The sequence below is a fragment of the Hemiscyllium ocellatum genome, chromosome 20 (genome assembly GCF_020745735.1).
Source record: "Hemiscyllium ocellatum isolate sHemOce1 chromosome 20, sHemOce1.pat.X.cur, whole genome shotgun sequence".
Taxonomy (NCBI): Eukaryota; Metazoa; Chordata; class Chondrichthyes; order Orectolobiformes; family Hemiscylliidae; genus Hemiscyllium; species Hemiscyllium ocellatum.
In genome coordinates, this window is record NC_083420.1 from 62,672,469 (window position 1) to 62,816,647 (window position 144,179).

The window sequence follows — 144,179 nt, forward strand, 5'->3', positions numbered from 1 at the left end:
GGCGATCCTCAGGGTAGCTTCCTCGGCACAAACATCTTCAGCTGGTTCATCAACTTCTTACCCTCTGTCATTAGATCAGGAGTGAGGATGCTCAGAAAAGATTGCATAAAAGCTCAAAATCTGGACAACATTCAAGCTCATGCTGTTCACGTGTAGGCAACATTCATGTAACAGCACTGCTGGACCCTGAACATTTCCACAGGACTAAAAATGAGGAGCTCATTCAGCATCTCAAGCTGGTTTCACAGAAATATGAGAAAGCCATTCAGCCCATAGAAGCTATTGTATAAGTAGAGGCACAGCGCATTCACTCTCTCTTACCTATGACACAAGAAGAGATTTTTAAAAAAAAACTACAAATGTTGGAATTCAGGAGACGGGAAGAACACAACACGCCAGTCAGCATCAGGAGAATAAGTCAACATCTCAGGTATAACCTTTTTTCAGGTCTGGGGCTGGGGCCAAGATGTGTACAGATAAAGAGACGAGGTGGGGCAATAGGAGAAGGCGGCGTGTTGAGGTGGGGAACACAGGTCGAGGGTACCACTGGGTTGGCCAATGGGAAGAATGAATCCAGTTGACAGTTGGAAGATGGGTTGATCAGAGGAATGGAAGGGGAGGGGCTAAGCATGAAGTCGGGGGATTGGAAGGGAGGTTACTAGAAATTGGAGAATTCAGTGTTCAGAACCCCGGCTGTAGGCTACATTGGTGGAATATGAAGCGTTATTCCTCCAATTTGTGCTTTGGTTCTTTGTGGCAATGGAGGAGGTCAAGGATGGCCATGTTGGAATGGGAGTGGGAGGTGGAATTGAAATAGGCAGTGACTTGGAGGTCAGGTCAGCCCTTACAGGCCCAGCTGAGATGCTCAGCAAACCATTCTCCTTAGCTTACATTTGGTCTCCCCGATATAGAGAAGACCACATCAGGAATGGCAGATACAGTAAACTAGGTTGGATCCCATCACCTGGCACAAGGACCTTTCCCTTCATTAATTTTGGCTCGTGCCACACTCCCCACCAAACCTGTCAATCCCCATGGACAACTGACACTTGCAGATGAAAAATAAAATACATCACCTGCTGGCACACACCTCCCTCACCTCATCCAAGGCCCAAGACAGTCCTTCCAGATGTAACAGAGGTCACCTGCCTCTCCTTCAATCTAGTTTACTGCATCAGGTGCAACTGATGTGATCTTGTCTACATCGGTGAGAGCTACTTGAACTAAGGGCATATTTCACCGAGGAAAGGCTGACCTGAGTTCCCAGTCACCACCCATTTCAATTCCCCTTCCTAATTCCTTTCCAACATGACCTCCTTGGCTTCTTCTGTTACCACAGTGAGTCAGACCGCAAATTGGATGAACAACATCTTACCTTCGGCCTGGTTAGCCTACAGCCTGGAGGACTCAACATTGAGTTCTCCAATTTGAAATAACCTTCCCAGCCATGGCCCTACTCCATTTCCAGCCCGCCTCCTCCCTTCCATTCCACCAAATTACCCCGCTTTCTAGCTCCCAACTGGATTCATCCCTCCCATCGACCAACCACGTTGCACCTACCACTTGTGTCCAACTATCCCCTACCTCACAAGTCTGCTGCTATCCCCACCCCAACCACTCCCTTCACTCTTTATTTGCAGTGCCCCCTACCCCCACCCGCAGTCCCGCAGAACGGGTATACTTGAAATGTTGACTTCTCTACCTCCTGATGCTGCCTGGCTCGCTGTTTCTTCCAGCCTCCTGTTTGTCTATTTTTACACAGGAATATAAGGAATCTCGTCAGCACAAACGCAGGTAAGCAGCTACCACGGGTCACCCAATAATGAATCTCTTCCCTGGAACGAGAAAGAGAACATTCAGCCATCCGAGACACCGACACACGAACAGAAGAGGACATTCAGTCCCTCCAAACTGTTACACTGAAATAGGATGATGTCATCGATGCTTTAACATTACAAAACAATGAAGCAGAGACTGCACAGACAGACTGCTCCATGTTTTGACTTCTGGCTCCATTGTTAATGTTTCACGCGTGTTACATTAACATGGTTTGCTGATGGGAAGGAGGCGCAGTGAATAGTTTGTGCCACGTCTCAAGGAGGCATCTTCCATCTCCGAGAAGACAACTAGTCTTCTGCATGGCTGTCAGAAGCTTTTGAGAATGACCAACCCTGTCAGAGTGTGGCTGCTGACAAGTTTGTGAACGACATGATGTTTAGTGCAGGGTCTCGGTCCAACTGTGCATTGAGACAGAGAGAGTTTGTTCAGAGCCTGGAGCTGTCTCTCAACCAACATGGGGTCTCCACAGAGACATGTAAACTATCACAGAGTCATAGAGTTCAACAGGCCCTAAAGCCCAAACTGGAATATTCCAACTAAAATGTCCATCCATGCTAACTCCATTTTCCTGCACTTGGCCCATATCCATCTTAACCTTCCCTATCATATATTTGTCCAAATATGAAAGCATATATTGCAGGAAACACGTAATATTTCACGATATCAATGTTTAGTTTTGAAAATAATGAATGTTGGTCCATTACCCTAAAGTTTTATTGCAATCACTTGTTTCTTCTTTTGTCGCATTTCAGATTAAACATTCATTTCCTTCACACTCTCCTCATGGTACCTTCACCGCAGGGATTAGTCTGGTGTAACACCTTTACTCTACCTCATTGTGGCAAGGAGATCATTCCTCATAAAGGAGAGAAAATCTGTTCACAGCGCCCCAAGTACTGTCTCAATATCACTCTATAACTTCAGTAAGGTGTCTTCACACTTATACCTACATCATTTTGCAATGAAGGACGCTATACATTTACTATGCTGATTACTTACTGCTCCGTATGAATTCTGTCAGTAGCTCATGACCAAGGACATCCACCTCATTTTCACCAAGAGCACTTCCCATCATCTCGCCTTCTCATAAATACAAAATGAGAAGTATGGTATGTTTTGCCGAATCATTTTGTTGCCTTGCAAACGCTATACGATAAGCACAGCCACACCAACAGCAACGCCACTATTGCCATCGGAGATAGTTGGAGATGCTGAGGAGGTGATGACCTAGCGGTATTATCCCTAGAATATTAACTCAGGGACCAAGGTGATGACCGAAACCCCAGATTCGAATCCCACCATTGCAAATGTTGGAATTGGAATTCAATAAAATATCAGGAATTGAGAATCAAATGAAACAATGAAACCATTGTGTTTGTCCTACCTGGCACACTCATGCCCTTCAGGGACGAAAATCTACCATCTTCACTTGCTCAGGCTTACATGTGACTCCAGACCCACAGCAATGTGGTTAACACACAGTTGTAGTTTGAACTGTCCAAGCCAGCCGTGCAGTTACGTCACTCACTACAAATTCTCAAAGAAATGAAACCGGGCGGATCTCAACACTGACTACTTACAGCCCACGGACTGCAGTGGGTCAGGAAGGCAGCTCACCAACACCTTCTCAAGGACAATCAGGAAAGGGAATTATATACAGGCCCATCATCCCATTACTGAATAAAAGAAGATGATCACACACAAGGAAGAGAGACAAAGGGACATAACTCACTTCAATCCGAGACTTTGATGTACACCTTACATGGGCATGAATTTCAGTAATATGAGAGCAGGAGAAAAATAAATAAGGTTAGTCTGGATTATTATTTCCATTCCAGCTGATCATCAACAATCCCTTTGTTTGTTTTTTTCTCTCTACCTCTCTCTTTCTCTATCTATTCACTCCTTCTCCCGTTCACAACATCCTGTCATCAACATCAAACACCCTATTTCCCAGCTGCATTCAATTCTGATGTATGGTGATTGGACACAAAATGTCAATTATATTTTTCTCTCGACATGAGGCTGCCAACTCTGTTCAGTTTCTCAGGCACTTACTCGTTCCTTTTATTTCTGATCTCTAGCATCATTCTTTGTAATTGTTTCCTCTACCTTACATGTTGTTATTGCATGGGATGTCTGCATCACTAGCACAGCAACATTTGTGGACCTCACTAAATGCCTTTTATTGTGAGGTCATTTTTTAAGGTATTGAATCTGACGTCATCTTAATGCAGATCAGGCAATAATGCGAGATTTCTTCACCAAAGGATAACAGTGAAATAGATAAACTTATTGACAGTGCTGGTGGGATTATATTAGTAAAATTCACTTTTATTTCCAGTTCCTCTCATTTGAATTTAAGTTCTGTCATCATCTGAGATAGGATTTGAAACAGTGTCCATAGTGTAGTTACCTTGGCCACTGAATTACGTAGCCAGTGACATTACTACTCTGACACAGTGTCCCTGTCATGAATTTACTTTACAGACAAGAACAAGATTTTGATGGAAACATGTGTAACAGAAAGAGTGATTAGAAGAGAACAGGAACAATAAAGTCTGACTTTTTACCAAGATATAGATAATGGTTTATTTAACACCCGCACTGACATCAAGATGGGGTCTGGGGAGACTATGGAGTTGGTAGTGGGTAGCTTTGGTAATGGAGAGAATACAAAGACATAAATCAATTCGGGGCAAAAAGGTACTTCGGGATTGTGAACAGTCTTGTTCTCAGATGTTTGTGAGGGCGGGGGTGTGAGCGGTTCTGAAATTTGTGGAGAATGAATGGATTTGCATTTGAAACTGAAGACAATAGTTTCGATCTTTACTAAATATAGATAACAGAAATAACACTGAAGTTCACCATGGCTTATGGGATTAATAAATCGATAGAGGTGGGGAGACTTACCAGGAACACCAACAATAGCGAGCATGGGATAGTAACCAGCCTGAATAATCAGCAGTGCACCGTATATCCGATCTGGTAATATGTGCCAATACCAGGAAATAATAAAAAGACCGAAAGATAAACTCCTGTCCATTGTTGCAGCATTCCAGTCTATTTTTCTTAGATTCTGAACCATTGTTGGGATATTCCAGTCTAATGCTCTCATATTCTGATCTATTGTTGAAACATTCCATTCTAATGTTCTCAGATTATTGTCCATTGTTGGAACATTCAAGCTATGGTTCTCAGATTTGGATCTCTCCTCTCCCTGTCTCTGCAACTGTTGATCTTTGTCAGTGTTGCAGGTGATGCATCTGCAGCAATAATGGGATAAAGCATTGGAAGAAGCCCCGTACAAACAGAAGAGGAAAACCATCCAGTGACATAATTAGGATCCATGGAGACTGACATCAATCACAGTCACTGAACAAACAGATCCAGATAATTCCTTTCAGAATGCGATGTTCAGTTCAAAATAACAACTGGATTGAATTGAATTTTGACATTGTTGGCTAATGGTCATAACTCCCATCACCAATTGCTCTCGTGAAGTTAATTGTGAGGGGGAATTATGGACATTTTCTTATCGCAGGCTAAATGATTCTGCTCTGTTGTTCATTTGCAATGTTGTAACCACCTGAACTCGCCACCATGACCATCCACAAAAAAAATCACAATGTAGATGTGGTTTCCATGCTGGTCTCTCCTCGACTAAAACAGGCGACCAGCAACAGATTCTCAGTGGATATATTTGTCCTGACCAAGTGTGGATCTGTCTGGACATTCCACTCGTGCCAATGCTGAATCTTCAACACACAATATGATTAAGCACTATTTTATGTAACCTAACAAACAACTGAATACGTTATGTTGGCTTCAAAGCAGTAAGTCTTACATTTTTGGAATTCAGTCCAAAGCCAAATGTGGCACGTTTTCGCAAAGCCAGTCCTTTTACAGGGTTATGTTGTCCTTGAGTTTTGTAAAGAGGGTCTAAACGACCCAAGATTCCAATATGTCATAATTTTGAAAGGTTCGTTGGGGTCCTTTTGTTTTTTCTTAAAAGAAAATGCCTCATCCAGAAGCCTTTCAAGTCTTTAGAAGGTAGCCTGTATAATCAAGAGGACTGTCCAATTCCCTAACTGGAGAAGTTGGACCAGTTTGGGTGTTGTCTAAGTCAGGGTCACTGGACGCTCTCTGCCCCCTTCTGCTCTTCTGACCTTACAACCTGGAAGCAGTTGTGGCAGTTTTACTCTTGGTGCAAAGGGGTTTTGCTTATTTGGATTGTTGCAACTATTTTGAAACATCATCCTTAAATCGGGATAGCCTGTCAGGTTCGGATACGATACGTTATTCAGGTATTCTATTTTCAGTTCCTTATGTTTCATTTGGTAATTTGGCAAATAAATGTCATTTGTTTAAAACTTCGCAGTTTGACCAGCTAACTCACTCTGGGAATATCAGCTATGCACTAACCTTCACAAAAATAGCAAATTTACGGTCCGGGCTACCTGCTTAAAATGTTTTGATGGTTCGGGTCTGGTCCATTACAGATTAGGAGGCCTTTGTGGAATTTAGACAGCGAGTAGCAGGTATTATTATCTCTTATTTCGTGTGTTGATTTAGTGAGTTAAAAGAGCTTCAGATAGCAATGGTTCTTGCAGGAACCAAGATTGTTTTGGAGGTGGAGAAAATTACTTTGGGGGTTTTACAAAACGCACATAAGTCCAAGTTGCGGGAATTAGTAGACAAAGGGAATTGAAGCTACTTCTAATCTGAGGAAAGATGAGATGGTTGCAGAGGTAGCTCAGCATTCAATTTGCTGGAAACTCCATCAGGATCTGCGGAGATGACTAAACTTCAATCGCAAAAGAAGCAGCTTGAGTTAGAAGCAGAGGTGAAGCAGTTCGAGCTACGACTAAAATGAAAAGATAACGAATAGCAGAGGAAAGAGACAAACATAATAAATAGCTTCAGCAGGCGAGAAAGAAAAACAAGGAGCATTTGAGCTTCAGAGATGGACACTTAGAATGCAAAGTCAAAGTAGAAGGATGAGGATGAAGCCTGAAGGAGAGCTTAGTGAGGAACAGACTGAAGATTGGCAAACCCACGGTAGTCCAAAGCTTGGTGAGAAACGTGTGTCAGTGTATTCACAGCTTGCCTAAATTTGATGAGTAGGAAAGTGGCTAAAGAATTTCAGTAGCCAGTGGTCATGTAGGTTTTGTTGACCCAAACAAAATTTGTAGTTAGAGCTAGTGAGTTTTGCGCAACACTATCAGAGCAGGGATCTGGGGAGTATGAGGAGAGGAAAATATACATATGAGCATGTGCCAAAAAGCCTACAGACAACATTTCAGGAATTTAAGGAAGGATCCTGTCGAACCATATTGAGTTTGAAAGGAACAAAAAAAGTAACTTTGATAGATGGATAAGAGTTTTAAAAAGAGAGCAAACCTACAATGCTCTGAGAGAGACAATTACTTTGTAGGAATATAAGCATTCGCATAGTACAAACTCATTTGGAAGATCATAGAGTTATAAAAGCAAGACTGGCAGCTGAAGTGGCAGATGATTATGACCAGTGATTACTGTTTTGGCTTCCAGAATCAATTTCAGGCCATGATGGATAGAAATTGGGGCAAAGAGAAATCCCCAAGTAGAAAGGGAGACGTAGATTTCGGTTAAGGCAAAGGAGGAGGGAAAGAAGATTTTAAAAACTCTGTTGTTTTCATTGCAACAAATCAGGACACATGAAATTACTGTTTTGGTGAGTTCAGAAAAAAACACAGACGCAGAAAAAGGAATAAGTCTGGGAGTTTTGATGGAGCGGTAACAGAATGCACATTGGAAGCTAGAAAGCTGCATCAGAGTGTACAAGCTGACTAAAGGTTTGTTACGGAGGAAGTGCCTGATCTGCTTAGAAAATACACCTGCAAAGGGAAATTTTATTCACATAGGGCACATGAAGAGAATGCAATATTAAGAGACACAGGATCCTCTGTGAATAGATAAGGAGATATGTACACCTGAAGGAATATTTCCAGAAAAAGGTACTGCAAAAGGGAATTCATCATGAGACAAAAGGTGCAAAATCATGTAAAGTGAGCATAGCGTGTTCAGAAAAGGGAGGGTAAATTGTGGGAGGGGAATTGAACAAACTATCAGCTCCAAAAATACAAATTTTCCTTGCAGAAAATATAGCTGATTCAGTGGTATGATTACTGCTACTCTCATTGAAAAGCCAATGGAGATGCAGGCAACTGAATTAGTATAGGAGTCTTATCCTTGAAATTTTCCTGATTGTGGGTAACAAAGTCCCAATGCCAGAGGTAAAGATAAGGAAGCTTAAGTGGCATGAACAGATACTTTGTTCCATCAGAAAGTTGAGATAAAACAGGAGCAAATAGGTGATCATGTAAACTTTTTTGCTCAGCTAAACTAATTGAGTCACAGCAGAAAAATAAAAGTTTAAAGCAGTTGTATCAAAAAGCATATACATTTGAAATTTTGAATGTATCCCTGAGTGTTATTATCATAAAAATGATGTCCTAATGAGGAAATGGAGATTAACATATATTCAAGGAGATGAGAAATGGGAAGAGATTCATCAAATCATATTGCCAATGGGGTACAGAAAGAAGGTGATGCGAATGGTGCATGAGTTACCACCTAGAAGTCATTTAGGAGTGAGGAAAGTACAGACTGAATACAGAGCCATTTTACTACCTGGACTGCAACAGGATGTAGTTGAATTTTGTCAGATGTGTCATACATGTCAGGTAATTGGAAAAACACAAGAGGTAATAAAACCTGCTCCTTTCTTGACTATTCCGGCACTTGAGGAACCTTTCACGGGAGTCTTAATTGATTGGCTAGGTCCCCAGCCACAAACAAAAAAAGTGCACACCAGTATTTGTTAACAATAATGCATGCATCGACTAGGTTTACAGAGGCCATCCAAAGGTGCACTATCACAGCTAAAAGAATAGCAAAGGAATTACTCTTTTTTAAAAAAAAATAGGTACGGACTACCAATGGAGATTCAGTGAGGTCAAGGTTCAAACTTCACATCTAATGTATTCATTATAATGTCTTAGGAATAAATCAATTCGGAATCGACTGCATACCATCCAAAATTGCAGGGAACGCGAGATAGGTGACATTAAACATGAAAGACCATGTTGATGGCTTATGATCAGGATTATCCAGATGATTATGGTCAGGGAATTTCAGTTGCACTTCTTATGATTAGGAATGCACCAAATTAACAGAGCAAATTCATTCCATTGGAATTATTTTGGGGCATTACATGAGAGGACAATTAATATTGATTAAGGAGAAAATAGTAAATCAGAGTTTAAAGACCACACATTTGGACTAGGTCTCAAAATTTAAGGAACAATTAATAGTGCTGGGGAGTTGGCTGGACAGCATTTAGAAGCATTGCAGCATACAATAAAACAGGAAGCGGACAGGAAATCAAAAAATTGCAATGTTGCGATCGGGGATAAGGTATTACTATTACTTCCAGTTATAGGTGAATCTTGAAAGGCAAGGTTTAGTAGACCTTATCAAATACAATGCATATTGAGTGAGGGTAACTACTTGATAGGGACTGCAGACAGGAAGAGATCGCACAGAGTGTGTCATGTGAATATGCTCAAAATATACTTTGACAGGTAAGGAAAGTCAGAGGAGAAGGTGTTAATGATTACAGCACAGAAGGAAGAACCAAGTCCAGAGGATTATCAATCAGGCATTCCTCAAATTTAAGTGGACAATGAGTTAGTTGTCTAAAATTGGGACAATTTATTGATTTACCTTTATGAGAAAAATTGAAATGATCAGAAAAAGTTATTACTATCAGATGGGGAGATATGCAGATATTAACATGGAAGTACTCACCTAATTGTGCACAGTATAGCTATAGGAGATGATATTACGATTACGAAACATTCTTACAGGCATAATCCTCTCAAGTTGGCACAGGTTCAGAAGGAGATTGAATGCATGCTCTTAGATGACATAATCAACGTGCGTTACAGAGACTGGAAATCACCCATAGTCATGGTGCCAAAGCCAAATGGTACCCAACGGTTATGTATGGACTAACGCAAATTCTGTGCAGTTAAAAACATTGATGCATACCCAGGTCTATGGTTGGAAGACTGTGTTGAAAATGGGGGACAAGAAACTTACATTTAGGATGAAAAATGTGCCGACCACATTTCAGGGACTAACCAATAATTTGCCGGATTATCCAACCTGTGGTGCACATTGATGACCTCGTGATTTTTACTGGCTCATAGAAGGAATACTTACAGCATCTATCAGACTTGTTTGATCGACTTCGGAAGGCAGGCTTGGTGGTAAACCTAGTGAAAAATGAATTTGCCAAAGCAAAAGTCACCTTCCTTGGCCATGCTATTGGACATAGATAAACGGTGCCATGAGATTTAAAAGTGAGAGTAGTTGGGTAATTTACCATACCGTTGACAATAGGAGCATTTCCTGCGACTAAGTGGATTTTATCAAATGTTTGTGCCTCATTTTCGCAGTGTGACTGCTCCACTCACTGAATTGTTAAAGAAAGGCTAGAAGTTTCAGTGGACAGAGGACTGTCAGAAGGCATTTGACGGAATTTGAAATATGTGTTAACCACCATCCACGATCAGACACACCTGAATATGCAAAACCATTCAAGGTGGAGTTAAATGCGAATGATGTGGATTTCGCTGCTGGGCTCCTGACCTATTGGGTATTTCTCCAAGAAGTTGAATGTTCATTAGTAGAAATATTCAACAATTGAGAAAGAGACTGTGAGCTTTGTGTTGGCACTACAACATTTCAGTGTTTACGTTACCAGCAACACATCAAAGACAACCATTTACACTGATCATAACTCAATGTAGTCTTTTTGGAGAAATTTAAGGACAAAAATGCGAGACTGTTTAGCTTGGGCCTGTTGTTACAGCCATTAAATTTGAAAATTGTGCACGTAGAGGTCTTGAAAACAGTATTGCCAATGCATTATTGAGACTTGAGTGACAAATGGAGTCACGCAATGATGGAAGTACCATACACTGAATCTGGATTTAGTTGTGCCTGTTCGCATGTTTATTGTAAACAAACGTATATGCACATTTTAGAGTAAGAACCTCTATTTTTGGTGATTTTGAAAACTGAAGCCATCTTTGGATATTGAAGATTCGGTTTTATATTGCGGGAGTTGTCACACAGGGGGTCTGTTTATTGTTATGTTGTTCTTGATTTTTTTTTCAGAGAATTTCAAAATGTCACAAGATTCCAACATGTCTCAATATTGAATGCGTCATTGGGGTCCTTTTTTTTTGCCTGATAGATAATGCCTCGGACAGAGGGCTTCCAAGCCTTTAAATAAAACTGATGCAATCAAGGGGGTGTGGCCAGGTCTCCAGTTGCATAGGTCAGTTCAGTTCGAGGGTTAGTTGAGTCAGGTTCAGTGCTGAAACTGGGCGGTCTCCCCCTCCTTCAGCCCTCTGACTTTGTAACCTGTCAGTTTTTTGTGTGAAATTTTTACCCTTTGTACTCAGGGGTTTGTTCATTAGCATTGTTGCAAGTAATTTGGATTAGCATCATTAATTGGAGATAGCCGGTCAGTTTTGGATAGGATGAATTATTCAGGTACGGTATTTACCATTCGTTGTGTTTAATTCCTTATTTTTGCAAATGCATTCTGTTTGTTTAGACTAATTCACCCTGAGAATATCCACTATACACTTACCTTAAACAAATGGCAACGTTACGGACTGAGCTATGTGCTTAAGAACGGTTGAGCCTGGTCCATAACAATGTACAATAACCTTGTTTATTAAATGGCATGAATTAATGAGTAAGGAAAGGAACGAATATGATAATGGCTATGAGACAGAAAGGTCTACGGCCCGTGGCTGAGGAGACCTGAGGGGAATGCAGCAATATCTCCCAGTCACTAGTATTCAGACATCACTGTTTCTGACAAATGGAATGAAATGCAATGAAGAGCAAGATAACAGATGACCCGTGGTATATGGAATGTTGAACAAGAATGTGAATGGAATAAGGTAATTTTAAATGAGAAGTACATAGTTATATTTTATATATCGACTGCTGAATCACACATTACACAGGTTGTTAAGATTGATTATGTCTGGACAGATTTTCAGAAATAAAAACACACACAGATAACAAAATGTATTTCGTTATAGTGAGTTACAACAGAGTAAGAGAATACAGCTCATACCTAACTGGTACAGAGATGACGAGCTGCATGACAATCACCATTATTGTACTTATTCAGAGAAATATTTTGAAAATGTTCAGAGACTGAGGAGACAAGTTTAGTCATAAAACGCACAGACAATATCAAAATTAATAAACTGTTCCTTTTTTTTCATCAAGTGGAGCTGTCTCTATAAGGCCTTTTAAATGAAAATCACTTTAATGTGGTCCACGTATTTATTTTCAGAACTTAAAGAAGAAACAGACTCCAGTGCAATACATGTGTCACTGGCATAAGTGATGAGAACAGGAATGGAGCACATTGTCCAAATATAATAGGGTTCAACATTCAGAGCAATCAAGAAAAAACAAAACATTAGAGCTAGTGGAAATCTGAAATACAACTGCAAAATGAAGAAGGAGTGCAACAGATGACGCAGGATCTGGACAGAGAAATAGAGTTAACATATCGAGTCTTATATGAACTTATTCTGAACAAGTTATGTTAGAATCAAAAAGAGTTAAGTCCATTTTTCTCTGCTCCGATACTGTCTGAACTGTAGGGTTTCTCTCCAGCACTTTCAATTGGTACAATCACAGGAGACAGAGAGTAATGGTCGGACTGAAGGCTTGTGCCCAGCAGTGTTCTACAGAAGTTGGTTCTGGGTCTTCATTGTTTGTCATTTATGTAAATTATTTGCGTGAGAATATCGAAGGCATGGTTGGTATGTTTGTGGATGACACCAAAACTGGTGGCACAGTGGACAGTGAAGAAGGTTTTCTAAGAATACAAAAGGATCTTGATGAAATGGGTCAGTAGACTGACAAATAGCAGATACAGTTCAAACTGGATGAATGTGAGGTGCAGGCAATAGTGTGTGTTTGTTGCTGTCCAGTGAACCAGGAATGGGATGATTTTATTCCCCATCTCATGGGTTCAAAACATTGATATCCTTCATGATTTTAGAGAGACTTTACACTTGCTGTTAATGTAGTTGCACGATATCTTTGGATTATCCTTAACCTAATCTGCCCATACTATCTCATATCACCATTTTGCTTTTGTGATTTCTCTCAAAATAATGCTCCACACCCTTTATTCTGACTAAGAGATAAAATTATATAAAGCTGTCTATATCTAAAGTAAAGTTTTCTTTGATTCTTGAATAAAAGCTCAATAACTGTAGTTGTCCATTGTTCCTTAAGCTTACCAGCATTACCCTTCACTCTTTCAGGGACATAATGACTCTCAACTCCCGTCATCACACTGCTGAATGCCTCACACTTGTCAGACATCGTTTTACCTGCTAACAGTCTACTCCAATTAAACTTGGTAAGTCCTTGTCCCATGTCATTAAAATTCATGGTACTCCAATTAAAACAAACATTAATGAAAGGTTTATTACCTTCCATAGCCATTATGAAACTAATATGGTTATGATTGCAAAACCCAAAACTTTCCCTCAAGTTTACTTCAGGCACTTGCCCTGCCTAATGCATAAAAGAAGGCCTAGTTTTGCTCATTCTCTGTTAGAATCATCCGCATATTGATGAAGAAAATTTTTGTGAACATATTTGACAAATTCTTCACCATCCAACCCTTTAACGCTGTGGTAGTCCCAATCAATTTTTAGAAAAATTTAAATCCCCCATTATTACAACCTTATTAAGGTTACATATATCCGAGATCTCCCTACATGTTTGTTACTCAATTTCTTTCATATGGAGAGCATATGGTACAATACAATCAACGTGCTATTTCCTTTCTTATTTTTAATTTCAAACAATATATTTTCACTGGGCGATTTGTCACAAATGAGCATTAAGTGCAATCTGTTCAAACTGAACTTTATTTTGATATTTTTAATACTACGTGCATATTTTAATTGGATAATTTTTCAGAAATATCTTCTGCAGTTGCAGCAATAATGTATTCCTTAATCAAAAAAAGCAGAACTCCCCCCTCCCTGCCCTCCGCATGTCTGTTTACAACCTTTCTATGACCCTTTACACCTGGAACATTGAATTGCCAGTCTTGAGCATCTTTCAGGCGAAAGTGAGGACTGCAGATGCTGGTGATGAGAGTCGAGAGTGTGGTGATGGAAAAGCACAGCAGGTCAGGCAGCATCCGAGGAGCAGGAAACTCGATGTTTCAAGCAAAAGCCCTTCATCAGCCCAGTCCTCATGAGCGGCTTTTGCCCAAAATGTTAACTTTCCTGTTACTCACATACTTCCTGACCTGCTGTGCTTTCTCAGAACTACACTCTCGACTTGGACATCTCTCAACATTTCTGTAATACATATGATGTCCCAATCCCATGTTTTTAAACAAGCCTTGAGTTCATCAGCCTTCCCTATAAGACCCCTTACATTGAAATAAATTCAATTTCGGGCTTCAGAATTACCATATACTCTTGACTCTCTCGTTTTTCTTTTCTAATTGACGTGCTGTCCTCACAATCATTAACTTCTCTAACCATCCTGCCATTTGTAATTCTACTTGGAATATCCCCCTTGTCAACTCTATCAATATAAAGTTTCCCTATACAGAATGAGCAAATCTCTCTGCTAAGATATTTGTTGCTTTCCAGTTTAGATTAGACCGAACTTTTTCTGAACAGGTCACTTCTATTCTAAAATAGATTCCAATATCCCAAAAATCTAAATCCCTCAATAACACAATAGCTCTTCAGCCGTTGATTTTTCTCCTTTAGCCCTTTGTTCCTTCCCAGTTGAGTTTAGTATTGGAAGTAAACAAGAAAGTATTGCTTTAATGGTTTTATTTTTAATACTTTACCTCACCTCTTAAGTTCACTTTGTACTGTTTTAATCTTTCCCTCAAACATGTCATTCCTGCCATTATCGACTATAATGTTTGGCTACTCAATCTCACCTTTACAAAGGTGCTTGAAATGTTTCTAAACGTTCTTAATCCTAGCACAGGGAAAGCAACAAACCATCCTCAATTAATGGTCACTGGCCCAGAATCTCCTGTTGATGGCCCGATAGAAAAGTCCACTGAAGCAATAATTCTACTAACTCTTCTCAAATGCTGCTGAACAGAAGAATAATTCCAGTTGTCCAATAATTGATTGGTCTTCCGTTTTCCTCAGAGAGACAATCCCCTTCAGCTGTTCTAAGAGCTGAAAAAAACATTTTGATAGAGGAATAGCCACTGGAAACATTTGAACTATCTTCTTATCTTTCCTAACCCAACTATATAACTGATTTGCTGGATAATTTGGTCTCTAAATCTTCTAGCCATCTCTCTCTGTACCTTTTATATGGCCTTAGTAACATTATGCCTAAAAGCAGGATTGTTTTTGACAACATATATATATATATATATATATATATAAAACCTTTCATTACCTACAGACAGTAACGCTTAAAAATGATAAAATATATACATATGCATGTCAAACATATAAAACTTAAACAAAATCAACCATTTAGCTAATTAAACCAATAAATATATTCCTCTTCAATAAATCCCGAGAAGAAAGTAGACTTTTCTAGAGTGGAAAATGTGTAGGACTCCCTAGAATGAAGGTGCAACTCCTTATTTTAAAAAGAGCTGATTAATTTTTCGAAGCAGAAACACATTTGCAGTATAATAAAAGAAACCTTTTAAAACATAAATGGACTTTTCACCACCCTTAAAAAGCTCTTTTAAAACAAAAGTTTGTTTGAAGGAAAAGTTTGAGTTTGTTTATTTTTTCGTTTTTGTATGTTAATGAAACAAAATAGAAAAAATGATGTGAAATTAATAAACTATAATAGTCATATCAACTGCAAAAAAGACTACACGAAATCTTTAACTGCCTGCAATCCCAGCTGTATGATCCACGCTGCTCTAAGAACATGATGTGAAACTGTTTTTACAATATGAAGAAAAGTGGGTGTATGTTTAATAATTTGTTCCCAATTCAAAGTGACTTGACAATATGATTTAATCTCCTGCCACGATTCGTAATGTGGAATTTAATTGAATCTTTATCCTCATTACTCGAGCTCTTTCAAACAAACTTGTGAATCTGTGTTCATCGTACAGACGGAAAGTTCCTTCAGCTCTGACTATTGCAGGAATGATACAAAGAACATTACCCAGGTCCACGTAAAACCCAAAAGCCACCTAAACCTAATCCAATATTAATTACGTACAAGCCTTCTGAATAAAACATAGAGGGGGGCATAGTACAAAAGGTGAATTCAGCTCCATGTCCAAAATAAATTTTGTGGCTCTCTCATAAAAAACTCAACTGTATTATGCTGTAAATTCACCAAAATAGGAATAACAAGAGAACGGGAAGAAAATCAATGCTAAGTCGTGAACTTCATAAATGATGATGATGAGAATGGGAGGGATGGAGTTTGGGGGGAATGCTAAATAATGTTGTGGATGACACAATGATAAGCTGTTGGTTAACATTGAGGAGGAACATGTGAGGGTACAGGTGGATATAAACCAACTGTTCAGGTGGACAGATCAATCTCTGATGAAATTTAACACATATAAATGTGATACATTTCTGAAGTGTCAAGACGAGTGTACTCAAACTGAACAGAGGGTAGATTTGCTTGATTTTACTTTTAAGCAAAGAAGGTTGAGTGGTGCACCTGATGGAGGTATTTAACAGCATGAGGGGTATGCACAGGGTGATCAGAGAGCGGCCTTTCCCCTTACACGAAGGCTCAATAAAAAGGAGACACACTTACAAAGTGAAAGTGGTCTCACCACTAATCTGTAAACGGTAGAAAAACTTCCCTATTTCTAAATGTATTTGGTTTTAAAATATTTCAACATTTATATTGTCTTCTGAAAAATGTGATATTGATGCAGAGGTTTGTTTTGTGATCCAGATTCACTATTCCTCGTGCCTCCGTTTCACAATCTGTTCATTGAAATTATACAATTTTTTCATTCAACTCTCCAACCTGCTCAAATACAGACACAGTTTCTCAGCTATGATCCAAAGACCAATATTTGACCGTTCCCCTGACCTCTTTAAAGACTTATATCCTGTTTACATCTTCCTATTCTAATCTTTTCAATGTTTGGATTCTTTTATAATAATTCAAAATATTTTTCATAAGATTTACAGTATGACACTTTCCAACAGTGTTGATAATGTAATATCTTTACTCAATATCTAAACTATAAAGTTGCAACCATGCTAAAATGTTTTGCAGTCCCGTCACTCACTTCTCAGACTGAAGTTGCAGCAAATAGTCATTGAAATCTCTAAAGAATTGCCAAGTAATTACTTCTGATCAGAATGGTAATTTGTCTCTTTATTATGAAATGGGCATGTTAATTACGGACTGTCTGTCTGACTGCAACATTTTGATGTGGTTTACTCCCGGAAATTAAACATCAGGAATAAAGAAACGGATAGGCCAGCTGGGTGCCAGGCCTACTGTGGGAATCAACAAAGCCTGACTGCGGTATTTTCTCTACATTAATGTCTTGTTCCGGACATTCAGAGCAACCTACAGCTCCCTCAACCAAACCCCTCGACTCCTGCCACCCCAGCTACCAACTATGAATAAAATTTAAAAAACTGCAGATGGAGCAACACAAGAACATAGAAATTAGGAGAAGTGGAAGGATTATCCACATTGAACACCATCTGCCAGATATAACAATCTGCCCTAATTTCCAATATTCATCTGTGAACTCTTTATTTCCGTATTACAGCCTGTTTGCCACCTAGTTTAGTACCATCTGTAAATTTAGTTGCTATACTCTGTCTCTCTTTCCAAGTCATTTGGATTGACTGTAAACAGTTGATGTCTGAGAACTGAAACCTGTAGCACCTCATGAGTTTTAGTTCATCAGAGAAAGGCCAGTTATCCCGATGCTTAGCTTTCTGTCAGTAAGCCAATCTTTTATACAATTCAATATTCTATCTGTAACCCCCGGGATCTAACCTGCTAAATCAGTCCTTTATGCAGCACCTTGTCAAATGCCTTCTGAAGTTTAGATGTACAGCAGTTGTTGTATCTCAATTATCCACATTGTTTGTTACGTTCTCAAAGAACTCCAGCAGGTATGTCAAGCACAACCTGCCCATCATGAAACCGTGCTGGCAGTGGTGAACTGATCTTTGTTTTTTCCAAATGTTCAGTTATTTCCTACTTTATGGTTGACTGAAGCAACTTCCCCACGACAGAGTTAAAGCTCACTGGTGTAAAGTTTGTCATTTTTTTACTATCTCTTGTTTTGAATACGAGCGTCACATTATTAATTTTACAATAGTTCGGCACAGTTCTAGAATCAAAGGATGTTTTGAATATCGTAACTAACACATTAGGTATCTCTGTTGTTCCCTCCTTTAATATAATAGAGTGGAGGCCGAGAGCCTGACCTCCCTCTAATCCCATCAATGGATTTAATACCTTTTTCTCTCAGCATCGTACTTCCAGCAAGATCCTTTGCAGTTGTCATAAATTTTGGGAAGAAATTATCTTCTACTGTAAAAGCAAGAAGTGTTGGCTTTACCTCTGCCACTTCTGAGTTTCCCATTACTATCCCGCCGTTTTCATCCTCTAAAAGGCCAACATTTGCGTTCAGCATTCTTTTACTTTTTGCCTACTCAGAGAAGTGTTCTTTGTCAATTCTTATGTTTTCGACGCATTTTCCTTCATAGCCATTTTGATTTTCTTTTTAACAAAGTTTTGCGAACAATTAAAGCGTTTTTCTATATTCCATTCATAAGAAGATGGCGTCGATGGTTGGACAGTACTCATTGTCCTTCCCTAATTGCCCAGAGAGCAGTTTAGTGTCAAGCAAATTTGTGTGGGTTTGAAGTCACATGTCGTTCAGATCTGGTAAGGATGGCGGTTTCCAGTCCTAAAGGACATTCATGAAACATATGGATGTTTCAAACAATAAGCAATAGATACACTATTATCAATAGACTCTTAATTCCAGGTTCATATTGAATTTAAACTCCACCATCTGCCATGGCAGCATTTGAACCTGAGTCCCCATAACATTATCTGGCTCAGTAGTCGGTGATAATGCCACCAGGCCATCACCTTCATGTTAGCGTTGACTTACTTGTTAAGATATGGATCACTTTTCACCTTTTTAAAATTCCTCTTCCACTCAGGATTACACTTTAATTAAGGAGTTTGGACTATCTACCGAAGTAGTTGCCACTGTTCTTCATCTGTCCAGCCCTTTAATGTTTTTTGCCAAGCCCACTCAGGCCAAGCCCTTCCTCAGGCCAGTAAAATTATCATTGTCCAACACTACACCTCACATCTGTGACTCTTTCTTCACTGTTTCAGTCTGAATGTAAAACTGAATCATTTTGTGGTCACTCTTTGTAAGGTGATCTTGTACTACAGTATGATTTATCACTCCTTCTTCATTATATTATGGCAAAGCCAGTTCTCTGTTTGGTTCCTCGAGATGTTACTCGAAGAAACAATCCCTCATACGTTCGATGAATCATTCTTTGAGGCTCCCCTTGCCAATTGATTAATCTAGTCAAACCTAGGAGACTATAACCCCAACCACACCCAGGGGCTCTAACCCCAATTTCTGTACAGCTGGTAGAAAGTTTAACCCTTTGTGATTTGGTTTGAATGCACATTTGTTTGTTGGTGACTGAGTGTTTGTGGTTTGTTCCCTGGAGCTTGAGATCCGAGACTGTTTTGAATCTGATTTCTATTATGGAACTTTAACATGATTTATTTTAAGGTTAAGGATATTACAGTGATTATGAAATAAAATGTTAACTCCTGTTCTTTTACAGGTCATGACTGCCTCACTATCAGTTTCTAAGTAATCTCTTTTATCCTTACATGTCAGTGATTTATGGAGGACAATTGAAATTTCAGTTCAACATTAGAGTATAATTTTAAAAATCCAATGATTAATATCTGTGTCCTTCGATTCGGCCATTATTCATGCATTAGAAGTTTTTTTTAAACTTGAACAGACAAATCCTTTGAAGACACCTCCGATTATTTCTCCGATTATTATGGCATTGTAATTGAGCAATGACTGGTTAAGATTACTTAAGAAAACTAATTTTATGATTAAATTAAGGGAATAAAACCAGGTAATTATAGTGGATTTCAAAGTTGGGAACTTTATGCATTTTACGTTTTAAGTATTAAATACTGTGGTATATAAATATATATTTATAAGTATAGTTAGGAACAGGCTTTAAAGTTAGACAAGCATAAATTGATGAATTAGTATTTGACGTTATAGGGAGCAAACAAACATCTGGCAACGTAACATAAGAAGCAGAAACAAAAGGCAAAAATAATGGTAGCCCACGGTTGATGAGTTAATAAAAAAAGGTCAAAGAAACCGGAATGGTGGTGGGCAGCATGTTGAAAATAAAGGGAAGAGATGTAAAGTGGTTTGATGGACAGGGACGGGCATCGAGGTGGAAATCCCCACAGGTGGGATGTTATTACTGTGGAAAAGCAGGTCACTTTAAGCAGGAGTGTCCGAATCTAAAAAGTGAAGAGAGGATGATTTTGCTTATGATTTTCGATGAAGAATAGGGGTGTCAGGGGTACCTGCCCCCTGGGGCCCACCAGGAACACTTGATAAATTTAAAGGTGCGACTTTATAATAAGGACCTCATTTTCCTAGTCGATACAGGGGCAGCAAAGTCATCCTTAAATTTCAAGCCCAAGGGAGGAGGAATGAAAGAGTTAATTGGATTATGGCGACAGTTTTGTGATGAGAGGCAAGAAGAATCAGTTTTGTGCTCATGACAAAATACCGCCACAAAATTTGGAGCTCTTTTGACAACCGAAACGGCACTAAGGACGGCAGAGAAATGCTGGACTCAATATATTCGGATCAAAGGGCCACTGGAATCTCCAATTGAGGAAGACATCTGGACAGCCGAATCAACGCAAGACCCGCTGAAACTCAGGCTAAAGAGACTTTGAATAACTGATTATACAGTGGCGACGCGAGCGCAGGATTGTATATTAAGTTTTTTGGTGCTTCAGCATGATTTTTTAGCATGCCAGGGAAGCTTCGAGTTATGATACTCGCTCTCTTCGTACAGGAATTTTGTCAAACATCATTTTCATATGTGTTATTAATTGTTCCTGAGTCTGATAATTTACAAGTAATAGACGCCGATGCATGCAGCTTAGTAAATTGTGGGGACGTAGATAATCAAAGACAGTACCGCAGCTCAGAGAGACATCATAAGTCCTATGGGGATGACCTTGGGGATGATACTTGTTATAATGGTCTTGCCACAGTACACCGGGCCCCCTTCTGACCAGCTTTCAATTGTCCCGATAAAGAGTGTAACCCAATATACCGAACGATAAAGAAAACCACAAGGCACGAAGGAAATCACGGGGTGTGTGTGTGTGTGTGGGGGGGGGGGGGGGGGGGTGGCAAATATCAGGTACAATTAAATGAATCAATTGGGATAGAAATGACATCAAATGGGAATGACTTCTTGGGCTGTTGTTTTTGAATTAGCGTAGGACAGGGAAAAGGCAGAACTACTGGATAATGAGATACAACCTTTCACCCCTCCCGATGACTGTAAAGTAGTAAAAATTATAGAGGTAAAGGACTTAAAACCGACCATCGAAATAGAAACTGGATACGGGGATGCAAATGTCTGGGTTGAATGGGTAAAGTATACTGTAAAAAGTCTGAATAAGAGCAATTGCTATGCCTCCGGTAGGCCAGTGGCCCAGGTGGTTCCTTTCCACTCGGGTGGAATTGCATGAAATGTATGATAGCCCTGTATCAGGATAAGACTGCGTGGAATGATAGGAGCTGCACGTCCCTATCTCTGATGTTCCCTCCATTGGAGATGAAAGACTTAAAAGCATCCCCCCACCCCCCGCCAAGTCTTCAAGCTGAAATTATGTAAAGAGATTAATAATTTCACCGATGCAGACAAGGGAGGGAACTAGTCAGCAGTAAAGGTCCCCCAAGCGGATCTGTGCTGGAACTGTGAAGGCAAGATACTGAGACCCACCTTACCTCCGGATTGGAGAGGGATAAGTGCAATTTTACAATTGGCAATTCCATTTACCCTGGCATTTGAGAAGGAAAAGATACTAGGGTAAAAGAGAAGGAGTAAGAGATCACTCTTAGATTCTTCTTTCAATGATAGGATTTATCTCAATTCTATAGGGGTCCCGGGGGTGGGGGGGAAGGGGTACCTGATTTTCAAGGCTCACAACCAGATTGCTGCAGCTTGGTGGGTAACAGTTCATAAAAACTGTAGATTGGATAAATCGCATTTTCTATAATCAACAGCGATTTATAAATTATACAAGAGATGCTGTTAAAGTAATATCAGAACAGCTTGATGCAACAAGTAGGATGGCATGGGAAAAAAGAATGGCCCTTGATATGATTATAGTGGGAAAGGAGTGTCTGTGTGATGTTAGGAGGAAGCTGTTGTACTTCATTCTTAAAAACACTGCACCTGATGGTTCAATTACTTGGGCCTTAAGAGGATTGACTACCTTAGCAGAGGAACTAGCTGATAATTCAGGAGAAGACACATCTCTCACAGGATGGCTTGAATCATGGTTTGGAAAATGGAAGGGGGTGGTGGTTTCCATCCTTACGTCCCTGATAGTAGTAGCTGGCGTATTCATAGCCATTGGCTGTTGCACTGTATACAAGGACTCGCCCAAAGACTGATTGAGACAGCCTTAATGAAACAGATGCCCTTAAAATGGAATCAGGCAGAAGTTCGTTTTTCTATTAAATAATGAGGGGATGAGTGAGACCAAGATGGATGAAGTCTCATGAATGATTCTTGTGATTTTTGGGGGCGATGCTTAAAGGAAAAATTATAGAAACAACAATTGCATGTAAAAATAAAAAGGGGGAATTGTGAGGAGTAATTATAAATGTTGTTATCTGCAACGCTCACAAGGCTGAATCATGAAAGAAGAAGAGGGGTTAAGCAAGATATGCTTGTATGAACAGTTATAAGCATCTGTTTCCAGCTTCTGCAAAAACAAAAAAAACACAATAGAGAGGTCATAAGGCTCAGTATGGGCAAAGAATGGAAGGAAATGTTGCTTTATCGAGCAAGGAAGCAGATGGCAGTCAAGGAGGATATATAATAATAGACCACAGAGGGATGTGGTGAAACAGCCAAGCAGGACATGCATTTTTGTCACGAACAAGGCCTGATGAAACAAGATAAACAACCATGTTTAGAGAAGTGGGCAATGTAATCAGGGAAGAGGAATGGAATAAGCGGGGGAGGAGTAAAACAGGAATGCATTGTATAAAAAGTTAAGGTATGCCTACCTTATAGGCACCACTCTTGCAAGAGTATAATGAATGATACTGCTGCATCAGATCTTGACTCGGACTGAAATTATTGAAGTCAGTGTGTTCTATTTCCCACACAACCATGGAGATCCTGATTTTAAACTCAGGCCTCGCTTCCTAAACATTCTTTGCTGGACCTTTCACTACTCTTACGGATGTCATTCATATCAATGTGTATCACGATAGCTGGCTGTTCACCCTCCCCCTTCAGTGTGCCCTAAACATGCTCGGAGACATCCCTGATCCTTGCACCAATCGCCCTTTGTATGAAGAATTCATAGAATCATAGAATCACTGGGGTGGGAAAACAGGCCATTTCACACAGCACGTTCACGCTGTCCCTCCGAAGTGGAATGCACTCTGACCCATTCCCTTACTCGATTACTCTGTATTTGCCCCTGACTAATGCACCTAACCGTCACATCGCTGAACAGTATTGGCAAGAAGTAAACCACTTAGACCCATTCTTTTACTCTATGTTGAATCTGCTTTCTCACAACAGATACTTCCAGAAATACTGAGCATTTCCAGCAACTCCTGGTTTCGTCACCGATGATATTTGTATCTTAATAAACACATACGCAACACAGACTTGAAAAAAGCTGAATGTAAATGTTCTGCAGAAAGCTAAATATTTGGTCATTCAATGATCCCAGTAAATTTTAATTGAATTACTCCTGTTCTGTCCGTGAACATCATTTGTTCACTTTCCCAATCGTAAACAAAGGTGATTTTTGCATATTTTGTAATATTAGAAAGCTCGGAAAAGTTGCACATTTACTTCTTCATATGGGAATGTGATTGTATCTCATTCTTTCATCTCAGTTCAATTACAGAGGATTATTCACAAAACACACACAATGTATTACTTTGTCGAAGAATACCAGCAACATTGTAAGTAATTGGAATCATAACTGGAAAGAAGGATTTAGACAAAGGAAGGATAAGAGAAATGGGTGTTTATTTGAACAGAAAAGACTATTATGTGAAATTAGGTGATCAAATTTATGGAAAACTATGTCGGGCTGACAAACGATATTGTTATGAAGGTGTAGAGGTTCTGAAAACGTTAAAATGTAACATTTGACTGTGAAACAAATCGTGAGTCTGAGTTGCCATGGTACAAAAACAAATTCGGCCAGTCTGTCTAACTACGCCCCAATACTCTGAAATCCAATGGAGTTTGAAATATAATGTATTCGATGACAACAAAGTCAATGAAATAATCCAATGTTTTCAGGTGTAAAACCGGACAGTTTGAACATTTAGGGAGACAACTGCCAAGGGCATCCACAAAGATAGATTGCTAGCTGAAGAGCTTTCTGAAAGCTACCTGTCTGTAAGACGTTTGCATAGCAGAACATCGAAGCCAACCGAGATAAAAATCTACAGAGAAAAATCTACAAAGGAGAATTGACCAAGCTGACTGGTTTTGATATGTGATTATATTCTTTTAAAATCTTAATCATTGTGTTTTGTTTTATCACACCTGTATTGTAGAGTCGGAAGTAAAAGATAGGTTTAACGAAATGAGTTCTAAATAGTTGTTGATTTTAATATTCTCCGTTGGATTAAGTAACAAAATTGGTAATTTTACTTTAAATAGTGACCTCTGTAAATGAATCTTTGCCTTTCGAAATTTAACAGATTCCAGCATGAGGTGAACTTTTTTCTCTGTGGCTGGTTCAGATTAGGAGAGGGGTTTCCCCTGTGTCAAAACAGTTTGGGGCCTTTTGTCTGCGATTTGAGCAAGTTTAGACAGATCCAGTCTGATATTTGGGCAGAGTTAAATAGGTTTGGGGTATGAAAATGCACAGTACATTCAATCATTTACACGTTATTGTCCGAGAGCTTTAAATAGAAAGTCGGTGAGACACTTTGTTTAATTTCGGTGAATTGTGGTTGGTTAAATTTAAAGTGAGAGAAATGGCTCTTTAAAAATGTTAAAGAGGTTCTGGGATTTGAAGATGATTCTCATATTTGCCGAGGGCATTGAGAAGGAAAGATAAAGCCCAAACGTTTAGAATTAGCAAAGAATTTAGATTTGGGTTTAAGCAAGAATAAGAGTAAAGCTGAAATTGTCAGGAAATTACTCAAACACTAAGGTGCGTCAGAGAAACAGACAAGTGCAGGAGATTTAGAAAAATACTTAAATTACAATTGAAGAAAATGCAGTTTAAAGATAAACAAAGGGAAAGAGAAAGATAGAGAAGAAAGAGAAAGCAAGAGGGAAGAGATGGAGAAGAATAAAAAGAGAGAAGAAGGTTCTTAGCTAGAGAGAGCGAATTTGAACTTGAGAAGTTGCGATTTAGTCAGCAAAGTGAAGTGAACAGGATGGAGAGTAAAAGGGAGATTCGTGAAATATACAATATGTCGAAACTCTGCCACATTTTGATGAGAAATATGTTGAAGCCTTCTTTATTTCATTTGAAAAATTGGCTAGGCAGGTAGAGTAGTGCAAGGATTTATGAGTAATGCTAGTTCAGACTAAGCTGGCAGGCAAGGCGGGTGAGATATTTGCTGCGCTGTCAGATGAGGCGTTAAGAGATTATGAAGACGTGAAACAACGCATTTTATGTGCTTACGAATTGGTACTGGAAATATATAGATAGTAATACAGAAACATAAAGACGGAACCAGGTCAGCCTTATGTTGAGTTCAAAAGAATTAAACACAGGCATTTTGATAGATGGGTGCAGGCTTTAAATATAGATAAAACCTATGAGGCTCTAAGGGAGATTATTCTGCTGGAGGAGTTTAAAACCTCACTTCCAGAGATGATAATAATTCACGTGGAGGAAAAGAAAGTTCAGAAATTGAGAAGGGCGGGAGAATTAGTAGATGAATACATTTTGCTGCATTAGACAAGCTTCCAGCCATAATTTCGTCCTGTGAGGGATAGAATTTGGGAGAAAGAGAGATGCTACACTATAAAAGAAAGAGTAGAACATATGAGTTTACCTCAGGTTAAAGAAGCTGCCCAAGAGAGTGGAAAGGAGGTGAAAGGCCTCAGTTGTTTTCACTGTAATGGAGTGGGACACAGAAAGTTACAGTGACGGTGGTTTCAGAAGGGCAGTGGGAAAATGTATTTTCACTGACATAAGGAGGGATATGTATGGTCACAGTGCTGATTGTTAAGAAAGAGACTGTGGGAAAAGATGTGGTAAAAGAAGCTAAGCCAGTTAAAGGAAACCCCAACAAGAACTGAAGAGCTGCAGGAAAGTGCACAGCCTAGGCAGAGGCTGGGTATGGAGTTAGTATCTGATCTCTAGAAAGAATTCGCCTCTGTGAGTAAAATTTACTCAGAAATAACAGGGGTAGAAAGGCAAGAAGTTTTAATTTTGAGAGGTACATGAACTAACCAGTCGCTAATGAACGAATTTGCAGTCTTGCTGATCTGTTACCCCAGAGTGCATTAATTTATGGGAAAGATGGACAGAAATTTAGCATTTCCCTATGTAAGGTCTGGTTGGAGTGCCTACTCAAGACTGGGGAAGTTATAGTGGGAATGATTAACAGACTGTCAGATCCAGGAATCCAGTTTGTTCTTGGGAAGGATTTAGCAGGGTCCAAGTTGGGAGTGAAATTGCTTGTTGGGGAGAAGCCCAAGGAAGACAAAGAAACTGAAGTGTTAAATCGGAAATATCCTGGAATTTTCCCAGGCTGTGCAGCAACCATATCCCACTATTATAAGTCACAGCACCAAGGACAAACTATAGACAAAGATGAAGGTGTTGAGGTTCAGTTAACGGACACCCTGTTTGCCGTAATGGCGTAGGGAAAACCTGAACAGGCAGTGAGTCAGATAAAGATGTTTTGGCCTGAAAGGTTAAGGGAATTGCAACAGACAGACAAGATGATAAAAAATATATATGTGGATGTGTACTCTGAAAAGGAGGCAGAGGATATTCATGAGGGTTATTATCTGAAAGATAGATCTTAAGACAGAAATGGAAACCACATCAGGTTAGTGCAGAGGAGAAATGTGCTGAGGTGCACCAGATTGTGTTGCTGGTAGCATAGACACAGGAAGTTTTACAGGTAGCATATGAACTACCTGCAGGAGGTCACCTAGGGGTACGAAAGATTTGGGCTAAGGGACATAAACATTTTCATTGACCTGGAATGCACAAAGATGTGGGTAACGTTTGGCATACATGTCATTCATGTCAAATGGCAGGTAGGCCACAGGCAGTAATGAAAGTAGCACCTCCATTGTCAATTCCCACATTTTAAGACCCCTTTATGTCGGTTATAAATGAGTGTGTATTTCTCCTCCTGAAAAGTAGAGGAGAGAAAGAATTGGCGAAACAGGTGTTAATTACTGACCCACAGAGTAAGGAATCAATTCCAAATGTTGTGGATTTTGATGTGCCTCAAAATATGTCAAAAATGTAGAAGTCCTTGGGCAGTAGGATAGGTTAGTAAACTATCTGTCTCAGGAGAATAGAACACAGTTGAAAGGTTTGTTATTGAAAAATGAGGGCATATGTTAGAATCATATGCGTTGTGGGGGAGAACTAATGCTATTGTACATGAGGTAGATGTAGAGAATACTGTTCTGATAAGACAATCCATATCGGCTTAATCCTCTCAAAGGCAGACAGGTCCAGAAGGAGGTGGAGGTCATGCTCAATGAGGATATCATCGAACCAAGCCCGAGCGAGTGGAGCTCGCCAATCATCTTCGTTCTCAAACCGGATGGGACTCAATGATTTTGCTTGGATTATTGGAAGGTCAACACTGTTACAAAATCAGACTTATATCCAATACCGACATTGGAGGACTATATCGAGAAAGTTGGACAAGTCAGGTACATCACGAAGTTCGACTTAATGCATGGATTCTGGCAGGTACCTGTATCAGAGATAGTGAAATAAATTTCTGAATTGTAACGCCAAATGGTCTGTATCAATTCAAAGTGATGCCCTTTGGAATGAAGAACACACCCAAAACATTCCAAAGCCTCATGAACAGAGTTGTGGCCTGATTACTAAACTGTGAAGTCCGTTTAGACGATGTAGTGATCTTTACTAAGTCCTGGAAAGATCACTTGGTGCAGTTGGCAGAGCTTTTTGAACGAATACGGAAAACAAAACTGGTGATATTTTTAAACAGAACAGAATTCGTGAAAGCAGCCATGATGTTCTAGGGATAAAACTTCGGTCATGGAAGGTTGATCTCATGGAATGCAAAGACAAAAGCAACTGAGGAATTTCCATGGCCAACCTTGAAGAAAAAGGTGCTTCGCTCCTTAGGAGTCAGCGGATTCTATCGGAAGTCTGTTCCAAACTTCAGCAGTGTAGTGGCACCATTATCCGACTTGCTGAAGAAGAGCACAAAGTTCTGGTTGACAGAACAATGCAGGGAGACATTCGACCATTAAAAAGAAATATTGACCACCAAACCAGTTTCAGCTACACCAAATGCTTGAAAACCTTTCAACGTTGCTGTCGACGCAAGTGACATAGGAGTTGAAGCTGTACTGGTACAGGACAATGAGATGGGATCGTACTTTTCAAAGAAACTCAACATCCACCAGAGAAAATATTCCACGATTGAGAAAGAACTATTGAGTTTGGTACTAGCCTTATACATTGTAATGTGTATTCACAAACAGCGTGTTGGAGACTGTTGTGTAAACGGAGCCCAATCTGCTTACATTCTTGAACGTTTTAAAGACTATTTCATAAGAGTCACATGTTACAGACTTTTAATTTAAAAATCGTACATGTAGCTTGTAGTAAGAATGTAATCGCAGATGCGTTCTCACCGATTTAACTGATAAAGTTTAGACGAGATTTGTATTTAATCCAATGTTAAATATAGGTAAATGGGAAAGAGTTAAGGTGAACTTGGAATTCAGTTATCTGTATGTTATGGCAATGTGTTTAAAGAATAGAAAGACAAATGAGACCATGTTTTCATTATGATGATTCTTTTTTGACAGAGAAGGTGTTATGAACGTGTAAAGGGTACTGTACCTTTAAGAGAGTTGAAGGATTTACAAGCACAGTGAGTTCGGGAAAATTTGTAACTAACCATTTGGTCCAGGTTCTGGTAGTACCTGGGTTGCTATGAGACAAAGAATAAAATCAAATTTGATCAATCTGTTTGAATTATGTCCAAGAAGCAAAACTACAATCAAGTTTAAATTTTGCATTTGACAATATTATAAAAAAATGAAATTATCCGATGCTTTGGGGTAGAAAGCTGAAAAAAAAAACAGTTAGGGGAGAGCTGCCACACCACCACTATCTGCAGACTTCCCGGAGAATAGCTCTCCGAAATGTATCTTTATTTATCATTGACCTGTGAAGCAGAAACTCTAAGGAGAAGAAAAGACAGAGGAAGATATAAAGAGAAGATTCGACAGCTGGCTGGTTCTGAAATTTGAATGTTTTAGTATATCTTAATTGGGGGGTGGGGGCGGGTAGGTTATCGGACCAGTATTGTAGAAGAGAACGTAAAAGATAAGTGAGAGAAAGGAGTTGCAAATAGGTGTTAGTTAATTATTCTCTGCTAGTCTTTAAAAATAGTTGTCAATTTTTACTTTAAATAGTGACCTTTAGGATGGTTATTGGCCTTCCGAATTTTTACAGATTACAGAACGGTTTAAATCTTATCTGTTTTGCAAGTTCAAATTAGCGCGGGGTTGGGGGGGTGGGGAGGATTACCCCGTGTTGTAACGCATTGTGGGTGGCACAGTGGTTAGCACTGCTGCCTCAAAGCGCCTGAGACGCGGGTTCAATTCCCGACTCAGGAAACAGACTGTGTGGAGTTTGTACGTTCTCCCCATGTCTGCGTGGGTTTACTCCGGGTGCTCCGGTTTCGTCTCACAGTCCAAAGATGTGCGGGTCAGGTGAATAGCATAGCTATGCTAAATTGCCCGTAGTGTTAGATATGGGGTAAATGTAGGGGTATGGGTGGGTTGCGCTTCGGAGGGTCGGTGTGGACTTGTTGGGCCAAAGGGCCTGTTTCCACACTGTAAGTAATCTAATCTATAAAAAAATTAACTCGGATTTCTCTGCACAGATACTGCCAGACCTGCAAAGGTTTTCTAGCATATTTCTGTCTTAGTTCCTGGTTTACGAACTCTGCAGTTCTCTTGACTTTCTTATGTTTACCATTGACAGCCACTGTTGAGGTCGTGGAGTACAGGAAGACAGCTAATGTCGTTACATTATTTGTAATTTGACTGCAAAGAAAACTGAGGGAACTACAGACCAGTGAGTTTGATGTCAAGGGTGGATAAGTGTTTGTAGGAGATTCTGAGAGGCAGGATTAACATGCATTTGGAAAGGCAAGGACTGATTACGGATATTCAGCACCGCTTTATGTCTAGAAACCCATATATCACAAACTAGATTGCAGTTTTTGAAGAGATGATTGGGAAGATAGATGAATGTAAAGCAGCATACATTGTCTACGTGGACCTTAGTGAGGCCCAACAAGGTTCCACATGGTAGCCTGGTTAATAAGGTTATATCACATGAGATCAGGGACAGTTATCAAATTAGACACAAAACTGGCTTGACTGTCGGAGACAGAGGGTTTTGGGAGAGATTTGCTGTTCCAATTAGAGGCCTGAGTTCAGCGTTGTGCCGCAATGACCAGGCTGTTGCTCATTGTTTTTGTAAATGATTTGGATGAGAATATTGGAACTAGGGATATTAATTTGGAGAAGAAATCCCCAAAATTAAGTTGTGGTGGACAGTGAAGAAGGCTACCTTAGAGAACAAAGATATCTTGATCTACTTGGCAAGTGAGCTGAGGATTGGCTGATGGAGCTTCATGCAGATAAATGTGCGATGTTGCATCTTGTTAGGCAAACGAGTGTAGGATTTATTTTAGTAAATGGTAGTGCGCTGGGGAGTGTAGCCAAATAGAGATCCAGGGACCAGTTATATAGTTCCGTGAAAGTGGAGTCGCATGTTGACAGGGCAGTGAATAAGGCATAAGGCAAGCTACTTCCATCGGACAGAGCATTGATTACAGGAATTGGAGCATCATGTCGTGGTTGTAGAAGAGAATAGTGAGGCCACATTTGGAGTACTGAGTACAATTCTCGTCACTTTGCTATAGGAAGGATGTTATAAACTGAGACGGGGGCAAAAGTATTTAAAATGATGTGACGGAGACCGGAGGTTTTGAGATTTCAGGCTGGGATTTTGTTCCTTTTGCGTTGGAGGCTGAGAGGTGACCTTTATTTCCTCATGAGAGGCATGGATAGGATGAATAGACAAGATCTTCTCCCACTGGTGGGTGTGTCCAGAACCAGAGAGGTTGGTTTTAAGGTGAGAGGGAAGACATTTAAACGATATCAAAAGGACAGTTGTTTCTCACAGAGGGTGGTGTGTATAGGTAGCACGCTGTCAGAGGAAGTCGCATTGGGGAGTACAAATACAACATTTGAAAGACAATTGGATGTGTACATGAATAGGAAAGGTTTGGAGGGGATCTGTGCCAAAAGAAGAAAAATAGTAATAATTCAATTTAGGAAACCAGCTGAGCATGGACGAGTTAAGCCGAAAGATCTGTTTGCATATTGTATGATCCTAAGAGTCTATGACGCTTTCACTCCTCCTTCATCACGAGTCCTTCATTGCACTCAGTTCATTTCCAAGTCAAAACTCCTCTGTAAATACTTTAAACGATCTAACTCTCCAAACCTTCTAAAATAGAGAATTGCTGGCATTTATGTGGTTCTGTAGACCACAGCAGCAGCAAAAGCAGAATCATATTCAATCACAATCTATAACATTTTTTTCCGGCGATAATCCCTCGGTCGACCATTCCAACCATGTTGATCAATGGTTCAGTGATATATTGGTGAGCGTACCAATGTCCGAGGCATGTGTACCTAGACCTGATGAAGCTACCAAAATTGACTGCTTGCATTCCAAACAGCAGAACTACCATCTGATAGAGAGGGTGCAATGATCCCAACACCAACAAACCAACAGTCTTGTCACATCCAGCCATTAATGGTCATGGACAGTTAAACAACTTCATGGAGGAGAGTGCTCCACTATTATCTCCATCCTAAATAATGGAACAGCCCTGTACATCAGTGTAAAAGATAAGGATATAGTTTTTATACATGCTATACCAGAAGTGTTGATTTGATGATCAACCTCACCCTTGCCATGATGTCCACAGATTCACAGATGCCCGTCTTCAATCAAATTGATTTGCTGCACGTGACTTGAAGAAACAGGTGAACAAAGTCGATAGGATAAAGGCAATGCACCCTGACAACATTCCTACAATAGGACTGAAGACTTGTGCTGCACAACAAGCCTATCCCCGAGGAAGTTGTTTCATTCCATCTCCAACTCTGACATCCCCATAGCAATGCGGAACATATACTCAGCCTTGTCCAGTTCCCAAAGAGGGTAATAATTAAAATCTGACCAATTACTACCCCCTCAGTCCCATCACGATAGTTAAACTGGTAGAAGTTCCTTTCGACAGATCTATCAAACAGCACAGAAATATCCTGCTCAGTGTGATTCCAGATAGCTACCCATGTGGAGATGGTACTGTGTTTTGGAAATGTCACTGGATTACCAGTCCAGACCAGGCTAATGCTCTGACAGCTGATGGAAATTAATAACAATTAATAAAATATCGAGATCTAAAATCTGGTGTCAGTAACGGTGATGCTGAAATCATTTGCAAACTCCAATTTGTTTCATCAATGTACTTTCAGGAAGTGAATTCTAGCCTGGTAAATTCCATGCTTTCCTGGTCTGGCCTAAACGTGACGCTAGACACACACACACGTGATAAACTTTTTAATAGTATCTAAAACGGTAAAGCAAGACACTAAATTGTATCAAACTGCTCCGAAGTTTGGAAGGATAAAACTGACAGAACACCCAGCACCAGCCTCGGTATCAGAAAAGGGAATGGGAAACACAGTCTTGTTGACCCTGCAGAGACCTCTTCGCTAACATCTGAGAGAGCCGTACTCCAGATTCCTCCCGATCCGTTTGGTGTCACGAAATCCTTATTTATATTCAGTGCCTTGTGTTCCACAGCTTATGTGGGAGAGAAATCCCCAGAGTCACCAGTCACTGAGTGCAGACATTTATTCTCATTTCAATGCAGAGTGGCCTGCCTCACCTAATACTGTGGCCCCTTGTTTTAGATGTCCGAGCCAGGGGAATTATAATCGCTGCTTCCAATCAGTCTCACGCTGTCAGACTTTTATATGTTTCACTCAGATCTCTATTCATTTTCCTAAAGCCCATGGAATACAGTGCTGGTCACCCCAAACTCTGGTCCCACAATAAGCCTGTCATACCAGAGATCAGTCCGGTCATTCTTCATGGCTCTCCCTTAATGTCAGGTTTGTCCTTTATTGGGTAAGGAGAGCAAAAATACAGCACAATGTTCAAGATGGGCTCTCATCAAGGCCCTGTACAGCTGCAGTAAGACACCCTTATTCCTGTAAGTCAAGCCCCTAGAAATGAAGGTCAACACACCATTTATCTTCCCGCCCACTTTCTGTCCCTGCAATATTGCTTTCAGTGACTGGTTTACAGGGAGATCCAGATCCTTTTCAACGTTAAATTTCCCAGACCCACTTAGTGGGTCTGTGTACACTGGTCAGCATGCCAATGCCATTCCCATTTTGACTTCTGGCTTCAGAACTCACTGCGCTACACTGACCTCGGAGGTCACAGCACGAAAATAAAGAAAGAACATAAATCCCGTTACAGATCAACATGTTTCATCCAATCTCTTTTCAAAGGATAGGTTGCTGTATTATTGTTCCCAACAAAGTACACACCATCATATCTTCATCTGCCATGCATTTGCCCATTCACTCCACTTGTCTCAATCACTTTGGAGCTTTTTTATATCTTTGTCACCCACTAACAATCTAACATCGTTTGGCGCTGTCAGCAGACTGGGGAATATTGCATTTCATTCCCTCAACTAAATCTTTGACATGATCCTTCCACTTCAAAACTGTTCACTGCTTCGTTTCAATTCTCCTAATCTAAAACCATGTTCACATTTTAGTCCCAATCCTGTAACATTTGAATTTGCTCACTCAGCCATAGTTTTTTTTATCAAGATCTTTCCGAAAATCTAAATGTATTACATCCATTTTTTCTCTGTATGTATCGACCAGTCAATTTCTCAAATATGATTCCCATTTCACGTTGACCCATTGCATAAGAACGTACAAACTAGGAGCAGGAGTAGGCCATCTGGCCCTTCAAGCCTGCGCCACCATTCAAGAAGATAATGGCTGATCATTTCATGGCCTCAGCTCCACTTACCCACCCAATCACCATAATTCTTAATTCCTTTACTCTTCAAAAAAAATATTTGAGTTCAAACATATTCATTGTCAAATCCTCAACTATTTCATTGGGCAAAGAATTCCACAGATTCACAACCTACTTGGTCAAGAAGTTCCTTCTCAATACAATCCTAAATCTGTTCCATCGAATTTTGAGGCTTTGCCCTATTGTCCTAGTTTCACGTGCTTCTGGAAACATCCTTTATACTTCTATCGTATCTACTCCCTTCATAATTATATATGTTTCTATTCTTTCATCCCTCATTCTTTCAAATTCCAATCAATGTATAATACCAATCTATTCCATCTCTCCTCATAACTACCCCTCTCACCTCTTGAACCAACCTCGCGAGCCTCCTCTGCATCCATTGTAGTGCCAGTTTATTGTTTCTGAAGTAGGGAGACCAAAACTATACGTACTACCGGTGTGGTCTCCCCAGCACCCTGTACAACTGCAACATCATTTCCTTGCTTTTACACTCAATCCCTATCACAATGAAGGACAAAATTGAATTTGCTTCGTTAATTTCCTGTTGCCCCTGCAGACCAACTTCTGTGATTCATGCACAAAGACACCCAGGTTCCTCTGCACAAGAGAATGTGCTTTTTTTAACAATTCAAGTAAGAGTCCTCTTTACTATTTTTCCTACCAAAATGGATGATTTCACATTATTATAATTGAACTCCATCTGCCAAACCTTGGCCCAATTCACTTCAACTATTTATGTCCCTTTGTAAAGTTCAATAGTCCTCTGCACACTTTATTCTGCCAGTATCATTTGCAATCTTTGAGACAGTACACGTGGTCTCCTATTCCAAATCATCTTTGTAAGCTGTGAATAATTGCCGTCTCAGCACCGATCCCTGAGGCACTCCACTAGTCACTGATCAGCAATCAGAAAAAAAACAGTCATGTATTCCCACTCGTTTCTTCATGTTAGTTAACCAATCCTCTATCCATGCTAATACATTATCCGTAATTTCACACCTTACACAGCAGTCTTTTTGGCGTCACTGTATCGAATGTCTTTTGGAAATCTCAGTACACCACACCTACTGGGTCCCTACATATGTAATGTATTCATATAATTCCAGTAGGTCAGTTACAAGTGACCTGCCTTTCATGAACCAACACTGTGTCTGCCCAACAGGACAATTTCTATCAAGATGCATTGCCATTTATTCCTTGATTACAGATTGAAATATTTCCCCCTACAGATGTTAGGCTAAACGGTCTATAATTCCCCACTTTTTCTTTACCTCACTTTTTAAACAGTGGTGTCCAATTTGCTGGAATTACATCAGAGTCCATTGAATTCAGAAAAAAAAAATCCACAAGTGCAGTTGCTATTTCTCTCATCACCTCTGTTTGTACCTTGGGATACATTCCATCAGGGCTAGGAGACTTATCTACCTTTGGCTGCTTGAGCTTGCCCAACACCATCTCTCTTTTGTGAATAGTTGTTTCCAGGTACTCACTTACCTTCCTCTCATTGACAATTACTGGCATGTTATTAGTGTCCTTCATTGTGTTGACGGACTAAATAACTCTTCAATTTCTCATCCATTTCCTCATATCCCATTACTGGATCCATCTTCTCACCCTCTAAGGGACCTTTGCTTACCTTAGCCATTCATTTCGTTTTGTATATTTATAGAATATTTTACTATGCCATTTATTTTAATTTGATAGTCTCCCTTATTTCCTGAGACATTCACGGTAGATTACCCTTTTCCTACAGTCCTTCCATTTCACTATTATACGCTGTTACTGAGAACGTTGAAAAATTGCTTTGAAAGCCTTCCACTGTTCATTAACGGTTCCACTGTAAAGTCTTCACTTCCAGCCACCTTTAGCCAACTCCTCTATCATCCTATTGTCATCTGCTTTTTTTAAGCACAGGACTCTGATATAGGATTTTACCTTCCCACCTTCCATCTGTATTCTAAATTCAACCATGCGTTCAGTCCGAATAATTTCGCCCAAAATATTTTTTTTACTAATTTCATTTTTTTTTTCTGACGAGAGTTAGTCTTCCCAGTCTTGCTGGGAAGATTTAATTTGTTTTGTTTGTTTCCTTCTGAAGGAGCTACTTAATACTTCTGCCATTTCTCTATTCTCTGGATTGAGAGTGTAACGAAGCTGCACTTGTTTTCTCATATGTTTTCCATTGACAGTCTGTAGTTCACCATTCTCCCTTTTCTTCCCTTTGTAAATCATTGGAATGAATTTATAACTTTCCAAATGAATACGGAAAAATACAGTGATTCCCAATGCAATTATTATGTCCATTTCAACTATCTCTGAAATTCTGGTATGAAGTTCATTTGGTCTGCCAGACTTATCAGTACAGTTATATTTTCAAATGCTACCTCTCACTGATATGAATGATTTTAGTCTTCAGTTACACAAGTCCCATGGTCATTTGGAATTTCTGGGAGATTTTCTGGCCCTTCCTCCGTGAAGACAGACATAAAGTAATTGGTTAGTTTCCCCCTGTCATTGTTTCTGTTCTCCACAAGACATTATCCGGTCGACACATTCACTTTGCCACATTTGATCTTGCTCTTTTTTTTTCCTTTCAAATATTTATAGCGGTTTTTCGTCAGTCTTCTTGTTTCTGGTTAATTTGTATTCCTGTTCTCTTTATACGTATCTTACCAGTTTATCAGCCCTCTTTTGTTGCGTCCAAAATTTCAATGAATCCACAATATATGACTCTTTTCTAGGGCACTTTCTTCGATCTAATGTGATTTTTAACTTTGTTTGTTCACCATCGTTGAGTCACCTTTGACTTTTGCGATTTATGCCTTGGAGGGATATATGCATATTACAGACCTTACAGTGATTCTGTAAATAACAGACATTGCCTGTCTTTCATTAAGTCATTTTAATGTACTTTTCAAATTCACTAAAACCAACTCAGGTATATACCTAAAATATAAGAAAAAAAAGCTGTTAGTATTCAGACGTCATGTAAATTTCAATATATTAAGATCACTATTCCCCAAAGATCCTCAAGAGCAAAGTATTCAATTTGCTTTTCTGATCACACAACACCAATTCCAAAATTGCCTGAGCAACAGATCGGTGCACAACATACTACTAAAACCACCCGGTTCATACACGCTCATGAAATCCATTTTCCCAGCATTAACATTCACTTGGGTAAACACTGGTTATATTTAACTTGAAGCTGTCCATTATTACTGCAGTACGCCAAACCCTGTATGTCTAACTTCCTGTTTTATAACATACCCAGCATTTGTATTGCAGCTTTCACTTTGATACATAACTCTTATGAATGTTTGTTTCTCCTTGCTGTTTCTAAGATCCACATCATCAGTTCTGTGGAATCTGAGTGACGTGGGCTCTGGTGAGATTAGTGGTAGATTTAGGCGAGATGTTTGACGAGTCATATCTCAACATGGATATTATCTCACCACATCTTTCCCATTCTTCTCAAGTGACATTGTGAGATTGTCTCCAGATGCCCCGTTACACTGGTGTAGTAGAAAAGGACAATAATCTTTCAACAATGCTGTGTATTCCCCAGAGAGCTGAGACTGCTCTCACCTGGGTGGGAACATTACAGCAGGTTGGTAAAGCGGTGCTACTGCTGTACAGAATCTTAGTGAGATCACATCTGGAGTGGTGCACACAGATTTAATCTCCTCACTGAGGAAAGGATGTTGGAATGAGCTTAAAGATTGTTCCCTCCGCTGATTTCTGCAACAAAGGTGTTAATCATAAAATCCCTGCAGTGTGATAGCAGGCCATTTGACCCATCGACTCCACACTGATCCTCCGAAGACCATCCAATCTAACCCCACCACCCACCCCACCCAATCTTGTAACCTGGCATTTTCCATGACTAATGCACTTGGCCTTCACATCCCCAAACATTATGGGTAATTTAGCTTGGCCAATTCATCTTGCCTGCACATCTTGGGACTGTGGGAGGAAACTGGAGACTGAAATTGAACTAGGATCTCTGGTGCAGTGAGACAGCAGTGCTAACCACTGAGCTACCCAGTGTGGGCAACACAACTTGCCTGCATAGTTCAGCCCTTGAAAATGACATTTGAGCAGGGAGATTCCATAAGTCCCCAAACCTATCATTGAGCAACACGAGGTGGACATTGAGATCTTGAGTGTTTTGGTCTGGAACAGGAGCAGGACATGCAAGCCCATTGAGACTATAATGTAGGAACACCAGGAGGACATTCAGCCCAGCCAGTGTGTAAAGCAGGAACAGAATGAGTCCAATCAGCCAATCATGCCTCTTACACAGCAATTGGAGCAGACCTTTTACAGCCTTGTGCCTATTACACAGGAATTGTGAAAGAGAACATGAGGTTATAGAAAGGGAAGTACTTTGAATAATCAGCTTCACTGTGGATTGAAAAGTACTGAGAAAGCTTTTGGGATTGAAGACAAATTATTAGAATCCGTTTATGAAGGAATTAATAACAGGAGATTTCCAAAGTCAAACCACAATCCAGCACAGTCAACATAGTTTTACGAAGGATAAATCATGCTTGAATGACTTGACTAACTCTCTTTAAATAAAACGTAACAAGCTAGTTGGATAATGGGGATCAGATAGATGTATTATATCTGGACTTCCAGACATCAGTGCATAATGTGGGTTGCAAAAGATTAATATGCAACAAGAACACATGGAGTTAGGAACAATTTACTTGCTAGTTGAGAGGATTAGCGAACCAGTAAAAGCCATGATATAGAGCTGCTGGTTTTGGACTGGGTTGACCAAAGTCAAAAATCAAACGACGCCAAGTTAGAGCCCTATGGGTTTATTTGTAAACACAAGGTTTCATTGCGCTGTTCCTTCATCAGGTGTAACAGAGAGGAAGACCTTAAACACCGAAGTTATCAGGAAAGATCAAAGGATTGTACAACTTCTGCACATGAATTGCACACACCTAAGATGGCTCTTTAATACTTTAACAGTTAGAATGGATGTGCAAGTTTGATTGATTAATATGCAAATCACGGAATTTATTTCAAGTCAGTACCTGGAGATGCCTTCAGGTAAATGAAGTAACGCTTGCGGTCAGACAATGTATTCAAAGCGCAAGACCTTGATTGGACACTGTCTGTGTCTTCATGTGGAGTCAGACTGGTATTATTTACAAAGTAGAGTTTGTAAAATATCACACTGACTGGCTGTCTACAAATTGTATATTTTTGGAACAAAATAAAATGCATCTGCAAATATAAATTGGCAAATGCAAATTCACCCCACAGATTTATATGTGCGTACATGTGTGTGTGCGTGGGCGTATGTGTGAGAGAGGGGGCGAGTCTGTGTGAAGGGGAGAGAGAGGGAGAGACATTGTGTGTATGTGGGAGAGAGTGAGGTGGAGTGTGAGTGTGAGAGGGAGAGAGAGAGGCTGTGTGTGCATGCGTGTGTGGTAGAGTGGAGTGTGTGTGTGGAATGTGAGAGAGGGAGTGTGAGTATGTGTGTGGAGCAGATAGGGAGAGTGTGCATCAATGTATGTAATGGGGAGAGTGAGAGGGCATTTGTCCAGGGTGTGCTTGTCCAGGCGAAAACAGACAGATACAGCAGATCCCTTACCCCACACAAACTCACTCCGTGGTTTCAGAGCTTCACCTCTCTGCAGCCTCTGCTCCATTTGTTGTTCATGTTACAGAGCCAGATGCTGTAACTACAGTCCCCGTGCTCCATCCAGAGTTGGGTCACCAAATCCTAAGGTCTTACTGAATGTCTGAGGCAACTACACCACAATCTCCAGCAAACCATCCCCAACAGTTGCACTAACGTTTCAATAACAGAAGACCATCAGAAGCCCCTCAGCTACAAGTTAAATGCCTGTTCCTTTACAATTATACTCCAGGATTTTCCTCGTGTGACTGATCGCACAATCAAGTGAGAGAGACAGAGACGTTCCATGGGCAGGCGCATACCAAGTTTCAAACATGAGAGTCAGAGCTGCAGGAACATCCCTGTCCATGGACCACCACGTAGGACACATCGGGAAGTGAACAACAGCCTGACACATTCCATTTCAATGTTTCTGAGCTTCACAATGCCAGCACTCGATGAACGAGGGAGTCAGAAACTAAACCAAGGGAAAGATACAGAAAAAAACACATAATTTATTAACTGATACTTCTCCGAAAATAAGAATAAGAAGATGGGGGCGGGGGTGGGGGGGGGGGGGGGGGGGTGGTTGAACTAATGGGATAAGGGAGACAATGGTGGGTTCAACCCTAAGAAAGCAAACACTGAATAGAGACATAGCCAGATCCGCTAGAATGGTCCATTGTCTCAAATTCTGAATCTGCTTCACAGAGCCAGCCCAGAAACTATAAACTGGGGTAAGGTAATGGCTAAGATGGAGAGCTGTGCAGGTCATGCTAGAGGATTACTCTGTAAACTGGACTACCTGCATAGCAGGGGGAGCATTACAGACCTTTGCCTGGATATTGCAACCCTCTATCACCACCCTCTGTCTCCGACCTTTGAGCCAGTTTTATATCCAAATGGCTAGTTCTCCATGTATTTCATATGAACCAACCTTGTTAAACAGATGGCCATGCACAATATTGTTCAATGTCTTACTGATGTCCATATCGACAATGTACACCACTCTATCTCAATTAATATTCTTAGTCGCTTCTTCAAAAAAAATCTCAGTCAAGTCAGTGACACAATGCTTGCACAATGCCATATTGACTATCCTTAATCCGTTGTTAAACTTCAAAATGCATGAAAGTCCTATGCCTCATAATCCCCTCCAACAACTTACCCACCACTAACGTCCGGCTCACTGGCTATTCCTTCTTACCCATCTTAAATCCTTTAAGTAATGGCACCACTTTAGCCAATCTCCAGTCTTCCGGCACTTTACCTGTGGCTATTAATAATAGCAAGGGGCCCAGCAATCAGTTCCATAGCTTCCCAGAGTTCGATCATACATCTAATAAATACGAGGACATTTTCCTTCCTTTGAATGTTTTAAGACCTGCAGCAGCTCCTCTGTAATACAGACACTTTCCAAGATGTCACTACTTATTTCCCAAGTTCTCTAGCTTCTTTATCCTCCTGCACAGTAAATACTGATACAAAATATTCATTCAGTACCTCCCCCATTTCCTGTGGTTCTGCACACGGGCAGCCTTGCTGATCTTTAAGGATGTCCTATTCTCTCCACAGATAATCTTTTGTCCTTGACGTATTTGTAGAATTCCTTTGGATTCTCCCTAACTCTATTTGCCAAAGCTATCACATGTGCCCTTTTTTATGCTCCCAATTTCCCTCTTAACTATACTGTTGTTGCCTTCAGACTCTTCTCGTGATTCAAGTTAAATCAGGAATTAAGAGGTTAATAATGACCATTTTGATTGTCAGAAAAAAAATCCATCTGGTTCACTGACACGCTTTAAGGAAACAAATTGACATTCTTACCTGGTGTGGCCTACAAGTGACTCCAGACTCACAGCAATGTGGTTGACTGCTGACTGCCCTCTGGGCAATTAGGAATGGGTAATAGATGCTTGCCTAGCCAGGGACGCCCTCATCCCGTGAATGAATTAAGAAAAAAACCCTCAATTCCTGCGGTCGATACCTGACATATGCTTCCTTTTTATCCGTGACTAGAACCTCAACTTCTCCAATCCTCCAGCATCCCTTACACGTACCAGCATTACCCTTCACCCTAACAGGGCCTCTGTTCTGCTGACGTCTCACTTTTGAAGGCTTCCCACTTCCCAACTCACCCCCTCTTCTGCGAATATATGTCCCAATCGAATTTGGAAAATTCTTAGTTAATATCATCAAAATTGGTTTTCAACAAGTTATAACTTTAAGTTTTAGACCTGGTTCATCCTTTTCCATCTCTATTTTAAAACTAATAGAATTATGATGATTTGCATAAAGTGCTCTCCCACTGATACCTCAACCATCCCTTCCCCATTACCTTACTTCCCAAGGGTAAGGTGGCGTTTAACTCCTTCCCTGTGATGGAGAGCATTGGTCAAGCCGCTGTAGCGTTGTCACTGGGATTGGGGTCTACAGAATCTTCAACTCATTGGGTTGAATCGAACAATAATTTGTCTCAATTCCATTTTCATTGAATGTGACAGAGGGATTGTATGCATGAGGCTGAGCTAGTTTCCTGGTGCTATCTCAATAACTACCCACCCCATCCCATGGTGTCCCTCTCATTCAATACCAGCCCGATTCTCCCACCCATCAAGGTTGGAGGTAATCACCCTCACCCGCATGCCCCTTGGCATTCCCTGATCCCTGGCACTGGTGCCAATTTTTAAAGGCCAATGGGCACATGGTTGAGCTTTCGCCATTAGGAATTCCCCTTCACAGTTTACCCCGAGCATGGCAAAGAAGGGCCAATTACACCACGGTTTGTTGACAGGGGCACGGAGGTCCTGATGGATGGGCTAGTACAGAGGGGGACCATTCTCTTCCAAGAGGGGGGCCACACCACTAGAAACAGCAAACATCGTCTGAGATCACCACCCAGCATGTAGCACCTTCCCCTCTCTCTCTTTCCCCTCTACTATATCTCCCTCACTAATAGCACTGCATGGATACAACACTTTTGACTGACTCCCTCTGGACATGTCACCATCTCCCCCCTCCTCCCTCACATACACCAGTACTAGCAGCAGGGTCACCCACTCACCCTCACTCCATCCTTCCCAGTCTCCTATTCCAGGACAAACAGCTCGGAATAGGATACGAAGAGTGAAGCCGGGTGGTGGAGCGCCCGATATCCATTTCCCCCCCACCCCCTTTACCTGTATGTCTGTATTTGACTCTGTGGGTATCTATACGTGGGTGCAGGTCTGACAGTCTCTGTAGCGTTTAAAATGACACAATCTCTCCCTCAGCTGGCCTCCACACCTTACTGCAATGACAGTGGCAGAAGGTGATAACCTTCGAAGATTCAGTCTGGGTGGGAGAGAGGGCAGCAGCTCACAGCACCATCCAAAATGACAGCATCATCATCATCATCATCACACACACACACACACACACACACACACACATACACACACACACACACACACACACACACACACACAAACACACACACACACACACACACACACACACAAACAAACACACACACAATGCTGGTAGATGGAGGGTTGCTAATATACTTTGGCCTGTTAGAATGGAAATGCTCACCTCTGAGTGAACCATTTTGTCAGGAGATGAGGTGAATTGATTACTCATTCTGTGACTTGCAATGCTTAAAAATATGTGAGAAAGTGTTGAAAAGTCCAGAAAAAGGCCCAGTAGTGTAGTTAATGATGCAGGGACAACATTGCTTAGTATCGGACAAAGCTAATCTGTGCATGCAAAAATATTATTTCAAAAATCAAATGGCTGTGCAAAGGATTTGTTATCTTCTCAGAGAGCTAAAAACTGTGCCACTGATGCAGTGGTGTGGGGAGGCCAGCAGAGTATGAATCTAATCATAGAACTCAGTGGTTTGCACTGGTGCCTCACAGTGCCAGGCCCCCAGGCTCGATTCCACGCTCGGGCGACCGTCTGTGTGGAGTTTCACATTCTCACTGTGTCTGAGTAGGTATCCACCGGGTGATCTGGTTTCCACCCACAGTCCAACAATGTAGATGATATGTGAATTGGACATGCTAAATTGTCCATAGTGCCCAGGGATGTGTAGGTTAGGGGCATTAGTCAGGGGTCAACGTAGGATATCTGAACTGGTCTGGGTGAGTTACACTTGGGGGCAGACAGGAAAGATATGTTTAGTTACAATCCCATCAACAATGTACATTCTGAATTGTGCAGCAGGTTCGAGGGGCTGAATGGCCAGCTGCTGGACCTAACCCATGTGTTGTTCTCTCAAGCATTCAGTAATGTTACAGAGGTAAAGGAGGATCTCATTAAGCCAGTCAGCATTGTTATAATGAGACAGGAGGAGACCATTCTGTCCTCTAAGGATTTTTGCAGGAATAGACTGATGTCATTCAGCCCACTAAGTATATTACACAGCATAGGATGAGGCCATCCAACCTTCCTAGTCTGCTGCCCAGCAAAAGGGGAACCCCGGTTAACTATCAGGGAATAAACATTTGGGAGAAATGTGTATTTTCAGATTGAAAAGTTGTAACTTGGCGGAATCCTCAGGGATCAGTGTGAAATTATCAACTACTTACAGTCTGTACCAATGAATTGGATGAGGGGATTGATTGGAGTGGAGATCAGTTAGCTCATTCACCAAGGTAGTCATTTAACTGGACATGGAGACTCTGCAATGGGAAACAGACAGGGGAGGTTAGTGGGCAAATCTTTGGCAGAAAACTGTATAATGTGGGTTAAGGGAAGTCAATGTTGTGTTGAACAGAAAAAATAACTGCACCTTACTTAAATGGAGAGAACATCAAGGAACTCATTGGTACAGAGGGATTTGTATGTCCCGGTACATGAGTCACATAAACCTAGTCAGCAGATTCAGCAAGTGACTCGGAAAGTGTATCGAATGATGCTGTTTCATGGAAATGCTATTGGGTATAATCAGTGGGATGTTTTACTGCATCTGTACATGACAATGCTGAGACTATATCAGATATCTTGTGTGTAGTAATAAAACACTAAACTGAAAGAAAAACATACAATTGTTTCAGAAGCTTTTCACAGATGCTTCACTTTACTCCTTGTTAGAATGAAGGCCTGATAGAATCATAGTGTCATACAGCACGGAAACAGACCCTTCAGTCCAGCTCATCTGCACCTACCAGATATTCCAATCTGATGTAGTACCATTTGTCAGGATTTGATCCATAACCATCTAAACCCTTCCTATTTATATACCCATCCATTGTCTCTTAAATGTTGTATTTGTACCAACCTCCACCACTTTTGCTGCCAGCTCGCTCCATGCACGCACTATCCGCTGTGTAAAAATGTTACCCTTCAGGTATCTTAATCTTTCCCCTCTCACCTCAAATCACGACCCTATGGTTTGGACTCCTCCAGCCTTGGAAAATTAACCTTGGCTGTTCCCCACCTCCATTCCCCTCATGGCCTCTACGAGGTCAGAACACTTCACTCCTGAGAATGAGACATGAGCATATTGAACCATATAAGCCCGTGAGGAGAGTGTATTGGGGTGTAGCTAGTGGATGACAGAATAAAACAACATTCAGTTTTAGAAAACAACATATTCATTTTAACACAGGTACTATGAAGACATGAATTTATTGTACAAAAATAATGCAGATACATCTAAACATACCATCAAATTATAAATTACAAATCATTCCATAATGGAGCATATAACAGGGATGGGGTCATGCAATGGGGGGAATGTCCAACCAAACCTTATATATGGTGTTCAGGTCACATTATTGCATGTTTCAGATCAGGCAGGGAGAAAATATCATCCGTCGTAGAAGCAAACGGTTTTTTCCCTATATCTATGTGTACTTCTCTACAGCAACATATGCGAGCTGAAAACCAATCAACCATCATTACACTCTTTGAGGGTTCCTGATGAGGATTAATTGGAATCTCTCCACTGCCTGTAGAAAAGGAAATTCAATGAAATCCAACTGTTCCAGGACTAAACCCCAGGGCTAGCAGCTTCTGTGAGGCAGAATAACTTCAGAGGCCGAATAACAATTGAAACATTTTCAGTCTTGCTTTCGTCATTTTTTTTCCTGTTTGCTTTCGTGTGTGTGTGTGTGTGTGTGTGTGTCTCAGATTTATAGAAAAATAAACGTTGATGTATATATTGTCAATTTTTAAACAGTGTACCATTTAAGTATCCATTGTAAGTGGAGTAACTTTCCTTGGGTTTTAGATGAGTTATTTTTACAAATTAAAGGAACGTGTCTCAATTGTTCCTAACATTGAACCTGACCCAATCTGAGACGGATATCAGTTACCAAATTACACACTTAGTTACACTGGTAATTTGTCGTGACTTCTCGAGGAGTGGGAATATAAAAAGACACAATGCCTCTCTAAACCTCGTTAGGAACAGGGATAAGGAGAAATTCTCAAAGTGGGATTATTTTGCCCCATAGGTTTGTGATATCTGTGTGTTTACATTTATTCAAAGGTGTGTGAGTTAAATACTTGATTGGAAAGTGGCTCAAGGATAATGAACTGCAGAAAGGAATGTGGGGCTGAGATGACAATCTGATCAGCCATAATCTTAGTGCCTGGTGGGGCAGGGACCCACTCCTGTTCCTCAGTCCTACATCGCCCCATTCGATTCAGCACCTCAATCTGCTACACAGGACCAACTGGAGTTCACTTGCTCCTACTACTTGGTGCACAGAAAAAACGGAGACCATTCAGCCCCTGAATGCAGTCAAACATGATTTGGTATGGATTGGAAAACGTTTTTGGGAAAAAAAAGAGTTGTTGTTACTGTGAAACAGTCCCCTCCTCTCTCTTTACAGAAGTTCCCCAGTCTCCATTTATTAGTCATGTTGTAGACCTAGATTCACAGTGATTATAGCCCCCATACTGTACCTAGATATTGCTCAGAAAATCCTCTGGTCTCTTTGACTGCAACAATCCTTCACAGGACTTCCAGGAAAATAACAACAATGAAACATCCAATAACAGAATGCAAGAACATTAGAAGCAGGAGTAGGTCATTCAGCATCTACAGCCTGCCTTTCCCTTCAATAGGATCGTGGCTGATCTGCTCTAGGCCCCAACTCCACAGTCCCTGACGTGTCAAACATCCGTCCATCTCTGTCTGCAACTATCTCAGTAATCTCTCTCCCCTACCTCTCTGGGAGAAGGAAACTTGCTGCACACATACAGCATGACCTTTTGACATCAACATAATATGCGAACACTAGGTAAGAGTGACTGGCCCTGATAACAAGGCAGTCTTTGATTGCTGATGGTATCAAGGAACCTGAAGAAAATGGAACTTTATGGAGATTAGGAGGAATCACCCCAATGGTTAGAATAATTCAGCACAACGAAGTTGGTTGTAGTTCTTCGACATCCACCAACTCAGTCCTGGAACATCTCTGCGGGAGATCCACAGTTGCTCCTCAATATCTTCCCCTCCCCGCCCCCCCCCCCCCACCCCCATCATAACCTCAGAAGTGGGGAAGGTCAATGACGATTACACAATTTTCAGAATAATGTGCCCTCCCTCAGCTCCTGCAGCAGTCTGTGACCATGTGCAGCAAGACCCAGGCAGCATTCAGGCTTGTGCTGTTAGAGTGTCGGTAACATTCATGTAACTGTACTGCTGGACACTGTGCATTGCCACAATAAAAGAAGGAGCTTATTCAGCACCTGAAGCTCACTTCACAGGATTGTGAGGAGGTCAATCAGCCCATCAATACTATTGCATAACAGTAGGGATAGCCCATTCATTTCCTCCTGCCTATTACACAGAAAGTTAAGGAGCCTTGTTTTAACATACTGAATTGATAAAAAAAGGAACCAAGGATTGCCCAATCAGCCGCCCAAGTCCCTTGTACAGAAATAGGAAGATGTTATTGATGCCCCAACATGACAAACAAATGAAGTAGACACTGAAAGGATAGACTGCTCCATGGTGTTCCTTCTGGCTCCCATTGCTAATGCTACACAATTGATACATTAATGTGGTATTTTGATGGTGAAGAAGGAAGACAAATGTTTCATGTGAAGACTCAAGGTGGCATATTCCATCTCCGAGAAGATAGACTGGTGTTCTCAATGGAGGGAAGTTGGGAATGGCTAACTCTTTCAGAAGTAAGGAATTGTAGCTGCTGACAGGTTTGTGAACAATGTGACGCTCAGCGCAGGGTCACACACCAACCACACATTGAGGTAGTAAGAGCCTGAAGCACTCTCTCAATCAACATGGGAGCTCCACAGAGGTACATAAACTACCAAGGAGCACGTATCATAGGGAAAATCCAATTTCTCATGCCACCAATGTCTTTCAATGGTAATAATGTATTTTCGTCCATGATATTCAAGTTCCAATGATGTCAACTCTTATTCTCTCACCGTGCTACAAATTAACATCCATTTCCTTCACACTCTCCTCATGGTACCATCATCCCAGTGATTATTCTGATAAAACTCCTTTCCACTGTTTCGGTGATACGGAGATCATTGATTTATTTAAGAAAGAAAGTCTGTGTACAACAGCCCAAATACTGCCTCAACAACACTCCACAACTGCAGGAAGGTGTCGTTACTCCTACACATGATTCATTTTGTAATGAAGGCTGGCATTTCATTTCCGGTCCTGAATAATGGATACCCTGCATTAATTCTGTTCGTGACTGATGAGCAAGGGCATTCCGGATCTTTTTGCCAAAAGCACTTCCCTAACTCTCACCTTCTAATAAATCCAACATAAAAAAGACTGTATATGTGGTTCACATTCAAATCGTTTCTCTGCATTACAAATAGCTGTGTTCCAAGCACTGATACAAGTGATACAAGTTATACCCAATCAGTTGTGGCCTTCTGTTCAAAGTCTCTGTGTTCTCTCCATCATCCAATTCTCAATCCATGTAGGATATCCCCCCTTATCTAAGGACTGTAACTTTCTTCGCTCACCTGTGTGCAACCGTGTCAACCTTCTGAGAATTTAAATACACCGTTCTCACTCGTCGATGTCACAACCAACATCATCCATAAAAGATAGTTTTACTGTCGGTAATATAGGTTACCTCTGCTAAATTATACCATTGTTCTCCAATGATCTATTTATGACTCATTCCAAAAATTGCCTCACAACTGACATGAACTTATCACCCAGTTGGTTTTCTGTTTTCACCCTCCATCTTATTGTAAGTATGTATGATCATAATAGCTGCTTTCCAGTCTGAAGGATCCTTTACAGAATCTATAGAGTTTTGATCTCCCTCTTATAATTAAGGAAATGGCTGGAGGTAAGGAGGCCACTGATCTATCGAGTCTGCACCAGCTCTGAAAAGAGTTATCCAGCAAGCTCAATTCTCCAACCCTATCTCTGTAGCCCTCTAAATTCATCACACATCTGGTCCAGCAGCTTACCAACCTTCAACGCGATACATTTTTCCAGTACTTCGACTTTACTAATTCTAAATTTCGTAACTTCCTCACTTTTGTCAGTCACCCTGTTCTCTAATATTTCTAAACAGATTTTCTGTTGCTTCCTCTATTTGGACAGAACCTCACTGGACAGAGACGTCTCTGTCGCCTCGTGAATACGTGAGAAGATGGGACTCTGGCATAATGGATATGTCTGTCAAGTTTCAGAATCAAAATGGTTGATGGACAATTTTGAATACAGTCCTCTTCCTGGTGTGAGACTGCTCAACTCCGTGACCTCCTCATTGTTGAAATAAACTGGCTTCATTCTTTGTACCTGGGAAAGGTATACCATTGGGAAATATTTGTGGAAATCCCAGTAAGGACAGTGCAGTGCCATGCTCCTCCCTATGCAGTCTCTGCAGACCCAGATACACTGTAAAATCTATCCCCATACCTTGCACAGAGTAGGAACACCAGGCCCTCTGGTCTCCCTGAATGAATGCAGCAGCTGACAACACAAATCCATGAAAAACATCCAGAGAATCTACAGCGACTTTCCAATGTCAGGAGCAAGTCAATACTTGCTTCTATGGCATTCCTACTCAGTGTTGAAAATGCCTACCTCTCCTCTGTTTCTATTCCTGGCTGATAAACTGTTACAATTCTGTGCAGCCCCTGAAATATGAATAATTCTGCTCTCCATGGAAATAGTTGACAACGTAACTGCACAATTTTCTGTACCTCAGTCAGGATAACAGCAACACCGCTACTGATGGTGGAGATGCTGGGGAGGTGATGGTCAAGTGGTATTTTCTCTAGACTATAAATTCTGAGATTTCTTCAAATATTTCCCAATGGTTTACCTTTCCCAGGTAATGACCCAAACCCAGACATTAATCCCGCCACAGCAGATGGTGGAATTTGAATTCAATAAACTATTTGGAATTAACAATCTAATGATAGATTGATGGTTGTCAAAACTAAGAACATCTGGCTCACTAGTGTCTTTCAGGGAAGGGAATTTCACTGGTCTGGCCTACAGGTGAGCCCAGACAGTCAGCAGTGGTAGACTCTCAAATTCTCTTTGCAATGGCCACGTCTGATATTCAGTTATACACTACAAGGTCTCAAAGAAGTGAAACCAGTCAGACCTGAGCACGGCCAGTCTACAGCACGTCGATGTGCAGTAGTTCAGAGATGCAGTTCCCAGCACTTTCTCAAATCAACTCGGAAAGAGAAATAAATGCTGACCCAGCCAACAACACCCATGTCCCATCAATAAAGATATGAAGATGACCACACCCAGGATGGAGAGATAGAGGGGACAGACCTCCGTTTAAACAGAGACTTGGATATATATCTACATGAGCATGATACTCAGGAACATGGGAAAAGGTGAACAATAAGTGAAAATGATCTCCCAATTTATTTCCATACCAGCTGATTATCCACAGTTCCTTTGTTTATTTTTCTATGTCTCTATTTCTCAATATATTCAACTCAATCCACCAACACATATTACACTATTTCCCAGCTGCTTTTACGTCTGATGCATGGTGAGTGGACTCAAATGTTAACTTTATTTTTCTCTCAACAGAGGTTGCCAAACCTACTCCGTTTCCCCAGCACCCTGTTTCCTTTTGGTTCAGAACCCCAGTGTCTTTCTTTGTTTGATTTAACCTTTATTTTTGTTACTGTACGGGGCATTGGCCCATCAAGTCCACATAGACTCTCTGCAGAGCATTGCACCCAGACCCACCTCATACCCAATTCCTGCATTTGCCATGGCTCCCCCACCCCCTACCCTGTCCCTTGTCTCCCGTAGCTAACAAACCTAGCTGCACATGATGGGTAATTTAGCATGGCCAATCTACTGAACCTGTGTACACTGTGCAAGGAACCTGAACCTGACAGAGGTGTATAAGAGAATGAGAGGTATGAGCAGAGTGAACAGTCAGCAGCTGTTCCCCTGAGTCAAAGGATCAAAAACAAGGGGGAGCTTGTTTAAAATGAAAGACAAGACATGAAGAGAGGATTTGTGAAATTTGTTTTGAACCCAGACGATGGTTTGTATCTAGAATACATTGCCTGAGAGGGTGGATAAGGAAGGAAACTTTACAAACTATATAAAGCCCTTGTATCAGCATTGGATGGTGCAGACTCGATGGGCTTTGTCTTTAATACATGATTCCATGTGGTGGCAGCCATGAAAGCTCTGATGTATTCTGAAGCAGCAACAAATGAGACATGTTGGTTTGTTCCATCGAACTGTGCTCAGTAAGTGGCGAGATTACAAATCAGCATCATCCCATGGAGTATCAGTACTTACGCAGCCTAGGACAGCCCATGCATCTCTGAAAACATCCATGTTAATTCACACGTTCAGTGCAAGAATCGTCCAACGACAGCAACAGCATTATTTCAGCTGTTTGACACCATTATTTTCAGAACACCAATAACATAGAAACAGACTTCGCTCCATTATTATATAAACTTCTCGTGTAAGGTTGTTATTTCTCTGAAGGATAATGAAGTCCTTCTCATATATTCACATTGACAAAGAGTTCATTTTCCTGCGAGCTATTCATCACAGCATGGCGGCTTGTATAACAGTCCATCCACCAGCAGTAATATTTACTCCCAGCTAAACCAGCACATAAGATGCACCGCTGGCAGTCCCTCTCAACAACCACTTGGATGGACCAACACCTTCTGGACTGGAACATCTCAAGGGCAATTAATGCTGGTCTACCTCCATAAAAATTCCAAACAAACTAAAAAGACAAATCGATTTTTGATCATTATTTAACAATCAGGACATCTTATTGATCCGATGAGTTTGTCGCTGTCGTTGAAGTTATGTGATCTATTTCTGTGAAACCATTTCGTGCATACATTGAAAGAAAAAGCTCAGTTCACAGATACAAGGTAACACAGCATTTAAACACAAAATGCCAGGGAATAGTAGGCTATAGATCTACAGGCAACTGGGAATAATGTAGTTTGGTGTTTTCTGGCTAGCATCGATGTATTGGGCAGAAAGGCCTGTTTGTATGCTGTATGAGTCTACCACTTTAATTGTTGTAAACAGAGAATGAAGTCTCACTATTTCCATAGCTTGTGAGCATCAAATAGTGAGGAATACGATCTCCAAGGGCACACAGGATTTGAAGCTATATCATTCTCCCTTCGCTAGCAAAGTGTTAAGAACCCAGTTTCTCTCTTTGTTACATACCTGTTAGTGTCCCTGCACAAGAACTCCTGGGGTCTATCACCATATTCTGAATAGAAATTAAACACAGGCAACAGAATGATGGCCTTAGTAATGAAACACACCTCACAATAACAACTGACTGGGATCTGCTGTATTAAAGTTATCCATTCGACCTAATCTGATTTCTAAAGCAGTTTCAAGCGAGGCTTTCCCTTTGTCCTGTGCTCCTGACTTCTCTACAACATCATGAATCTTTCCCAAGTGCTTTTGGGTGCCGGTTAAAAGTCACACATGGAAAGCTGTGCCCAATAATCTGAAAGGAAAAGTCTTCGTGTTCATGACAATTGTGTCATAGTTTTTTCAATACCTAAAGACAACAGAAATGAAGAAACTAGCATCAGGAGTAAGGAATAAAAACAGCTCCATCATGTGATAAGGTCGTGGATGATCTGATTGTGACCTCAATCACACATTCCTCCTTTGTCTTTACAATGTTAGTGCATCGCTCTTAGTCAAGAATCTGCCTGCTTCTGCCTTAGGAATAATCAATGGCTTATCATCCACCGTTCTCTGGGAAGAGAATTGTACAAAGGCACAACACTCTGAGAGGATGACACCAATCACCATCTTCTTAACAGAGACATTTTTCAGTTTTATAATCCATCCACTCATGGTAATCTCTCACACAAGCTGAAATATTGTTTTAGAATTCAACTTGAAAAGACGACTTGGAATATTCTGAGGTTAAACAAGATCACGTGTTGTTCGCCTAAATCCCAGTCATTTCAAGATTTCAGGAAAAAATAAACACTCCTCTCAGGAGTCAACTGAGTGAATCTTCTCTGGTTTGCATTTCATATCATTGTGGCCATCGCTCTCTCGATGTGGTTACACAGCTACATTGTAAATCTGTAGAAAATTGTCCCTACTTTTAAATATATTCTATTTCAGAAAGTTTCAACACTTATCTTACCTCCTTAAGAATTTGATGTACACCTAAAGATTTTGCTTTGTAATCCAGGTGCCCAGTTCCTCTGTGCCTAAAGCCAATCTCTCTACTGAAATTATACACTACATTTCCATTCAACCCATATCTTTTAGCACAGACACATTTTTCCTACTATGTTCCATGCACCAATATTTGGCAGTTCACTTGACCCAATTTAATCTCCTTATAGACTCATGTCCTCTTTCTATCTTCCTTCTCGAACAGTTTCAAGTTTGTACTACAGACAGAAATTCACTTTGGTCATATTGCAAAGTAATTGACAATGAAATATTATTACTCCATGTCTAAACTATAAATTTGAGACAATGTTAAAGGGCTTTGCAGTCCCATCACTCAATTCCATTACTTAAAATAGAATCAGATGGTGTGGAATGTGTGTGGGTAGAACTGAGGACCCGGAATGGTGAAAAACCGTAGTTGGAGTTATACACAGGTCTACAAATCGTAATCAGAAGCTGGGGCACATGATAGACGCGGACATAGAAACAATATGTAGGAAAGGCAAAGTTACAGTGACTGGAGGGATTTGAATATGCTGGTGGACTGGGAAAGTCAGTGGTAGTGTTTTGCAAGGAAAGGAATCTGTGGAATGTCTACAAGATGGCTTTTTACAGCAGCTGATGGTGAAGGCAACGAGGGAACGGGCAATACCAGATTTAGAGCTGTGAAATGAGACAGACTTGATAAGGAAGCTTAAGGCGAAGGAACCTTTGGAGGCAGTGATCATAATATGATTGAACATACTCTTCAATTTGAGAGGGAGAAAGTAGAATCAGAGTTAATATTACAGCTGAATAAAGGCACCTTCAAAGACACAAGGGAGGAGCTGGGTAGAATTGACTGGGAGAGGAGCCGAGCAGGAAAGACAGGGGAACAATAATGGCGGGAGTTTCTTGGAGCAAGTTAGGAGTCACAGCAGAGATTTATCCCGAGGTAAAAGATGCATTGTACAGCAAGGATGAGGCAACCATGGATGACTGGGACGGTCATGGCTAGGGGTAAAAGAAAAATAGAAAGCAGATAACATAACAAATGGCAATGGGAAACTAGAAGATTTGGAAGCTTTCAAAGAAGAACAGATGGTAACAAAATAAGAAATAAGGACGGAGAAGATTAAATATGAGGTTAAGCTATCCAGTGATACAAAGAACAACTGTAAGAGTTTCTTTCGACATATAAAGGACAAAAGAGAAGCAGAAGTGGATATTGGGGCACTGGAAAATGACGCTGGAGAGATAGTCATGTGGAACAAATAATAGATGAGAAACTGAATAACTATTAAGAGAGTTGGCGAAGAAGTGGCAGATGGAGTACAAATTGGGAAAGTGCGAGGTGATGCACAATAGTAGGAAGAAGACAGGCATGGACTACTTCATATGTGGAGAGAAAAATCAGAACTCTGAAGTGCAAAGAGAGTTGCCAGTTCCAGTCCTGGATTGTCTTTAGATAAACTTGCAGGTTGAGTCAGCAATTAGGAAGGTGTTGTATCTGGTGCACAGTGTGTTTGAAATCTTATATTCAGCAAAAGAACTGAGTTAACTCTTTCAAACAATATTTGTTTATTGAACACATTTAATATTATAACAATAAAATGTATTGTAACGCAATGATAAACGCTACAAATTATCTTATGCTTTAACTTAACTTTGGATGATCACAAACCACCCCATTAGAAGTTGACTGGGCTCGACTTGGTGATGTCTTCTTGTCCTTCTGATGGTCTTGGACGTGTCTCCTCTTTCCGTAGTTATTCTCGAATTACTGCACTGTGGGGTTTCGTGGTGATTTTATCCTTCGAAGTCTTCACACCCTTTTGGGAAGGTAAGGAGGATCTGTCAATGGAATGATCAGGTTCATTTACCCTGATCAATCAGACTCAACCATGGGTTGGCTCAAAGGCAACATTCCCTTGTCCCATTCAGGTCCAACTTCAGGTGGGTATTACAGGGTCTGTAACTGTCAGGTTTGTTTGCAAACCATCTGTGGGTAGCTGCAGCCTGTCTGCATTCTGCAGCATGTGGATTAGCACAGAGACTTTAGTCAAGGGTGGGATCCATTTCCCAGTATGCATTAATCATTCTTCATTTTTGTAGCTCCATGGTTAATTTATTATTGCCCATCTTAAGATTATTCTTTCAGGTGACCCACCCGGTCAGAAAGGCAAATACAGTAATGGCATTTATTTTGAGAGGACCTGAATATTAAAGCAGGGATGGATTTCTGAGTCTCGATAAGACTCTGGTCAGACCACACTGGAGTATTGTGTACCGTGTTGTGCCCATAACTAAGGGAGGATGTACTGTCCCTGGAGCGTGTTCAGAGGAGATTCACAAGAGTGGTCCTAGGATTGAAAAGTTATACTCGCTGGAGATAATAAGGATGAAGGGGGATCTAATTGAAGCATACAGAATACTGGTTGCCTGGTCAGAGTAGATTTTGGGAAGATGTTTCCACTGTTAGGAGAGAAAGGACTCTATGACATAGCCTGAGAGTCAAGAGAAGATCTTTTAGAACAGAGATAAGGAGAAATGCTTTCAGTCTGAGAATGGCGAATCTATGATAAAATGGCAGTTTTCTTCCCTAAAGGACATTAGTGAACCAGGTGAGTTTTTCTTGGCAATCGATTCATAGCCACCAACTGCCCCTTCCTTCCAGATTTGAAGTCACGCTCCGCCATTTGCTGTGGCAGGATTTGAACCCAGAACACCAGAACATTATCTGGGTTTATCACATAAGAATTCAGTGATAACACCACGAGGCCACTGACTTGCCCAATCCTCCAGAGTGTGACTAACTTGTGCATTATGATATGCCCTATGATTTGCTTTCATGTTATCTTTGACTTCCTTATCAAAATATACATGTTTTTTCTCCATTATGCAATTCCTCTTCGGTCTTTAGTATCTCCCTAATTATTTGCCAAATTTCGTCAGCTGTCCTGCCTTTGACTGTTCTTTTCTCCCCCCAGTCCACCCAGACCGAATCCTTCCTTAGGCCAGTATAATTATTATTGCCCAACCCTAAAACTCTCATGTATGACTCAGTCTTCACTCTTTCAATCTGAATGTGAAAATCCAGCAAGTTGTGATTACTTTTTCCAAGGCAAAGCTCATCCACCAATCCTTCCTTGTTAAATAATATCAAATCTAAGTTAGCCCATTCTCTGGTTGGTTCCATGACATTCTGCTCTCAGAAATAGTCTCTCATGCACTCCATGAATCTTTATTCGAAGATATCTTTGTCAAGATGATTAATTGAGCCAATTTGCATGTTCAAACCACCCAAAGTTACTGTTGTGCCCTTGTTCCATATCCTCACTCTTTTCTACCTCAGAAGTACTTTGGGGGGACAGTGGCTGAAAATTCCTCTTCCCAAGAGGTTTCTTCTCTTGCTTTTTATTTGCACTGAGACAGATTTCAAATATGTTTTGGCGCAAAACACTTAATCAAGGTCTGAGTTCCCACTTACACAAACAAGTGTCTATTGTTTTTTCACTAACCACATTTCAAGGTAAATATCGACGATTTAAGAGGGCTAAAAGTAGTCATGAGATATAAACAGGGTTGAGGAAAATACCAAAAACTTTGTTTTCACCTATAAGGAGCAAGAGGGTAACTGGAGAACTGTTTGGCCCACACAAGGACAAAGGGAGAATGTTATGCATGGAGTCAGAGAAAATGGGTGAGATTCTTAATGAATACTTTGCTTCTGTATTCACCAAGGAGAGGGACATGATGGATGTTCATTTTAAGGATAGATCTCTGAGTACTCTGGGTCAAGTCGACATAAAGAGGGAGGAGGTTTGGGATATTCTAAAAGGTATTAATGTAGACAAGCCCCAGGTCTGGGTGGGCTCTATCACATGTTACTGAGGGAATTGAGAGAGGAAATAAGTGGGGCTTTAACATATATCTTTGCAGGATCCTTGAACATTGATGAGGTCCCAGAGGACTGGAGAATTGCTAACGTTGTCCCCTTGTTTAAGAAGGGTAGTGGGGATAATCCAAGTAATTATAGACCAGCGAGCCTGACATCAGTGGTAGGGAAGCTGCTGGAGAAGATACTGGGGGACTTGAGTAGGGTATTTTGTTAGGTTCTCCATAGTAGGCTGATGGAGTAGGTGAAGTCGCATGGGTTTCGAGGTGTTCTATCTAGATGGATAGAGAACTGGCTGGGCAACATGAGACAGAGAGTAGCAGCTTAAGGGGATTTCTCAAAATGGTGACCTATGACCAGTGGTGTGCAACAGCGATCCGTGCTGGGACAACTGCTGTTTGTGATATATGTCAATGGATTGGAAGAAGGTATCGGTTGCCTAATTAGTAAGATTGCAAATGACATCAAGATTGTTGGAGTAGCAGATAGTGAAGGGTACTGTCAGAGAATACAGCAGAATATAGATAGATTGGAGAGATGGGCACAGAAATGGCAGATGGAGTTCAATCTGTGCAACAGCGAGATCATGCATTTTGCAAGATCCAGTTCAAGCATGAACTATAGAGTAAACAGAAAAGTCCAGTGGAAAATTGATGTCCAGCAAGATCTGGGTGATCGGGTCCATTGTTTCCTGAAGATACCAACTCAGGTGAGTAAAGTGGTCAAGGCGGCATATGGCATGCTTTCCTTCATTGGATCAGGTGTTGAGTACAAGCGCTGGCAGGTCACGTTACAGTTGCATAGGGTTTTGGTTTGGTCGCATTTGGAATACTGCATATAGTTCTGGTCACCTCAGTACGAAAAGAATGCGAGTGCTTTGAACAGAGTGCAGAGTAGGTTCACCAGGATGTTGCCTGGGATGCAGGGTGCTGGTTATCGAAAGAGGTTGAGTAGATTAGGATTATTTTAATTATAAAGACAAAGGTTGAGGGGGACCTGATTGAGGTCTACAAAATCAAAAGAGATAGAGACAGGGTGGATACCAAGCTTTCCGCCAGATTGTGAACTCTAGACCCTGAGTAATTGAGTTCCAAAGTGAGAGGGGAAACATTTAGGGCCTAAGGGATATACGTGGAAGGTTCTTTACACATAGGGTGGTGGCAGCCTGGAATGTGATGCCAGCGGTGGTGGTAGGGGCAGGAACGATTTTATCATCGAATATGTATCTGCCAGATACATGAATGGGCAGGGAGCAGAGGGATACAGGCCCTTAGAAAATAGGTGGCAGGTTTAGAAAATAGGGGATCTGGATCAGCGCAGGCTTGGAGGGCCGAAGGGTCTGTTCCTGTGTTGGAATGTTCTTTGTTCTTTATCATTCATTCTAAATATTGCAAGTTTTCAACTAATTGTATGCTACAATTTGATAATATAAAACATGTTTTTTATTTGACAGTGCATGTCAAATTATTGTCACAGAGTCATAGAGATATACAGCATGGAAACAGACCCTTCCATCCACCTCGTCCATGCCGACCAGATATCCCAACCCAATCTAGTCCCACCTGCCAGCACGCAGCCCATATCCCTCTAAACACTTTCTATTCATATACCCATCCAGACACTACCTAAATGTTGCAATTGTACCAACCTTCACCACTTCCTCTTGCAGTTCACTCCATACACGTACCACCCTGTGTGTGAAAAAGTTGCCCCTTACGTCACTTTTATATTTTTCCTTCCCAACCTAAATCTATGCCCTCTCGTTCTGGACTCCCCCACACCAGGGAAAATACCATGTCTATTTCCTCATTAATTCTCCTCATGATTTTATAAACCTCTGTTAGGTCATCCCCTCAGCAGCCGACGTCCCAGGGAAAATATCCCCAGCCAATTCACCCTCCACTTATAGCTCACACCCTCCAACCTTGGCAACACCCTTGTAAATCTTTTCAGAACCCTTTCAAGTTTCACAACATCCTACCGATAGGAAGGAGACCAGAATTGCACACAATATTCCAAAAGTGGCCTAACCAACGTCCTGTACAGCCGCAACACGACCTTTCAACCACTGTACTCAATGCTATGATCAATTAAGGAAATCATACCAAATGCCTTCTTCACTGTCTTTTCTATCTGTGACTCTACTTTCAAGGAACACTGAACCTGCACTCCAAGTTCTCTTTGTTCAGCAACAATCTCTTGGACCTCATAATTAAGAATATAACTCCTGCTAAGATTTGCTTTCCCAAAATGCAGCATGTCTCATTTACCTAAATTAAACTCCAACTACCACTCCTCAGCCCATTGGCCCACCTGATCAAAATCCCGTTGTAATCTGAGGTAACCTTCTTCGCTGTCCACAACACCTCCAATTTGGGTGTCATTAGTAAATTATACCTCTCATACTCACATGCAAACAATTTATATGAATGACTAAAAGTAGTGGACCCAGCATCGATCCTTGTGACACTCACTGGTCACAGACCACCAATCTGAAAAACAACTCTCCACCACCACCCTCTGTCTTCTACTTTTAGCCAGTTCTGTATCCAAATGGCTAGTTCTCCCTAGATTCCATGAGATCTAACCTTGCTAACCAGTCTCCCATGGGGAACCTTATCGAATGCTTTACTGAAGTCCGTATAGATCACATCCACTGCTCTGCCCTCATCAGTCCGCTTTGTTACTTCTGCAAAAAACTCAATCATGTTTGTGAGACATGATTTCCCGTGCACAAAGCCATTTTGACTCTCACTAATCAATCCTTGCCTTTCCAAATACATGTACATCTTGTCCCTCAGGATTCCCTCCAACAACTCGCCCACCACTGATGTCAGGCTCACTGGTCTTTGGTTCCCTGGCTTGTTCTTACCACCTTTCTTAAACAGTGGCACCACTTTCGCCAACATCCAGTCTTCTGGCACCTCACCTGTGACTATCGATGGTACAAATATCTCAGCAAGAGACTCAGCAATCAATTCCCTAGCTTCCCACAGAGTTGTATAATAAACCTGATCAATCAGGTCCTGGGATTTATCTACTTATATGCGTTTCAAGACATCAGCACTTCTCCCTCTGTAATAAGGACATTTTTCAAGATGTCACGATCTATTTCTCTGTATATCGACATCTCCCATGTCTTTCTCCTGAGTAAACACTGACACAAAATACTCATTTAGTATCTCCCCCATCTCTTGCGGCTCCACACAAAGGCACATTGCTGGTCTTTGAGGACTCCATTCTCTCTCTATTTACCCTCTTGTCCTCAATGCATTTGTAAAATCCTTTTGCTTCACCGTAACTCTATTTGCCAAAGCTATCTCATGTCGCCTTTTTGTCTTCCTAATTTCCCTCTTTAGTATACTCCAACTTCCTTTATACTCTTCTAAGGATTCACTCGATCTATCCTGCGTGTACCTAACATATGCTTCCTTCTTTTTCTTAACTAGACCCTCAATTTCTTTAGTCATTCAGCACTCTCTATAACTCCCAGCCTTTCCATTCGCCCTAACAAGAATATACTGTCTCTGGACTCTCGTTATCTCATTTCTGTACGCTTTCCATTTTCCAGCCATCCCTTTCCCCGCGACCATCTGCCGCCATCAGCTTTGGAAAGTTCTTGCCTAATAACGTCAACATTGCCCTTTCTCCAATTTAGAACTTCAACTTTAAGTCCTGGTCTATCCTTTTCCATTGTTCTTTAAAACTAATAGAATTGTTGGCAAATAGCTGAAGCTCACACATTTCAGTGAGAAATTAAATCGATAGATTATATTTAAATTTGTAAGAATGATAAGAAGATTTGATTATTCAATCATTTGCTCATTCTGAATATGCAATCAGTCAGAGGTCAACCACTTTGCAAATGATAGAGCGACAATGTGTGTATTTGAATACTGAGATTCAATGTGTAATTGTGATCAGCAAAATGGTCAGACAACATGATCTTTTTCGATACTCAACAAAATGTGCATTTTTTTTTCTTTTGAATCATAAAAGGTTGTTTGGTGTTTAAAATTTAATTCTATCAATGTAGAATCAACGTAATTGTCTTCAGAGATGGTGCAGTTATTGTTCAGTTGAATAATTTTAGCTCATATCTGATTATTGCCCAATTCACAAACATGGCAAACTCCTGATTATTGCTCAGGTCAGTAAACCCATCGCTTTACATCATGACCGACATTAAAATAGGATTCCAAAAGGCCTGAATTCGGGTACAGTGCTCCTGGACCTTGCAGGTGCCTGTGGCACTGAGTGAGACACTGGCCTGCTCCTGAATCTGACCAGACAGTTTCCAACCTAGGTCAGGGCAGTCATTCAAATATTCCCTCACAGAGATCTATTCGGAATGCGATTCGGACAGGTGGAAACTAGCCAACAGCCTATCACTGCTCTCAGTGTAGGTACAAATGCTTTCCAAATTAGATACCAATGACTGACCAGGAACCAGATGTTACAAATTCATCCTCATTCAGAGCCTGGCCCAGGGAGCAGATGTATGGACATGGAGTGTCAGAATCACACCACACAAATTACTTATGGTGATGACATCTGGCTTGTTCCCCAGACACCATAACATCTGCCCTCTGGACCAGATACTCGGTGAAAACATTCACAATTGACAGTCTTCTGCAGCATCTTCTGTCTCACAGTGAACCCTCTGAAACTATATCCAATAAATTAACCCTCACATTCACCAGTATCAAAATAAAATTGTACATGTCTGTGGATGGTCAGATACTAATCCATAGGCCACCCAGCAGAATGTATCTGAAGAAACCAGGAGCAAACAGCAAACCAAGAATCATTTTAATAACTGAACTTGGTGGATATTTTCTGGTCTAGGTAACCACGCATATTGTGCTGACACTCAGGTGAATATAACAAAGCACACCATAACTGGAAGTCTTGGTCTAATGCCCCTCCCCAGCTTCCTGACCTCACACACCTCACTCCCGGTACACCTCACTCCCTCGCACACCTCACTCCCTCAAACATTCACCAACTGATGAGAATCCACAAACTGAATGAAACTTGGCACATAAAACAGTACAGTACATTAGAGCCCTTCAGCCCTCAATGTCCTGCTGGCCTTTTATCCTACTCTAAGATCAGACTAACCGACATAACTTTCAATGTAATAACTTTCATGTGCCGTTCCAAGAATCTTCTTAACTATCTCTAATGTATCTGACTCTACAACCACTGCTGGCGGTGCATTCCTGAATATTCTCTGAATAAAGAACCTATCTCTGACATCTCCTCTAAACCTTCCTCCAGTCACTTTAAAGTTATGCTCCTTGGTGATAGCCATTTCTGCCAGGGGAAAAGGTTCTGGCTATCCACTCTGTCTCAGTCTCTCAACATCTTGCACACCTTTATCAAGTCACCTCTCATCTTTCTTCACTTCAGTGAGAAAAACTCTCACTCCCTCAACTTTTCTTCCTAAGACATATCCTCCTTTGAAGGGCTTATGCTAAAACATTGACTTTCCTCTGCCTCAGATGCGGCCTGACTTGTTATGCTTTACCAGCGCCACACATTGACGTACGTAAATTAATTGGCCACAAGAATATGTCAGGGGCTAGGAATCCTACAGAAATAACTCACTTCATGATCTCCGAAAGCCTGTCCCCATCGATAAGACACATGTTGAATATGGGTGTGATGAATAGCCCCCATTTCCCTGGGTGAGTGCAGCTTCACCCCTCCATCTACTGACACTCAGTAGCAGCAATTCTTGCCATCTACACGGTGCTCTGCAGAAATTTCCCAAAGCTCCTTACAACGTACCTCTGAAGTCTGATCATCAAGAGGGACAAGGAAAGCAGATACACGGGAGCCCCACCATGCTCGCGTTCTGTTCCAAATCACCCACCATCCTGATTGGGAATTATATTGCTGTTCCTTCAGTGTCACTGTTTCAAAGTCCCTCACGAATGGTATTGGAAGTCTAACTACAACACATGGACTGCTGTGGTTCAGTGCAGCAGCTCACTATCACCTTCTCAAGGGCAACAAGGGACTAACAATAAATAATGACCCAATCATATTCTATGAATAAATTAAAATGAAAAATATTGTCCAAGCATGCCCAATGCTAGACACTATGCTTTGGGTTTTGTGAGCTCAGGCTGGTTGGGATCAGTCCGTAACTTGACATTGTGAACAGCTGAAGGAATAATCTGTCAGTCTATCAGAGTCTTGGCCTAAATACCGAGCATCACACAGACATTGACATTCACACCCAACATTACTGAGCTCTGAGATAGACATAAGCAATTCAAAATGTTCTCATATCTGACTGACATGTTTAAACACACAGTGATATTGTTACCACAAAAATGATCATGAGTGTGTATTACCAGAGATAAAGTGAGGACTGCAGATGCTGAAGATCAACGTAAAAAAAAATGTGGTTCTGAAAAAGCACAGCCGTTCAGGCAGCATCTGAGGAGTAGGAGAGTCGACTATTGGTTCACAACATTAAGACAAAGGAAAATAATTGCATATTTTCAAAGTTCTTGCGCTTAATAATAATGTGGCCTTGGGTGTGGGAATGAGATTCATCATTCCAATGTTCCTTACTGTGGGTTGTACACTGTTTTCATCATATTGCTGTTATAAAAGTGAATGGAATAAATGCGTGGATTTTGTGTTATTGGACAATCTAAAAGTTGGTATTATGAAAGGATGTTGGACCTTCAGTAAAGAGACTTTGCTGTTAATGGTTAGAACAATGCTGCAAACATGTAAACAGAAATTTCCAGCTCAAGTCATACACAAGGACATTGGCCTGGGATCATCCTGTGCATCGATGGAGCTGCACAATTCTGTTTGGATACTGACATTGTGGGGCTAACATACACTGGATATGGTTTATGAGGGATTCAATGTAAGATGCCATCACCTTTATAACACCTTCATTCAGGATCGAGTGCAAGGTGCAGAATTACAGAGATTAGGAGGCACACAGAAGTAATATACTAGCAAGACATGGTTGTTTACAGGTTATTGTTACAAATGTTGAACTGCGTCTGGACCAGCGCCATGTGCTAGTCCATTGAACAGTCTGCACCACACACATCTCCCTATTGATCAGCTGTATCTCTAACCAGTCTATTGTGAGGGATTGTGAGAGTAACTGTCCAGCTCCAGTTTGAAAGGTCACTGGACCGATTGTGGAGATGGCCAGTGTTTTGGAGGTCATGGTGAGGGCCAGTAAAACTATGTCTGAGTTCAGGCTTTTTCTCAAAGTCATTTTCAACAGCTTTGCTGCCTGCAAGATGATGTGGTCACTGATCTGAACATCAATCAGCTGTTTACTGCAGTCACTGAATTGTGTAATAGTTAGGTGTGCACTCTGGTAATTCAATTATTGTTCACTCCAATAGGTCTCAACTCAAAAATAATGATGTTTGGTTTATTTTAAAATATGTAAGAAATAAAGTGATATTAACTCTTCTTTATACAGAATGTAAAATTGACCTGTTGTATATTTCCCACAGACGAATCAAATAACAATCAGATATTGTCTGGAAAGCAAGATTATGTGAACAGGACTATGTCCCAGACAACATCACCATCCTCTCTGGTAGGTTCTGTTCCACTGAAAGGGCACAGTCAGGCAGAAGAGGGCAGCTCTTTGGCATATAGTCAATATAGGGCATCATGGTGGCTCAGTGGTTAGCACTGCTGCCTCACAGCACCAGGGATCCACGTTCGATTCTAGCCTTCGGCAAGTGCCTATGTGGAGTTTACACATTCTCTCTGTGTTGACGGGGAGTGGGGGAGTTCTACCCACAGTCCAAAGATGTGCAGCTCAGGTGAATTGGCCATGGTGGTGGGTTGCTCTTCAGAGGGTTGGTGTGAACTGGTTGGCCCAAAAGGTCTGTTCCCACACTGTAGGGAATCTAATATAATGATAGTGCTCAGCATTGATGCTGGATCCTGTGGTGGCTAGACTGCTCTGCGGCAGGATATGGGGAACCAATAAAAGGGAAACATATAATTGATCACATCATCGACCTGCCTACTGCAGATATACCCCACCATTTCATATATCGGTAAGAATGGTCACTGCACAGTCCATATGGGGAGCAAGGGCTAACTTCACATTTTGCAGACCTTCCTCGCCATGACATGTACTGAATGGTACAGACTTTAAACAGATTAAGCAACCAATGACGATGCATCCATGAGGTACAATGGCTCATCATCAGCAGCACAATCATATTCTGTACAACTCATACAGTCTGCAGCTTCCTGGCCTGACATACCTCCCATTGTACAGTAACCATGACAGCCCGACATACCTCCCACTGTACAGTACCCATGACAGCCTGACATACTCCCCACTGTACTGTAACCATCACGGCCCTACATACCTCCCACTGTACAGTAACCATCACGGTCAGACATACCTCCCACTGTACAGTAACTATCACGGCATGACATACCTCCCACTGTACAGTAACCATCACGGCCCGATATACCTCCCACTGTACTGTAACCATCACGGCCCTACATACCTCCCACTGTACAGTAACCATCACGGTCCGACATACCTCCCACTGTATAGTAATCATCAACAACTCAGTGGTTAGCACTGCTGCCTCACAGCACCAAGGTCCTAGGTTCAATTCTGGCCTTGGGTATCTGTATGTGTGGAGTTTGCACATTTCCACGTGTCTGTTTGGGTTTCCTCCGAGTGCTATGGTATCCTCCCACAGTCCGAGGATGTGCAGGTCAGGTGAATTGGCCATACTAAGTTGCCCATAGTTTTAGGTGCATTAGTCTGGGTAAAATATAGGGCAGGGGAATGGGTCTGGTTGGGTTACTTTTCTGAGGGTTGTTGTGGACTGTTTGGGCTGAAGGGCCTGTTTCCACACCGTAGGGAATCTAATCTAACCTCCAAGGTTCAAGTCAGGAATATGATGGAATAATCACTTGTCTGAATGAGTGCAGCTCCAACAGTACTCTAATATAGACTTACTAGCAACAGGCAACACAGTTGTGTGGGGAATATCCTGCCTCACAAACTTCATTGATTATTTTGAGGAAGTAACAAAATTGATTGATGAGGGCATGGGGCTAGATGTTGGCCATTTGGACCTTAGCAAGGCCTTTGATATGGTTCCTTATGGCAGCCTCATACAGAAGGTAAAGTGAAATGGGATCAGCGGTCAGTTAATAAGATGGATAGAGTACTGCTTGGCCATAGAAGACAGAGTAGTGGTGGAACAGTGTTTTTGTGACTGAAGATCTGTACATAGATGGCGGAGTTGCAGATTGTGAGGATGATTGCAAGAGAGTACAGCAGGATATAGGTCAGCTGCAGACTTGGACAGATGTAACTTTATCTGGACAGTTGCGATGTGATGCGCTTTAGAAGGTCTAATGCAGGAGAGAAGTATACAGTGGATGGAGAAACCAACGGCCGCATCAACATCCGAAGGGATCTAGGTGTAGAGATCCACAGTTCCCGGAAAGTGGCAACACGGTGGATAGGGTGATCAAGAAGACTGATGGTAAACTGGCAGACATGCATCGGAGCATAATGTGTGTAAATTAGCTAGTCATATTGCAGCTGTAGAGAAACTAAGTTCAGGCAGATTGAGAATATTGTGCACAGTATTGGTTGCCACACCAGCAGAACGATGTGGAAGTGTTGGAGAGTGTATGGAAAAGGTTTACCAGGATGTTGTCTGGTTTGGAGGGTATTAGCCAGAAGGAGAAATAGAACAAACATGGTTTGTGTGCAGCTGGGTATCATTGGCTATAGAGCTACCTAATAGTTATTTACAAAATTATCAGAGGCCTTGATAGAAGGACAGTTAGGTTTTAAGTAAAAGGGAGAAAGTTCAGGAGATGTGAAATGTAAGTGTTTTTTCTGTTCCAGACAGATTGTGAAAGTGCCTGGAATGCACCGATAGAGGGGAAGAAGCCAATATAGCAAGGTTGAAGAGGCATCTTGGCACAAGTTTGAGTAAGTAAGGAATAGAATGACATAGAAGGTATCGGAGCAAAAACTTTTATTTTAACTTTAGAACGGCATCATGTGTCAGTGCGGGCTTGCTGGGATGAAGGGACTGTTCCTGTGCTGGACTGTTCTTTAAAACAAGATTTGAGTGCAGGAGCGGCAAGATGTTGACTGAATAATGACTGATGATCAATAGCCACATACAGTGGATCTCTCAACAACTTGCAGCTTCATACCCTCCCACCCACAGCAGGGAAACTCAACATGGAGAATTGGACATGAAAGTCCGAGCTGGTAACTGGTGACTTCATCTCGCCCCTCGCTCCGACGGCCTTCTATCTCGGACACCAACATTTCGGGCGAACACTGCACAAACAGAAGCTGCATGTACTCCACACCCACCAGTGCTGGCATCTGTAACATGCCAGCTTTACCATGCCATCCCAGCACATATTCGACACACTGACAGTACGCTTCTGTATTTCAATGCTGCAGCTCATAGTGCACTGACAACTCTCATTGCAATGCTGCTGCAAGGACACTGTACTCAGTGACACACACCCAGCTCATGGACTGTCCCTCTGGGCTGCTCACTCCGTATTTGTAGACACTCACTTTGAACTGACTTGAATACTCACAGAATTAAAACCTTGCTTTACCCTGCCCTCAGCACAGTTTCCCCTTCACCTGAGCTACCAGGCTCACCCATCTGCTGTATTGTCTTGGTCTTGAGCAGAGACACAAGCCCAGGAAGCTTGATGTCATTGTCCACACTCAGTCACGGTCCCCAGCATTGAGTCAATGGGTGTCTCAGATCACAGTCCAACAACATGGACACGGTCAGCCACTCATGATTGTTATGGTCAGGATACTTTCCCTGTGATAGGGTCGGGAGCTGAATGTTGGGGAGCCCCATCCCTCTTGCCTCTTTCTGCTCTCGTGTGTGGTGGTTCCTTCCGAAATGTGATAGTTACTCAGCGGTATTAGTGGAGGTGGAATTATTTGTCACAGCTGGGTCAGGCCGAGAGAAGGTGATGCATTCAGTGACAGTGGGAGAAAATGGAGGTGGGTGCAGTAACAGAGAGACAGTGAGGGTGAGCTCACAAAGTGCAGATGGTGGTACTGACCTTGGTGGAGTGGAGAAGGTTGCTGACCTCCTTCCAAAACTGCTGGGCATTGACCAAGAAGGCTGGTACCTCACTGACACAGGGGTCAACCTCCAACCAAGCTGGCAGGGTGTAGTGTCATGGCCTCCCCTGCCAGTTCTGGAGGAAGATAATGTCCCTTTCGTGCACCATACCATCCATCAGAACTTCAGCGGCTTGGTCTCAAAGTGAAGCCCCTGTTTTACCCCTCTCTGCCATTTCCAGGCTAGTTTTGGATTGACAATCCAAGAGTATAATGACTTTTTAAAGATGGCCCCTGTAACAGGGAGGCCGGTGCATTCTGGGCTATCCAAGCAGTGGGCAGTTGTTTTGACAAAGGGAAAAAACATGCGGTTAGTGTCAGATGAGAGGAAGACCACGTGGGCAGGGAAGGTAGGTAATGAGTCAGATTGGGGATGGTATCATGAGAAAATGCACTTCACCTTGTGGAGAGAAACCCTCCATGAAACCCATCTAAAATGAGACTTTACTAAATCATTAGATGGCTTAGGCCTCTCTCAGTCTGAACCAAAATAGGGATGCAGTGTGAAATATTGGGAGCAACAAACTTGGAGCGGAGAATTATACCGGAGATTCAAATCCTTAAAATAGGGGTAACACAATGTTCCAGACTGTTAAAAGGAGCCGGGGAAAATCCCCTGTCTAATAGTTACCTACATTTCCAATTATCCCTGGGTGCAGGGATGGTACCAGAGGACAGGAGAATGGCTAATGCCGCAGCTTTGTTTAATGTGGAGCAAGGGACTGACATAGGTCGCGGCTGGAATTCTGAGACAGTGGAGAAACAGTCACTGAGGAAGTCCCAGGGACTCCAGGACAGTCTGTCTGGATTTGTTCAAGGAAGATCGTGTGTAATTAATCTGACTGTGTCGGTTTGAGGCTCTCACCCATAACTGCATGTGACTGACTTTAATTTAACGAGAGATCCGATGGCATACTGTTTAAAAACAGAAACTATAGGATCCAGGTGAATGGAGCAAACAACGCTGAGAAGTGCAAGGCAAGGCAAGGCATTTGGGGGCATCAACAATAGAGAGGAATGCACAATAAACGAGAGTATAATCAGTGTGGGCAAAAGGAAGCTGGAAACATCAATAATCTTGTTAATATAGCAAATGGCATTATTTCCTCTATCAGACAAAATATGGAACTTCAAAGCAGGAAGCCTATGCAGGAACTGTATAAGTAATGAGTTCAGTCACAGCTTGGGGACTGTGTGCAGTCCTCGTCACCCCATCACATGGGAGGATGGAATTGGACTGGAGAGGGTACAGAGGAGATTCTTCACACTGTGACAGTGCAAGTGTAGTTATGAGGGAAGATTGGAACGGCGGATGCTGAGAGGAGATTTGATTGGGGTGCACATATTGTCAGGAGCCTGGTTTAGAAAGGAAAAGAACACCTTGTTCCTGTCGAAAAGCTCAATTACGAACGACGAATATTTAATATAAATTCTTGAAATATTAGAGAAGCGGTGAGGTAAGTTGTTATTTCAACCAGAGTATGGTCGGCTTCGGGGAGTCACACATAGAAGCAGAGTAGAGGCAGAAACTCTCAAATCATTTTAATAACGTGTCTGGATCTGCACTTGAAGTCCGACACTATCTGGGGAGACAGAACTAGGGCTTTAAGAAACAATGTCACATCTTGACCAATTCAGACAGTGGACAGAGTGATCTCCTCTATACTGTGCTATTTTCTGAAGTTTTCAAACATTACCAATATCTGATAGGATCATTACGTAGGGATGAGGGGTGAGGGCAAGGAGGAGCAGTGTGTAAATTGATTCACATCACGATAATGCTGATCCCACCCTTTATACACAATGCTACTTCACTGTGTTGGCCTGTTTGTCCTTCCTATATAAATGAGGAAAACCTTTAATTATCCAGTTCCCAGCCGTGATCACACTGCAGCCCCATCTCAATAATCCCAGCTCAATCTGACTTGGTTCACTCTATTTAAAGCTACAATTTTACTGGCCTTGTTGAAAAGTTCCCTGCATCATTCTTGCTCCAGTGAAAGTTGCTCTCAGTCAACTAAATGTTTCTCATTCTCAATTATTGCATAGCATTCTCTACCATCATCTTGAACTTTACAATGAAATGTTCGCGCGCCCCAAATCGTTCCCGTACTGACACTGGATCCACTTGCCCCACCTCTTTCCCAAGGACCAGGTCCAACAGCACATGCCCTCGTGGGCTGGACACATACTCCTGAAATTAGCTCTCCTCCATGTAATCCAGGGATACTGGCCCCTCGTGACCCTGCACCACCAGTAACCCAGTCAGTATCTGGATAAATTAAATGTTTCAGTATAACTAATCTATGGTATTGTCATTGCTCTCAAATGACCCTGCATATTTATTCTTTCCAATGGTTGCTGGCCGACAGACTGTACCTCACAGTGTAATTGTACACTTTTTGTTCTGCAGCTCCAGCCAAATTCATTCTGTCCTTAGGTGGATCCTCTTTCTCTTGGACTCCTTAACTAACACTAATCTAAACTAATACTTCTACCCTTCATCCTTTCCCTTCCCTTCTATTATTTTGGAATCCTTTTTACCCAGCAATATTTAACACCCATTTCTGCCATTGCTGAGCCAGCTCTCGGTGATTAGTCAATCAGATTTCCACGCACCAACCTGCATCTGTAACTCCCCAAACTCCGAGGATTCATGTCCGTGCAGACTACAACAGATTAAAGCTTTCTTTGTTACTCCAAATTGTTAAACTTGTTGTTGTAAATTAGTACCAACTGTATCTCCCATTATTTTGAGAATCCTTGTAGTCTCCTCTACTATTCCTTTATTGGATGCTAAGCACACGTCATGCTATTTTCAATCCGTCCACATAACCCACAAGAAATTCAGTCCTGGCTCTGTCACATTAGCCCATCCAGTTTGTACAGTCGCTGCCTTCCCCAGAAACCGTCCCAATGTCCCAGGAGTCTGAAGCCCTTCCTGCTGCATCATCGTTCCAGTCACACTCTCATCTACCTAAAACTCCGAGTTCTGTTCTCACTTGGACACGGCACTGGCAGTAACCAAGGGATTGCTACATTTGAGTTCCCGCTTGCTAACCATGCACCTAGTCGCCAGACCACTTCACCCTTCCTATCCAGGTCATTCCTACCAACATGGACATGACCTTTGACTGCTCATTGACCCCAGACGAATGTCCTGTAGACACCGTGATATTCTTAACCCCACTATCCTGGAATTACAGAAACACTGACACCTTCTTCAATTTCCTGACTCCCCTGTGCCTATTGCTCCTCCTTCCTTTCCCCTCCCCTCCTGTACAGTCAGACTGCTGGTGGTGCCACAGACATGGATCCGACTGCCCTCCTCTGAGCAGCCCGCACCTTCATCAGCTTCCACACCAAGAAACTGAATTGGGAGGGAGATATCAGGATATTCGTCCATTCCCTGAATGTTTCTCTTCGATTGTCTAGTCCCCTATTCCCTTTCTTCTTCTCGGCTGTCATGTCTGCAGGTTGATCTGCTCTGTGTGTGAGCTATCCACCTAACTCTCAGCATCACAGATGTCCCACAGAGTCTCTTGTCACTGACTGAGCTCCATGACGCCGTGTTCATCACGTCCACGAGCAGGGGCTAAGACTTCCCAATGTAACAGAACACATTTTCCATCTGACAAACATGTCTTGTCATGTCTTAAAATGCAACATGTCTAGAGTAACTTAATTACTTAGAATGAAGTTAACATCAGGGAAATAACAATATGTATAACTGCCTTATTCAACTGTGGTTTACTGAGGATAATGTATTATATTGGTTCAGAATTTCACTTCTCCCTCTTATTTCACAGTTCAACCCTTATTTCAGAAGTTGAAAAAATAAATTTGCTAACTTCTATCAATTTACTGGCAGTCGCTAATAACGATGTATTATCTGCCAGTGAATTTACAGCATTTTCTCTGAAGGCTCTTGTACTTCTTCCAAACTCAGTGCAGGCAGGTTCCAGCAGCAGGAAGTTATCTCTGTGACTCCCAGGGACGTGCAATCCTCCAGCTCCCACCCCATTCTGCTCCATCACAGGGTCACCATCTCTGTAACTCCCAGACACGATTGGGCCTCGATCCTCAGTGCTGATATTGTTCCACTTTGCTGTCTCTGTAACTCCCAGTTGTGTTAGCCTCAAGCTCCTGCTCCAAGTTGCTCTCTCACATGGTCACTCCCTCTGTGAGTCGGTGCTAATTTCGAGCCTCCTGCTCTGCTGTTTCTCCAACTCCAATTCCCAGTCATCCTCGATCCTCGCTGATGATTCGTATTCTCCTGCTCTGTGCTGTTTTCTCTCAGGTTCTCTCCCTTTGTGACTCGCAGGTAATGGTAGGCCTCAAGCCTCAGCTGAGATGTATAACATCCCATTCCACACTGCTCCCTCACAGGATCACCGCTGTGCGTGGAAGACAGTGGGAGAGATGAGGATGAGAGTGCATAAAGAGTGTTGCAGTGATTGAGCGAGCTGTATGGGACGGAACAGTTTATCTGGGAAGGTAGGCAGACCTGCAGTGTCTAAAGCAGGTTACTGAAAGATACAGGGAGAGTTTGTGACGCTGAAGGAGGCAAAGGAAATAGAGAGATGGAGACGGAACCTTGTAGAGTCTAAAGGGCTTTTTGTGAGCTGCTTACTGAGATGTGTAGACTTCAACAAATGCAAATTGACAGCCAGGAAGTGTTGTGTGGTACTGGAGTCTGTTGGATGTTACAGAGTTAGAAGACTCGCAGTAACTTGGGGGTTGCAGATGTTTGAAGCACTCGTGGTGTTCAAGGACCCTCAGGATATAAGGAGGTACAGAGAATGGGAGCATTCCAAATAGCGGGGTTGCAGGGACTGGAAGAGCTAGGATGGAGAAGGAGGATGAAAAGTACCAATTTAGCACAACCAGCCCCTGTAATTCACAGAGATTTAAGGAAGGGAACCTGTGCTGTCATTGAATACAGTTATATGGAGAGTTACAGATACTGAGGGGTTACAAATTTAGAAAGGATGAGGTTATAGGTGATCAGAAGTGTAAACAAGAATAAAGAAATTTGAGAGATCACTAGCACAGATTGGAATGGAGGTGAGACATTCTGATGAACAATAAGTGTTGTTGGTAGAGAAGGATGTCACATATAAAGGAAGAGCTGCATTGTCTGTATGCAGTTACAGACATGAGGAGTGTTGTAGCGCCTGCTGAAGGGGACACAGATAACAACAGTTCCAACGGCTGGTGCAGTGTCTCAGGAAGGCAGTTCACCACCACCTTCTCAGGGACAACTCTAAATCAACAATACATCCAGCAATGCTCATGACCACGAGTGAATAAATAAATAAATAATCTACAAGTAGCACTGAGGTCACTCAGGAAGGCCCTTTCAACATCACTTCACAAACGCAGAACAACTATTACCTGGAAGGACAGGAGTTCCAGGTGCACGGTAACACCAGCATCTTCAAGTTGCCCTCCAAGCCACGCTCCATTCTCCCAGCACTGTGTCTGTCCCTACACCTAAAGGTCTGCAGTGGGTGAGGAAGGCAGCCTACCACCACCTTCTCCAGGGAATTACAAATGGGAAGGTAATGATGGCTGAGCAAGTGATGGCCACATCCCATCAATTAATTTGTACAAGGGAAACTCATGGACTGTTCATGTCCCCTTTGCTTCCTCCAAACAACCTACATTCCCATCTCGTTCTGTGTCAGCAACAAACATTGAAGCAGTAGATTTTGTCCATCCATCAAATGTATCAAATCCCTTTGTGAATAGATAGGGGTAAAGCACTAATCCATTTATTCCCGCTTAGTTTTCTGTTAAAGAATTCCCAATCCATGTCAGTACATTCCCTCCAATCCCACATTTGTCAATATTGCTTATCCACCTCTTCAGTGGGACCGTGTTGAAAGGTTTCTGAAAATCCCGATTAACCATTCCTCCTTTTTATCTACTCTGCTTGTTTACAGCCAGATAGGAAAACAAATCCAGCAGGGTTTGTGAAATGAAACTTCAGTTTCAGAACTAAACGCTTGGCATGGATAGAGGATTGGCTGATTAGCAGAAGACAGAGTAGGGAAAAAAGGGGTCATTTTCATGATGGGAATTGGTGATGAGGGGAATTCAGCAGAGGTCAGTGTTAGGGCCACGCTGTACATGTTATACATTAACAGTCTGGACAAAGGATGTGAGGGGGTACAAGAACTAGTTTTACAAGAAAGAGCCCAGGATGAAATGTTTGTCATATGAAAAGCAGGTGAAGTCTCTGGTCTGTACTTAATGAAGTTTCAGAGGCGGCGGTGGCAGGATCTCATTCAAACTTACAGAATACTGAGGAGCCTTAGATGGAGTGAACGGGGGTGGGGAGATGGTTTCACTAGGCAGATAGACGATGGGCCAAGGGCACAGGTTCAGAGTGAAGGAAGGACCCTTTAGAATGGAGACCTGGAGGAATTTATTCAGCCAGAGGATGAAGAATCTATGGAACGGTACCTGCTGTAGGGAGGGTTATAGATGAGGGTGGCATTTACTCAGATAAGGCTACAAGAACTGGAGAAGGCTATGGAGATGATAAGTTGGATGGAGATACTTGAGGAGCTTACATTGAAAGGGCGGATGATAGTGATGGGAGAATGTTACACAGATAGTGACTCTTATAGGAACTGGATTGGGAGAGTCACAGACATTGAACTGGGTTCTACAGATTGAGAGTAATGCAGGGACCTGAGAGGATTACAAAGATAGGGAGGATTGTGGGCTGTCCACATTTTGAGAGGGTTTCAGGTTACACCAATAAGGAGGGATGTTGGAACAGTCGGAGTTTACAGAGACTGGGATGTTTAATTGTTAAAGCGATATTTTTAGGGTCAGTTATATGGAACGCAGAGGGAGAGTTTAGATTTTATTAGGTTCCCTATATTATGGAAACGGCACTTCGGCCCAACAAGTCCACACCAACTCTCCAAAGAGTCATCCACCCAGACCCACTTTCCTCTGAATGATGCACCTAACGTTCTGGGTAGTTTAGAATGGCCAATTCACCTGACCTGCATATCTTTGGACTGTGATAGGAAAATGGGGCACCTGGGGGAAACCCATGCAGACACAGAGAGAAAGTGTTAACTCCATGCAGACAGTCCCCCAAGACTGGAATCGAATCTGGTTCTCTAGTGCGCACCAATAAACCGCCATGCCACCCTAAACTGCAGAGCTACATAAAGAGAGGGTGTTTGAGGTGTAGGGAGGAGCGCACAGTGATGGGGAGTGCTGTTACCGCTGGAAAAGGGTCTGGAGGTGTTTACACAGATAAGAAGGTCGGTAGGCATGGGAGATGGTTACAGAGGTCGTGTGGTGCTGTAGGCCAGGAGACAAGAATGTGATTGGGCCTGCAGAAGGTTACAGTGATATCACGTTCTCTTGGGGCTTGAGGAAGGTACATAGGAGGGTATTTTGATCCGGGCTGGAGTATTTTACAGAGACAGGATGGACTGCAGTTATTGTGGAAAACCACAGAAATAGAGATTATTGTACTGACTGCAGGATGAGATTATTGAGATTGGCATGTTATCGAGACTGGAGCAATTTACAAATAGGGAGAGTCGTCAACATTGGAGTAGGTTTCAAATATACAGCAGGCTAATGGGAGGGGTGGAGGTTACAGAAATAAGAACTTTTCTGGGAATTACAACCATTCAAGACACTGGTGCAGATGAGTTGGACCAAAAGGTGTGTTTCCTTGCTGTATGACTCTATCATGACAAGTGACCGTATGAGAGCGGGGATATGGAACAGAAGGTTCCCAGGTTTCAATACTACCTTCTTAAGGGAGGCCTTCTTTCCCCTATGGTGTCCTGATGCTCACTAAGGCAGCACAGGCCTGGATTCATAACTGTGAACTTCCTATATGTCATAAGAAGGCTCAGAATTGCAATGATGAACGTTAACAAGAGAGTGGAGATTGAGCTTGGGACCTTCATGCTCTGTGTTTACACTTCAGCACTGTATCTGTGTCATGTCTTCCAGACCAAACTTCGATCCCTTAAATTCCCTCTGCTCTGTTCACTGTGAGTGATCTTACCTCGCTGCAGGATTTATTGAAGACTCCAGATCTCCCTGCCCTCTGGCTAACCAACTGTGTTCAATGAGATGATGGATGAAACACCCAGCAGTTGGAATGTTTAATGAGTCAGGAATGTCCTGAATATATGCAGGAGAAGGAGAAATAGACAGAATGGGAAATTAGACTGATACAGTGAGGGTTACACATGGAGAATGACACTGAGTCCCACAGAGATCTGGAAAACCCCAGTCTCCATCCCTGGCCTGTGCGGTCTGCTTGGAGTGCAGAATTCTATTGGCTCAGGATCTGGAGTAACTACAAAAGCTGCAGTCACTGGCAGCAATTAGACCCTCACAGTGACAGATACCACATGGAGAGATACTGAGTGATAGCACCAGAGTGCGGGAAGGTATCAGGATCAAACGACGGTCTAGAAGAAGGGGTTTGATTCATGGTGCACTGAGATCAGTGCTCAGGGATGAGGGAGCTATCAGTGGGCCAGGCAATGGTCTAACATTTCTCTCACTATCCTGTTCATCCAGAATTTAATGCCGGTGGTAGGGAAAAGCATCTGAATGCTCAATATCCGTTCAGGAAGGAAATCAGTGGTAGGCAGCTGGTCTGGCCTACACATGACTCCAGACCCAAAGCAATGGAGTTGACTCTAAACTACCCTCTGTAATGTTCTAGCAAGGCTCTCAACTCAAGGGCAGCTCGGGGGTGGGCATGAAATTCTAGCCAGACAGAGGCAGCAATATCCCACGAGTGAATTAAAAACAACATCGTTGGGACCAGTGTCCTTGGCAAACATATCGGTAGGTTTATGTCAGAGCTTTAAGCTCATATGGAGGATGCAGGGACAGGTTTCAGATGAAAGGACCTTTCCAAATCCAAAGAGAAAAGGTGATGCATCGGAACAGCATGGGGATGTGGCTGAAGACAAGCAGAAAGGAACAGGAAGGGACAGAGTTTAACTAAAACTGTACATCAGTGAATCGGTTTGTGACAGCACATTGTGAGAAAGAATAAATTATATATTTTTTTGGAATTGCCAAAGTATCTGCAATAAGGTAATAGACTTGTGACACAGAGATAAATGGGATTTAGTCAGCAGAGAGACGTGGTTACAGGGTGAACAAAAGGTGGAACATAAATATTCAATGGTACACAACCTTGTGGGATCTCGGGCAGAATAGGAGTACAGGAGGGTAACCCTGACAGTAATCAATAACAAGGGCATTACAGAGAAAGTAATTGGCCTCAGATGATGTGGCTGAATCAGCCTGAATGTGAATTCTGGGTCCCATGTGTCACAAACACAAGCAGAAGAACTTTTCTTTTTAGGCTACCTAGCAGCATTTCATTGTTCCTCCCTGTATTAAACAGGATTCCACTGGTATTTGTAACAAAGGTATTATAATAGCTTTGGGAGACTTCAATCTTTGCATGATCTGGGACAGTCACACTGGCATGAGTGATGTTATCCGAGCTCCTCTTTGAATGTGTTTTGTCAGCGTTTCTTTGAATAACATATTGTGCAGATGGTTAAGGATATCATGATCTCAGATCGACCGTTGAGTGATGAAGCTGAGTGAAGGTGTGATGCAACACATTGATCCTCCAGGAGATTGCAATATAGTGGAATTCAAAAAGATTATCAAGTTTTCAAGTGACCATAAAGCACACCCGAGCATCAGAAACAAAGCCAATTACATGAGTTTGAGCGGAGAACTGACCAAGATAAACAGGGGAAACAGACTGAAATGTCAGGCTGTAAATGATCAGTGGAAAACAATTACAGTCATTGAGTGATAGAGATGTACAGCAGAGAAACAGACCCCTCAGTCCAATTCGTCCACGCCAACCAGATATCATAGTCATTCTTGTTCCATTTACCGGCATTTATCCCACTAAACCCTTCCTATTCATATACCCATCTAGATGCCTTTTAAATTTTGTAAGTTTACTAGCCTCCACCACTTCCTCTGGCAGTTGATTCCGTACACACAGCACCCTTGGCGTGAAAAGGTTGCTCCTTCGGTCCCTTTCAAATCTTTCACCTGTCAGCTCTGAACTTATGCCCTCCAGTTCTGGACTCCCCCATCCCAGGGAAACGGCTTTGTCTGTTTATCCTATCCATGCCCCTCCTGACTTTATAAGTCTCAATAAGCTCACCCCTAAGCCTCTGACACTCCAGGGAAAACAGCCCCAGCCTGTTCAGTCTCTCCCTATAGCTCAAATCCTCCAACCCTGGCAACATCCTTGTAAATCTTTTCTGAACCCTTTGAAGTTTCACAACATCCTTCCGATAAGACTGAGACCAGAATTGCATGAAATATTCCAACAGTGGCCTAACCAATGTCCTGTTCAGCCGCAAGATGACCTCCCAACACTGATACTCGATACTCTGACCAATAAAGGAAAGCATACCAAACGCTTTTTTCACTATCCTTTTTACCTGCGACTCCACTTTCAAGGAACTATGAACCTGCACTCCAAGTCTCTTTGTTCAGCAACACTCCCTAAGACATTACCATGAAGTGTATAAGTCCTGTGAGGATGAGCTTTTCCAAAATGAAGCACCTCACACTTATCTAAATTAATCTCCATTAGCCATTCTTCACTCCATTGACTCATCCTGATAAAGAGGAGACAGTGAGGTCTGCAGATGCTGGAGATCAGAGTGGACAGTGTGCTGCTGGAAAAGCACAGGTCAGACAGCATCCGAGGAGCAGGAAAGCCGTCGTTTCGGGCTGGAGCCCTGCATCAGGAATGAGGCTGGAAGCCTCGAGGGTGGAGAGATAAATGGGAGAAGGGTGGGGTTGGGGGAAAGATAGCTCAGAGTGCAGTAGGTGGTTGGAAATGGGGCTAAGAGTGTTGGGACAGAGAGGAGGGGAGAGCGGATTGGTGGGAAGCACGATGACAGGTGGGACAGGTCATGAGGGCGGTACTGAGCTGGAAGGTTGGAATTAGGGTAAGGAGGGGAAGGGAAAATGAGGAAACTGGTGAAGTCCACATTGATATCATGGGGTTGAAGGGTGCCAAGGCAAAAGAAAAGACGTTCTTCCTCCAGGTGTCGGGTGGTGAGGGAGTGGTGGTGGAGGAGGCCCAGTACCTGCATGTTCGACGCTGAGTGGGAGGGGGAAGTTGAAATGTTTGGCAACAGGGTGTTAGGTTGATTGTCAGGTGTCCTGGAGGTGTTTTGCAAAGCGCGCTGTGAGAAGGCGACCCGTCTCCTCATCTCCTCTACGTTGGGGACACAGGACACCTTCTTGCAGAGCACTTTAGAGAACATCCACAGACACCTGCATCAATCAACCCCACCGCCCTGTTGGGCAGGATTCGAACCTGTGTGGGCAAGCCCCAATGGATTTCTAACCCATCGCCTAAACCACTCGACTACGACTACATGCTTACAGAGGTTACAGAGCTAAGGAGGATTGTAGGGGCTGGAAGAGGTTTCACAGTTTGAGTGTAGTGGGGACTGGAGGAAAATACCAAAATAAGGAGTGTTTACGATTGAAGGATTCAAGAGAAAAACTTTACAGGGTTAATGCAGGATTCTTGACAGCGTGGAGTAACAGAAAAATCTCAGGGTCAATGTCCAGAGCTCCTTCAAATTTGCCACCCAAGTTGTTAGGTTTGATAAGAAAGCCAATGATGTGTCGGCTTTCGTTAGCAGAAGACTTGATTTAACAGCCGTGAGGTTATGCTGCAGCTAGATATAGCCTGTGGTTAGACCACAATTAGAATATTGTGTTCAGTTCTGGTTGCCTCATTACATGAAAAATGTGGAAACTTTGGGGAGGGTGGAGATTTATCAGGATGTTGCTTGGACTGGAGGGGAGGACTAATGAAGAATGGTTGAGGGAGTCAGGGATTTTCTGTTTGGAATGAAAAAGGATGAGAAGTGACTTGATAGAGGCGTATAAGATGATGAGAGGCAGACATAGAGTGGGTGGTCCGAAATTTTTCCCATTACAAAAATGGCTGTAACTAGGAGTCAAAATTATAGGGCAATTGGAGGAAGGTTGAGGAGAGATGTCAGAGGTAGCATCTTTACACAGAGTGTGGTGAGTGAGTGGAATGGATTGCCAGTGTTGGTGGTGGAGTCAGATACATTAGGGACATTTAAGTAACTTTTGAATAGGCACATGAGTGATAGTAAAATGAATTTCTCAAAATGGAGACCTGTGACCAGTGGTGTTCCACAGGGATCCGTGCTGAGACCACTGCTGCTTGTGATACATATCAATGATTTGGAGGAAGGTATCGGTTCCTTGATTAGCAAGTTTGTAGATGACACTAAGATTGGTTGAGTAGCAGACAGTGAAACGGAATGTCAGATAATACAGCAGAATATAGATAGATTGGAGAGGCGGGCAAAGAAAGGGCAGATAGAGTTCAATCCAGACAAATGCGAGGTAATGCAGCTCGGAAGAGCCAATTCAAAAGTGAACTATACAGTAAATGGAAAGGTCCTGGGGAAAATTGATGTACAGAGAGATCTGGGTATTCAGGCCCATTGTTCCTTGAAGGTGGCAATGCAGGTCAGGAAAGTGGTCAAGCAGATACAGCATGCTTTCCTGCATTGGACGGGGCGTTGAGTACAAGAGTTGGCAGGTCATGGGACATTGGTTTGGCTACATTTAGAATATTGTGTACAGTTCTGGTCACCACATTACCAGAAGGATGTGCATGCTTTGGAGAGGGTGCAGAGGAAGTTCGCCAGGATGTTGCCTGGTATAGAGGGCACTATCAATGAGGAGAGAATGAACAGATTCAGATTACTTTCATTATAACGATGAAGGTTGAGTGGGGACCTGGTTGAGGTCTGAAAAATCATGGGATGTATAGACAAGGTGGAATTCAAAAAGCTTTCTTCCCCCAGAGAGCGGAACTCAATTATTAGGGGTCATGTGTTCAAAGTGGGAGGGGGCAGGTTTAGGGCTGAAAGACGAGGAACGTTCTTTATGCAGAGGGTGGTGGGGGCCTGGAACACTTTGTCAACGGTGGAAGAACAGGCGGGAATGATAACCTCACTTAAGATGTAACTAGACTGATGTATGAATGGGTAGGGAGCAAAGGGATACAGATCCTCAGCAAATAGGCGACGGGTTTAGACAGAGGATCTGGATCAGCGGAGGCTCAGCGGGCTGAAAATCCTGTTCCCGTGCTGTGATTTTCTTCGTTCTTTGAATGGTCTGCAGGTTAGATTGATCTTAGAGTAGGATAAAAGCTTGGCACAACATTGAGGGCTGAAGGGCCTGTACAGTGCTGTACTGTTCTGTGTTCTAAATAGGGAGGGTTACAATGGCAGGAAGGGGTTTCAGGAGGCAAGAGAGGATGGGGTCTGAATGAACAGATGCATTAGGAAGTCGTTACTAGGATTGTCAGTGGTAACAGAGACAGTAATGGTCTGATTTGGAGAAGACAACCCAGACTGGGAGGATGTGGGGACTGGAGGTTTCTCACGGAATGAGAACCATACAACTGGATACAACATGGGATGACAGTGGGAGACAGAGAGTGTGGGAGAGGGTTGTTGTTCAGACTGGAGACCTCTGACCAGCAGTGTGCTGTAAGGATTGGTGCTGGAACTACTGTTGTGCACAATTTACATAAACAATTTGAGTGAAAATAGGAGTCCCTGTTAGTATGTTTGTTGATACCAATATTAGTGGAAGAGTGTGCAGGCAATATAGTTATCGAAGGGGATGTTAATCAACTGGACCCGTGGGCCAAGAAATGAAAGATGGAATTTAATTCAGGTGTTGGATTTAACATAGAACATAGAAACATACAGCGCAGTACAGGCCCTTCGGCCCTCGATGTTGCGCCGACCAAAGTCTACCTAACCTACACTCGCCCAATAACCTCCATATCAATGCCCGCTTAAATAACCATAAAGAGGGAGAGTTCACCACTGCTACTGGCAGGGCATTCCGTGAACTCACAACCCGCTGAGTAAAGAATCTACCCCTAACATCTGTGCTATACCTACCACCCCTTAATTTAAAACTGTGTCCCCTAGTAACAGCTGACTCCATTAACAGAAAAAGGTTCTCAGTGTCTACCCTATCTAAACCCCTAATCATCCTGTACACCTCTATCAAATCTCCCCTAAACCTTCTTTTCTCCAATGAGAACAGCCCCAAGTGCCTCAGCCTTTCCTCATACGATCTTCCTACCATGCCAGGCAACATCCTGGTAAACCTCCTCTGCATCCGTTCCAATGCCTCCGCATCCTTCCTATAGTATGGCGACCAAAACTGCACACAATACTCCAGATGAGACCGCACCAGAGTCTTATACAACTGCAACATGACCTCAGGACTCTGGACCTCAATTCCTCTACCAATAAAGCCCAGTACACCATATGCCTTCTTCACAGCTCTATTTACCTGGGTGGCAACTTTCAGAGATCTGTGTACATGGACACAAAGATCCCTCTGCTCATCCACACTACCAAGTAGCCTACCATTAGCCCAGTAATCCATCTTCTTGTTACTCCTACCAAAGTGAATGACTTCACACTTAGCTACATTGAACTCCATTTGCCACCTTTCTGCACAGCTCTGCAACTTATCTATATCCCGCTGTAACCTGCCACATCCTTCTTCGCTGTCCACAACTCCACCGACTTTCGTGTCATCCGCAAACTTGCTCACCCAGCTTTCAAGCCCCTCCTCTAGATCATTTATAAAGATGACAAACAGCAATGGTCCCAAAACAGATCCTTGTGGAACACCGCTAGTAATTGCACTCCAAGATGAACCTATTCCATCAACTACTACCCTCTGTCTCCTTCCAGCCAGCCAATTCCTAATCCAAACCTCTAATGCAACCTCAATGCCATACCTTCGTAGTTTTTGCATTAGCCTATCATGGGGTACTTTATCGAACGCCTTGCTAACATCCATATACACCACATCTACTGCTTTACCCACGTCCACCTCCTTATTCACCTCAAAGAACTCAATAAGGTTTGTGAGGCACGACCTGCCCTTCACAAAACCATGCTGACTATCCTTGATCACATTATTCCTATCCAGATGTTCATAAATCCTATCCCTTACAATTCTCTCTAACACTTTGCCCACAACAGAAGTGAGACTCACTGGCCTACAGTTACTAGGGCTATCCCTACTCCCCTTCTTGAACAAGGGGACCACATTCGCTATCCTCCAGTCTTCTGGCACTATTCCCGGAGACAATGACGACATAAAAATCAAGGCCAATGGCTCTGCTATCTCTTCCCTAGCTTCACCGAGGATGCTAGGATAAATGCCATCAGGCCCAGGGGACTTATCTATTTTCATCCTTTCCAGTATTCCCCAGACCTCTTCCCTACATACCTCAAGGCCATCCATTCTAATCACTTGTGACTCAATATTCACATCAGCAATAGTGTCCTGTTCCTGAGTGAATACTGACGAAAAGTATTGAGTTAGTGTCTCTCCAATCTCCTCCGCCTCCACGCACAACTTCCCACTACTATCCTTGACTGGACCGATACCTACCCTAGTCATCCTTTTAGTCCTGACATACCTATAGAAAGCCTTTGGGTTTTCCCTAATCCTACCAACTGAGGACTTTTCATGTCCCCTCCTCGCTGCTCTTAGCTCTCTCTTTAGATCCTTCCTGGCTACCTTATAACTCTCAATCGCCCCAACTGAACCTTCACGCCTCATCTTTACATAGGCCACCCTCTTCCCTTTCACAAGGGATTCCAATTCCTTATTAAACCACGGCTCCCTCACAAGACCCTTTACTCCCTGCCTGACTGGTACATACTTATCAAGGACACCCAATAGCTGTTCCTTGAACAATCTCCACATATCATTTGTGTCCTTCCCTTGAAGCCTATTTTTCCAATCCACGCATCCTAAGTCATGCCTCACCGCATCATAATTTCCCTGCCCCCAGCTATACCTCTTGCCTTGCAGTGCACACTTATCCCTCTCCATCACTAAAGAAAAAGTCACCGAGTTGTAGTCACTGTCCCCGAAGTGCTCACCTACGTTCAAGTCTAACACCTGGCCTGGTTCATTACCTAGAACCAAATCCAGTATAGCCTCACCTCTTGTTGGCCTGTCTACATATTGTGTCAGGAAACCCTCCTGCACACATTGGACAAACACCGACCCATCTAACGAACTTGAGCTATAGCTTTCCCAGTCAATATCTGGGAAGTTAAAATCCCCCATAACAACCACCCTGCTACTTTCACTCTTCTCCCGAATCATCCTCGCAATACTTTCCTCTACTTCTCTCGGACTATTGGGAGGCCTGTAGAAAACTCCTAACAGGGTGACCTCACCTTTCCTATTTCTAACCTCAGCCCAAACTACCTCACATGGCAAGTCTTCCTCCATCGTCCTTTTCACCGCTGTAATACTATCCTTGACAAGCAATGCCACACCACCCCCTCTTTTGCCCCCATCTCTGACCCTGCTAAAACATTTAAACCCTGGAACCTGCAACAGCCATTCCTGCCCCTGTTCTACCCACGTCTCTGTAATGGCCACAACATCGAAGTCCCAGGTACCAACCCACGCTGCAAGTTCACCTACCTTATTTCTTATACTTATGGCATTGAAGTATACACACTTCAAGCCACCTTCCTGTTTACAGGCACCCTCCTTCGAGATCGATGCCTTGTTCCTAACCTCCCTACACTCAAGGTCCTGTACCCTAAAGCTACAGTCCAGGTTCCCATGCCCCTGCAGAGTTAGTTTAAACCCTCCCAAAGAGCACTAGCAAACCTACCCCCAAGGATACTGGTGCCCCTCAGGTTCAGGTGTAGACCATCCTGTTTATAGAGGTTCCACTTTCCCCAGAAAGAACCCCAGTTGTCCAGAAACCGGAATCCCTCCCTCCTGCACCATCCCTGTAGCCACGCATTTAACTGTTCTCTCTCCCTATTCCTCGACTCTCTATCATGTGGCACGGGTAACAAACCAGAGACAACAACTCTGTTCGTTCTAACTCTGAGCTTCGAACCTAGCTCCATGAAAGCCTGCCTGACATCCTCACCCCTCTTCCTCCCTATGTCGTTGGTGCCAATGTGGACCACGATCTGGGGCTGCTCCCCCTCCCCCTTAAGGACCCGGAAAACACGATCAGAGACATCACATACCCTTGCACCTGGGAGGCAACATACCAATCGTGAGTCTCTGTCGCCCCCACAAAACCGCCTATCTGTGCCCCTCGCTATTGAGTCCCCAAGAACTATCGCTCAACCTTTCTCCACCCTTCCCTTCTGAGCAACGGGGCCAGGCTCCGTGCCAGAGGCCTGAACCTCGTTGCTTACCCCTGGTAAGTCATCCCCCCCCCCCCATTTAGTTCAGACAAACCAGGGAGGACTAATACAATTCATGGTAGGGCTCTGGGCAGTATTGTCGAACAGAGAGAGACCAAGGGGTGCAGTTACTTTGTTACTTGGAATGGAATCACAGTGGGACAAGGTGGGGAAAGCAGCATGTGGAAAATTTGTCATCAGTGGTCAGAGCATCGAGTACATGAGTTGGAGATGTTTGTAACATTGTCATCAATATTTCTCCTGGGCAGAGGAGGCCACGGGTTGACCTTATAAAGGTTTATGAAACCATGTAGGGCCTAATTAAGGACAATTGCCAAGGGTAGGTGAGTCCAAAGGTAGAGGCATAAACGTGATATGAGAGAGCAAGAATTTAATGAGGGAGTTGAGGGGCAACATTTTCCACAGAGGATGGTGCATAGACGGAATGTACTGCCAGAGGAAATGGTAAAAATAAGTACAATTACAACATGGAAAAGACACTTGGGCAGGTACATGGAGAGGAGAAGGTTTGAAGGGAAATGGGCCAACTCATTCCGTTTAGGAAACCTCGAATAAAGGGTCATGCAGCACAGAAACAGACCCAATGTCTTCAGTTGTTGGAGGAGGAGACTATCAAGACAAGGCATATTGTAGAAACTGACGCAAGTTACAGCGATGTGGATGGGATCTGGACTGGAGGTTTCAAATATGTCAAGGAATTGGTGAGAGGAGAGGACATGACAGAGATAGGAACTGTTATAGGTGTTAGAATGATTGAAGACACTGATCCACAAGACGAGCCATCGATACAGCGTTGGAGAGGGATTACGGAACAGAAAGATCCCAGGTCGCATTACCACCATCTCGTTGAAGGCCTGCATTCCCCTCTGTTGTCCTGGTGCTCACCAAGACAGCACAGGCCTGGATTGAAAACTGGGAACTCAAGATGCTGTCTCGGTACAATAAAACTTAAAGTAGGGGTGGTAATTGAGCCTGGAATGTGTCTGTACTGTGCTCCCCCTCCAGCACTATATCTATGTCATGTCCTGTTAGCTGATGTTTGGAGCCCTCTCATTGCTCTCTGCTCTGTGCACTGTGAATGATCTTACCTGGCGGCAGGATTTATTGTAGGCTCCTGATCTCCCTGACCTTTGTCTCTCTGGCTGACCAATCATCTTCCCAACGAGCAGTTGGCAAGTCTATGGAGTCAGGAACTCCCTGAGTACCTGTAGAAGACACACAAATAGGAGGAAGGTGAAATTAGACTGATACTTGTGAGGGTTACAAATGTAGAATGGCACTGAGCACACAGAAATATGGAAAATCCCAGTCTCAATTCCAGGCCTGTACTGCCTCATCTCTCTGGAGTGGAGAATACTGTTGGCTCAGGATCTGGAGTAGCTGCAAGAGGCAGCTATTAGACCCACACAGTGAGGGATCCAACATGGAGAGATACTGAGTGATATCACCAGAGTTCAGGATCAAACAATTGTGCACAAAGACAGGGCTTTGATTCATGTTGCACTGGGATGTGCAACCTGTGAGCAGGTGAAGTGCTGGCCTAGTGGCATTATTGTGAGGCAATTTATCCAGAAACTCAGCAAATTGTTCTCTGGACACAGGTTCAAATCCCACCATAGCAAATGATTGAATGTGAATTAAACTGTGATTGGGATATCACAGTTATCACTGAACAACAGCTGAGGGAGGGACAGGACAGGCAGCTCAACGTGGTAAAAGTTAAGGCTTTTGCTCGAAATGTCGATTTCGCTGCTCGTTGGATGCTGCCTGAACTGCTGTGCTCTTCCAGCACCACTGATTCAGAGATAGCTCAATGCTCCAGGGGACAGATTCTGCAGGAAGGACAGAAGGGGAGCTGAGAGAAGAGGAGAGCTGCTGGTTCTGATTGGGTGAAACATCACAGCAGGACTGAGAGAGGATATTCCTGCGAGATCGCCCAGTGAAACTGTATTAATGGAATTAATCAATGACAATGGGTCTTCCCTTACCTCTGATTGTTCTACAGACCCCGATAACTCCGCCCTCCTGCACCTTGACCTTTTCAAGATGGCGACTCTAAGGCCCGCTCTCCCTCTTCCCTTAAACAAATGGCGGCCGTGACCCTGGGCCCGCTTCCCTGATCAAAGGCAGCCACCTCCTTACCCGGGCCTGGAGGGTCTTTTTTTCGGGGTTATTAACCTCTATTCGGGACTTGTGAATTCTCTCCGCTCCTTTCTCCCAGCGAGGCTCCCACACACCGACTCTGAGCGCCGCTTCCTGAAGCCGATCGCAGCCGCTGCCGGAGAAAGCAGCTCCATGTCTCTCTCTCTCTCTCTCTCTCTCTCTACCCCCGCCCGATCAATGTGACACTGCGCATGTCCTACATAGGAATCAAACTGCGCGTGCGTCTGAGGTTATCGGTGAGTTTATAGAGAATATTATTAACTGCACAGAATCATGGGTGAAATACTAGACATTAACAATTGCTCTGTCGATTTATAGTAATAGAGATGTCTAGCTTGTGAACAGAGTGAATATACCGGCCAGGTATGTAAATTACCAATCGTTCCGGGAGTTTGAAAATAAGTTTCTTACTCGAGTTGTGTAAATCGCTTGGAAATATGTACGTTATCAGATCTACATTTCAACTATTTCATGAAATCTTACATTGATTTATGAGAGATTCAATGGTCCACTATGTAGTGAGAATGATCACTCGTGCAAAACAGTTTGCTTTCTGACCAATCCTGAAGTGTTCACACGCGAGAATGCTTTGGCCCCGCTCCTCACTCACACTGGTTGGAGGACCGGCCGCTGCTTGGTCCTCCAGTTCCGCCCCTCCCTCCCATTTGCAGAGTTATTCAGACGTGACTCAGGGACAAGGGAAGTTAGAGTTGATGCCTTGTGATGCGGTGAAAATATCCGGAATCTTGGACCGAGAGGCCTGGGTTCAAATTACAGCTTGTGCAGGTGTGTGTAATAACGACTTTGAACAGGTTCATTAGGAACAACAAGGGAAGTCAGGAACAGAGTTAAAACAATAGAAATGCATACATTGTGATGGGGCTCTCAATGCTCAGATGATTTTAGTCTTTACCAAGGGTTTCAGGGGCCAAGTGGGTCCCAGTACAGACTTTGCCCCACAATTGTGGTATCTGGCTGTGCACAAGTGAGGAGTGCAAAGTGTTGTAGTGGGATATAGCGGCGCTTTTCTGGAAGGTGCTCGCTTTTGGAGGTAAAAATAGAGGAGAAGGAGTAGGGTTTTGTACGGAGTTACCTGTTTCTCTCCTGTTACCGCAGCTTAATAATACCCTGACTCTAAATTGTACATGTTTGGTAGAGATCAGTGACATTTCGTTAGCCCACAATACAAGATCCATTACTCTGTTTAAGACAGGAGAAATCTCTTGTAGCACTATAGAAACAGGCCCTTCGCTCCTTGATATTGCCCTGACCTGTGAACTATTCTCAGCTCGTCCCCTACACAATCCCAAAATCACCCATGTGTTTATCTAAAGGATTGTTTAAATCTCCCTAACTTGGCTGAGTTAACTACATTAGCAGGTGGTGCATTCCTCACCCTAACCACTCTGAGGAAAGAACCTGCCTCTGACATCTTAAATCTATTACCAATCAATTTGTAGTTATGCCCCCTCATACACACTGATATCATCATCCTAGGAAAAAGACTTTCACTGTCTACCCTATCTAAGCCTCTGATCATCTTGTATGCCACTATCAAATCCCCTCTTAGCCTTCTTGCCATTGAGAACAGGTTCAAGTCTCTCATAAGACCTTCTCTTCAGACAATGCAACATCCTAGTAAATCTCCTATGTACCTTTTCCAATGCTTTCACATCATTCCTGAAATATGGGCACCAGAACTGCCCACAATATTCCAAGTATGGGTTAACCAGCATTTTGTTTAGTTGCACCATAACATTGCGGCTCCGCAACTGAATCCCTCTGCGAATGAAACTTAACACACCATGTACCACCTTAACAGTACTATCCATCTGGGTGGCAACTTTCAGGCATCCCTCTGCACATTCACATTACCAAGAAGTTTTCCATGGACGCAGTACTCAGCCTCCCTGCTATTCTTCCCAAAGTGCATCACCTCAAATTTAGTTGCATTGAACTCCATTTCAGCCCAATTCAGCAGTTTATCCAAGTCCCCATGCAACCTATACCATTCTTCACACTGTCCACTTCTCTACCGACTTTAGTGTCATCTGCAAATGTATTAATCCATCCACCTATGCCTGTGTCTAAGTCACTTATAAAAATGATGAACAGCAGTGGTCCCAAAACAGATATTTGTGGCACACCACTAGTAATCGGTCTCCAGGCTGAATATTTTCTATCAACCACCACTTGTCTTCTTTCAGAAAGCCAGCTTCTAACTCACAACTGCTAAATCACCCTCAATTCCATGTCTCAGCATTTTCTCCAACAGCCTACCATGTGGAACCTTATCAGAGGCATAATTGAAGTCCATGCATACCACGTCAACTGCCCTACCCTCATCTACTTGCTTGCTCACCTTCTCAAAAAACTCAGCGAGGTCTGTAAGACACAACCTGCTCTTGATGAAACCATGTTGGCTATCTGAAATTAAATTAGTATTTGCCAGATGATTATAAATCTTATCTCTTAATAATCCTTTCCAAAACCTTTCCTACAACAGAAGGAAGGCTCACTAGTTTATAATTACCTCGGTCATCTCTACTGCCTTTGCTGATCATGGACACAACATTTGCAATCCTCCAGTCCTCTGGTACCAAACTTGTCGACAGTGACGACGCATATCAAAGCCAAAGGCTCTGCTATCTTCTCTCTAGCTTTCCAGAGAATCCTCGGATAAATCCCATCCAGCCCAGAAGACTTGTCTCCTTTCACTCCTTCTAGAATTGATAACACCTGTTCATAACTAACCTCGATCCTTTCTAGTCCAATATCTTGTACCTCCTTCTTCTTTTCTACAATATTCTCCTTTTCCTGAGTGAAAACCAATGGAAAATGTTCATTTAGCACCTCTCCGATCTCCACAGGGTCCACCCTCGACTTTCCACTTCTGTCTTTGATTGTCCCTATTCCTACCCTATCCTCTTATTCCTCACATATCTATAGAAAGCTTTCGGGTTCTCCTTTATTTTATTCGCTAAAGACTGCTCGAGTCTTCTCTTTGCTCTTCTTAACTCTCTCATTAAATCCTTCTTAGCTGATCTGTAACTCTCCATCACCTCATCTGTACCATCTTGACTCAGTAACAATTAAGCCTTCTACTTTTTCTTAACAGGAGATGCAATTTCTGTAGTAAACCATGGTTCCCTTACCTTATCACTTCCATTCTGCCTGACAGGAACATAGCTATCAAGAACATGCAATATCTGTTCCTTAAACCAGCTCTACATTTCAATAGTCTGCATCTTCTGCATTTTGCTACCCCATTCTCTGCATCCTAATTCCTGCCTAATCGCATTATAATTGCTGTTGCTCTGTGGTATGTACCTATTCCTTTCCATTGCTAAACTAAACTGAATTAAGATCACTCTCTCCAAAGTGCTCGCCCACAAATAAATCAAACACCTAGTCTGGTTCATGACCAAGCACCAGATACAATGTGGCCTCCCGTAATGTCGGCTCTTTGATATACTGTGTCAGGAAACCCTCTTGTGCACATTGGACAAAAACTGATCCATCCAACGTACCAGAGTTATAGCATTTTCAGTCAATGTTGGGAAAATTAAAGTCCCCTATAATGACCACCCTGTTACTTTCACTCATACTCAGAATAATTTTACTAATCCTCTCTTCCACCTCTCTGGAACTCTGCGGAGGCATATAAAAAAAACTCCAAGCAGTGTGACCTCTCCTCTTCTGTTTCTAACCTCAGCCCACACTACCCCAGTAGACGAGTCCTCATCAAAAGTTCTCTCAGCCACAGTTGCACTATCCTTGACTAACATGACATGCATGGACCCATTGCAGTGCCTCAAACTCCATGAGGCAGCCATACTCTCTATGACAGACAGACTCAGTCTGGAACCTCCTCTGTCCTTAAGACCTTAAACACTGCCTGCGTTCCTCCATTTCCCCTTTGCACGTTCCCTTTCCAACCCACCCCACCTGCATCACTCCACAATTGGAGCTGTCACGGGCAGGAGTCTGTAGAATAGTCTCCCTAACCTTCTCTATCCTCCTTTTAAGATGTATTTTAAAATCATTCTCTTTAATCAATGTTTTGATCATCCATGAATCATCTTAGGAGATTTGCCATTGTGAAATATTCCATACAATGCAAGTAGTTGTTGTTATTGCTGTACATTAGGAGAAACAGGGAATGATGCATTCAAAATTCTAACAAGAAAGTCACTGATAGGCATAGTGTGTCGGCCACCAAATAATAACATCACATTGTGATGGGCAATAAACAAAGAAATATCTAATGCCTGTGAAAAGGGTATGGTTATTATCATGGGTGATTTTAATCTACATATAGATTGGTCAAACCAGCTCAGGGTAGCCTTGAGAAGTTTATTAAGTTCATCCATGATAGTTTTCTTGAACAATATGAAATGGAACTGACAAGGGAGCAAGCTACCCAAGATCTGGTCCCTGTGCAATGAGACAGGAATAATTAATGACTTCACAGTTAGGGATCCTCTTGGAAGAAGTGATCATTGTATGGTTGAATTTAGAATACATATGGCAAGTGTGAAGGAAAAATCTAATACCTCGGTCCTGTACTTGAACACGGGGAACTACAATAGAATGAGGGAGAACCTGGATAAAGTAGACCGAAAACAAAGATTTTGTAGTGGGACAGTTCATGAGCAGTGGAAGATTTTCAAAGACATTTTACAAAGTTCTCAGCAAAAGTATATTCCAGTGAAACGGAAGGACTGTAGGAAAAGGGATACTCTGCGATGGGTATCTTAAGAAAACGATCAAATTGAAAGAGAAGGCATACAAAGTGGACAAACACAGCATGAAACTAGAACTGGGAAAACTTTGAAGGTCAACAGAAAGCCACAGAAGAGCTATCAAGAATAGTAAGATAGAACACGAGAAAAATAAACTAGCAGAGACAATAAAGACAGAGATCAAAAGTTATATCGAGAAAAGAATGGCTAAAGTAAATGTTGATCCTTTGGAAAATGAGAGGGAGCATTTATTTTAGATATCACAGTGGAGGATACTAATATCTTGCCAGTAATTAACAAAGAGACAACGGTAGGTGTAGCTTTGGAAAGTATCATTATTACGGAACAGCTAGTGTTGGACTATTCGAGGTAATTGTTTTCATGATAGCAAAGTCTCCTGACCTTATGGAATGCATCCCAGGGTAGTAAAGGAGATGCCAGGAGAAAAAGCAAATGCACTGGCAGTAAATTTCTAAACTTCACTGGACTCTGTGGCAGTCCCAGCAGATTGGAAAGCAGCAAAAGTGACGCCACTGGTTTAAAACGGAGGTGGACAAAAGATGGGGAATTATACACCAGTTGGTTTACTCTCTGTAGTGGGAAAGATGCTTGGGTCTATTATCAAGGAAGAAATAGCAGGGAATCTCGGTAGAAATTGTCCCATTGGACACACACAGCATGGGTTCATGAAGGGCAAGTCATGCTTGACAAATCTTTCAGAATTCTGTGAAGACATTACGAGCAAGGTGGACAATGGGACCCAGTGGATGTGGAGTACCGGGATTTCCAAAAGGCCTTCAGCAAGGTGCTGTGCAAGAGGCTGTTGCATAATATAATGGTGCATGGCGTATGAGTTCAGTATTAGCGTGGATAGAAGATTGGTTGACTAACAGGAAGCAAAGTGTGGGAATAAATGAGTACTATTCTGGCTGGCAATCAGTGACTTGTAGTGTGCTTCTGGTTTCAGTGTTGGAACTGCAAATATTTATGAATGATACAGATGATTTGGAGTTGGGGACCACATGTAGGGTGTCAAAGTTTGCATATGAGACTAATATGAGCAGCAGAACAAAGTGTGCGGAGGACTGTTAAACTTTGCAGAAGAACAAAGATACATGGAGTGAGTGTGCAATGGTCTGGCAAATGGAATACAATGTTCATAAATGTAAAGTCATACTGTTTGCATGGAGTAACATTACAAAAGAGATTATTACTTTAATTTTAAAAAGTTGCACCATTTGCTATGCAGGGGCACCTGGGTATTGTTCTGCATGAGGGTTGGTCACCAGGTACAACAATCAATTCAGAACGCAAATGGAATTTTGTCCATCATTGCTGAAGAGATTGTGTTTAAAAGTAAAGGTTATGTGCCAGCTGTATTGGGTGCTGGTGAGGCCACACCTGGAATACTACAAGTAGTTTTCATCTCCTTACTTGAGAAAGGATGTACTGGCACTAGAGGGCGTGCAGAGGAGGTGAACTAGGTTGATTCTAGAGTTGAGGGGTTTGGCTTAACAGAGACTGAGTAAATTGGGATTGTGAGAAATAAAACTCACTGTATAATAAAGTTCAGTCCTAGTTAAAATCTGAAGCAGCGAATTTTATTGGAACCTGCTTGCAAGAAGGGGCGACCTGTGGGCACACACATTCAGAGATTGCTTTACAATTTATAGTTTTAATTTCCCGTACTCCCGGTTTACTTCATAGATCTTCATACCTATCAATCTCCCTTATTGCGTTCTGCCACTACCCAGCTGCGCTCCGCCATTATTACTTCCCACCCCCCCTTCTCCAAGTTGGTAACCCTCCACTCTGTTGACATAAGGGAGATTTTGCTAAACTTGGATTTTGATGTTCTTTTCACTTTATCTGTGCTTGTAACATCTTCCATTGTTCATAGGTACATTCCATTCCTGAATATACATTTTAACAATGTGTCTTTTCTTGCCTAGTTTGTGCTTCAGCTCTTTTGCTGAAACTGTAAATTATTAAAACTATCATGATGGAAGAAATTATTTGCTAGAATAGTTATGCACTAAAGTTAGTATCAATTTGGGTGGCACGGTGGCACAGTGGTTAGCACTGCTGCCTCAAAGTGCCAGAGACCCGGGTTTATTTCCCGCCTCAGGTGACTCTCTGTGTGGAGTTTGCACATTCTCCCCATGTCTGCATGGGTTTCCTCCAGGTGCTCAGGTTTCCTCCCACAATCCAATAATGTGCAGGTTAGGTGAATTGGCTATGCTATTGCCCCCAGTGTTAGGTGAAGGGGTAAATGTAGGCGTATGGGTCTGGGTGGTATACGCTTGTTGGGTGGTATTGTTGGACCGAAGGGCCTGTTTTCACACTGTAATCTAATCTAACCACTATTATACAATAAAGTTAGTAATTATTTACCTATATCCCACAATTCTAACTAAAGTTAGTACTCCATTATTGTTGCAGAAGTAACGCTGTTGTACCTATATCCCACAGGATTATATTCATTGTAATTTAGAAGAATGGAAACATATAAAATAATGCACGGAATGGATAAAATAAAAGTAGAAAGGATCTTTCCACTGGCAGGTGAAGCTAGGAAAACAGGGCCTCACCTCAAGATTAGAGGCAGCAAATTGAGGACTGATTTGAGAAGGAAAATCTTAACTTCTAAAAAATTCACTGCACAGGGAAGTATTTGATGCTAGTTCAATAAACGTTTATAAGCTAAGGTAGATTTCTTTTTTTAAAAAGAAATAATTAATTAAGGAATACGCAGAGAATGCGGGTAAATGGTTCTGCGTCCACGAAATGATTTTGATGAATGGCAGGGCAGGACGGCCTTCTCCTCTTCCTAGTTTTTTTTGTTCTTATATTATGCATTCCTCCCTCACTCGTGACTTGGAGGTGCTGGTGTTGGATTAGGATGGACAAAATTAAAATTCAGTGAACGCCACTTGAGTCCAACAGGTTTATTTGGAAGTACTAGCTTTGCTGCTTTTTCATCAGGTGGTTGTGTGATTTTTAACATTGCCCCTCTCGTAAGTTATGAACAGCAGCAAAAGCCACAAAGCAGTGCGCATGCGCCAATCAACAGTGGGGCCCCCGGGTGACTGATGTCAGCGGCGGACCAATGGAAAGGTAGGGGCAGAGCTGGAAGACCTGGTCCTCCGACCAATCAGAGTAAACGAAGGGAGGGACTAGACTATACCACGTGATCATCCTCGCCGTCGGCGCGCATATTCAGGGTGTGTGGCTGGCGAGCTGTCGGTAAGGAAAGAAATAAACAGCAGGAAGCGGGAAGGAAATGGTGTTGGTATGGGCTGAAAGGTTTTACATACATTTAGTGCACATCGGAAAACACAAATTTGGAACTTACATTTTTGCAGCAAACGGGAAAATGCCTCATCGAGCGACCCCGCCCAAGTGAGCATCACCATCTTTATTCGGGGCAACGATTCACTGGATACGTGCGCGGCCGCCAGCTTTGTAGGGGGCAAGGTTCAGAGGGGAGTATGTGCAGCTCTCTCTAATAGAGAGTCGTGGGGCAGGATTTACACAGAGCACATTCACACCCAGAGAAATGGATGCTTTTTATTCTGGATATGTCTCGTCATTCACTTAAAAAAATTATGATGTGAATAGAGGCGGTGCAATTAGTAAGTTTGCAGATGACACCAAAATTGGAGGTATTGTGGACAGTGAAGAAGGATATCTCGGAGTACAATGGGATATTGATCAGATTGGTCAATGGGCTGAGGAGCGGCAGATAGAGTTTAATTTAGATAAATGTGAGGTGTTGCATTTTAGAAAAGCAAATCAGAGCAAGACTCACACACTGAATTGTAAGGTCTTAGAAATTCTTGCTGAACAAAGAGACCTCGGAGTGTAGGTTCATAGCTCCTTAAAAGTAAATGGAAGAGTGAAGAAGTTGTTTAGTATGTTTTCCTTTATTGGTCAGAGCATTGAGTAACGGAGCTGGACAGGACATTGGTTTGGCAACAATAATTTGGCAATTTATTGCTTCATTGCTGCTCCAGTCGGGTCATAAGCTCTGCGAAAAAAATAACAACGTTCAGGTTTATTGCATACATTGTGAAACATGTTCCTGCTACAGATCCTGCAATTTTCCGCAATGAGCATCGTCCATCCAAATGATGTTGCTAACTTTGGCCAACTCATTTCTTTCCTAGCCTTTTTAGCCTGAAGAGTGACCAGAAGCAATTACTCCACATATGTGGGAACATTACCGACGAGGAGTTTTTCCTTCAGAACTGACTTCCATATATTCAGTGCCAGTACAGATAAAAAGCTTGCTATATTTTATGGAGCAATGATTCAGTGGGAGTAAAACACTAACCTTTTCCTGCTTAATAATCAAGCTGCCTAAATTTTAAAAATGAACAACTCTTAATAGTTCACTAGATCCTAACAAAATATTTTGTATCATGTGATTTGTTTCGCACATAGTTATTCAGATAACAAAACAAATTTGTTCATTGAAGAACCCAGAGGAAAAGGTCATAAAACAATGTGAGTTTGATATACCTCAATCATCAATGCAAGTGCATTCTCTGCATAAATTCTCCTTTTCCTCCTCGAAGTATTCAAATTCTTGAATAATTGAGAGAATGAAGTTACAGTTGTACAACACAAGATCAGACCCTTCAGTCCAACTTGCCCATACTGACCAGATATCCAAAATTAATCTAGTCCTATTTGCCAGCATTTGTTCCATATCCATCTTAAACCCTTTTTACTGATTATCAGTTTATTTTACTTTATCAGCACTTGAAATACTGACTTTTTTTCTCTCCCAACATTGGTTAAAGAAATCATAAGTTCATTCATCCAAGTTATTTTTGTAATCTTTCACAAAGAAACAAGTGAGAACAACAAATAGTTGAGTGCAAACCAAAATACCGCAGCTGCGCGATATCTGGGAACACTCTAAAGGTGAGGCACTGATACTGCACAAGTTTGTCAGCATGGTTGCAATTACTGACAATAATTCTGACATCGTGAAGGCTAAATGTGAGATATCTGAATTTCATGAATTGGTTCCTATTGCACTTTAACCAAGAATAATTTTTGTTGATCAATCTACTCAAAAGGAGAAAGTGACGACCAAAGAAGCTGGACATCAGAGTCGAAAAGTGTCATGCTGGAAAAGCACAGCAAGTCAGGCAGCATCCAAGAAGCAGGACAGTTGATGTTTTGGGCATAAGCCCTTCATCAGGAATCACAAGCTTCAGAAAAATAACTGGCATAGACTTATGCCAATACATATGTAGAAGGGTCAGAGCATGTTACTATCATAGAACAGAGATCAGAGAAAAATACAGCGCAGTACAGGCCCTTTGGCCCTCGATGTTGCGCCGACCGAAGCCTACCTAACCTACACTAGCCCAATAACCTCCATAAGCTTATCCAATACCCGCTTAAATGACCATAAAGAGGGAGAGTCCACTACTGCTACTGGCAGGGCATTCCATGCACTCTCAACCCGCTGAGTAAAGAATCTACCCCTAACATCTGTCCGAGACCACCCCTTAATTTAAAGCTGTGTCCCCTAGTAACAGCTGACCCCATTAGCGGAAAAAGGTTCTCACTGTCAACCCTATCTAAACCCCCAATCATCTTGTACACCTCTATCAAATCTCACCTGAACCTTCTTTTCTCCAATGAGAACAGCCCCAAGTGCCTCAGCCTTTCCTCATACGACCTTCCTACCATGCCAGGCAACATCCTGGTAAACCTCCTCTGCATCCGTTCCAGTGCCTCCACATCCTTCCTACAGTATGGCGACCAAAACTGCACACAATACTCCAGATGAGGCCGCACCAGAGTCTTGTACAACTGCAACATGACCTCAGGAATCCGGAACTCAATTCCTCTACCAATAAAGCCCAGTACGCCATCTTCACAGCACTATTTACCTGGGTGGCAACTTTCAGAGATCTGTGTACATGGACACCAAGATCCCTCTGCTCATCCACATTACCAAGTAGTCTACCATTAGCTCAGTAATCCATCTTCTTCTTACTCCTACCAAAGTGAATGACTTCACACCTAGCTACATTGAACTCCATTTGCCACCTTTCTGCCCAGCTCTGCAATTTATCTATATACCACTGTAACCTGCCACATCCTTCTTCGCCGTCCACAACTCCACCGACTTTCGTATCATCCGCAAACTTGCTCACCCAGCCTTCAAGCCCTTCCTCCAGGTCATTTATAAAAATGACAAAACAGCACTGGTCCCAAAACAGATCCTTGTGGAACACCGCTAGTAACTGCACTCCAAGATGAACTTTACCATCAACTACTACCCTCTGTCTCCTTCGAGCCAGCCAATTCCTAATCCAAACCTCTAATGTACCCTCAATGCTATACCTCCGTAATTGTTGCAGTTGCCTACCATGGGGTACCTTAATGAAAGCCTTGCTAAAATCCATATACACCGCATCTACTGCTTTACGCTTGTTCACTTCCTTGGTCACCTTCTTAAAGAACTCAATAAGGTTTGTGAGGCATGCCCTGCCCTTCACAAAACCATGCTGACTATCCTGGATCACATTATTCCTATCCAGATGTTCATAAATCCTATCCCTTACAATCCTCTCTAACACTTTGCCCACAACAGAAGTGAGACTCACTGGCCTACAGTTACTAGGGCTATCCCTACTCCCCTTCTTGAACAAGGGGACCACATTCGCTATCCTCCAGTCTTCTGGCACTATTCCCGTAGACAATGACGACATAAAAATCAAGGCCAATGGCTCCGCTATCTCCTCCCTAGCTTTCCAGAGGATCCTAGGATAAATGCCATCAGTCCCAGGGGACTTATCTATTTTCGCCCTTTCCAGTATTGCCCAGACCTCTTCCCTACATATCTCAAAGCCATCCATTCTAATCACTTGTGACACAATATTTACATCAGCAACAATGTCCTGTTCGTGAGTGAATACTGACGAAAAGTATTGATTTAGTGTCTCTCCAATCTCCTCTGCCGCCACGCACAACTTCCCACTACTATCCTTGACTGGACCGATACCTACCCTAGTCATCCTTTTATTCCAGACATACCTATAGAAAGCCTTTGGGTTTTCCCTAATCCTACCAACTAAGGACTTTTCATGTCCCCTCCTTGCTGCTCCTAGCTTTCTCTTTAGATCTTTTTTGGCTACCTTATAACTCTCAATCGCCCCAACTGAACCTTCACGCCTCATCTATACATAGGCCACCCTCTTCCCTTTCACAATTCCTTATTAAACCACGGCTCCCTCACAAGACCCTTTCCTCCCTGCCTGACTGGTACATACTTATCAAGGACATCCAATAGCTGCTCCTTGAACAGGCTCCACGTATCAATTGTGTCCTTCCCTTGAAGCCTATTTTTCCAATCCATGCATCCTAAGTCATGCCTCACCGCATCATAATTTCCCTGCCCCCAGCTATAACTCCTGCCCTGCAGTGCACACTTAGCCCTCTCCATCACGAGAGTAAAAGTCACCGAGTTGTGGTCACTGTCCCAAAAGTGCTCACCGACGTTCAAGTCTAACACCTGGCCTGGTTCATTATCTAGAACCAAATCCAGTATAGCCTCATCTCTTGTTGGCCTATCTACATATTGTGTCAGGAAACCCTCCTGCACACATTGGACAAACACCGACCCATCTAACGAACTCGAGCTATAGCTTTCCCAGTCAATATCTGGGAAGTTAAAGTCCCACATAACAACCACCTACTACTTTCACTCTTTTCCTGAATCATCCTCGCAATACTTTCCTCGACGGCGCTCGGACTATTAGGAGGCCTGTAGAAAACTCCTAACAGGGTGACCTCACCTTTCCTATTTCCATCTTCAACCCAAACTACCTCAGATGGCAAGTCTTCCTCCATCGTCCTTTCCACCAGTGTAATACTATCCTTGACAAGCAATGCCACACCTCCCCCTCTTTGACTCCCACCTCTGACCCTACTAAAACATTTAAACCCTGCAACCTGCAACAGCCATTCCTGTCCCTGTTCTACCCACGTCTCTGTAATGGCCACAACATCGAAGTCCCAGGTACCAACCCACGCTGCAAGTTCACCTACCTTATTTCTTATACTTCTGGCATTGAAGTATACACACTTCAAGCCACCTTCCTGTTTACAGGCACCCTCCTTCGAGATCGATGCCATGTTCCTAACCTCCCTACACTCAAGGTCCTGTACCCTAAAGCTACAGTCCAGGTTCCCATGCCCCTGCAGAGTTAGTTTAAACCCTCCCAAAGAGCACTAGCAAACCTCTCCCCAAGGATGCTGATGCCCCTCAGGTTCAGGTGTAGACCATCCTGTTTATAGAGGTCCCACTTTCCCCAGAAAGAACCCCAGTTGTCCAGAAACCAGAATCCCTCCCTCCTGCACCATCCCTGTAGCCACGCATTTAACTGTTCTCTCTCCCTATTCCTCGACTCTCTATCACGTGGCACGGGTAACAAACCAGAGACAACAACTCTGTTCCTTCTAGCTCTGAGCTTCCAACCTAGCTCCCTGAAAGCCTGCCTGACATCCTCACCTCTCTTGCTATCTATGTCGTTGGTGCCATAGGTCCCGGAAAACACGATCAGAGACATCACGTACCCTTGCACCTGGGAGGCAACATACCAATTGTGAGTCTCTGTCGTCCCCGCAAAACCGCCTATCTGTGCCCCTCACTATTGAGTCCCCAATAACTATCGCTCTACCTTTCTCCACCCTTCCCTTCTGAGCAACGGGGACAGGCTCCGTGCCAGAGGCCTGAACCTCATTGCGTACCCCTGGTAAGTCATCCCCCCACAAGTATCCAAAACGGTATACTTGTTCTTGAGGGGAATGACCGCAGGCGGTCCCTGCACTGGCTGCTTCCTCCCAGTCCCCCTCACTGTCACCCATCTGTCTATAACTTTCGAAGTAACTACTTCCCTAAAGCTCTGATCTATGACCCCCTTTGCCTCCCGAATAATCCGCAGTTCATCCAACTCCAGCTCCAGTTCCATAACACCGTCTTGGAGGAGCTGGAGATGGGTGCACTTCCTGCAAGTGTATTCAGCAGGGACGCTAATGGCTTCCCTCACCTCAAACATCTTGCAAGAGGAACATTGCACTGCCTTCGCTGCCATCCCTCTGAAAGGTAAACTTTAAAAAGAAAACTATATCTAAAGAAACAAACAAGCAAAATGCAGCACTTACCTGCTTACCACAACGGGTCTTATTATTAGGTTAGAGGAGGAGGGCATGTGGGAGGCTCTACCCCTGTAGTGCCTCGGGTTCCTCGCCTGCGCGCTTTTATAGAGAAAAAACCTTCCCAGGTAAGCTAGCGCTACACCAGCTTCCGGGTCCGCTAGGCGCTTAGAAAAAAAACTTTAAATTTTTAACCGTTTTAAAAAAAACACTAACTGGACTATACCGTGACTTCAAAAAACAACACCACCAGACAGCCCTTACCTGCTCTGCCGAGAGAGTAATTAGAGACTAATTTCAGATTTGGAACCATTCAGTGCAACATTTCAGTATGATATTTACATATGTACCTAAAAGAGAAGTTGTCTAAAATTACAAGCTCTAGAATGATTATATGATTAAACTTGGAAATAAAGCTGGTGAACAAGAATGGCAAAGTGAAGTCCCATCAGTATGACCTTGGGCAGTGTCAAGTAAGAATTTGACGACAGCAATGCCACTTTGGTGTAACCTGCAGTCTGGCCAAATTGCAGCAAAAATCTGTTCAATTTTATCTGAAAACTATTGAATGCAAAATCCTCCTTGCACAATAATGCGGCAGCATTTTGAGATGTCATTTTTAAAATATATTATTTTCAAAGTTACTCACAATTAAGAGTGATCACAGTACAAAGAGGAATTAACATAAAAAACATTATAACCCAAATTCAGAGTCACTAATTAATTGATATTGCATGGGTCCAGCATTTATAAGTAATCGATTTTTAAAAAATATTTACAGATACATTTACTAACTAGATTGGAGTACAGTCAAGTTTCTGACTGAACAGTGACAACATTGGACAGAATCCTCATGGATTTAAGAGAGGGGAATCATACTTAGCAAATCTATTGAAAGAATCTACAGAGTCGAATATTAAAGTAAGAAATTGCAGGACATTTTAAAAAGCTTATCATGAAACATGGTAGACTGGGTTTTTTGAAAGAGAAACTATATTTGACAAATTTACGACAGTTCATTGAGGAGATAACAAGCAGGGCTTATATAGGGCAATCCAATGATGTACTGTATTTGAATTTTAACAATGCAAATGATAAGGTGCTACATAAAAAGATAATTGCGCAATTTGGGAGCTCATGGTATCGGGGTAATGTATTAGCATGGATTGAGGATTGGTTAACCACACTGGCTGTTGCTGAGTCCTCACTTGCAGTGCTGTATACAATGATAGCTTCCATATTTAATAAAGGGTAAACCAACATTGGAGACCATTCAAAAAAGATTCACTTAGCTGCTTCGAGGACGAAAGGGTTGACCTATCAAGAATAGATAAGCAGGGGTGATCTTATGGAAACAAGATTCTGAGGAGCTTGACAGGGTAGATATTGACTAGATCTTCTAGCACCAGTGAAGTCTCAACCCAGGGGACATGACATAAGGGAACATTCATTTTTTTAAAAAAGTAAAGAATTTTTTTCTCTCAGTGAATGGCTAGAATTTTCTCACCCAAACTTTTGTGAAAGTTAAATGTGGGAGGGGAATGTTTGGGTTACTCTTCGGAGGGTTGTTCTGGCTTGTTGGGATGAAGGGCCTGTTTCCACAGAGTAGGGAATCTATGATTCTATCTCAAATTATTTTAAAAGAGGCCAGATAGATTTTTGAAATATTGAGCAGTTGAGGGCTATGGGGATCAAGCATAAAAGAGGTGTTGAGGTCTGGGTTGGCCCAGCCATGATCTGATAGAATGGGGGAACAAGCTGAAAGGGATGAATTGCCTCCTCCTGCTCCGATTCATGTTTCTTTTTGTCTCCAAAGAAGTGTGTGATACAATGTGCTAAAGATCTCAGATGTTGTGAAAATAGGGTGTTCATGGGGATTCAGATGGCATTGATTCATCAATCACAGCTATACAGTCATGAGTAGGAAGGCAATTCCCTCCACGAATAAAGAAAATCTACTGCAGACCTCACACAAAGGAAATTCTTACCCTCAGCAAACTCTCCCACCACATGACCCAACATATCAGCCAAAGCAGGACATACTGCGCATGCTCTTGCGAACAGTGACCCCGGGTGATTGATGTCAGTGCCGGACCAATGAAAGGACGGTGGGCGGAGCTGGAGGACCTAGAGGGAGATTGGTCCTCCAATCAATCAAAGTAAATGAAGGGCGGAGCTAAACTGAACCATGTGAATACCGTCGCGCGGCGTAGAGTAGCTGTAATGAATGCTCGGGAAGTTATGGAGAGAAAGGATACGGTAAAGAAATAAACAGGGAAAAGGGAGAAAAACTGTGTTGCTATGAGCGGAGAGGTTTTACAAACAAGTTGTGCATGTCGGAAAACACAAATTTGAACGTCCCAGTCCCGTGTTTGCAGTAAATGAGGAATTGCCTCAGCGCGGCTGCAGGGCTGAGTGAGCGCCGCTATCTTTATTCGGGACAACGATTCATGGACACGTGCGGGGCCGCCATCTTTGTAGGGGGCAAGGTGCAGCCAGGCGCATGTGCCGTCTTTGTCTAGTATAGAGTCGTTGTGATCATAGCAGCCAATCCTGCTCTGATTCACCTCTGGGCTCCCTCAGGACCACTTTGTCAATGTTTAGCTTCCTCAGTCTCGAACCATGGGTGTGTTTTTGGTCTTCGAGGAGAAAGTGAGGTCTGCAGATGCTACAGATCAGAGCTGAAAATGTGTTGCTGGAAAAACGCAGCAGGTTAGGCAGCATCCAAGGAACAGGAAGTTCGACGTTTCGGGCATAAGCCCTTCATCAGGAATGAGGAAAGTGTGTCCAGCAGGCTAAGATAAAAGGTAGGGAGGAGGGACTTGGGGGGAGTGGCGATGGAGATGTGATAGGTGGAAGGAGGTCAAGGTGAGGGTGATAGGCCAGAGTGGGGTGGGGGCGGAGAGGTCAGGAAGAAGATTGCAGCTTAGGAAGGCTGTGCTGAGTTCGAGGGATTTGACTGAGACAAGGTGGGGGGAGGGGAAATGAGGAAACTGGAGAAATCTGAGTTCATCCCTTGTGGTTGGAGGGTTCCCAGGCGGAAGATGAGGCACTCTTCCTCCAACCATCGTGTTGTTATGGTCTGGTGATGGAGGAGTCCAAGGACCTGCATGTCCTTGGTGGAGTGGGAGGGGGAGTTAAAGTGTTGAGCCATGGGGTGTTTGGGTTGGTTGGTCCGGGTGTCCCAGAAGTGTTCTCTGAAACATTCCACAAGTAGGCGATCTGTCTCCCCAATATAGAGGAGGCCACATCGGGTGAAATGCTGTTATTCCCGATATCATTCCCTGTAATCCATTTTGCACTCCCTGAAACATCAGTGTGGTTGGGTAAGAGACATTACACATTATTCATTACAGCAGCAGTGATTATTTGAAGATAATGTCCAAATCAAGAACAAGATTGTTGTTTTATTATCATGCTTATAATTTCACAAAAATACTGTTGAGGACTTTATATATAAGGCCAGAGATGGAGATATTAGGTCAGGTGACCAAAAGCATTGCCAAAAAGTAGGTTTTGAGGGATGTCTTAAAGGCCGAAAGCAGACTTGTGAGGTTTTGTGTGCAAATTCTAGAGCATGTTGCTTTAGCAACTGTAAAATCATCCACACAGTTGAAGTAATGAATTACCAAGTCATTGGGAGTCTCGAAGAAAATGAGTTGTCGAGGTCTCAAAGGATGTGTGGTGCAGGGATGATAACAGCCAGGAATCAAATCATGAATGAGAATTTTAAAGTGTTGTTGCTTATGTGGAAAATAAGAAATGTAGTTTTCTGCAGGCGACTATAGAAATGTAATTGTTGTAAGTGCTAGTGGGGTGTAATTTCTGTAAATGGGGGAGGGGAGAGACATTATACAAACGGTCGTGGAATTCTTGTAGCATGTAGTATACTTACGGCTAACACTTTAATGAAAATAGGGGGTCTTTTAAAAGAGTAGTTTTAAAGAAAATAGCTTTAAGCTAGGAAATAACTATGGAGTGTTGTAGCTGACCACAAAAGAAGAAGTAAGGATATTTTCACAATAAAGCTTATAGTAACAAGACAAAGAATGCAGTCATCCAAGGACACGGACAGCCTGGTATGTAGATAAGGAAAGAGAAAAACAAGTGAAGTAATTATCTTAAGGTTCGTCACAAGTAAAGGCCAAATAAGGGGATGAAATGAAATAAATGATTATGATAAGGTAACAATAGGGAAAGGGGGAATGTGAGCCTGCAACACACAAACTGTATAAAAATGATTGCATAACCGATACCTTTGCACTCTTTGCCAGGCTAGCAGGATGCCTGGACGTGCAAGTTTGCAATAAATTGTCCTTGTTTCCATGGCTTTGTCTCCGGCTGATTGAAAAGTGAGTTTTGTTTCTAACACTTATGAATGGGAGCCTTTTGACGGATGCTGAAAATGTGTTGCTGGAAAAGCGCATGCCCAAAACGTCGATTCTCCTGCTCCTTGGATGCTGCCTGACTTGCTGCGCTTTTCCAGCAACACATTTTCAGCTCTGGTCTCCAGCATCTGCGGTCCTCACTTTCTCCTCCCTTTTGATGGATGAACATGTTTGGGGAGAAGTGAACACGTGGGTGATACAGCATTCAATTTTTCTTGAGATTACAGGGAGGTTGAATTTGGGAGGCTGGCCTGGAGTGTGTTCGGATAGTTAAGTCTGGAGATAGCACACGATGGATGAGAGTTTCAGTATATGAGCTGAGATGAGGGTGGAATCAGCTAGAAATAGTGGTGTTGGAGTGGGACTGGGCTCTCACTCTCACCTCACCTCTGGGATCAGTTGGTTGTCAGGTTGTGAATCAGGGTGTTAACACAATCGGGAGCTGAGTAGCCCTGGTGGTGCCTAAAATGAGTGTTGCTCAGCTGGCTGTTGCTGAGCAGCTGCTGCTTGATAGCCCTGTTGGTGACTACTTCCATCACTACTTCTGATCGAGTGTGGACTGACAGAGGGAAATTGCCTGGGTTAGATTTGCCCTGTGTTTTTGTGTTGAAAACCCTGGACAATGTTTCACATTGTCGGTAGATGCCAGTGCTGGAGCGGTACTTGGCTTGGTGGGTGGCAAGTTCTGGAGCACAAGCTATCAGTATTATTGCCAGAATGTTAGCAGGACCCATAGCCTTTACACTACTTAACTCTTTCTTGATATTGTTCGAACTAAATTGAACTGGCTTAAAGCTCACATCTGTGATGTTAGGAACCACTGGCGACGGCTGAGATGGATCAAGCCACTTTGCATCTGGCTGAAAATTGCTGCAAATGCTGTCATCTTATCTTTTGCATGGATGTGTGAGACCCCTCCATCAGTAAGGGTGGGGATATCTGTGGTGCTTCCTGCAACGAGTTGTTTAATTGTCCATCACCGTTCACAACTGGGTGTGGCAGAACTGCAGAGCTCTGATCTGACCCATTGATTGTGGGATCACTTAGCTCTGTTGCTTGGTGCTGATGCTGTTTGAAATGCAGATAGTCCTGCTTGATAGCTTCACCAGATTGGCACTTCATTTTTAGGTATGCCTGGTGCTGCTCTTGGCATGCCCTCCTTTCCTGTCCATTGTGATGGGTGAGTGCAGGATGTACAAACCCATGAGATTACTGATTGTGCTGGAGTACAGTTCTGCTGCTGTTGTTATCCCACAGTGCCTCAGAGATGTCCAGTTTGAGTTCCTACATCTGTCCCATTTAGCACAGTGATAGTACCACTCAGCACAATGGAGGTTTTTCTCAACTTTAAGGTGAGGCTTTGTCTCCAAAAAGACTGTGGGATGGTCGCTCTTACCGATACTGTCATGGACAGATGCATTTGCAGCTGACAGATTCACACTGATAAGATCTAGTATGTTTATCCCTCTTGCTGGTTCCGTTACCGCCTGCTAAAATCACAGTTGAGCAGCTATGTCCTTGAGGACCCGACCAGCTCAGTCTGTAATCCTGCTGCTGAGCTACTCTTGGTAGAGAACATTGAAATCCTGTACCCAGAGTACGCTTGTCACCATTTTATTGCCTCAGTGCTTCCCCCAGGTGTTATTCAACATGGAGGAGTACTGATTCATCAGCCATGAGAGCACGGTACGTGGTAATGAGCAGGAGCCGTGAGACTTCCTGGTGTCCAAAGTCAATGCTGAGTACTCCCAGGGCAAATGGTTCCTGTGCCATCACCTCTGCCTGGTCTGTCCTGCTGGTGGGACAGGAGATATCCAGAGGTTTCAGGAGAAAGTGAAGCCTGCAGATGCTGGAGATCAGAGTCGTGAGTGTGGTGCTCGAAAAGCACAGCAGGTCAGGCTGATGAAGGGCTTAGGCTCGAAATGTCGATTTTTCCTGCTCCTCGGATGCTGCCTGACCTGTTGTGCTTTTCCATCATCACACTCTCGATATCTAGGGATGGTGATTTTGGTGTCTGGCCATTATCTGTAAGGGATTACTCCGTGAGTATGACTATGTCAGGCTGTTCCTTGACTAGTCTGTGAGACAGCTCGCCACATTTTGGCACAAAAAAAACAGATGTTAGTGAGCAGGATGTTGCAGAGTTGAGAGAGCTGATTCTGTGGTTGTATTTCCTAATGCCTTGTTAGATGTCAAATGGTCCATCCAGTTTCAGTCCTTTGTTGAGACTTTGCAGTGATTAATACAGTGAGTAGCTGGCTGGGTCACTGTCAGGTTGGCAGGATTTTTTTCGCCATTGACAATGGTTCCATGGAGATCAGAAGATTCCTAATTCCAGTCATTTTTTCTTGAATTCAGATTCCAACACCTGCCAAGATGGGATTCGAACAAGGACTTCAGTTGTACATTTTAATATTCTGGATAAGAGTTAAATACATTAGGTTTGTTCACTCATTTTAATTATCACTAACCCTGGTTTTGTTTCTCTGTAAAACACTGTCCATCATCCTGTCTCCTTCATCCTTCCCTCCAACAACAAGAGCAAGGAGCACATTGATTCTCTGTCACTAAGACTGAGACAATCTGATCAGCTGCCTCTCCTGCTTCCCTCCCTCCCACCAGCCCACCGAGACAAACTGCCTCACGTGGTGTTCCTGATCTTCGTCCCAAACTTACATCTTTCTCCAGTCTCTTGTCAAGCCTTATCAGAGCTCATCTTGATCTTTTACTAATCTTGCTAAACTACAGACATTCCAAATCTGTTTCCTCCTCCTTCTCATCACTCCCCCTCACCGATTCACAGGTATTGTTCCTTGTCCTGTCTGTCTGTCTTTTCTGGTCATGTCCTTCTCATCCATTCTGCAAAAAACTAACATTTGACCTCACCATCATTTGTAAATCCTGCTCCATCTCCACAATCCCTTTCCTTTCTGAATTCCTTGTATTTGTTGTCCCTCAAGGATCTATCCTTGGTCCCTCCTGTATCTCACCGACATACTGCCAGGAGGTGACATCTTCCAAAAGCACAGTGTGAGGTTTCACATGTACACTGATGATACCCAGCTCTCCCTCCCCACCATCCCTCTCCATTGCTCCACTGTTACTCAGTTACCAAACTGCTTATCACATTCCCACTACTCGATTAACTGCAATTTCCTCCAATGAAACATTGTAGTGGTTAAACCCATTACCTTCAGTTGCTGTTACAAATTACTTTCCCTTACTGCTGAGCCCCTCCCTCTCCCTGGGATCTGTCTGACATAGAACCACACTCTTCACAACATTGCTGTCATATCTGTAATCCCAAGGTGACCTTCTGATCAGACATCTACACAATCACAAACACCAGGAATTTCAATCTCTAAAACGTTGCTTGTCTCCACCTCACCCCAGCTCCATTGCTACTGGAACCCTTTACCCATGTCGGTGTTGCTTTAAACTTTGTGAATCTGAAACAGAACCCGTGATTCCGTGACTGACCCAGAATCTGCTAGCTTTCTGTGTTTCCTGCACAATTACCCCCTGGTCCCTTTGTGGTGCAGCTTTCTACAGTTTCCACCATGTAAATAGCACTCTGTTCTCTTATTATCCCCTCCAAATGACCGACTTCAAATTTTCCCAAATTATACTCCATCTGACAACTTGTTGCCCCCTTCTCCTGTGTATCTCTCTCTCTTCGCAATCCTCTTAGAACTTTACAGTTATGCCTTTTCCAGGAGTTCCCCCCCAACCCCCATTCTTCGAAGAATTTACTGGGAGCACTGGGCAGTGTGAAGAATGCAGAGTTGATCTGTTTTTAGAGATACTCTATGGGAGGAGCTTGCTGCCCATTGGTCAGAATGGAGGCAACTTGCCCATCAAGCTGCATGAGCCTTTCACCCCCCATGTCTTATTGATGAGGCACAGCAGCAGCACGGAAGGAAAGAAAAGAAGCAAATCCTGCTCTCCACCTCTCACTGACTCTTGGAATATTCGGTCCCATGTGTCAAAGATCTGCCCTGTTCAGTCACATGAAATTCCAAGGTGGAAACTACGAGAAACCAACATAGATTTCCACCTGAACTGACTGCGGACCTCCACAAGGGGTAATGTGTCCAGTCATCCTGGGCCAGGAGGAGGGGATGGTGCGAGTTTCTAACCTGAACTGACAGTGATGGATTTTATAAACTTGTATTACAGGATACTACAGGTGGACATTCAGATGGTAATCTCAGTCATTGTAACACCTAACTCTGATTGAATTAGTCAATTCATCAGGACCTGAATATTTGCATTGTGTGTGAGTATTGTATTCCATCTGAATCCCATTGGCTGCATAAAAGTTCTCCTTTGAATCTTCCCAAACCTTTAATGGGTGTCTTGTAATCCTTTTATAATGAGCTGATAGATGTAAGGTTTATTATTATAACATGTAACTTTTCTAAACCCCTCTGTCACAGCTCCTCTCAATTGCCTTTTCTACAAGAAGAACAATCTCAGTTTCCCCAAACCCCTGATTCCCCAATGTCTGTTTGCTCTCTATAAGACACACATCAAGATTGTTTTGGAACATTCTCCACTTGCCTGCATCAGTGCAGACACCAACACTATTAAAGAAACTGAGCATCCTCCAGGACAAAGCACTGTGCCTGAGTGGTGTCCCATCCACTACCTTCAGCATTCCCTCTCCCCATCCCAGAGACATAGTGGCATCACTTTGTAAAAGGTAAAGGCAGCATTGTCCTCCCAGACCACAGGACTGCTCTCTCATTCGGGAGGAATCTGGAGCCCCTGGAAGAAACCCATGCAGACACTGGGAGAATGTGCAACTCCCACAGAGACAGTTGTCCAAAGCTGGAATCGAACCTGGGGCCCTGGCAGCAGGGCTAATCACTAAGCCACCGTGCCACCCTAAAATTGTAATTTGATTCACAACTGCCACTTCCTCTGATAGTTTATTCCACACATAAACCATTGTCTGAACAAAAATAAAAAAAATCCCAAACGACTTTTTAAAGCCGTTCTGCTGTCACCTTAAAAGCTATGTACCCAATCTTGAATCGTGTCCCTTCCTGGAAAGGACATCTGCTATTCACATTACTGATACCACCCCTCCGTGATTTGAGAAACATCTAATGAGGTCACTCCTCAGCCTCCTGCGTGCCAGTGAAAGAAGTCGCAGCCTATCCAGCCTCTGCTTATAATTCAAACTATTCATTCCCATCAACATCCTGGTAAATCGCTTCTGAATCCGCTCCAACTATATAATGTCCTCCCGATATCAGCATGACCAGAACAGGACACAGCATTCCAGAAAAGGCCTCCCCAATATCCAAAATAACATCCCAACTCTTGTACTCAAAGGTCTGAGCAATGATGGCAAGTGTGCTAAGCACCTTCTTAAACACCCTGTCTTCATGTGACACAGACTTGAAAGACCCAAACTTCTCGGCCTCTTTGTTCCATATCACTACTTGAGGTTCTGTTTTTAATTAGTGTAAGTCTGCCCTCGTTTGTTTTATCAAGATGTAATATTTTGCATTTATTCCAATCCAAAAATACCAAAAAAAACCCTGAGCATTAAAGACAGTAGGAGTATACTTAAGAGGGAAATCAGGAGGGCAAAAAGGGGACATGAGATAGCTTTGGCAAATAGTTATGAATAATCCCAAGGGTGTTTATAAATACATTAAGAACAAAAGGGTAACTCGAGAGAGAATAGGGCTCCTCAAAGATCAGCAATGTAGCCTACACTTGGAGCCGCAGGAGATGGGAGAGATGCTAACTGAATATTTTGCATTAGTGTTTACTGTGGAGAAGGACATGGGCAATATAAAATGTGGGGAAATAGATGTTGAATATGTCCATCTTCCAGAGGAGGACGTGCTGGGTGTCTTGTTACCCGTAAAGCTTGGCTAATCCCCAACACCTGATCAGGTGTACCCTAGAGCTCTATGGGAAGCTGGGAATGTGATTGCTGGGCCTCTTGCTGAGATATTTTGTATCATCGATTATCACAGGTGACATGCCGAAAGACTGGAGGTTGGTTAACGTTAGGTCACACATCAGCTATGATCATCATGAGTGGCAGAGCAAAGTCGAGGGGCTGAATGGCCTCCTCCTGTTCCAATGTCCATCGTCAGCTTGTGGTAACATTTCCCCTCACTGCTCACTTAACCTCCATGTCGAACACACTGTTACTGATTGAACAAACCTCTTGTGTTTGAACTAAAACTGCTAATGTTCAGTGGCTCCCTCTCCTGCCTCCTGGGTTGAACTCTCATCATGGAATGCTGCCTCATATTGCTGCAGGAATGCCCACAAGGATTAATCCTGGAGTCTGTATCCCCTGGGATCCACAATCACCATTTATTTCCTTCTTCCTCTTTCATTCTGTCGATTGAACTCTCAGTTTCAATCCATTCTCCTGTCAAGCTCTTCAACATGTCCATGTGGGTGGACTAGAGGCAGCTGGGATGAAGGGAAGTGGGGATTAGGTGGAAGCACGAGGAGCGGTGATAGCAAAGACAGTTCTCATTGTAATGGCAGAGTTTCTCCGTGACCCAGTGAGTGGTGAGGCACCTGAGTTTGTGGGGGGAGACAGATTCAATCAGGGATTTGGCAAGACATTCAGACATTGACCTGTCCATGTGATTGTTAACTCAGACAGAAATAAAGAAAGATGCACATTTAGATCGCACCTTTGATGATCTGGGGCAATGAAACATGCTTCCAACGCAATGATTTCAACCTCAAATCTCTGAAAACACAGACACAAAGCTTCCTACTTGTAACAGGTTTTCTCTGATCCTCCTCTTTTCTTGAGAAAAGCGTTTTGAGCTGTTCAGCCTTTCCTGGTGATTATAACTGCTATGTTCCTGTAAGATTTGTGACTGAACCTTTATTTTCCTGTTCCTTGTGAATGATGAAAGTAGCAAAAACAGTTCCTGACCTGTGAGGGGTTTTGGTTGGAGTATTGATATTTACAACTCCATTCCCACCCTCACATTCAGTGTGAAATTGATGTAAAACTGAAGAAAATGAGTGTGTGAGCACCCACAGAACCATAAAGGAAGTATATGTATCTGAGTTGAATGAACCTACTCTAAGATCAAACTAACCAACACGCCCTTCATTTACTATCATCCATGTGCCTATCCAACAGTTGCTTAGAGTCGCTGATGGATCTGAATCTACTATCAACACTGGCAGTGCATTCCATGCACCCACTACTAACTATAAAGAAACTATCTCTGACATCTTCCCACAACTTCCCCCATTCACCTTAAAATTATGCCACTTTGTGGGGAAAACTCTTTCATTGTCCATTCTATCTATGCCTCTCATCATCTTATAAAAATCTGTCAAGTAAACTCTCACCCTCTTTCACTGCAATGACCAAAGCCCCAGCTCCCTCAACCTTTTTTTTCATAAGACATGCCTTCTAGTCCAGGCAGCATCTTGGTAAATCTCATCTGCACCTTTTCTAAAGCTTCTACATCCTATGGCTAATGAGGTGATCAGCACCGAACACAATATTCCAAGTGTAGTCTCACCAGGGATCCATAGAGCTGCAGCATAATCTCGTAGCTCTTAAACTCAATTTCCCAGCGAATGAAAGCCAACGCACCTTACACCGTCTCAATAAACCTATCTCCTTGGATGTCAGCCATGAGGGATGTATGGACGTGCACCCCACGATCCCTCTGTTCCTCCACATTGTCATGAATCCTGCATTTAATTCGAAATTCCAAAATGAATAACTTCACACTTTCCCAGGATGTACTCCATCTGCCACTTCTCAGCCCAACTCTGCCAATGTCCTCTCGCAACCTACAAAAGCCCTCCACACTATCGACAACTCCACCAACCCTCGTGTCATTGGCAAACTTCCTAACCTACCCTTCCGCTTCCTCATCCAAGTCATTTATAAAAATCACAAAGAGCAGAGGTCCCAGAACTAATCCCTTCAGAATACTACTGGTCAACGTGCTCCAAGCTGAAAACTATCCATGTAATCTCACCCTGTCTTCTATGGCCATCCAATGTATTATCTAACCAGGCAGGTTTCCCTGTATCCCATGCCTCATTACTTTCTAAATGAGCCTACTATGGGCAACCTAATCAATCACCTTGCTAAAATCCATATACACCACATCCACTACTCTGTCCTCACCAATGTGTTTGTCACATCCTCAAATAATTCAATAAGGGTTGTGAGGCATAACCTGCCGCTCACAAAGCCATGCTGACCATCTCTAATCAATCTATACTTTTCCAAATAATCATAAATTCTGTCTTTCAGAATCCTCTCCAATAATTTGCCCACAACTGGTGTAAGACTGACTCATCGATGATTCCCAGGATTATCTCAATTGCCTTTCTTGAATAAGGGAATAACGTTTGCCACCCTCCAATCATCTGGTATGACTCCAGTGGACAGTGAGGATGCAAAGATCATTGCCAAAACACAGTAATCACTTGCCTCCCTTCCCATAACAACCTAAGTTATATCCTTTCTGGCCCAGGGGACATCGATCCCTGTGATTTTTCAATATTTTCAGCACATTCTCCGCCTTAACATCAACCTGTTCGACCATATCAGCCTGTTTCACGCTGTCCTCACAGGAACAAGGTCCCACTCACTCATGAATACTGAAGCAAAGTACTCATTAAGGACCTCCCCTACCTCGACTGACTCCTGGCACAAGTTTGCTTCAGTATATGGGTATAAATGTGGAATTATGTCTCAGCACTGAATTAATGTAAAGATATTGCAGTGTACAATCACTCGGTTACTTTGAATATTGAGCTGTATTTTAACTGAGAAAACACAGTTGAATTGATTTGATTATATTTCACTTCATGCTAACATTTATTATATTTCGAAGCACAATAAGAGTTTCCTTTTTACATAAATATAACTTCCTTAAAATTCATCGCACGTTTATGTACAGAAAGTAGAACTAACATCTGCTTGTTCCTTTCTTTATCGATGACTGTTCATTTTGAATTTGTGGAAGTTGTACATTCCTGAAAGGAAGGGAAATTGCATTTTTAAAATAAAAGTACAATGATCACGCAGTTTTATCAATTTGTCTTTCAAAGAATTGTCATGAGATTCCTGTTTATTTAAGACCACCATTGTATTGTTATTGTAAAATATTGTTTAATTTCCAGTCCATTACACACAGAAACTACCTAATTAATTCCCATTCGAATTATTACAATAAACAGCTGATTAGTTTTCATTTGTGTAACCATATTAAACATAATATTGCAGTCCTGCCCGTCCTGAGTGGTAACATTATGAAAGGAGCTTGTGAAGCTGTGGCAGTGTCTCTATTACTAGACCCGAGGGAAGATTTCAAATCACACCTTCACTAGATATATATCAAGAGCTATCTGAATGGTGAATAGAGAGCACCTAAGCACAGATTGAACTGCTTTTCAATTCAACATTAGATCTGCATTTATCTATTATATCAATAATCACAAATTCTGATAGTTATTTGTGTCAGGTTACCAAGAAATATGTGTTGGAAACTTCAATTTAGCCACTTTGCTTTTACAAAAGACTTACATCTGTCCCTGTTTACTCTAACTGAAAGAAATCTGAAGAGGATTTTCACTTTTATGAGAAAAGGGAAGATGTACCCCATATAAATTAATGCTTCTTCGATTTGCCCCTTTTCAGTTTATGTGAGGTTTCATAATAACACTCTACTTTCGGATAGTGGGGATACCTGCATCTAATTCTGTTGCTTATAAGTTCCTGGAGAATATTTGAAAATTTTGCAGAATTAAAGATTATGATGTCTAAGCAATGAGATTGATTTTTTTTTGTTGCAAAGGGGCAAGTCCAAACAATTGAAACACATTAAACATTATTATCTCATGCTATAAGTTTGAAATAAAGTTGATATCTTCTTCAGTAAACTAACAAATGCTACCACCTTTTATTTGCCAGTCAGCTGGTTGCCTACTTTGTAACTAAATGTTGTGATTCATCTAAATATTACTCTGTCCTTTGATCAAAGTGAATTTGTGATTGTTGTTCAGTTTATGAATTGTCAGAAACTTGTTTTTATTTTTCCATTCACCTGTTCATTTTGACCGATAGATTGAAATGTTTTGAAAATATTGGAGTTTGTTCATTTAAAAATAAGGTTGCACATCTCTCACACATCTCATTTGTTGACTTCAAATAAGATCTGTAACACCCAGTTATCAATCTGTTGTTAATGTTTCAGCTGGTTACATTAACATTGATTAGGTACTCATTCAGAGAGATCAATTAACAGCTGGAAGTTTTTGTTGCAGACGTTTCGTCCCCTGGCTAGGAGACATCATCAGTGCTCTGGAGCATCCTGCGAAGCGCTTCTTTGATGTTTCTTCCGATATTTATAGTGGTCTGTCCTTGCCGCTTCCGGGTGTCAGTTTCAGCTACTGAACAGAATGTGCAGCCTAGCATGGCCAATTTACCTAATCTGCACATCTTTGGATTGTGGGAGAAAATCAGAACATGCAAACTCCACACAAACATGTGACTGAGGATGGAATCAAACACATTTTCATAACACTGTAAGACACAAGTGCTAACCACTGATCCTCTGTTCTCAATGCCCATCTCCATGCAAGAAGTGAAATAAGTAAGAGACGTGCAAAACAAAAAATAAAAATCTCTAACAAATCAAAAATGAACAATAATTAGAAAATTAATATGATCAAAGGACACAACAATATTCAGGTGAATTGCATTGTTTAATTACAAATTTAGGAATGAGCGAACTAATGAATAACGGGAAGTGACATTTGTTTATTTCACTGATGAAGAAATTGACTTGCTTTTCATCTTTGTAACACTGCAGAATAGCAAGTTATGTGCCTGAAATGTTTGAATTAAACTCTTTCTAATAAAAGAAATCAGTACAATCACATTGACTTCTTCATCTATAAGACTCAAACATTATCAAATACTTTCCAGGAATTTAGATCCAGCAAAATTAGTTAATTTGGTTGCTTGGGAACTCGAAGAGAATAAACAGCAGATTCTGTGAATTAGTCATTCAATGCGATTACTCAGCTGAAGACAACATCCCTTCTTTGCAAAAATGCTCAACTTCGAAAAATTCAAAATGCATTGTCACTGTTTAATGAAACAATACAGAGATGTTAATTCTTTTTCATTTGACTCAACAAAATGCAGAAATTTTACATGATTTTGTTGCATGAAAAATACTTAAATCTTATTGTGATTAGAAGTAGAATAAATGTTTGCATCGAAGTGAAATATATTTAAATGAATTCAACTATGCTTCCGCAGGTAAAATAAGAATTAATATTAACAATGATTGAGAGATTGTACATGACAATATATTTAGTTATTTATGTAAAGAGCTGTAATTCCACATTTACAGCAAATACTGGATTGAATGATTATTAGGTAAGAGCAACAACTGAATTATAAAATTCGGTCAATGAATTTAGAAATAATGAGAAATCTCATTTTCCAAGTGACTGAGGAATATGTGCAAACAAACAGGAATTATTGCAGTGAAAAGTAATTGCAGGTCTGTGAATTTAAAGTCTGTGATTACGGAGATCATTCAAATAAGCAAACATCAGACATTCATAATTAATGTTGGATGGGAAGTCCTTGGATCCATCGTGGGAAACTTGACCTGAAAATAAAGTTTCATATTGCTGTGTTGGTACTCAGAAACAATTGGTCAAATTAAAATGTGAATCTCACTTTACTTGTTCAAAAGACTTTCTTAAATAATTGCACAATTATTATCATGACAATGACTTGATAATGTTGTTGTATGAGCAATTAAAATGATTCAATATTTCAAAAACACTGCTGTTATGTTGATTGAATATTTATTAACATTGGCAAATTGTGGAATACAATATAGTAACTAGCTTTATGAATTGAAGAAAAAATGAGCCATTCAGTGATTATAGAACTTTTTTTTCTTTACTAAATACAGGTAACACAAGAAATATGAATTTCTATCAAATGGTTTCCTCATAGAGACATGTTATTTTAATTTAGATGATTAATATTATGATCAGATTTCAGACATTTGTGTCGAAATTTGGAAGAAAATTAATAGATAATGAAAGTGAGCATGAAAGTGAACAAATGATGCAGATATTTGGTACATAAAGGAATTATAATAATTGTGTCATTACTGTACAGTGATGAATAATGTTGGAATAGAAAAGACAAAAAGAATCAACGTGTTCAAAGTAGTTCTTTTCTTACAATTAACTGAAACCAATACTCATGTTGTAGAGCACGTGGAAAAAAACAGTCATTTACTGTGTTATATAAACTGAAAACGAATTCCATTTTGCAAACATTGAGACTTTTCCAAATTCAAAGTTTAGGTTTGCTGAATTATACAACAAAAATTGTTGTAATTTGAAATATCTCTTGCACACAAATGTAAAATAAGTAAACTTAAAGATTTTTAGAATGACAAAACGTTTGTTGTTTGCATGATTGTATTACAGTCAATATCTGTGATAAAGTAGAAGCATTGTTTTAAGCAACATAAATCATCTTTAACTCCTGAACTGAAATAGAAGATATCAATTGCACTTGCTGCATGGAATAGTAAATAAATGCTTACTGCTGTCATTGGTTTCAGAAGCAATAAGGTACTTAATCAGGTTATTCTACTGAACAATAATCAGATGGTGATGGAAGTCTTTGTGTAGTTCTGTGTGTACTGTTTAGCATGAACATTGGTTTCAATAAAATTGAGATATTTACATGAATTAGGAACAGATTGATAATTGGATGCAAACGATCTGATTTAAAATCTGACAGTTTTTTATATTTACTATGATTGCTGAGTGAAACGTTCTTAAACCATCATGCAATCAATGGGATAAGTGAGAGTTGGCAAATCCGACTTTCAAATGAACACAACTTGATATTTTCACACCATTTCAATGTCACATTCAATATAAATAAATGACTGGAAAGCTAAAATCAAATCTCACACAATTTATAAACTGACCAGCAATTTGAAAAAAGATAAATAATATCATGTGACATTTGTTTATTTTACTGAAGAATTAATTGATCTTTTCTCATATTTATAGCACTGGAACATAAAAGTCTATGTGTTGTTTTAACTAAGATCTACAGAACAAGAGAAAATTAATGACAATCATGACTTCGTATATTTCAGCTTTATGACTGCAACATTCTCAAATATTTTCCGAGGAATATTGATTGAGTGGAATTAGATCTTGCTATTAGTGACCAGAAGAAAGTATATAGCAGATACTGTGCTTATTGGAATGAACGATGATACTGCCTTATAATCTACTGATATTGTGATTGGATATACAGTAAATGTCAGCATCGAAGTAAGTTATTATCAAATCAATTCAAAAATATTTCCAAGTTTAAAATAAATACAATATTCACAATGATTGAGAGATTTCACTTTGCAATGTCCTTGCAGTATTTATTGTACGGAAGCATAATTCCACATTTATACCCCTTACTGGATTGCACAATTATTATATATAAGATATATTAGCAACAAAGGGATTTTAAAAATCATATTCGTGAATTTGAGAACAATGAGATATCTCATCTTGATATTAGACTGAGTAATATATAGAAATGAAGAACAAAATTGCAGAGAAACATAATTGGAGCTCTCTGAATTTCAAAGGTTGAGGTAGTTGTAATCTTTCAAATGAGCAAAAATCAGATATTTGCAAAGAGTTTTGCAAGGGATATTATTGGTCGTTTTGTATTTAGATTGGCCTGAACAGATAGGTATTAATATAGTAGCATTGACAATAAGAAATAATTAAAGAAATTTTAAAAAAACACTACAAAGTCTAAGTTAAATTGCTGTGTAATTATTGTAATTGATAAATGCCTTTATAATCCTGACAGATAAATTGACTTAATGTTTTGAAAGCACTTTGCTCTGATGTTGATTGGATATTCATTAAAGGTAAGAAACTGAAAATTAAAGCATAAAACTAAGCTGGATGGTGTGAAAAAATCATTCAGCAACAATTGAAAAGAACAGATTTTGTTCAAAAATGCAGGCAATGCAAGAGTTATATGCTTCCAATAGCTTTCTTGAAGAGTCATGTTAATTTTGTTAATGTAATTTTTATCACAATAAAGGTTTCAATATTTATTTCAGAATTAGGAGGAAAAGTTTTAGACCATGAAAATGACTATTATTGTGAACAAACTGTAGCGTCAATGACATTTGGTACGGAAAGGAATTCTCATAATTGTGTGATTATTATTCACTGCCAACTAACATGGAAGGAAAAGGGAAATTGTCAACATTTCCAAGCATTTTTTTCTTATAATGAAATGAAATTAAAAATCATTTTGGAGAGCTCATGGTTTGAAAAAAGTAAATAGTCACATCATGTGACATTTGAGCTGAAGACTCGTTCCCGTTTCCTCGATTGTAGTTTTCACAATAATTTAAAACTTATTGTTGGTTGAACAAAAGAACAAATGGATATAATCAAAGTGTTTTCTTGTATACCAAAAAAAGCAAATGTAAAGCAATTTTATCATGAAAATTATATCCCTCTGAATGTAATCATTTCACACACAATAAATGTATGTATTGAATTGAAATGTCATCACAGCTGTAGAAGTGTTTTCCCCTGATAGGGAATGAAGACTCAGGAGGCAGGCTGAGTTCAGGCATGTGGAAGATGTTTACTCATGCAGCAACCAGTTAATGAAGGGATCATCCCCCGAGGCCAATCATGGAAGGTAGATCCATGACACACTGTAACATGTACAATAAAAAACGGCATTTTTATGGACTTTCTGCATCACAATCGCCACATGCAATGTGGTTACAGCCCTTCCCTCCTCACCCAATTCAAACACATAATCGCAGATGGACATTCCCAAATTCCTTTCATCTCATGTCGTTTAACAGGTACGATAATCTCCAGGCTTTGCGATCTTTCCACGCATCTTATTAATTCAGTTTCCAAAGTTATTCCTGCACTCCCTCGGGCCTCTCAGGATGCCTTATCAGTTGGGACATTTTGAATTCTGCTATTCATTATATTTTATTTTATCAAAGTCAATTACTTCTCATATTGCTCACTGTCCTAATCATACACACACAAAGAAATACAAAAGACCGTTAGTTTTAACTTACTTGCTATAAGATTAGTAATATGACTTGTGTTATAATGTTTATTACATTGTGTGAAATTATCCAGCTACTCTTACTGTCAGGACTTTATAATTAATGGGCAGTCAACATCATACCTTGAAGGTAATTCCTAAAACTAGCTAACTGCACATCTAAGTTTAAATGCTTTTCTATAATTTTTTTTTGATAGACATTGGTTACATGTATCTAATTATAATACAAATTACCCCTCTGATTCTCAGGAATCTGTAATTAGAACCTTTGTTTAATATTCTTAGTAACTTTAAAATAATAACTATTTCTGACAAACGAACTCTTCTATTGTCGCAACAGCTTATTAGAAATCTCATATAGCTGCCCGTCATATGTAAAAATGAACAACATTTGTTAGAGTGTAATGGGTGGCACGGTGGCAGAGTAGTTAGCACTGCTGCCTCACAGCACCAAAGATTCGGCTCCAATTCCCGCTAAATTGCCCGTAGTATTAGGGGCAGGGGTAAATGTAGGGGAATGGGTCTGGGTGTATTGCGCTTCAGCGGGTCGGTGTGGACTTGTTGGGCCGAAGAGCCTGTTTCCACACTGTAAGTAATCTAAACTCAAAACAAAAATCAGACGTCACTTAATATGTAAGGCCGAATATTAATCCAATGATTTCTGTGAACATTCAAACTAGAAAGGAACAGATATTACCTGTGAGTGTTGGATGGGGAATCATTAGTTAGTTTGTGTTTGTGTTGACCTGGAATGAGAGAACTATTATTCTATTTTAATATTGACACTAAAAAATAATGGATTACATTAAATGTGAATTAGACGATGCTTGTTACAAAACCTAAACTGAATTACTGTGAGATTTTTGAAGAGACAATGAATTATTAATTAATTTTAGAACTTTGGCAAAAGTAAATGATTCAATATTTCCAAACGGGTTTGCTCTGATGTTGACTAGATATTTCTTAATCTGTCAGCTGAGAATACAAATTCTGGCATGATGATGTGGCAAGACATTAGACATTCAATGAACGTTGATCAGAAATGATTTGTCATTCAAAATTCTCAGATCTTCAAAATTTCTGTACTTGGTTTCTTAGCTTTTCTTCTGGAGAAATATAATATACAATAAGAATAAATTCTGCGTTGTATTTAATTTATGCAATTTTTAATATCAGCAATATTTAGACATATGAGCGAGAATTATAAAGAAAATAAGTCAATAAGGAAGATTTATTTTCACAGAAACACACAGTCAACAACATTTATTAAGGTATTTGTTTCAATATTGTCTCTGAATAAACGGATAAATACATTTAATGGGGATCTGTTCACAATGTAATGGGCCACAATTACATTTTTATCATAATGTTCGGACTGGAAACCTATCAGAAAAAGATTCCTATATTTAAGACTTGCTTCATCTCGATACATATTACGAGTAGTATCCTCAGTCATAAGTAATAAGGGGTCATCATTGGTTTGGGAAAGATGTAGTGTGTAAATTATAATAAGGTGTCTCTTACATATCTTTGAATCTGGTGAGACTGTGATATTTGCTGTGATTATTCATCCTGAGAACAATAAGGCACGTACAAAGTGTTTTTCACCGAACAGTAATTAGGTGTCTTGAAGACCATTACGAGTACTTTGATTTCAGTAATGTTGAGCTGATTTCCATGATCTGGGAAATGCTTCACAACATTTTACCAAAATTCTGGATTCTAAGCATTCAATGGGTTTCGTGCAAATACCCTTCACTTGTTGTCATTCTCAAACGAGGTGTCTAACGCTCAGGCACTGGCTGCAAGGCAAGGTGCCAGGAAGTCTGCTCAAACCTCTCCAAAGCTCAACTCTCGGGCTGGCTGTGACTGGATCTCCAAAAACGTTGTGAGCTCTTTAACAGGGCTTTCCACTGTTTTTTGGAACTGGTTATTTTGCCTAATGCTTGCTTTAGTTTGACCTTTTTAGCTCCGATTTCTCAAGCTTCAGGAATAATTAGAATGATCAATTATGGGCCACAGGTCACTTGACTTAGTGGAGACGTAAAATATGGTTGCCTTATTGTTCTAATAACAAATTGAGAATGAATCTTTGCATTTTAACAAATAAAAGTTTCAATTTTTTCAGTGGTTTACAATGACATTGATTAGATACTCATTAAGAGAGATCAACTATAAGCTATTTGCAGGATTATTAAATTGAAAAAGGATACAGACGTGCAGAGATTTCTTTGGAAGGCGTTGCTTTTTCATTCAAATATCTCGGATGTTCAAGAGGTCTATGTAGCTGTTCATTGGTTCTCTTGTCTAGATGCTAATTTATAATTCATATCGCTTTTATTGTGCCCGGAGTTTTGAGATTTGTATCTGATTAAGAAGAAAACGTGAAGCTATTAAAATGAGAACTTGAGTGAATAGAAAGTACAGTAAATTTATATTACCGAGGAAAAAAGAGAGTATTTGCTCCAAATAAGCAGACAAGTATTTTTTATGTCGTAAGTGTGGTGGTGGAAAAGCACAGCCGACCAGGCAGCATCCACGGAGCCGGAGATTCATGATAGAACAGAACAGGCCCTTCAGCCCACGATGTTGTGCTGAACATTTGTCCTAGCTTAAGCACCCATCCATGTACCTATCCAATTGCCGCTTAAAGGTCACCAATGATTCTGACTCTGCCACTCCCACAGACAGCGCATTCCACGCCCCCACTATTCTCTGGGTAAAGAACCTACCCCTGACATACCCCCTATATCTTCCCCCCCTTCACCTTAAATTTATGTCCCCTTGGAACACTCTGTTGTACCTAGGGAAAAAGTCTCTGACTGTCTACTCTATCTATTCCCCTGATCATCTTATAAACCTCTATCAAGTCACCCCTCATACTTTGCCGTTCCAATGAGAAAAGGCCTAGCACTCTCAACCTATCCTTGTACGACCTATTCTCCATTCCAGGCAACATCTTGGTAAATCTTTTATGCACCTTCTCCAAAGCTTCCACATCTTTCCCAAAATGAGGCGATTGGAACTGCACCCAGTACTCCAAATGTGGCCTAACCAAGGTCCTGTACAGCTACAACATCACTTCACGACTCTTGAATTCAAGCCCTCTCCTAATGAACGCTAATACACCATAGGCCTTCTTACAAGCTCTATCAACCTGAGTGGCAACTTTCAAAGACCTATGAACATAGACTCCAAGATCCCTCTGCTCCTCCACCTTACTAAGAACCCTACTGTTAACCCTGTATTCTGCATTCTTATTTGTCGTTCCAAAATGGACAACCTCACACTTGATAGGGTTGAACTCCATCTGCCACTCCTCAGCCCAGCTCTGCATCACATCTAAGTTCCTTTGCAGCCGACAACAGCCCTCCTCACTATCCACAACCCCACCAATCTCCATATCATCTGCAAATTTACTGACCCACCTTTCAACTCCCTCTTCCAATTCATTAATAAAAATTACAAACAGCAGAGGAACCAGAACTGATCCCTGCGGAACTCCACTTGTAACTGGGCTCCAGGCTGAATATTTACCATCTACCACCACTCTCTGACTACAACCAGTTAGCCAGTTTCCTATCCAACTGGCCAAATTCCCTTCTATCCCATGCCTCCTGACTTTCTGCATAAGCCTACCATGGGGAACCTTATCAAATGCCTTACTAAAATCCATGTACACTACATCCACTGCTCCACCCTCATCCACATGCTTGGTCACCTCCTCAAAGAATTCAATAAGATGATGAAGGCTTATGCCTGAAACGTGGTTTCTGCTGCTCCTCAGATGCTGCCTGACATACTTTGCTATTCCTGCCCCACATGCTTGACTCTGATCTCCAGCATCTGCTTTCCCTCACTTTCTCCAAATATTTGTGTGAGAAACAAAGCTCACACACTGCAATAATTTCAGTCCGAGACAAGATCTGAATCAGCAGAGCTCTTTATTTCACACTTGCAAGTGGGTGTGATATCCACAAGGCAGGGACAAAACACACACCGAATTCAACAAATACTCGATATTTATACAATTTGGTTCCTATATGTTTTTTCCTTATTTCATTGTTTCCCCCCCTGTTTACATCCTCCACTTCCCTGAGACCCTCCTGCTTATCTCGCGTCTTATCCGGTCTTGTCTGTGAAAAACATGCTCATTCCTATTCTCAGGGCTGTTTGCCCTTTGCCTGCTTCCCTAACCATGATTTACTCCTTCCATTGGTGCTGCTCCTCTCAGCATCTTATTATTAAGACTCATTTAATTGTGGTTTTGTTCCTCTTTCTGTAAAAGTGGGAAACAGATGTTCATACAGGCATATTGAGATTAACTGTCTGTTTTCAAAGCATCTTATCACGAAGCCCTACTAAATGGCTTTACCATTTGTTACATCCTTAGCAAACCAATTAGCATTTCCTCCACAGAGTTCACATTCTTGTTGACTCAGCTCCTGGCTGAAACAATTGCACACTGATGGAATTCAGTTATTTTTTATATAATGAATTTTAGAATTGCAGAAGAAACATAAATTTCCTATATTCCACAATTTCCCCTTTTTCTTTCTTTACCATTTGTAACCTTCTGCATTTTGTTCTTTTAAGCATTGCTCCCGAAATTCGCAAGCATCATTTAGGAAATTTCATCCATCTTGGTCTCACTCATCTCCTCAATATTTAGTTGATAAAGTACTTCTGTCTGATTTCCTTTTAAGGGAATCTGTTTCATTAAGGTTGTCTCAATCAGTCTCTGGGTGACCCCTCGTATGCAGGGTATGATACAACAGCTTCCTCCTACCATCACACACACACACCCTTTTTCTGCTAAAATCATACCAAGAGCCATTCAGTTTTCCCATGCCATCCTACTTGTCGCATCAAGCTGGTCTGATATTTCTTTAACTGCATCTCTTGTATAATTTAAAAATCGCTGTTGATTATAGAAAATGTAATTTATCCAATCTACATTTTTATTAATTGTTACCCACCAAAAGAGAGCTGACACAAAGCCTGCCGCAATCTGGTTACGAGCCTTGAACTCATCAGGTACCCCCCTAGGGACTCCTACCGAATCGAGATAAATCCTGTCATCGAAAGAAGTGTCTAACAGTGATCTCTTACACCTTCCCTGTTTCCCTACTAGCTTTTCCTTCTCAAATGCCAGGGTAAATGGAATTGCCAATTGTACAATTGCACATATCCCTCTCCAATCCGGAGGTAGGGTGGGTCTCAATATTTTGCCTCCACAGTACCACCACAGATCCGCTCGGGAAACCTTTAGTGCTGAGTAGTTCCTCCTTTCTTTGTTTCGCTAACATTTTTCATCTCTGTACACAATTTCAGCTCCCCCAAATCTCTATACCGACTTGTACCTCGTCTATGCACACACGAAGTGTGGTTTCCAACTGCGGCAAAAAATGCGGGGGAAACTCGTACATCTTTCTTCTCCAAGGGAGGGAACATCAAAGATAGGGAGGAACAATTCCTATCATTCTCATTCCATGCAGTCTCATCCTGACACAGGGCTATCATACATTTCATGCCCTGCCTGTCTCGCTTCCACCCGAGCGGAAAGGGAACCACCTGGGCCACTGGCCTACCGGAGGCACATGCATAGCAATTGCTTTTGTTCAGACTTTTTACAGTATACTTTACCCATTCAACCCAGGCATTTGCATCCCTGTACCCAGTTTCTATTTCGAGAGTCTGTTTCAAGTCCTTTACCTCTATAATTTTTACTACTTTAGGATCAGTGGGAGGGGTGAAAGGTTGTCTCTCATTATCAAGTAATTCCGCCCGTTTTCCCTGTCCTACGCTAATTCGAAAACAACAGCCCACGAAGTGTTTCCCATATGCTTTCATTTCTATCCCTAACGTTTCATTTAATTGTATCTCATAGGTGCCCCCTCCCAAAATTGCTTCGTTCCATGTGGTTTTCTTTATTGTCAGGTATATTGGGTTACACTTTTTATCGGGACAATCGTGAGCTGGTTGGAAGGGGGTCCAGTATACTGTGATGAGATTAATATACCAAGTACCATCCGCAAGGCCATCCCCATAGGACTTAAGATGTATCTCTGAACTGCGGTACTGTCTCTGATTATCTACATCCCCACAATTGACTAAGCTGCATGCATCAGCATCTATTACTTGTGGATTATCAGACTCAGGAACCATTTATAATACAAATGAAAAGGATATTTGACAAAATCCCAATACTAAGAGGGCTAGCATCATAACTCTAAACATTTCCAGTACTTTAAACATCATACTGTAGCACAAAACAACTTAATACACAATCCTACAGAAATAATCCCCGCGCTCGCGTCGCCATTGTATAATCAGTTACTCAAAGTCTCTTTAGTCTGAGTTTCAGCGGGTCTTGCGTTGATTCGGCTGTCCAGACTTCTTCCTCAACTGGAGAGTCCACTGGCCCTTTGATCCGCGTGTAGTGAGTCCAGCCTTTCTCCGCCGTCCTTATTGCCAATTCAGTCATTAAAAGAGCCTGGTACGGCCCTTCCCAGTCTGGCTGGAATTTTGTCTCTGTCCATGATTTTACTCAGACCCAATCTCCCAGCCGGATGGGATGAACGGTGAATTCTAGGGGTGGAGTCTGTGCCAATAAACCCTGTTTCCTGAGAAAAGACAAAGAGGAGGACAAGCCCAGTATATACTTCTTTAAGAGCAAATCTTTAGTTTCGGGAATTGGCAATTCTCCATTCGTTCCCAGATGAGGTAATCCAAATAAGATTTCATAGGGGGATAGTCCCAAATCTTTCCTTGGGGCTGTTTGTACTCGCAAAAGAGCTATAGGTAAACATTTGGTCCAAGGGAGTCTGGTTTCTATTATCAATTTAGAGAGCTGTCGTTTGAGTGTTTCCAATATTGTTTTAGAAACCCCATTCGCAGTGGCAGTAGCTAGGGAGTATGCCTCAACCCAACCGGATAAATGATCTACTATGACCAACATATATTTTAGTCTCCCTACCCTGGGTAACTCAGTATAATCTACTTGTATACTCTGGAAGGGTGTCAATCCTGGGCCTCTTCTTCCTGGTGTCTTTTTCTCAGGACTTTTTTATTTACTTTTCTGCTGATTATCAATTGTATATATAGCTTACATCCATATTCCCTAAGAACTAAATCACATATTGCTTGTACTCCCCAATGGCTGCCTTAGTGTAGGACAATCATAATCTCTCGCATCATCATTTTGTTCAACATCTGTCCAAATAAATTCGGGGATTCTGTAAACCCCTGGGGAGCGCAGTCCACCAGTATTGCTGTGTCCCCAATCTCTCCTGTCTTGGGGTCTTCCCATTCAAAGGCGAAGAAATTCCTACTTTCCTCCGCCAAGGGACAAACCCAAAAGGCATCGGTTAAATCTATCACACTAAACCATTTGTGGTCATGAGCGATCTTACTCAATCTATAATCAGTCCCTCAATTACTGGCTGCAGTCCTCGTTTACCATCTATGGAAATGGGATATTGTCGCTCACAGACAATGTCCCCTTTCCTTTCTAAATTTACTTCAAGGGGAGGGATCTGTAGTTCTCCACGATTCCCTTCCCTAGGCCATACAATAGGGTCTATCTCTCTCTCCATATCCTCTGTCAACATTGCCATTTGCACAACTAATTCTTTTTCCTGAATTCCAATCTCCAGTCCTAAGAGGATAATTAAATCTCTCCCTAATAAGTTACTTCCTATATCGGGATATACAACAATTCCCCTGTGACCCTGTCCTCAGGATCTTCTATCATCATAGGTTCAAATACTGGGACAGTAAATCCCTCCTCTTTCACCCCAGAAACAGTCATTGACCGTGTCGACATTTCTACTTTCTTCGGTTTAAATTCAGCAATGACCGTGTTGCCACCCTATCTACTAGGAAGACTACCTCTTCCCTACAGGGTCCCACCTTCAAGTTTATCAAGCGTTCCTGATGGGTCCCCGAAGGCAGGAACCCCTGACACCCCTGTTCATTATCAAAATTCATAAGTGGAATGGCTCTTTCTTCCCTTTATAGATCAGGACACTCCCGCCTAAAATGCCCTATCTTTCCACAATAATGGCATCCTGCCTGTGGAGACCTTCATCTCTGCCCCTGTCGCTCAAACCCTCTGTCAAATACTCCTCCTTGTCTGTCCCTCTGCCCCTTCCTCTCTGCCCTACATGCTGTCACCCGCTGCTCCAGTTGCTCACTATTGGTTCCATTCTTTTCCTAATTACCTCATCAACCGCAGCTACCATCATTTTCGCCTTCCGTTTCTGTTTCTCGTCCTCTCTCTTTACAAACACTTTCTGTGCCTCTCTTAACAATTCATCTAATGGTTTTTCATTCCACCCTTCTATCTTCTGTATCTTTCTCTGTATGTCTGGCCATGCCTTTATCACAAAATGTACTTTCAAAAGACCCTGTGCCACTGGGTCCTCAGGGTTCATTCCAGAATATTTCCGCATTGAGTCTCTTAAACTCTACAAGAAAGCTGAGGGAGTCTCATCTTTCTCCTGTCTAACTTCAAAGGCTTTAGTCAGATTCTGTGACGTCGGAGCTGCCTCTCTTATTCCTTTTAGAATCAGGTCTTTCAATTCCCTCATTTCTTCTCTGTGCTCCGGGTTTTGATTTTCCCACTGGGGGTCTCTGAGGGGAAACTTCATCTCTCTCTGTCCAGCATCCCCATATAAGTCCCCTTTCTTCCCCAGTAAATAGTATATTCAAAATAGACGTTAACTCAGCCCACGTATACAAACTGGGCCTCGAAAATAGATCAATTTGTTCAGACAATCCTACCGGATCCTCAACCAGGACTGTCATTTCCTTTTTAAATGTTCTGACCTCCCCACTGGTGAGGGGAACACACACAAACCCAATCTCCTTGTCCCCATTGGTACCTCCCGAAGGGGATAAGTCATTACGCTCTTCCCTTTTTTCTTTTGTTTTGCCCTCTTAGGCTTTGATTTAGGCCCTGCGGAGGCCTCCTCTACGTCTACTTTAGCTTCTCTTTCTTCTGCTGAGGAGTGAAGGTCAGGAACAGCAACATCCCCGTCCACTGCCCCTTTGTCCTCCTCTTGTGAGTCATCCGTTCCCTGTCCCTGTCTGCCTGTCTCCCCTACTCCCCCGTCTTCACCTAATCTGATTCTATGGTACGGAGGGGGGGCAAACAGCTAAGAGGATCCCAGGGACTGGTGGGGCAGAGGGGGAATCCTTTATCTTCACTACCAGCATTCCCAAACTGCCCTTCCAACAGGACACATAGTCCGCCTCCTCTTGGCTAAAAGGTTGCTTTGCATGCACATACAACTCTAAATACTGACATACCCAATCCTCGTCCGAACCATACTTTGGCCTGAAGACGGCGGGACGAAAAATTTCTTAGTCCATACAAAGCAACAATATTTAATCGTTTTCTTTTTATCCTTTACCCTTGTACAAGTATTGCGTATCCATTCACGCAACATCCTCCCCACCAGACTTTCAGGAGGTATACTGCAGGGGACCCCGCCTCCACTTTACAAGTATTGCCTTGTTATCCCCAGAGGCTTGTCCCTTACCCACGGCACAATCCATATTGAGTTCCTTCGTTAGTCCCTTACTAACTACTAATACTCAATCCCAGCCACCAAGGCAATACTTAAAAGTCAGTTTTCTTACCTTGGTCTGTGCACAGAGTTGCCTTCCCACTTTTCCGCCGTATATTCTATCAACTGCCTGTCACTGTCTGATTCAGATGTCTCTCTTGTGGGATTCGTACCAGTCGCCCAAGGGAGCGGACCAAACCGGGATATGAGACCGCTCCTCAATGGGGAACGGGACACGTCTTCCCAGTGTCCAGGGCCAACCACTCCCCCCGGTGATGGAAGAACTTCCCGGACTGCCCCACGTTGGGCGCCAATTGTGAGAAACAAAGCTCACTCACTGCAATAATTTCAGTCCGAGACAAGATCTGAATCAGCAGAGCTCCTTATTTCACACTTGCAAGTGGGTGTGATGTCCACAAGGCAGGGACAAAACACACCGAATTCAACAAATACTCGATATTTATACAATTTGGTTCCCACATATTATTTCCTTATTTCATTGTTTCCCCCCCTGTTTACATCCTCCACTTCCCTGAGACCCTCCTGCTTATCTCGTGTCTTATCCGGTCTTGTCTGTGAAAAACATGCTCATTCCTATTCTCAGGGCTGTTTGCCCTTTGCCTGCTTCCCCAACCATGATTTACTCCTTCCATCGGTGCTGCTCCTCTCAGCATCTTATTATTAAGACTCATTTAATTGTGGTTTTGTTCCTCTTTCTGTAAAAGTGGGAAACAGATGTTTATACAGGCATATTGAGTTTAACTGTCTGTTTTCAAAGCATCTTATCACGAAGCCCTACTAAATGGCTTTACCATTTGTTACATCCTTAGCAAACCAATTAGCATTTCCTCCACAGAGTTCACATTCTTGTTGACTCAGCTCCTGGCTGAAACAATTGCACACTGATGGAGTTCAATTATTTTTTATATAATGAATTTTAGAATTGCAGAAGAAACATAAATTTCCTATATCCCACGTTTGTAATGGACATGAACAGAAAATGTTAGCCTCGGCAGTTGAACAAAACCAAATTTACACTTTCTTTTTGCAATATTTGGACTGCAAACCATGCAACAAATCAGGACATATGAACATCTCTTCCATTAGAATCCTTGGCAATTCATAATAAAGAATATCCACTGCTTTGACCAACCAGTATCATGTATAATTACTGCACTGAAATACCAGAGGACAACTCCTGCATTTATTGGAGGGAATAATAACAGATCCTTACTGTGGCAGTGGGGATTGATCTCAGGAACAATCAGACAGTTACTCTGATTATTCCCCTGAACCATAATTAGCTGGTCATGGGGACCTTTGTGTGACCTCATGTTTAGTGTTTTTTGTGAGCAGTGATTTTAAAAAAATTGAGATATTTTACAAGATTTAGGAACACATTGTTAATCAAGTATTAAACATATTAACTGAAGTCAAATTTTGACAAAATGTTAGAATTGCTTAGAGAAACACAACTAAACGATTGTAGAATCCCTGTTAGCACAGTGTGGTAACAGGCCATTTGGTGTCGGAAAAAAAATGACCCTCCAAAGAGTAACCCAGCCAAACACATTTCCCGACCATATTCCTCTACATTTCCTGCTGACTCATACACATATCCCTGAACAGAATGTGCAATTTAGCATGGCCAGCTCACCTAACCTGCACATCTTTGGATAGTGGGAGGAAACCACAGCAAAGTCATATCGACATGGGGATAAAATGAAAATTCCACACAGGCAGTCACCCGAGAATGGAATCAAACTGAGGTTTCTGGTGCTGTGAGGCAGCAATGCTAACCACTGAGACACCATGCAACCATATGCAATAAGTAAAGTCAGTGATACATATGCAAAGACATATTTCAAATGAACACACTCCAATATTGTCAAAGCATGTCAAATTTACATTCAATATGAATAGGTGAATGGAAAACAAAAAAAAATCACGAATGAACATTAATTAGAAATTTAATTTGATCAAAGGTCGTAACAATATTTAGACGAATTGCAATTTTTAATAACAAACGTAGGTAAATAGCGGACTAATGAATAATTGGAAGTGGCATATATTTATTTTACAAATGAAGAAAGCGACTTGTTTTACACGTTTGAAACACTGCAGAAGGATAATGTATGTGTTCGAAATGTCTGAATCAAGCTCTTTTCAACAAAAAAAACTGACAATTTAGCCTTTTCACCTTTAAGACCAGAACATTCTCAAATATTTTCCACGAATTTAGAACCAGCAGAACCAGGTAATTTCTTTTCTTGAGAACTCGAAGAAAATAAACAGCAGATACTGTGAATTAGTGAGTCCATGTGAGTATTCGACTGAAGACAACATCCCTTCTTTCCAAAAATATATAACTTACAAAATCCAAAATTTATTGTTATTTTTGAATGAAACAATAAAGAGATGTTAATTCTTTATCAATTGACTTTGTTGCATGAAAAATCTTAAGTCTTATTGTGATTCCAAACATGATAAATCTTAGCATTGAAGTGAAATATAATTAAATGAATTCAACTATGTTTCCACAGGTAAAATAAAAATTGACATTAACAATGATTGTGACATTGTACACTGCACAATCATTACAGTAGTTCCCGTACTGTGCCGTACTTCCACATTTTCACAATGTACTGGATTGAATGAGTATTAATAATTATTAGATAACAACAACAATTAAATCATCAAAGTCTATCAATGTATTAAGTAATAACGAGAAATCTAATTTTGCTATGGGACTGAGCGATGTCTGGAAATGAACTGGAATTAATTCAGTGAAAAGTAATTACAGTTCCCTGTATTTTAAGGCTGATCATTCTAATGAGCAAAAATCAGATATTTGCAATGATGTTGGATGGGAAGTCATTGGTTCTGTTGTGGGATAGGTGACCTGCAAAATAAATGCATTTTCACACTGTTGTATTAGTACCAAGAAACAATGGATTAAGTTTAAATGTGAATCTTACTATATTTGTTCAAAAGGCTTTCTTAAAAATTGAGCCATTATTGAAATGACAATGTCTTGATAATTAGTGTTGGACATGAAGAATTAAAATGATTCAATATTTCAAAAGCACTTTGCTGTGATGTTGATTGAATATTTATTAAGATCAGTAACCTGAGGAATAGGACCTAGTTTTATGGATTGAAGAAAACAATGAGCCATGCAGTGATTATTGAACAAGATTCTTCTTTTTTTAACACAAACATATACATTGTACAAGAATCGTGAATTTCAATCCACTGAAATCCCTGTAGAGATGTGTTACATTGATTTATATGATTAATATTATGATGAATGTTTAAACATTTGTGTCAGAATTAGGAAGAGAATTAGTAGATCATGAAAGTAAACAAGAAATTGAACAAACAATGTCGTCAACAACATGTGGTATAAAAAGCAATTTTAATAATTTTGTCATTATTGTACAATGATGAATAACGTCAGAATAGAAACGGCAAAAAAAATCGACGTGATCAAAGCTGTTCTTTTCTTACAATGAAATGAAAGCAATAATCATTTTGTAGCACACATGATTTGAAAAAGCTGTCCTTTAATATGAAACATACAGTGGCGACTAACCTTTTTGCAAAAATGTAGGAATTTCACAAATTTGAAATGAAGCGTTTGTTGAATTTGCAACAAAAATAGTTATAATTTGAATTGTCTGTTGCACACAACAAAAAGCTTAAAACTTGTTAGAATGGCAAAACTTTTGTTCCCAATGTTCTTGTATTCCAGTCAATGTCCAGGATAAAGTAGAATTATTGGTTTAAACAATATAAATCATCGTTGCCGATTGGACTGAAATATAAGATATCAATTGCACTTACTGCAGGGAATAGTAGACAAATGCTTACTGTTGTTATTAGTCTCAGGAATAATAAGGTATTTACTCAGTAATCAGGTGGTGATAAGGACCTTTGTGTTGCTTTATGTGCACTGTTTTGTGTTAACATTGATTTCAATAAAATTGAGGTATTTACATGAATTAGGAACAGACTGATATTTGGGTGTGAAGGATCTTATTTAAGATTAGACATTTTTAAATATTTACTAGCATTGCTGAGCAAAACACACTTAAGACATCATGCAATAAATGAGATAAGTGAGAAATATGTCAAGTCAATTTTCAAATGAACACACCCTGATATTTTCACAGCATTTCAATCTTACATTCAACATAAATAGGTGAGTGGAAAACTAAACATTTCACATAATTCACAAACAGATCAAGAACTAAAAATTGATAAATAATAGCAAGTGGCATTTGTTTACTTTACTGAAGAAGAACAATATTATTTCTAATATTTGTAGCACTGGAGCATCAAGTTCTATGCGTTGTCCGAACTAAGCTCTTCACAACAAAACAAAATCAATGAATATAATTACTTCGTATATTTCATCGTTATGACTGCAACATTCTCAAATATTTTCCAAGGAATATTGATTGAGTGGAATTAGATACATTCTGTTATTAGTGACCTGAAGAATGTAAATAACAAATACTGTGATTATTGGAATTAACAACAGATGGAAGCACATCGAATATTGATTTGAAAGGCAATTCAATTGATTCTTAGATATTTTCAAACCAGAATTCTGTACAAGGTGGGAATTGAAACTGTGCCTACAGGTGTGGTAGCAGAGACAGTAACAGAGCTGCACAAGATTCCTTTATAACGTTCCCAACCATAACGGGCAAGGCGACATGCTTGTTACAAATTCTAAGCTAAAGTGTTGTGTAATTACTGTAATTTATAATTGCTTCTAAAGTCCTGATAGATAAATTGACTTAACATTTTGAATGCACTTTGCTCTGATGTCGATTGTATATTCATTAATACTATTAAACTGAAAACTAAAATGTAAAAGGTGGCTTTAATAATTAAAAAACACTCAGCAACGATTGATTTTTTGTAGAGTCATGTCTATTTAATTAATGTAATTTTTACCATGATAAATGTTGAGACATTTATGTCAGAATTAGGAAGAAAATAATTAGGCCAGGAAAGTGAGTATGATTGTGAAGGAAAGGTCGAGTTAATGACATTTGGTACCAGGACTCATTTTGTACCAAATGACTGATAATTGTGTGATTATTTTACATTGAAAATTAATATTGGAAGAAAAAGAAACTATCTCAACATTTCAAAAGCAGTTTATTTTCTTCTTATGAAATTAAATAAATATTGTTTTGGAGGTCATAGGATTTGAAAAATAGAAACAGCCATTTAAAATGAGATTTGAGCTAAGAATCGTTCTTTTCACCCTAGTGTAGTGTTTCCAATAAATTAAAATTTTGTGTTAGTTGAACTAAAGAACAAATGGATGTACCTACATTGTTTTCTCACACACATAAAAAGTAAAACAATTTTAACATGGAAATTATATTGCTCTGAAAGTAATAATTTCACACAAAGTAAGTGTTTGTATTGAATTGAAGTGTCATCATAGCTGCAGGAGTGTTTTCCACTGAATGAAGACTCAGGAGGCAGGCAGAACTCGGGGAAGTGGAAGATGATTACCTATGCTGCAACCAGCTAACATAGAGCATAGAATATTTCAGTGCAATACAGGCCCTCCGGCCCTCGATGTTGCGCCGACCTGTCATACCAATCTGAAGCCCATCCAATCTACACTATTCCATATACGTCCATATGCTTGTCCAATGACAAATTAAATGTACTTAAAGTTGGCGAATCTACTACAGTTGCAGGCAAAGCATTCCATAGGAGTAAGTGAGGACTGCAGATACTGAAGATCAGAGCTGAAAATGTGTTGCTGGAAAAGCGCAGCAGGTCAGGCAGCATCCAAGGAACAGGAGAATCGATGTTTCAGGCATACGCCCTTCTTCAGGAATGAGGAAAGTGTGTCCAGCAGGCTAAGATAAAAGGTAGGGAGGAGGGACTTGGGGGAGGGTCGTTGGAAATGCGATAGGTGGAAGGAGGTCAAGTTGAGGGTATAAGGCCGGAATGGGGTGGGGGCGGAGAGGTCACCCCTCAATTTAAATTTATGCCCCATTGTGCTCCCCATCACTATACTTGGAAAACGCTCTCCCTGTCCACCCTATCTAACCCTCTGATTATCTTATATATCTCTATTAAGTCACCTCTCAACCTTCTTCTCTCCAACGAAAACTGCCTCAAGTCCCTCAGCCTTTCCTCGTAAGACCTTCCCTCTACACCAGGCAACATCCTAGTAAATCTCCTCTGCAACCTTTCCAAAGCTTCCACATCCTTCTTATAATGCGGTGGCCAGAACTGTACACAATACTCCAAGTGCGGCCGCACCAGAGCTTCGTACAGCTGCAGCATAACCTCATGGTTCCAGAACTCGATCCCTCTATTAATAAAAGCTAAAACACTGTATGCCTTCTTAACAAGCCTGTCAACCTAGGTGGCAAGTTTCAAGGATCTGTGTACCTGGACACTGTGATCTCTCTGCTCATCTACACTACCAAGAATCTTAACATTAGCCCAGTACTTTGCATTACAGTTACTCCAAGCGAAGTGAATCACCTCACACTTGTCCACATTAAATTCCATTTGCCACCTCTCAGCCCAGCTCTGCAGCTTATCTATGTCTCTCTGTAACCTAAAACACCCTTCGTCATTATCCATAACTCCACTGACTTTAGTGTCGTCTGCAAATTTACTAACCCAACCTTCTACGCCCTCATCCAGGTCGTTTATAAAAATGATGAACAGCAGTGGACCCAACACCGACCCTTGCGGTACACCACTGTTAACTGGACTCCAGGATGAACATTTCCCATCAACCACCACCTTCTGTCTTCTTTCAGCAAGCCAATTACTGATCCAAACTGCTGTATCTCCCACAATCTCATTCCTCTGTAGTTTGTACAATAGCCTACTGTGGGGGACCTTTTTGAATGCCTTGCAGGGATCATCCCCCAAGGCCTATCTCAGAATGTAGGTCCATGACACACTGTAACGTGTACAGTAAAAAGCAGTAATTGTACACACTTGCTGTATTACAATGGCCACATGCAATGTGGTTACAGTCCTTCCCTCCTTATACAGACACCCGATCTTGTAGAACACCTAATCTCAGATGGACATTGTTATGGCTAGCCCCAGCTTCCTATTGTTTCATGATGTTTAAAAAGGTCCTAAAATCTCCTGGCATTGGTATCTCTCAATGTATCTTATTTCTTCAGTTTACAAAGTTAATTATTACACTCCTTCCAGCCTCTCACTTTGCCTTGTCCACAATTCTCAAGAATCTGCAATTAGAAGTTTTTTTTAATGTTCTGAGCAACTTTAAAATAGTAACTGTTTCTGACAAATGAACACTGTCTGTTGCCCTGATAGCTGCTGTGAAAGTTAACTGGGCTAGTGTGTATTCATTCACTGGGACAATTATTCTTTCATTAATGAAGGTCAGGGTTGGTCGTTTTTCTGATCTAGCATGTTCTTATTACTGTCTGGAATATTGCTGTCTGGACTGGCATACTTATGGACTTGGAGTAGGATTTTACAAAATATTATTTTCTTTCATCAAGATTGGAACAGACTGTTAGTTTATCTCTCCTCCACCATCTTGTGTTTTAATTCTCAGGCATGTTGCGTCTTTTTGTTTGTCGGACATTTTGTATGAGCCAACATAGGCCATTCTATTCCAGACGGGGCAGGGCACCCCTACAACAGCAAATCAACCAGGATTTCAGTATTAAAATACAAATCTGCATTCGCCAGGGAACAATAGCGTGCAATATGGCTACGTCACTGAGACTTAATTCCACACTTAAAGCCAAATATACGGGATTTCATCAATGATTAAATATTAGATATAAGGAAAAATTAGTCTTAAAACAGGTCACTGCAAACTTAAAATAATTAGAAACTTCATATTGCTATCTGTAACATGTAGAAATGAACATTAATTATTGGAGTCTAAAACAATTAGACGTATCTTCATTTGTAATGCCGAATATTAATCCAATGATTTCTGTGAACATTCAAATGAGAAGGCATCAGATATTTCCTGTGAGTGTTGGATGAGGAACCATTGCTTGGTTCATGGTTGTGTTCACCTGGAAAAAAAGATCCATTTTCCTTTGTAAAATTGGCACGAAGAAATAATGGTTTAAATTGAAATGTGAATCTCATGATATTTGTTACTAAACTTAAACAGAATTATTGTGTGATGTTGGTCTAACAATGAATTGGTAATTTATTTTAGAACGCTGACACATTAAATGATTCAATATTTCCAAACGAGTTTGCTCTGCTATCGATGACACAGTAATTAGTATCAGTGAGCTGAGAACTAGAATGCTGGCATGATGGTTTGGAAAATACGTTTGATATACAGTGATTATTGATCAGAACTGTTTTGTCATTCAACATTCTCAGATACTCCTGCAATCTGTACTTGCTGTCTCAGCTTTTCTTCTGTAGAAATACAATATATAATCCATTCAATTTTTCATGTCATCAATATTCAGACATTTGTGTCAGCATTACAAAGAAAATAAATCAAAAAGGAACATGGTTATTATAGTGAAATACAGTCAACAGCATTTATAGAGGAAATGTTTCAATCGTGTCTCTGAGTAAACACGTGAAAAGGTTTAATGGGGATCTGTTCACAATGTACGTAGCCACAATTACATTTTCTTAACATGATGACTGGAGGGAACTTATCAGAAAACTCGCCTATATTTAGGAATTCCTTCATCTCGATACATGTTACTATCAGCATCCTCAGTCACAAATAGTGAAGTGTGATTACTGGCATGGGAACATGTGGTGTGTAAATTATGAGAAGGTATCTCTTGCATATCTTTGGGATGATGTGATAGCGTGATGTCTGCTGTGTTTACTTATCCTGAGAACAATATGATACTGACAAAAGGTTTTTCACTGAACAATTATTAGATGGCCTTGAAGACCATCTTATGACTTTATGTGCAGTGATTACGTTGATTTCAAGACCTTTGATATATTTTCCATGATTTGGAAAATGATTAGATTACTTACAGTGTGGAAACAGGCCCTTTGGCCCAACAAGTCCCCACGGACCTACTGAAGCGCAATCCACCCAGACCCATTCACTTACATTTACTCCTTCACCTAACACTGTGTGCAATTTAGCATGGCCAGTTCACCTAACCTGCACATTTTTGGATTGTGGGAGGAAGCCAGAGCAAATCCACGCAGACACGGGGAGAATGTGCAAGCTCCACACAGTCAGTAACCTGAGGCGGGCACTGAACCCGGGTTTCTGGCACTGTGAGGCAGCAGTGCTAACCACTGTGCCACCGTGCCGCCCAATGATTAGTAGTTTTCTGACAAATGTCTACATGTGGTCATTAGCTGGATTCAAAGCATTCAATGTGTTGGTGCAAAAACCCTTCATTGTTGACATTTTCAAGAGAGGTATATAATGCTCAGGCATTGGCTGGTAGTCAAGGTGTAAGAAAATTTGGGTCATCCTGGAACTGATTGATTCTCGCAGCTGTTTGACTTGGTTTGATTAAGTTTGTGTTTTTCCTGATTTATCTGGCTGTAGGTGAATTTAGAATGTATAATTTCTGTCCAAGGGTCACTTCACATCACTGGAGAGTGAAAATTTAGTTCACATACCGTGATAACAATGAATTGATAATTAAATTTTGTGTTTTAGCAGATAAAATGATTTATGTTTTCCAGTAGTTGTTAGATATTGATTAGATATTTATTAAAATAGATAAACTGAGAATTGTAATCCTGTTGCAGGATTATTGAATTGTTAAAAGGTACATACGTAGAGTATTTTTGGAATGATTTGGTGATGCCAGTGTTGGATTGGGCTGTTCAAAGTTTAAAAAGTCAAACACCACCAGGTTATGAACCAACAGGTTTATTTTGAAGAACTAGCTTTCAGAGCACTGCTCCTTCATCAGTTGGTTGAAGAAGCAGCACTCCGAAAACTAACGCTTCCAAATAAACCTGTTGGACTATAACCTGGTTTTGTGTGACTTTTTTAACTTTGTTTTTTGGAAGGAATTTATTTTCATTCAAATATACAGGCTGTTCAAGAATTCTATCTCGCCTTCCATGGCTTTCGTTTAGAGATCACACATTTATAGATGAGATTGGATTAGATTACTTACAGTGTGGAAACAGGCCCTTTGGCCCAACAAAGAGAAAGTGAGGTCTGCAGATGCTGGAGTATCAGAGCTGAAAATGTGTTGCTGGAAAAACGCAGCAGGTCAGGCAGCATCCAAGGAACAGGAGATTCGACGTTTCGGGCAAAAAGGCCCAACAAGTCCATACTGACCCTCCGAAGAGCAACCCACCCAGACTCATTTCCCTACATTTACCCCTTCACCTAAAACTACGGGCAATTTAGTATGGTCAATTCACCTAACCTGTACATTTTTTGGACTGCGGGAGGAAACCGGAGCACCCGGAAGAAACCCACACAGAAACGGGGGAGAATGTGCAAATTTCACACGGACAGTTGCCTGAGGTGGAAATTGAACAAGGGCCCCTGGCGCTGTGAGGCAGCAGTGCCACCATGCCGTCCACAATTCATATAATTTTCACTGTAATCAGTATTTCAAATTTGCATCAGATTTAAGATGAAAATGAGGACCAATTAATGAGTGCTTCCATGAATGGAAAACACAATAAATTGAATTTAAGGAAGCAAATTCAAGTTTGATCCGAATAAGCAAATAAATACTTTGAATGGAAATGATCCGAAAATGTTTACATCGACATTTGAACTAAGTCAAATGACTCTTTTTTTGAAATAATTGAACTGAAGACCTGTTTGAAAACATGTACAAATCAGGACTGTTGACAAGTCTTGCTGTTCGTGCTCTTGGCCAATCGTAATAAAGAACAAATACTACTTTGAGTAACAAGTATCATGTGTAATTGCTGGACTGAAAAGTAAGAGGATAGCTCTTGTATTTATTGACAAGAATTATAACCAAATGTTTACTGTGGTTACCGCACTCAGTAACAATAAGATCAAGATCAATGGCTGTTAGAATCCTTGGCCACTCGTAATGAAGAATAAACACTGCTGTGAGCAATACGTATCTTGGATAATTACAGAACAGAAATTTCAGAAGACACTCATTGTATTTACTGGAGGGAATGATAATCAGATGCTGACTGTGGTGATTGATCTCAGGAACAATAAGACAGTTATTCAGATTATTCCACTGAACAGTAATTAAATGTTCATGAGACCATTGTCTGGCTTTATGAATAGTGTTTTGTGTGAGCATTGATATCAATAACATTGCCATAGTATACAAGTCTACTGATTAGGTGAGTTGGCCATGCTAAATTGACCATAGTGTTCATGGATGTGTAGGTTAGGTCATTCGTCAGGGGAAATGTCGAGTAATAGAGCAAGAGAATGTGTCTGGGTGGGTTACTCTTTGAAGGGTCGGTGTGGACTTGATGAGCCAAGTAGCCTGTTTCAACACTGTAGGGATTCTATGACTCTATGATTCTTTGATTTAGGAATAGATTGATAAGCGAATGCTAAAGATACTATTAAAAGTCAACAAAATCTTTATGTTGAGTAGAATTCCTTACCAAAATGCATTGAAGCCATCATGCACAAAGTGAGATAAGTGGAAGTAGTAAGGTATATTGATTAAATAAAATGAATGTCATTATTTAGGTATTTAAATTTGAAAAACTAGTGTCCTCAAATCAAAAATTTAGAGACAATGTAATGTGATACATACATTTATTAATAACCTGAAGATAATAAATTGCAGATTCTGTGATTATTGGAATGAACAACAGACAGAGCAAATCCGAAATTGGATTGAAAAGCAATTCAAACTCTGCTTAGATATTTTCTAATCACCATTCTAAGCTGCTGTGCTGCATCTCTGTTGAAGATGGGAACTCAACGCACACTTCCTGGTCTCGTGGGAGACACTCTACTGGAGCTCCACAGGTTCGTTTCATTATGTTCCCACCAAGGAAGGGTGGGATTATAATTAATTGTGATTACTCAAATGAAAACTAACCAGTGTTCACTGCGATAATTGGGCTGGGAATTAATTCGACTGTTTCTATGTAATGGACTGAGAAGGAAATGGTAATTCACAATAATGATGGTACTAAGTATATAGGCTCTTACGTAAAAATTACTATCGTGACAATTGAAGGAAAAATAAACAGATATATCATGCGCTTATTGTAAATTCATGAAAAATACAACTGCTGAATATGTTTAAAGCAATTTTTCTGATAATGAAAAGATAATTCGAATGCTTAGCGGCAGATGGAACCACCAAAAAAAAAATTCAGCTTCAGGCTGCTCCCCTTCCTTCCACAAATGTACAACTTCCAACAATTCAAAATGTACTCTGATTGATAAAGGGAAGAACAAACACATGTAAGTTTTTTTTTTCTCGTGTTTACAAAAAAAGTCACAAATTTTAATTTTTTTCAGCTTTAAAATATTTAACCCTTGCTGAGATCAGAAATACAATAAATCTTCACGTTGAAGAAAAATATAATCAAATCGTATCAAAATATACATCGATATTCACAATAATTGGGAGATTGAATACTGCAATATCTTTCCATCAGTTGATGTACTGAGCTATAATTC

General features: G+C 41.5%; 1 long non-coding RNA gene across 1 annotated transcript; it reads right to left on the minus strand.

Annotated features, from left to right (window-relative positions):
• Positions 1-55,616: 55,616 nt before the first annotated feature.
• Positions 55,617-88,642, minus strand: LOC132825279 (uncharacterized). The gene is made up of 3 exons (XR_009645767.1): positions 88,486-88,642; positions 87,432-87,548; positions 55,617-55,741 (listed from the first exon to the last, which is right to left on the minus strand). It is a non-coding gene; the product is annotated as an uncharacterized LOC132825279 (long non-coding RNA).
• Positions 88,643-144,179: the final 55,537 nt, after the last annotated feature.